The sequence below is a fragment of the Theobroma cacao genome, chromosome 1 (assembly GCF_000208745.1).
Source record: "Theobroma cacao cultivar B97-61/B2 chromosome 1, Criollo_cocoa_genome_V2, whole genome shotgun sequence".
NCBI classification, from domain to species: Eukaryota; Viridiplantae; Streptophyta; class Magnoliopsida; order Malvales; family Malvaceae; genus Theobroma; species Theobroma cacao.
The window spans coordinates 4,811,851-4,942,885 of NC_030850.1; the positions used below are offsets into that span (position 1 = coordinate 4,811,851).

The 131,035-nt window shown below is 33.6% G+C and overlaps 15 protein-coding genes, 1 non-coding gene and 1 pseudogene across 24 annotated transcripts; 10 read left to right on the forward strand and 7 right to left on the reverse strand.

Annotated features, from left to right (window-relative positions):
- On the forward strand, positions 264–335 carry TRNAQ-CUG. Its single transcript has one exon. It is a non-coding gene; the product is annotated as a tRNA-Gln (tRNA).
- Positions 1,929–3,476, reverse strand: LOC18611493 (putative clathrin assembly protein At4g40080). The gene is made up of 2 exons (XM_018113896.1): positions 2,897–3,476; positions 1,929–2,746 (listed from the first exon to the last, which is right to left on the reverse strand). Exons 1-2 carry the CDS (start codon positions 3,328–3,330, stop codon positions 2,101–2,103), a joined length of 1,080 nt encoding a protein of 359 aa, XP_017969385.1. The 5' UTR covers positions 3,331–3,476; the 3' UTR covers positions 1,929–2,100.
- On the reverse strand, positions 7,876–9,821 carry LOC18611494 (E3 ubiquitin-protein ligase ATL6). The gene has a single exon (XM_018113897.1). The coding sequence runs from the start codon at positions 9,253–9,255 to the stop codon at positions 8,191–8,193; it is 1,065 nt and encodes a 354-aa protein (XP_017969386.1). The 5' UTR covers positions 9,256–9,821; the 3' UTR covers positions 7,876–8,190.
- Positions 23,436–30,984, forward strand: LOC18611495 (protein argonaute 5). Its single transcript, XM_018125284.1, has 23 exons — positions 23,436–24,013; positions 24,456–24,673; positions 24,775–24,924; positions 25,039–25,172; positions 25,311–25,420; positions 25,548–25,651; positions 26,174–26,312; positions 26,421–26,537; positions 26,618–26,725; positions 26,817–26,888; positions 27,331–27,450; positions 27,538–27,688; positions 27,763–27,884; positions 27,977–28,114; positions 28,193–28,335; positions 28,432–28,494; positions 28,574–28,637; positions 29,003–29,129; positions 29,222–29,295; positions 29,410–29,504; positions 29,603–29,634; positions 29,736–29,915; positions 30,795–30,984. The coding sequence occupies exons 1-22, from the start codon at positions 23,570–23,572 to the stop codon at positions 29,909–29,911; spliced, it is 2,901 nt and encodes a 966-aa protein (XP_017980773.1). The 5' UTR covers positions 23,436–23,569; the 3' UTR covers positions 29,912–29,915; positions 30,795–30,984.
- On the forward strand, positions 34,097–35,044 carry LOC18611496 (histone H3.2). The gene has a single exon (XM_018125296.1). It carries the CDS (start codon positions 34,224–34,226, stop codon positions 34,632–34,634), a length of 411 nt encoding a protein of 136 aa, XP_017980785.1. The 5' UTR covers positions 34,097–34,223; the 3' UTR covers positions 34,635–35,044.
- LOC18611497 lies at positions 37,595–44,133 on the forward strand (annotated as a pseudogene).
- Positions 47,902–48,608, forward strand: LOC18611499 (histone H3.2). The gene has a single exon (XM_007047776.2). The coding sequence runs from the start codon at positions 47,996–47,998 to the stop codon at positions 48,404–48,406; it is 411 nt and encodes a 136-aa protein (XP_007047838.1). The 5' UTR covers positions 47,902–47,995; the 3' UTR covers positions 48,407–48,608.
- LOC18611500 (protein MIZU-KUSSEI 1) lies at positions 52,426–53,451 on the forward strand. The gene has a single exon (XM_007047777.2). It carries the CDS (start codon positions 52,438–52,440, stop codon positions 53,140–53,142), a length of 705 nt encoding a protein of 234 aa, XP_007047839.2. The 5' UTR covers positions 52,426–52,437; the 3' UTR covers positions 53,143–53,451.
- Positions 57,366–62,694, forward strand: LOC18611501 (magnesium-transporting ATPase, P-type 1). The gene is made up of 8 exons (XM_007047778.2): positions 57,366–57,737; positions 57,848–57,964; positions 58,346–58,572; positions 58,665–58,876; positions 58,992–59,094; positions 59,392–59,762; positions 60,531–61,032; positions 61,408–62,694. Exons 1-8 carry the CDS (start codon positions 57,557–57,559, stop codon positions 62,554–62,556), a joined length of 2,862 nt encoding a protein of 953 aa, XP_007047840.1. The 5' UTR covers positions 57,366–57,556; the 3' UTR covers positions 62,557–62,694.
- LOC18611502 (probable glucan 1,3-beta-glucosidase A) lies at positions 62,604–68,951 on the reverse strand. 7 transcript variants are annotated; one of them, XM_018129608.1, is made up of 10 exons: positions 68,830–68,951; positions 68,028–68,123; positions 67,804–67,919; positions 67,591–67,710; positions 66,540–66,725; positions 65,724–65,882; positions 64,970–65,139; positions 64,726–64,881; positions 63,506–63,867; positions 62,604–63,294 (listed from the first exon to the last, which is right to left on the reverse strand). In XM_018129608.1, exons 2-10 carry the CDS (start codon positions 68,101–68,103, stop codon positions 62,876–62,878), a joined length of 1,764 nt encoding a protein of 587 aa, XP_017985097.1. In that variant the 5' UTR covers positions 68,104–68,123; positions 68,830–68,951; the 3' UTR covers positions 62,604–62,875. The 7 variants fall into 7 exon arrangements, with proteins under 7 accessions (XP_017985097.1, XP_017985091.1, XP_017985105.1 ...); XM_018129602.1 differs by having other exon boundaries at positions 68,471–68,951; XM_018129616.1 differs by having other exon boundaries at positions 62,604–62,961; positions 63,115–63,294; positions 68,028–68,951.
- Positions 79,932–81,733, forward strand: LOC18611503 (transcription factor bHLH94). 2 transcript variants are annotated; one of them, XM_007047782.2, is made up of 3 exons: positions 79,932–80,668; positions 80,818–81,231; positions 81,359–81,733. In XM_007047782.2, exons 1-3 carry the CDS (start codon positions 80,192–80,194, stop codon positions 81,449–81,451), a joined length of 984 nt encoding a protein of 327 aa, XP_007047844.2. In that variant the 5' UTR covers positions 79,932–80,191; the 3' UTR covers positions 81,452–81,733. The 2 variants fall into 2 exon arrangements, with proteins under 2 accessions (XP_007047844.2, XP_007047845.2); XM_007047783.2 differs by having other exon boundaries at positions 80,971–81,231.
- LOC18611504 (RING-H2 finger protein ATL54) lies at positions 87,287–88,856 on the reverse strand. The gene has a single exon (XM_007047785.2). The coding sequence runs from the start codon at positions 88,660–88,662 to the stop codon at positions 87,502–87,504; it is 1,161 nt and encodes a 386-aa protein (XP_007047847.2). The 5' UTR covers positions 88,663–88,856; the 3' UTR covers positions 87,287–87,501.
- On the reverse strand, positions 93,842–94,345 carry LOC18611505 (F-box protein CPR30). The gene has a single exon (XM_018116888.1). The coding sequence runs from the start codon at positions 94,343–94,345 to the stop codon at positions 93,842–93,844; it is 504 nt and encodes a 167-aa protein (XP_017972377.1).
- LOC18611507 lies at positions 98,665–99,734 on the forward strand. Its single transcript, XM_007047789.2, has one exon. It carries the CDS (start codon positions 98,977–98,979, stop codon positions 99,604–99,606), a length of 630 nt encoding a protein of 209 aa, XP_007047851.2. The 5' UTR covers positions 98,665–98,976; the 3' UTR covers positions 99,607–99,734.
- On the reverse strand, positions 99,775–108,174 carry LOC18611506 (ATP-dependent RNA helicase DEAH11, chloroplastic). Its single transcript, XM_007047787.2, has 3 exons — positions 106,764–108,174; positions 102,937–106,075; positions 99,775–101,151 (listed from the first exon to the last, which is right to left on the reverse strand). The coding sequence occupies exons 1-3, from the start codon at positions 107,685–107,687 to the stop codon at positions 99,938–99,940; spliced, it is 5,277 nt and encodes a 1,758-aa protein (XP_007047849.2). The 5' UTR covers positions 107,688–108,174; the 3' UTR covers positions 99,775–99,937.
- On the reverse strand, positions 108,460–114,252 carry LOC18611508 (bifunctional riboflavin biosynthesis protein RIBA 1, chloroplastic). 2 transcript variants are annotated; one of them, XM_007047790.2, is made up of 8 exons: positions 114,058–114,252; positions 113,225–113,603; positions 112,927–113,148; positions 112,421–112,743; positions 111,588–111,717; positions 109,987–110,283; positions 109,359–109,596; positions 108,460–108,839 (listed from the first exon to the last, which is right to left on the reverse strand). In XM_007047790.2, exons 1-7 carry the CDS (start codon positions 114,105–114,107, stop codon positions 109,363–109,365), a joined length of 1,635 nt encoding a protein of 544 aa, XP_007047852.2. In that variant the 5' UTR covers positions 114,108–114,252; the 3' UTR covers positions 108,460–108,839; positions 109,359–109,362. The 2 variants fall into 2 exon arrangements, with proteins under 2 accessions (XP_007047852.2, XP_007047856.2); XM_007047794.2 differs by having other exon boundaries at positions 113,225–113,557; positions 114,058–114,173.
- On the forward strand, positions 124,687–127,236 carry LOC18611510 (homeobox-leucine zipper protein ATHB-6). The gene is made up of 3 exons (XM_007047796.2): positions 124,687–125,420; positions 125,621–125,994; positions 126,128–127,236. Exons 1-3 carry the CDS (start codon positions 125,360–125,362, stop codon positions 126,683–126,685), a joined length of 993 nt encoding a protein of 330 aa, XP_007047858.2. The 5' UTR covers positions 124,687–125,359; the 3' UTR covers positions 126,686–127,236.

Sequence of the window (131,035 nt, forward strand, 5' to 3'; positions counted from 1 at the left end):
GCATAATGAAGTACCAACATTTACATCAGCAATTTTTGGGCCTAATTAAATTTGTGATAAGCTCTTTGGCTGATTTTAATCACACTATCATCAATTCACCCATTGTTTCCATAGACATGCATAATCTAATTGTAAAATAACTTAAGCAAAATAATAATATAATAAAATAGAAAATCAGATGGCATTCTCTAAAGCAGGAAAGATGGCCTAGGTCTTTTTGTCTGTCTAGTAAAAGGTATTTACATATGGAAAAGTTTACAAATGGTCCCATGGTCTAGTGGTCAGGACATTGGACTCTGAATCCAGTAACCCGAGTTCAAATCTCGGTGGGACCTTATTTTTCCTAGTTTTTTGTCTTATTTTTATTTTTACAACATTTCAAATATAGTACTTGATTTTTTTGCCCTTTTAACGTCTGTTACTTGATTTTTTTTGCTTGCCGTGTCTGGGCAGTCCTTTTAACGTCTGCTGAATAAAAAACAGACAATTTGGACTACAGTACTAAACAGTATATTCATTGGGTTAGACATTGAGTTTAGACTTTTCATACAATGATAGTTTTCCATTTTTCCTTTAATTCACTCTTTAATGTTGCCCTGTTCATGCTTCATGTCCATTGTTTCCGTCCCTCATCACATTTTTATACAATTCAAATAGCAAGTAAAACGATTTACTTGCCAAGTAAATAGTAATTAGTTCCAAAATTACTTGCTTTAAGCATTTTCTTCCCTTTATTTTAAATAAGTAAAAAGAGCTGGTTAAATTTGATCTTTCCTCGAAGGAAGTCACCATAAATTGCCAACATGAAATCCAATTTTTTTTTTTTACGCGTTGAATGTGTCAATTAAATTTTCGCTTTCTGTCTTCCATCTTTCCATCAAATCACATAAACCCCAAGACCCCCTTTTAGGATTCGCTTGTGGAATTATGTGAAGGAGGAGCACCAAGGCCAGTGAGTGCGGCTGATAGGATTCCTTGCTTCTAGTCACTTCATCGATGCAAAATTTCAAACTGTCATAACTTTACAACACCTTGTATTTAGCTTTTGAAAATGAGGCTTTATGACACGAATTTCAGTGCATTACGCAAAAAATATTGGCAACATGATTGTGCTCTAACGTTCGCCCACATCCTTACTAGTGGTTAAGTGGACCATGGGATTTGCATTATTATTATTATTATGATTGAAAAAGAGGGATCCCATGCCTACACCTTTAGTCCAAATGGGAAGTCAATCAGAGTAGGTTACCCCAACAAGTAATTAGGTTGACTTGACTCCTTAATCCGTCGAAATTAATTTTTACAAGCAAACTTTTATGGATCAAAAATTGACCCAATATTATTCAATTTTTCTTTTTATTTAACTTTATTTTTTGATAACATTTTGTTTCGATTTGAATCTTAGTACACGTTAATTTAATCTAATTTTATGATTAATTCATCAATTTAGTCAATTAATTTGATTAATTTTTTATTCAAAAAATTTACTAATCATATCATATATGTTAACAATTGTTTAACTAAATTGTGTCCTATCTCATAAATTTCATAGCGATTGGAATTAGCCGTAGGCAATGTGTTAAGAGGAATCGAATAGCCTCAGATGTTGGTGGTGTTGACAAATAAAAATAGAAGGAATTCAAAAAAGGTTGGCCTGAAAGGGGGACGGAGGGCCCGGCCATTTCAGTGTTAATCGACTGACTTGGTCAAGAGAAAGCGACTCCTTTGATAACGAAAACAAACCTATCTGATTTTGTTTTGCTAAGTCTTTATTGAACATTGTGAAAAGTGAAACAAACTTGAGTTTTGGTCCTGACTTTACTCATTCACCAACGAACATCACTATCAATTCATTTTACCAACACCAACAATCTCTTGGGCTTTACAAGGGAAGTAATAATCAAAGATGAGACGTAAAATTCAATTGATAGCACTTAATACCAGTGTTTTTTTTCCAATAATAATTATATTTTTCAACAATTTAATTAGTGAGAAGAACAGATTCTTAATTTGCAAGTGGAAGCTAGCAAGAGCGAGAGCAAAACCCCGAAAATACATACAATCTCAAATTGGTTTATAAAGTAGAATTTACAATCCCCTTCAGGCATATGATTCAACCGACTCATAACTTCGGAAAGAAAGATTATTGGAGCGTAGAAACCTTCCTGAAGAGAACTTGACTGAGTCGCCATGCTTCAGAACTCGCTCCCCGAACCGAGCTGACTCGCTAGCCTTGTTTCTGCTCCCCATTGTCAACAATCTCCCCTCTTCCCTGTACACTTTGCTGCTCCCAACTTGATCCTTTATTTCACTTATTGAACCCCAAACAGCGTCTATCAGCACTTTCTTCCTTTGCGAAAGTGCTAACGATCTCTCTTTACAATCTTCCAATCTCTTCAAAGCACACACCCACTCAACCGAGTCAACGAAGCTCAAACTACTCAGTCTCTCCCTAACCTCACCGACCCGGATGGAAACCTCGTTGATTGATGACAAATAGTCCTCACCCACCAATCCCTGAATCTCCTCCACCAATATGTTGCCATTAGCATGCAAAGAATTGGGGCTTTTGGAAATTTGTTCGAGCAAATTCACCAACGAGTTTATCTCTCTAAGCAACTCACTATTTATCAGGGATGATACTTTCTCTTCTTCTTTATCTATGTCTACACTGCTTGAAGTTGAACATAGAAAGAACCCCAAAATCCTTGATGTTGACAACAGACTTTCAAGGTATAAAGCATACCTGCAAAATTTTTGTTTAGAACTGTTATAAAATTGATATTAGAATTACATTTTTTTTCTTATAAATTTGATCAATTCAGAGAGAAATATGTTTAGAATTTCGTGAAAACAAAAGCAGAGACAAAATGGCAAAGCAACAAACAAAACGCACCATCTAACCCAAGAAGAAAGTTCCCACGTTAACGGCGTCGTATTATCTCTGAAGTTGGATAGTTTAAGGTAGTTTCTGCCACCGGTGGCAGGGAAAACAGAGAGCTGATCTTGAAGAATAAAGCTGCCACGTTTGATGATATGATGAATCGTGAATAGACACTTGATGGCAACGGAGGCATCACGGGTGGTCTGGAGGCGGTCCATGAGGGCCTCGATGGCGGTGGCAGCGATGGCGCGTGAGCTATGACCGAAGGAAAGTAGAGCGGCCAAGTGCCTAGGGTCGGGTGGCGTGAAGGGGTCGTGGGTTGTGGCTCTTAGCAAGGCAAGGTGGAGAGATAAGGTTTTGGGATTGGAAAGCAAAGCTGCTTTGCTTTGAGAAGCTTTGTCTTTGATGATTCCTATCAAGTCCCTGAGAATTGTTACGCGCCCCATTAGAGGAACGAATGAAAAAGAAAGAAGAAAGAAATTCGAAGAAGAAAGGAAAAGACTGAGAATTTATGAAGGGCTGGGGTATGATGTGGGGTTGATTTCATTATAGTTGCCATAGCGGCGTTTCTTTAAATGCTCTCACTCTCATATTGCAAGAATTTTTATTTTTTTATTTTCCAGGCACAAACATTGTTCTTAGACACATTGACCTTGAGCACGTGGTCAAACTTTTGGAACATCAGCAGAGATATAGCAAAACATTTTGTTTTAATTTTTTGATATAAGAAGCCAACAAATGTGGCAGAAATATTAAGCTTTAAGAGCTGATGTTTTTGAAAAATCAGACCCTTTCAAGCCATCTTTTTATAAGTTTCAACTTTGATTAATCTTCACTCAATTATGTAAATAATGTGCTTATTTAAAAATTTTGTTGATTTATGACGAGGGTCATTAATGAGCTGAAGTGTCGACTGCTTTACGTGAAGATTAATCAAGTTCAAAGTTAACTATATAATCTGAGTTGCATTCGATTAAAAATACTTAAAATTCAACTTGACCTCTGTCTTGTTAACTGTAGCCAATTCCAATAACTTGCCTTGTTTATGCATCCATCCTCTCAATTCGCAAAGAATAAGGGGAAACTTTTGCAAGGATTTATGATCAGCCATGAAGCTAATGACAGTTGGCTATTAGTTTTTTCCTCTACATTCTAGCCAATTCATAAAGCTGCAAAGAAAGGTTTGCGGTTGCATCATATTTTAACAGCATATTGTTCAAGATTTGAGTTTTAATGATTACGAGATAATCTCACTTTTAAGATAACTCAAACCCAATTTTTATAATATTTTCATCCCATGATCCAGCAATATACTAATGATTTCTTTCACCCAAGACCCCAGCGCATTGACCTGATCACTTCTCAAAGTGATAGCAAGACAGTAGAAAATGCTTCAATTTTCTTTGTTTGAAGAAATTCAAGAGGATTGAACAAATTCCCCCTCCCCCAAATTGCCAAGTAGTATTGAATTAAATAGGTACCACATGCACTAAGCAACCAACACTAGATTGGACTTATTTATTGAGGATGATGACAAATGATCTGCTCAAAATGGGGCTGCTCCATCCACCAATTTGATTCCGTGTCCGATGAGCAGCCATTTCTGATTAAATGCTACTGCAACGATCACTCCAATTCTCAGCTATACTTCAGATTCATCCCAAAAGCCATTTAATTAAAGATGCCCTTTTATGTTAAATATCTCTTTAGCTTAGAAACCAAGCTCCAAACCCAAAGGGCCGTTGTGAAAAAAAAGAACGAAGCCTAAAATAAATAAACACATAAAGGAAACCTTCAATGCGATATCAATGTCAATCAATCATTTTGTTCGTTATACAAAATATGGCGAAGACAAGAGACTTTGGGTGGAAGAAAGATTGAGCGTCCCTTGATAATTAATTATGTGATTACATATGGTGAAATTGTATTATGCTTTTTAAAAAAAAAAAAAACTTTATGTTACGGGTATATGTTTTCAATTAAAAAGATATACATATAAAAACATATCTTTTTAAGTGAATAAAAGATTTTATTTATAAATCTAAAACTCATTTGTTTATAAGTTCAATACTCATTTTATTCTTACTAATGTGAAATCTATAACACTTTAATTATGTTTGATAGAAAACAAACGGCATTCAAGCCTAAGCTCTTATCCTGAACCTGAGCAATAGCTCCAATTGGTATCAAGTTAATTTACTAATCAATTTTTGTACGAGCATGAGAACAAGTTGAGGAGTTCCAAGTCAGATTATTAATTAGTCGGTTCACCCACCGGGCCAAGTAAAACCTATCGATCTGGTTCTTGGGATATGTCTATAACATTTATGAACTGATTGTGAGATATATCATTATCTCACAATGAAATAGCTATCAATGAAAATGACAAGTTGACAACTTAATTCAAATGTTAATACTTATTAAACAGCATAATGTGCCATGAAATCAAAAGTCAAACTCACCTTTATGTGTTTGTACTCCTCTTCTTTGGGTTTGGGCCTAAGAGATGAGAAATTGAAAAAGAGGAAAAAGCTTTGAACCATGGATCGCTTTTCTTTAATTTAGTGAATAATTCATACATGTAAATTATGATCTAAAATTCATGAAAAAAAAAACCAATAATTTTTGTTCTAAGCTTCTGTTACGTTCAATGGTTGATCGTATCAAAACTTGAGTTTAACCTCCATCATATTCATGCATGTAAACTACGATTTAGAGGGCTTTCGTATGAAAAAAATAAAATCCCAAAACTATTGGTAGTTGATAAACTACTGGAATGTAAAAAATACATATTCTATTATATTTCTGCTTAGATACACATCAACGTCATTCACTAAAAAAAACCCAAGTTGTTTTGTCATTCATGTACTATTGTACTCTGCATTTCAAAATTAATCAACAGTGCTTATAGACATTGCTATTAGGCAGCAATATGTTTCAAAAATTAGGATCAAGTTGTCGTTTCTGAAGTCATCTATTCCTCTAATTTGTTTTCCCCCTGTCCTCAAAACAAATACAACAATCATATTGTCACCTCTAGGAAATCTAATATTCTTATTAATTTTATATTTTAAAAAAGAAAATGAACGAAGAAATCCAACAAAAACCATAATGAAGTTTGCTGCACCCAGGGGCGGAGGGTAAGCCAACAATGGGGGGCCACGAAATTTTTAAAAATATTTATTTTTTATATATATTTTATCAATGGTCCCTTCAAAATTTTTGAAAATTTTTATTTATTATATATTATTAACGGCCCACTCAAAATAAATTTTTTATTTAATAATTAATATAAATAAAAAATCAAACAACCTCACAAACCTACTTAACTTTACCCTAATTTAAGTTTTTCTACACCTCTTTCTCTTTTTCTTTTTCTTTTTCTCTTCTCTTTTGTGTCTTTTTATTTTTATTTCTCTTTTTTTTGTAACTCACCATTCAAACACACTTTATTCTTCAAAAGAGATTTATGAGCTTGTAAGTTTNTATTTCTCTTTTTTTGTAACTCACCATTCAAACACACTTTATTCTTCAAAAGAGATTTATGAGCTTGTAAGTTTGGACAAAAAAAGACAGAGATCACCCACCACCATTATGTAAAATTAAGAAGAGGTAAAATTTTCTTTTACCTTCTTCTTTCTATTTATATTATTTAACTATTATATGAAATCTTGTATTTTGTATTTAATTATTTATATTTTATTCATTATAGTTTTATGTTTTATTTTTTAAGTTTAAATATAAATAAATAAAAATATTGAATGTTGACTATATTGTTTTTTTTAGGTTTGATTAAAATATGAGTAAGTTGAAAATAATTAACAAATTTTTTAAAAGAAAAGAGGTAGATCGCTCAAATGATTCTCCTACACTTGAACCATCAAACCTTAATACCTCATCATCAAAGAATTACACTTTCTGAATTGTGCCAGAGATTAGCAGCAACAGAAAAGTCAAAGAATTACTACTTGATTGATAGATTAATTCACTTTATTTTGACTCTTTCGATTTTTACAACAACTACAGAGAGAGCCTTTTCAATAATGAAAATTGTGAAAACAAGATTTCGAAACAAAATGGATGATGAGTTTCTTACAGATAATTTAGTTGTTTATATTAATAAAGATATTACCAGTCTTTTCAATACAGAGTCAATAATTTATTGAATTTGAATTTAGGAAACATCGTCGAGCATAATTTTTTTAGATAACTATTATAAGTTTTTTTAAAATTTTTTTTATTTACATGTTATATAAAATTATTATCTATTATGAATCTTTTGATTGTTGGTTAAATTCAATATATTAATTTTAAAAATTTTTATTTTTTATTTTTTTTCGTCTTTGATCCCGTAACAAAAATTGATTAGTTCCGTCCTTGGTTGAACTTGACTTTGGCTCCCAACAACAAGAGCGTGTTTAATGGGCCTAATTTAAGTCCATCGAACCTGACTTTGGTTTCGTAACATTTGTCTTTCTGGGTCGATTTCAGACTGTCACGTGAAACCCAATCTGCTTTGCGTCATTTTCATACAAGGCGAAGACGAATACAAATACTGGTGCACTTAGTTTACCTATTTTAATTTTAGTCCAATTAAAGTAACAAGATCATTTTCGTTTAGGACCTTGGAATATTCTGATTTAATCACAAATGTTTGAATATTTTGTTCTAATAACAAATGCATGTATCTCTATTTAAAAAAAGTCGTGTCAAATCTTCATTTATTTCCTTCTTCATGAGCGTCTGATTACCCCTAATCTTGCAAAATTTGGCACCTAAAATCCCAAACTAATACCATTTTCTCTAAGATAGAACATGGTTCACGTGTAATCAAAAGTGGAACAGATGATTCTCGTGAATGCGCTACACATGTGTCGCCATGACTTGGTTGCGTTGTTTACAAAGCGATTCATCTCTTCTCCGACAAAGACGTGGCCTAACCTTTCACCATTACTTATGGACCAAACTTGCATTAAAAATTTAAAACTTGGTAATATGAAAGATCCTCGCCTAAATTTCTTTACCCCCACTTCCACATTCCAATCGAACCCCATTCAGATGAAGATTCCGTTCAAAAGGGTTCCACCCAAAAAAAAAAAAGGAAAATCAAAACAATACTATTAAGCAAGATTAAAATGGGATAAATCAGGATTACCATAGTATTTGTTAATCCATTCTTTCCCAAATTAATTTTCTCATTAGTTTTGATGGAGCTGTGATTATCCAAAAAGAGAATTAAACTAAAAAACCAAAACCCTAAACTACTTTAATTTTATAATTACAGTAATACACAGACTGAACAACAGTTATACCGGCGGCCGAGCCGAGGATTCGTCGCTGTCAATTTGTTCAACCTTCAAGTTAAGACAACTTAACTTCCCTTTAACGGACGTCAACCCTCTCCATGAATTCGACCCATCTCCATCTCCAGCGCCACCTTTCTGAGGCTTAACGGAACCCATCCTCGAAACAAACGGCGGAGTCCTTAAAAGCACCCGCCTATCAATATAACTCTTCCCTCTACTACTTCCTTCGCCTTTCCTAGAACTACCTTCCCTTCCCAACAAGACGTCGTAACTCCTCGTCCGCTTCAACCTCCCGCTTTTCGCAATTTGCTTCTTAATTTCCTCTGGCAATCTCAAGGTATACCTTTCCACGTTCTCCCCTGGCTGAATCAGTGAGTGACCCGTCGAGTGCGATCGTGGAAACTTCCCCGTTATTTTCCCTCGCGGTCGGGGTTCTTCATTCACGTCAATGACGAACTCATTTTGTTCTTCAACTCGTTGAGTTGTTGGAGGACTCGACCACTCATTATTATTCGAGTTCAACTCAGTGACATTTGAGCTTGACTCTACTGGTTTCCCATCGGAATCGGGAGTGAGTTTAGCTCGACAAACGGGACAAGTCACATGGTATTCCAACCAAGCGTCGATACAATCGGGATGAAACACGTGACTGCATTTCGGTATCAAACGCAGCGCTTCGTCGTCTTCGAACTCGCTTAAACAAACTGCGCATTCCAACGCTCCTTTCCCCATTTTAAGGTCCTTCACGCAAGAATATATAAAGACCGGGAAACTCTCAATCACGGCCGAATCAAGACCTTTCCGCCGAGACCTTTCGCCAGAGGAAGCTGCAGCGACGGCGGACGCGGTGGCAATGGCGTTGGATTCGTTACACTGGCGGATGTAAATGGAGAGGAAGCCAACGAAGAAGAAAGCGCAGACGAGGACCATAACGACGATAGCCATTGAGGGGTCGAAGTGAGAGTAAAGCCCGTACGAGTCTCCCCTTGGTGGCGCGGTTGGCTGCGCCGCTGCTACGACGACCGTTACTATGTATAAGAAAACCCAGCGTCTGAGATTTAACATTCCGGCCAAGGGAATCAAGATTTGGAGAAAGAAATCGAAACGGTTTACTCACTTGCACTCTTTTTAACTGAAATTCGGGGTTGGGCTAGACCTCGCATTGTTGGGCTAAATACAAGAAGCAAGAGAAGGAAAATAGAAGACAAGAATCGGAAGGATAATAATCAGCGGTTGCCGTGGGCGGGAAGTAAAAATGGAGTCGTGGTTGCTGACGTCATCCTAATATCAGAGGCTAAACTTTGGACACGTGGATGAGTTCGATTGAATTCCTAGTCGTAAAACCTAGATTAGCTTAAGTGTAATAATTTTCTGGAAGAATCTAATTCTTTCGCCGCTTTGGCACATTCAATCCAGTGACTAAGAAACGATGGGCTGAAGGAAGAAAACGGCTCCGAGTGAAGAAAGTGAAATGAAAAGGACGGGAGGGCCAATGTGTTAGGGATAAGGTTTGTTCGGCTTGATTTCTTAAAAAAAATAAATAAACTGTTTTGAGTTTCGATCTGATCCTTTTGTTGTAATTGCAATATGACTTCATCGGTATTGCAATTTGTAATTCCCTTTTTCCTAATTGATGTGACATAAGCATTTGCTCCAAGATCAGGATTATCGTTGAATGTCTCGTTTTTTTACTAATCGAGTCAAAGTTCGGCTTTTAAGGCTTCTTAATCGGGTCATGATTTTGTCACGCTTTGCACTTTGTTAAGTGTTGAACTGACTAATTTGCTTTTCCAGCAGCCCTTGTTTTCCAAACGGAATAAATTAGGGGTTTACCGATGCTACTAAGCAATACCGTAATAAAATTGCCAAAATTGAAAACCGGCACCTGCACTATATCAAATTTTAAAGATTTAATCATTAATCTATCACAATTTTAAAAGATTTAAATTTTTATCAAATGTCGGATTTCGAATAATCCTTAATCATGAGATTATTCAATTGTTAAATTAGGTAACGTGGCATAATTTTGATGCGTTGCATGACAAGTGGACTTTGCTAGCTGATTACTTATTTTATATCAAGTTTTCCTTTTCGTATAAATTATTATAATAATAGTAATAATCCGATAAAAAATTTAAAATAATTAAGTGAAATAGAGTGTCACTTGACAAGAAATATATGTGGCCAATCAACCAATTTGGTGGCTGAATATTTACACTATTAATAATTGTCTTTAATCCATGCATTGAATGAAAATATAGAAATTAAACTCGTTGAAATTGTAATATAGAGTTTAAATCGTTAATATTGATATAGTATCAGGATCAAATTCAACTTGGACTTAATAATGAAAGGGGTTCTTTTCAAAAATACCTCTCATACATAAAGTATTTTTGAAAATAATTCTCTTTATAGTTTTAACTATTTTTAATCAAGAGAAATTAATTTTAAACAAAATTACCCTCAATAAAACCGACCCATATGTTTATGTTCGCATCTCAAACCGACTCATATCCTTTAAATTTTTCTCACTAGATCATTCATCTCTGGAGTATTTTTTACCAGAAAGAAAAACCTTTAAGCATTTTGAATATTTTGGAGTAGTATTTGATACACGAGGAAAAACCTTCAAACGTTTTGAGTATTTTTAAGAATTTTGAAGTGATTTTTAATATATGAAAAAAAACTTTTGAGTATTTTTTGCCAAATAAGCATATTCGTTGATTATGTTGTTAAATGAAATATGGTGTATTGTTTGAAGTTGTTGATTTTGTTAAATAAAATTTAGTAGTTTTTGTGGATTTTAGGCATTACATAACTAGTTTTTAGACATTACGTAACTAGTTTTTATGCATTGCCTTACTAATTTTTAAGTATTACATAACTAATTTTTAGGTATTATGTGACTAATTGATATGGTATTGCATGACTGGTTAGTAAGATATTACGTGACTAGTTTTTAGATATTGTGTGACTTAAGTATTGCCTAAAAATTAATCACGCAATGCTTTAAAAATTAGTCACACAATACCTAAAACCAGTCACACAATACCTAAAAACCAAAGATGCAATGCCTAACAATTAGTCTCGTAACACCTAAAAACTAATAGCACAATGCGTAAAAATCAGTAATGCAATACCTAATAACTAATTAATTTGCCTACTCACAGTTAGGTTTAAGTTATCAAAATCATATAGTGTTCTAATTTACATATATATCTAACCAATTTTAACCCCTCAACTTTAGGGTTTTATGAATAAACCAAAAAATTTAAGAACCTAAAACACATATCTTGATGTCATATCTACATTTGAGATGGTGAGAAAGAGTTAGATGGCGAGATATACAGTATTTAGTAAGAGATAAATCAGGATTTAATTTTAAAATTTTTGTTTTGATGGCGAGATAAAGAAATCGAGACTATTTTAATTTGTCTAAAATTATTTAAAGGGCATTGTTTTCAAGTCATGTCAAAAATTAGGTAAAAATAATTTAAATTATAATAAATGATATTTTTGAATTTGGCTTATGAGGAAGGTTTTTTTTTTTATATAATTGGAGGGAGGGGGATTTAAATCCTTTTTTTATATAGGAGATTCATACACCAACTAATGAGTCAAATGTTCGGATGCGATTTATGGGGAAGGTTATTTCTCATAATTTTCTCTAATAAAAGAATAAAAAAAGTGGTGTACAAATATAGTATTATGATTTCTTCGGTTTCTTTTAGAGTAACCATACGTAAAGAGATCAAAATTAGATAAGGTTTGATGTCGGATTTGTCCTTTTTATTGACGAAATAGCTGAGATTCCAAGAGAAATTTTTTCACGAAACGATGAGCAAGTTGGTATGCCTCGATGGGGAACTTTTCGTGATGAGGGCGAAAAAAAGCTAACGGCCTCGGCCTATCTAACAGATTTGTGGGACAAATTTTACAAGCCATAGCCCATCATTTTTGGGGTCCAACTTTGGATTTTGCCTGGAGAAACATGTAAATGACATAATCTCCATTCAATGTTGTCAGATCGCCTAGCTAACACCTCCTTTAAAAAAACACTTAAAATACCAAGTGACATTATTAATGTAAAGAAAGTTTGTGTTTTTTTTAATACAAGAGGGAGCATTATAACTCCAATGCATAATTAAAACGAATTTATTTAATTTGGTTTATGAATGTGAAATTGAGACAAGTTTCATCCTTATCCTTTTTGAATAAACACCAAGTGGACCGCCATCAATTAAAAAATTATTTGGAGTAGTTGAAAACATTGTAAATTAAGAACCCATCCAAATCACCTTCCCTATTCACTTATAAAACACTCCTTGTATATCTAAACATACGGAGTAGTATTAAATAACCTTAAGAGCTCTCATGACTCTTACACAAATTTAATTCATATATAAATACTACTTATAAAATGTATTTGCAAGTTGTAAGTTGTAACAAATGGGTCAAACGAATTGATAATGGCCCCTTCCAACAGATAAAGGCAAAAGGTGCTCTGGAGCCAAGACCTTGTGTTGGCTCGATTCTCCTGGGATATTTAAAGTACAAATTGTGGATCGTGAAAATTAATAACAGAACGTCAAAGACTCTAGACTATCTTATTTGGCAGATAAATCCTCATCTTGCCCTCCCTATCATTTTTCAATAAGGTCAAATTATTGGTGTGATTTGGTCAGTCGAGTTAGTGAAAAGCTCAACTTCAGCTGGAATTCCATACTAAAGTAAAAGTTTGTATGTTGTTTCAATCAAAATTTATTAAAATAGTTATAATATTTTAAATAATTTATGAACTATAAAGAAAATTTAAATAAACTTATATTTTTATTGAATTTAATCATTTATTTTTATTTTTAATCAAACAAAATTTCATGACTAATAATAAATTAATTATTATTAATCAAAATATTATTTGTCATTTTATACCCATGTGATTTTGATATGAAAATTCAAAAATATAATGCCATCATATCATGTCTTGAGTTTAAGCTAAATATAATGTAACGATTGTCCAAGTAAGTTCCATTACTTTTTCTAATTTACTTGGACAATCGTTACATTAATGGAATTAAATTTGAGTTAGACAAATTCATGGTCTTGGGTTAGGCTCAATTGATCAGCCTACTATACAATGCTGACTTCAAATTCCAACTTGTTTATTTTTCTGCTTTTTGTTGGAATAGATTATGAAACAATTACTATATGTATTAATATTCACTTGCAATTATTTTGTTGAATATTATGATAACTCTAACAGTCTAACTAATGAATATATAGACAGAGTACCCGTGATATAAGATATGCTTCAACAGAATAGTTCAAGATTAGCACATCCCCGTTGCAACTAGCAATAGATATGGTTGGAGCAATAATTCAAGGTGCTACACAGTTATTGTACTAATTTTTATTCAATAAATCTTTATTAACATATAATCATCTTAGCCAAAAGACAAGTAAATCTAGAATGAAGAAATCTAGGCAAGTAATTATTACAAATAATTAGTTTTAATAGTTCCAGATATTATTACAAAAAAAAAAGTTTTAATAGATTTAGGTATTATTTCAAAAAAATATATTCATAATAGTTTTATGCATTATTACAAAAAAAATAGTAACTTTACATATTTTAAAATTTAAATAATTAGCATTCAAATATTATGTCATTATTTATTATTTTAAAAAATAAAGTTTGAAAATGTATATTAAAAAACATGTGTTTTAAACTTTGTATTTTCATATACTTGAATAATTTTGTAAATGAATATTATTTCTCAATAAAATACTTTTATTCTAATCCCTACTAAAATGCTTTTAGAGAATACATTTCTTTTATATTCTTTTTTCCTCTTTGAATCTTGAGTTTTCACATGATTTCTTTCTTTTTTGTTGTGGGAAGCCTTATCGGATGCCTTCTCTCTTAATATAATAAAGCCTCTTAGATTCAGAGCCAATATTGTTTAGTGCACAACACATGTAATTAAAGAAAACAAAAGAAAAGTTCTTTCCTTTAACTTTGACTTGCTATAAGGTAGTGTTTCTTTTAAGTTCTATATCCTTAAGAATAAAAAGTAGATCAGTTAAAGTGTGATAGAATTTCAATGTGAATGCAAAAAAAAAAGATAGCCTAAATATTCGTGAATTTTTATATAAAAGATTTACTTATTATTTTTATTAAAATAACTTTTTGGATGTTTTTAATTTAAAGAAAATTGACAAAAAAAAGTTAGTATATGTAGTTAATTTTTTTAAATGAATAAAATTGAAATGTTGTATATCAATTTGAATGAAATAATAGGTTGAATTTTGAAATAAAAATTTGAATAATATTAGATATTAAAGTAAGTATTTAGCCAAATATGATATTTTATATTAGGGTAAAATATTCTTGCTCCTTAACTTTTAGACATAATTTTAGATAGATCTATTAGTTTTCAAAATGGATAATCCGTTTTAAAAAGTAAATATCATTAACAAAAAAATATAAAAGGATTAAAATTCTTTTCTGCTTTTTCTTATTTTTTTTCTCAAACAATATGACAAGTCGAACACCCCATGGTAGGTGCTCCCCAAGAGAAGGGAGCACCGATCAAGTGCTACTAAGGGGAGAGGAGCACAGAATTGGGAGCACTAGATGCACTAGATTGGTGCACCCCTAAAATTTTTTTTTTTGCTCCCCTAATAGTGATTTGAATGAGTTTCCCCTTAGTCAGATATTTCATTTATTAAGTCATTCATTCGTGAATTCTTATATACAAAACTTGAAGAATAAAAATAGAGATGATGATGTTATTGTGAACAAAGACCGGATATAAAGCAAATGTTTTCTTAAATTGTTGAAATGGTTTAAGTAAAATAGACCTAAGAATCTAGAATCAGTAAAAATAAATAATTTCAAGATAAAAAATGAATTTATGCAAGAATGATTTATCCTCAATGGCAAGTTGAATAATGTGTATTTATATGCTTTCATGAATTGTCAATTCTGTTGTACCTGTTATAATAAATTGTTATGTATCTTTCTCTATCAATTTCTTTTGAATAAAATAACAAAACTTCATACGTAACAAAGCATGTAACCTTGAATAAATTTTCAAGGTTTTAGGATCAGCCATGAGCTATATATGAGATACATCCTAGGCTATTCATAAAGTTGCAAAGAAAGGTTTGCGGTTGCATCATTTTTAACAGCATATTGTTCAAGATTTGAGTTTTAATGATTACGAGATAATCTCAGATTTAAGATAACTCAAACCCAATTTTTATAACATTTTCATCCCATGACCCAGCAATATACTAATAATTTCTTTTCACCCCAAAGATCCCATCTCATTGATCTGCTCACTTCCCAAAGTGATAGTAAAACAGTAGAAAATGCTTTAATTTCTTTGTTTGAAGAAATTCAAGAGGATTAAATAAATTCTCCCTCCCCCAAATTGCCAAGTAGTATTGAATTAAATAGGTACCACACTAAGCAACCAACACTAGATATGACTTATTTATTGAGGATGATGACAAAGGATCCGCTCAAAAAGAGGCAGCTCCATCCACCAGTTTGATTCGAAGCGTCGGGTGAGTAGCCATTTTGATTAAATGCCGGTGCAACTAGATTTCAGAATTTTGTATACGCTACCGTAATATTATATGAACACAATATAGATTTAAACAAGTTTGGATTTATGTTAATCGTGTTTTGTATATTAATCATATTGACATGATTAAAATACGAATAAATCGTGTCAAATTTGCTTAATTCATTTAAGACATATCTAAGACACTAATACTTAATCGTGTTATCGTATTACGCGTATAACTTATGATCTGTTTATTTTATTGTGTTCACTTATCATGTAGATACGTTTATTACATGGTTAATACTCATTTATTAATATATATAAATACTAATATTTTATTATTATTAAGATTTATTAGTATTGAATTTTATTATATTTGTTAAATATTATGATATTTATATTGTTTTGTTATAAATTTGAATATTAGAATCATATTTTACTTGTATATATTTCAATTTAATCGTATTAATATGTATTAATCATATCAATCGTATAAACAAATCATAAATCATATAAATTTTAATCGTATTAATCATGTTATATCGTATAAAATTTGACCTGACACATTTAACAAAAATATTAATCGTGTCATATGACATGATTATTAAATGAATCCGTATACGTATTCAAGATCTTGACAAAATTAATCAATCGTGTCATATTTTTATTTATTGGTATAATTATTAATATCCTGAGTTTACACAATATGATTAAAATATAAATACACGAATTACCAAATTTAGGTACAACTATCACTTCTATTCACAACCACACTTCATATTCTTCCAAAAAGCCATTTAATTAAAGATGCGCTTTTATATTATAAATATATGTTTAGCTTAGAAACCAAGCTCCAACGTGAATGAAAAGAACGAAGTCTAAAATAAATAAACACATAAAGAAAACCTTCAATGTGACATCGATGTTAATCAATCATTTTGTTTATTCTACAAAATGTGGTGAAGACATGAGACTTTGATTGGAAGAAAGCTTGAGCGTCCCTTGATTATTAATTATGTGGTAGCATATGGTAAAATTGTACCATGCCATAATAATTCTATTTATTCCATTCCTTCTTGTCATGGGTTTTCTCCTCCAGTAACTTTTTTATGCTACCACTTTTTTGTTCTCTCACTCATCTCAAGAATATGAATCATTCTTAACATAAAGATCTTGGAAAAAGTTGATGAGTAGAGTACCAAGGTATTGTCTTTTCTTTTGAGAGTTAACCAAACTACAGACAGGGAAAGTAGACCGAGAACAGTTAACAGGGAAGTTGTTACTTCTTTCCACAGTGGAAGTAGACAAAATTCACAGCCTTTACAATAGTGAAAACTGTTGGCAAAATAATGAAGTATATGACAAATATAATTAGTTTGAGGCGTGATTTATTGTTTTTAAGAATAAATTTTATTTTTAAAAATATAAAATTCCATATAAAAGAACTAAAGTGGTTATCTCTAAGATTAAAAAGATTTTTCTTAATTAGTTTGTACAAACTATCAAAAATACTAAAAATAGCATAAAATCGAGAGGTGTGTTTTGAATGATTAAATCAAAATACAAAAAAAAAAAGGAAAAATTAAAAGGTGTGTTGCTGATTTGAATGACTTTGGTGCATGGTATTTATTCGCTTAGGATAGAGAAAAATAAAATTGACTATCAAGAGATAAAATATCACTTGGACTTAGCCTATAGGGAGTTTGTTTTTTCACAAGTTTTGATCCAATCTTATGTGTGTGCGGAAATCCCCATTGTACTTATAATGAGTTTGCTTATATAAAATACTAAAATCTTTTGTATTTACATAATGTGAGATAGAAATTTTATAAAATATCACTATTTTTCAAACAAATCAACTTTCCAAAATCAAAATTGGTTGTTTCATTATTTAAAATTTGGTAGATTTTAATGCTCAAAAACTTAAATTAAGGAAAATCTGTTTTGCTTGTTACAGCAAATACCTTGGATTTGCATGTCTTGGACTGTCTAATTATTACTAAAATTGTTTCTCTCCTCGCTGATGCTGAAGCCATTGCCTTTCTATTTTTGGGAAAAGAGATGTGCTGTGGGCTTCCATCTCAAGCAATTGAGATACATACATCATCCATACATGAGCTTTGTTGCATCTCACCCCTTTTGCCACCCTTTGACCCAGATACCCATCATATAACATAACAAACTGTGAAACAGTTGAGAGGCTCTTCGGAGTGCTACGTGGCACTCCATCAGCCTCTTCAATTCCTTTTTGTTTTCTTATAGCCTTTTGCAATATGGTGCTTCAGCCTTTGGGCGCCTTAACAAGATCAAGGAAAAAAAAAAGAGTTGAAGAAAAAATATACCAAAACAGAAAATAGAGGAGGAATTCGGTTAAAAAAATTCAAAATTTTATTATAATTTTTTTATATTATATATTATATTATTTTTAAAAGATAATATCTAATATTTTACATTAAATTGAATAATAAAAATACAATGAAATCTGATTGCATCATAAAAAAAAAAATCTCCTTTCTTTCTAAAAAAAGTAAATAAAGAAAGTCAGCACATTTCCATCACTTCTCTGTTCCAAGGAAAATACAATAATCTGACGGCCGGTGGGCCCCACTCATAAGAAAAGCCCTACCGCATGTTTGGTAGGGGACAGTATTCCTTACAAAATTTTCTCTCCTCATTTTGTTCGTTTTTTAGGAAGGGATTGCCATTCCAAAGAATGACTATTTCTCCAAACTTAGTAAAAATTTGGAATAATTAATATCACTTTTTTCATGATATTAGCTATTTCACACTCATAAAAGTAAAGTTTAAATATTTTATATTAAAATGTCCTTATTTACTTTCAAAAATTACAAACTTAAACTTATAAAATTAATATTTTAAATTAAAAATTAAAAATTATTAATATTTTCATATTTTAATTATAGTAAATTTAAATTATAAATACAATAATAATTATTATAAAAATTAAATTTTAAATTATTAAGTGAAAATATAAATTAAAAAATGAAACATACAATTAGAGAAAAAAATAAATCTTATTATAATAAAAAGTTTAAGTTTTAAACTATATATTATAAAATATTTTGAACTTAAACATTAATTAAAAGTAATAATATTTTAATCATAATAATATTTAAATTTTAAATAACATATTCATATTTTAAAATTTTAATGATTAAATGATAAATAAAATATTAATATTTAAATGATCAAGTATTAATATTTTAAATAAAAATATAAATTATTAATATTTAAAACATAAAATTAAATAAAAATAAATAATCACAATAACATTTAAATTATAAATACAATATTAATATTTTAGGAATTTAATAGTTAATTGATAAGTAAAAATATTATTATTTAAATGATAAATTATTAATATTATAAATAAAATATAAATTATTAATATTTAAAAATAAAAAATAAAATAATCATAAAAATCATAATAACATTTTATTATTATAAATTAAATATTATTATTTTTAATATTAATGATTAAATTATAAATAAATTTAATATTTTAAATAAATTATAAATTATTAATATTTAAAAATAAAATAATTTAAAAATAAATAATCATAATAAACATTAAAAGTATAAATAAATATTACTATTTTATAATATTAATAATTAGATTATAAATAAAATATTAATATTTTAAAAATAAAATAAATAAATATATATAATAAAAATATTTTTATTTTTTTATCCTCTATTATTTTCTTTTTTTAAAATTATTTTTAAAATCAAACATTGTAATAAATTATAATAAATATTCCTACACTATTTTATTAATTGTACTAAATTTAATAATAATGATTTTATTTTATTTTTATCTATTTTTATCTACTTCGAAGTAAACAGTGTTAAACTTGAAATCATCCGGTGGGCAGATTCCCTTGACAGGACACTGACCAACTTTTCCTATCTGTCAATGTTCTACGAGATTCAGTCTCATGTCGAAACGTGGCCCAACTGTACAGGGTACCCATTGTACCTACTTTCTAATTACCCTCTGTAAAAGCACCTTCTTTCTTAAGACATTCCCCTCTCGTAGAATCTGTTTTTATGTTTTAACTTTTCCGCCTTTTTTTTTCTTTTGGATAATAGTCGCCTGTCGCCCAAAAGTCCATTAACCGTGCCGGAAAAGATCCCTAATTCAATTAAATAATATAATTAAATTAAAATATTCGATATTTAAATAATCTTCTACGAACCAACTCCATAGGAATCAGCGCCGCCTCTTACTGGCTACAGAGAAAAGAATGAATTAGTTTTTTCCCTTATTTTGTCGTTTTGTTGATTGCTTTGCAAATAGTACTCAACACACTGATGAATGACACGTGTCACGAGAGGGTCCATGGGCTCCACCTCTGCTCTGAGTTTATTTATGTTCGTGCGGATTTCGTGGAAAACGAAATGAGGAAGTCGAGACTCTGAGACCGCTCAGGGCATTGGCCGTTGGGCGCAGTGGACGAACGTCGTGTTGGCGCAAAAATGGCGTGCATGAGGGTGGTGGGTCCGCGTTTTGGTCGCCTAATGGCCTTTTTTCTCTTCAGATATGTCCCCCAATAGGGTGACGTATACGTTTTTCTCCTTTGTTGCGTTGACTGTTTTGCCCTTGAACGCAATGTATAATGTTAAGAAAGTTTCTGATAAAGTATTAATATAATAGGAGTAATTAGAGATAATTAATTAATGACCAATGAGCCATATATAATTAGTTTTTACAAATGATTTAGGTTAATGGATAATGAGTTTGAACTAGGTGTCATGGATGAATTGTTTTAAATGGTTTAAAATGTACGCAAATGATGCAAGCTCTCAAGATAAAATTGCATCATTTTTTATTTAAAAATATATATAATTTTTTCATTCAAAGACTATTAGATTATTCGACTCTTTATCTCTTCCCTTTGAAAATATTGTTTTTTACCTGTTCATAGAGCATTTTTTTATCCTTCAATTCTATGAATATTAAACTTGATTGATTTTCATATTAAATGCAACGTTCATCGATAAATTAAATATTTATGAATAGATAGATTTTTATTGTGCTCATTGCACTGCTCTTCTACCTATAAAGAAGAGAGATCCAGAGCAATATCTCAATCTTAGTATCTCTCATGGAGAGTCTTATATTAATAAAGAATTTGATAAACTTTGATACTACCTGTCATAAAACCCACACTTTTAGCTCAATAGATATGCTTATTAGCTTATGTGAGTACTAATCTTTATCGAGTTGTTGAATCGACTGTTTTGTAAATAAATTGAATAATGATAAATAAATATTTACTATCATTAGCATTATTTGAAGTCTAATATTAGTACTTTTATAATAACAAGATATTGATAAAAACAACGTACCTAAGCATTTGATTCATTAGTTGATCATAATCTCCTTCTTAAAAAGAGTAAGATTTAAATTTCCTTCCCAAAATATATATAAGAAAGATTTTGATAAAGATAAATAAGTATTTTTAGTAAGTATTGTGAAATTTTGAATATATTTAATCACATATTGCATTTTATAGAGAAATTTTGTATTTCCATGAATACTAAACTTTATTGAGTTGATAGAGAAAATATTTGATCAATTAATTGAATTCATGAATTTTTTTGTTATCAATAATATTTGAAGTAACCAATACCAAACACTTGCAAAATAAAAAGTGATGTTGATAAGGATTAGAAAAGTGTAAATATAGTAAGTATCATGGAATTAAAATATGTTCATTGTATTGCAATTTACAGAATATTTCTAAAAATTCATAATATTAGAAAAATAAATGGTATTGATAAAGATGTACAAGTATCTTTGTTAGGTATTTTGAAATCTTGAATATGTTTAATTACACATTACATTTTACGAAGAATTTTTGTACTTCCATGAATATTAAACTTTAGTATGTTCTTAAAGTAAATATTTGATCAATTAATTAAATTTACGTGTCCTTATTAGCCCTGGTAAGATTTGAACTAACCAATACTAGCACTTGCAAATAAAAATGATATTGATAAAAATTACAAAAGTGCAAGTATAATAAGTATCCGAAATTCAAATATATTAATTACATTGCATTTTATAGAACATTTATTAACTTCTATGATATTAGTAAAATAAATGGTATTGATAAAGATACCAAGTATTTTTAGTAAGTACCTTATAATTTTGAATATATTTAGTCATACATTACATTTTGTAGAGAACTTTTGTACTTTATGAATATATATTAAACTTTATTGTTGTTAAAATAAATATTTTTTTTCTTATGAAGAGCAGCATTCATTTCATATCATGATAAATGAACAAAAGACAGTCAATGGAGCAAATAAATCTCCAGCCACCAATAAAACAGACTTGCAGAACACCAAAAAATACATCTGCAGGGACTACATCCTCCTGCAAACCCCAGCAACCGACATTTACAAGCCCCCAAACCTCACAGAGATTAGCATAACGTCATACCACAATGCAGACGATCTAGTCAAAAGAACAAAACAGAACTAACCCCTATACATCAAAAAGAAATCATTCACAGAGACAGTAGAAACAATGGCAAAAGCAGGAAAACAGTCCCCTGAAACATAAATCTCCCCATTTGGATCACTTACAGATATTGTCGAAATCCAAAGGGCAAGCACGTTTAGCCATCTGGACAATCCAGGCCAGCCTCGTACCAGCTCGCAACTTCATCACCAGCATCTGAAAGAACCCACAGAGGATGCATCTCTCTCTGAACCCAAGCCTTTGCCAAAGAATCTGCTACTTCATTTGCAGATCTTTGTATTTTCTGACAACTTCACTGCTTCAGCTTTGACTTGAACAACTCCAAACGCATCATGGTAGATCTATATTTCCAAGACACAGTAGATGGCTCCTTAGCCCACTTCACCACATTCTCCGAATTGCTCTCCACAATAATACCATCAACACTACCCCATTTAGATGCCACAACAATTTGAAAAACCTTTTTTATTAATTCAATGAATTTATGAATTCTTAATATCATCAATAAGATTTGAAGTTGTAGATACCAGCATTTGCAAAATAAAAGTGTTGTTGGTAAAGATTAAATAAGTGCGAGAATAGTAAATAATGTGAACACTTAAATTGTTTAATTTCACTTTACTATACAGTCGAGATTCAATATTATATTTTGAAAACATGCATCCTTCCTTGTTACGAAATTAATGACTTTTACTAAGACCTCAACATCCTCCTCAATGTGAAATTAATGACTCACTGTTAAAACTATGACAATCTCACCTACTCTAATAAGAGTCTGTTAATTTTAATGACATATCGTTATTACCAATTTACCAGCAGAGTCATTCGGATACCAACTATATCAGTTTATTCCGACTTGCAAAATTTGCCCTCTAACCTTACAGTTTTATCCCCGTGAAAAGTATCTCACATGTTAAAAATGATGTCAACCCTTCAAAATGCCAAAGCAGGTCAAAGTCGATAGACGTTTTCGTACAAAAACAAAAGAAGAAACAAAAGGTCATAAAGACTCATCCGACATTTGTTAGAAGAATGAGGGCAAATTCTTCGTTTAAAGCCACGTCATAGCCGTCACTGTCCTTGCACCTATAAAATCACTCATTGTATACGCACGTCTTACCAAGTCTTCTCTCTGTGGCTTTTATAAAGAAAGGCTCACTTCTCTTCAACTGGTTTTTCGGAGCGTCATTTCGAAAGTCTCTACTGCTAACGGTATCATCTTTGTAATCAGTTTCTCGCCTTTTGAAATTTCATCTTGACACAATCTCTCTACCGTTTAACGGCAATGTCTGGACGTGGCGGTCGCCGACGTGGCCCGGGACAGGACTCCGGTAGCGGTCAACCGTCGCCGTCTCTCTCTCGCGGTGGCGGCAGTCGTAGAGGAAGAGGTCGTGTACCCTCTGGTCCTCCTCCTTATTCCTCTTACACTCCGCCTCGTCCTCAGGTGGCTCCTACTCAGCCACCTCCTCCTTCGGCTCCGTCGACGTCTACGGCTCCGGCGTATCATCCTTTGTCGAGTTCTGGTGCGGAATCACTGATGAGAGAGGTCTCGCAAAAGCTTACATTGGAGCCAGAGTCTGCGACGACTGCGCCTCTTCTTCCTCCGTCGTCGTCAAAGGCGATTAGATCAGCCCAAAGGCCAGGTGTAGGTCGGGACGGTGAAAAATGCAAAGTCAGAGCCAATCATTTCCTCGTTAAGTTTGCTGACAAAGATCTTCATCACTACGATGTAACTCTCTCTCTCTTCTCTTTTCCTCTCTGTCTTTCCTATTGATTTTTGGCCACTCCTACTCTTGTCATTTGCTGGCCTTCCTCTGTTGTTTTAATCGTTTTATTTTTGTAAGTTTTTTCTATCTCTGTCTTTTTTTAATTTTCTAGTAAAAATTTTTCTGTTCGTGGAAGGCTTATAGTAATTTCTTTTATAGATTTTTTATTTTAATTTATGTTAGAAGCAATTATGGAAGATTTTAACTCTTTATTATATGCTTAAATTATTTACGCTATTCTGTTTATTCCTCATTCTTTGAGTTTTAGTGGTTTCTTCTGTTTGGTTATTTATTTACCTCAATTCCATTTCTGTTTTCCTTTGCATTTTTTTCCGTTCTCTCTTTTTTTGAGAGCTTTTTTCCCTACTCTTTTAATGGCTTTTGGTACTTTATTACGGGTTATAGGTTTCTATAACTCCTGAGGTAACCTCAAAGAAGACGAACAGAATTATAATGCAACAACTCACTGACTTGTACAAGCAGTCACACCTTGGTGGCCGGTGTCCAGCCTACGATGGCCGCAAGGGCTTGTACGCAGCTGGTGCTCTGCCTTTTGAGTCGAAGGAGTTTTTTGTTAAGATAATCGATGAAGACCAAGGTCGTGGTTCATCCAGTTCAGCAACGTAATATTGTTTTATATTATGATGGTGTCTATATGCAATTTCGTTTTTATTTAGTATCATTGTTGTCTAAGGGTTATTTGTTTGGTTGTCTGTTATTGCAGGAAGGAATGGCAATATAAGGTGGCGGTCAAATTGGTATCGAAACCTGATCTTCATTATTTGCGGGAGTTCTTGCTTCGAAGGCATTTCGAAGCTCCTCAAGAAACTATTCAAGTGCTGGATGTTGTTCTTAGGGCTAAACCATCAGAGAAGTACTCGCCTGTTGATAATCTATAGAATGTTCAGCATTTGTTGTTAATATATTGCTGAAACTAAACTTATATGCCTCTGTAGCGGATTAATCTATTTGAAACGTCCTTTTGCAGTTATACTGTGGTGGGAAGGTCATTTTTCCACCCAGATTTAGGTCCAAAAGGAGAGCTTGGTAATGGAATAGATTACTGGATGGGGTATTATCAGAGTCTTCGACCCACTCAAATGGGTTTATCTCTTAATATTGGTAGCTATTCCATGCTTGTTGTTCCTTCAGATTTGTGTAGCCACTTGTACTTAATGTTTTAGTTGTAGTTGTATTATCAGAGTCTTCGGCCCACTCAAATGGGTTTTTTCTTTTCAAATCTCTGGTTTTGCTTTACAGATGTGTCTGCTCGATCATTCTATGAGCCACTTTTAGTTACGGACTTTGTTACCAAACATTTCAAGCGTACAAGCTTGAAAAGGCCTCTGTCTGATCAAGATTGTGTTAAAGTATTATTCTCCTTATCCTTCTGTTCTTACTATTTCTGTGTATAGTCACTTATTTGTTTCAAAGTGTTTTATATCATCAAAGTGGTTGAAACTTCTTATATGTTGTTTCTATTTCCATGATTTTTAGCTGACAACGGCATTGAAAGGGGTGAAGGTGCGACTTATCCACATGGCGTATGCAAAAACTTGCAAGATCGTTGGCATATCCAGATTGCCAATAAGCGAGTTAACGTGAGTTTGTTATAATTGCTCATAATTATTCGAAGCTATTTGAAATACTAAAGTACCTTTTTTGGGCCAGTATGGTAGAACTGTTTTTGGGTGATCTCTGTTCAGTCACAATTCGATTGCTTGTGGCAGTCCCATATGTTTACTACCCAAATAAGTTCCATATTCAAATCGATCAGAGTTAATAATCAACTTGTTGCAGAATATATTTCATGCTAGATATGTGAGTCAATAGCTACCATCATCGCCGTGCAAAGAACCCGTCTGGATAATTCTGAAAAGTAGATTATAAAGTATTTGAATGGGATTGTGAGGGATATCTCAGGGAAAAAGAGGTGCTTTACAAGATGAGGATTTCTGTAATAAGAAAAATAATTATATAACATTTGATTCCAGAACCTTATTTTCTCTGTTATATTGTCATCAATGATGTAATTCTCTTTTTTTTTTTTTTATTAATCTAACTCCTTTTCTCTCTTCCTATTTAGTTCTATTATACTTTTGTGCAATTTTTGGTTTTGTTAGGTTTACTCTTGACGACAAGAAAACAAATGTGTCTGTGGTTCAGTATTTCCTTGAAAAATACGAAATTGTGCTTAAACATCCATCGTTGCCTGCCCTTCAATCTGGAAGTGAAGCAAAACCTATTTACTTGCCAATGGAGGTTCAGTTTATATGGATATGGAATTATTTTCTTCTTATTGCTTTTTTACCACTTTCTATACTGATATTTTTTACCCTTCTCCCCTATATGATTTTGTTTGTTATGCAGCTGTGCCAGATTGTTGAAGGACAGAGATACACAAAAAAGCTAAATGATCAACAAGTGAGAGCTCTGTTGAAAGCAACCTGTAAACGTCCACCTGATAGGGAGAGGGATATTAGAAGGGTACAGCAACATTGAGATACTCACTTTTTTGTTGATTAATTAAGAACAATGGTGTAACTTGGCATATCGTGTTGCTGCAGATGGTGAGCAATAATAATTTTAACGGAGAAGAGCGTGTAAGTGAATTTGGAATTCATGTTGGACAAGAACTTGCACTCGTTGAAGCGCGAGTTTTGCCTGCTCCAGTGGTAAGTTCATCCCAAAATGTTATATTTCAAGAGAAATCATGCTTGGTGTTTTATTATGAAATATGATGTTCGTATGTTTTGGTTGCTGCAGCTTAAGTATCATGATACTGGACCAGAAAAAAGTGTTAAACCTAGTAAAGGGGCATGGAACATGATCAACAAGGTGCTATACTAGTTTTCTTTGACTGTGTCGTTCATTTCCTTTGGAATAAAAAAATAGAGAAACCAGAACCAAGTCAAGATGATTGGGTCAGCCCTTTCTTCTTGCACCAAAGATTAAATTTCCAAAGGAACTGGAGTTGCACATGTTTCCGCATTGTATGTTTGACATTGTAATGTGTCTTAAATTCTTTTGGGGGCTTTATTTTGGATAAGCTCTGGGCGTGATTGGAGCATTTATAATACTATATCCAGCTGAAAATTTGGGGAATCATGCTTTTCTTGGCTTTGAGGTTTCGAGGAATGGTGGTCTCTTTGAAGTTACTAGTAATAGAATCCTATTTACATAGCCCTCGGAACCTGAAGGCAATTGTAGTCATTTGCATGAAGTGTTGCTACACCAGGATTTTCACTGATTATTTTTTTTTTGTTTTTTGGTTCTGCAGAAAATGGTCAATGGTGGGGAAGTGGATAATTGGACTTGTGTGAACTTCTCCTCAAATTATGCAAATATTTCAAATGACTTCTGTACACGATTGGTGGAAATGTGTAATAACAAAGGAATGGTATGCTGTGCAGTTTCTTACATGCAGATTTTTTGTTTGTTATTAAGTAATTGACTGACTTGATTTTTCATCTGCTTGTTATACAAGGTATTTCGTCATACCGCTGCAGTCCCTATCCGTTCAGCTCATCCTTTTAGAATTGATCAAACTCTGCGAGATGTTTACGAGGAGTCTACAAGGCAGAAGAGGCCACTTAAATTGTTGATAATTATTTTACCTGATCAGAGTGGCTCATATGGTAAGAGATCCAGATTTAAAATGTATTTCGATGATTCTAGTATCTCTTCACAAATAAAATCTTGTTGCTTACAGGGAAAATTAAACGAATATGTGAGACAGAGTTAGGTATTGTTTCTCAATGTTGTCAGCCCAAGCAAGCTTCAAAATATTACCCTCAATATTTTGAAAATCTTGCTCTGAAGATCAATGTGAAGGTATTTTTTCTGCCTCATTGATTATTTGGGATTTTGATGTTGGCTTCTTTTGGTATTTTCTTAGTCATCTTTGAGAATTGTAAATTTACCAGGTTGGGGGACGTAATACCGTGCTGAATGATGCCATTGAAAAAACAATTCCTCTTGTGTCTGATGACCCTACAATTATATTTGGTGCGGATGTCACTCATCCACAGCCTGGGGAAGATTCTAGTCCTTCAATAGCTGCAGTAAGCATAGTCATGTTCGCCATTGTCTCTTTTCTGTTTCTGCATCTAGTTAAGAGCTAGGTAATTGATTGGCTGCAGGTGGTTGCTTCAATTGATTGGCCAGAGGTAACTAAGTACCGAGGAATAGTTTCTGCACAGCCTCATCGAGAGGAAATAATCCAAGATCTCTATAAAACAGTTCAGGATCCTCAGAAGGGTGTTGTTCCTAGTGGAATGATCAGGTATGGAGGTGAATATGGTTTTATTTTTAGGACTGTGTTCAAGTGTTATTGGAAGACGTCTTCTTATTTCCGTCAAGAATAACTTGTTTTCTTCAGGGAATTGCTTATCAGTTTCTATAAATCAACTAGAAGAAAACCTTTAAGGATTATTTTCTACAGGTAGCCTTTGTTTCTGATCACCCAAATTCTTGAATTTTTTCAGTGACATTGCTGATCTTGCGTTTTTTTAATTTGGCAGAGATGGTGTTAGTGAAGGCCAATTTAGTCAAGTTTTGCTCTATGAAATGGATGCAATTCGAAAGGTATATTAAAGGTTTATTTTTGGTGGTGGAAGGGGGTGGGGGTTTGTAGGACTATTCTCTCACGTGGACTAAGTAACAGCTCAGTGTCTTTTGGAAAAAAAATCTTATTGAGCCCGCCATCAGCATGAACTATAAGTATTGTCTTGTAAACTCGTAACTCCTATTATTTTGAAAGCTATGGAGTCTGTTATATGGTTCTTTGATTATCAAATTACTCGGGCATTTCTTTAAATGGAAAATACAAAGATTGTATGGAGTTCATGATTTTTCAACTAGCATAGCATGCTTAATAATGTCTGCTACTTTTTAGTTGTGCAATGTTTGGTCTTTGGGCTTGCTGATGCCAGCAATTGTATTCCTTCCAGGCTTGTGCATCAATACAGGATAATTATATGCCACCAGTTACATTTGTTGTGGTGCAGAAAAGGCATCGTACTCGCTTATTTCCTACTGACACTGCCTCAACAGATAAGAGTGGCAATATCGTAGCAGGTAATAAATGTCATAATAAGGATTGATCATATTCTCTGGACCTCCCTTGCTGCAGTATTGTATTAACTTTTTACCACAACCATGTTTTGCAGGTACTGTTGTTGATACTATCATTTGTCACCCCACAGAATTTGATTTTTATCTCAATAGTCATGCTGGAATCATGGTAAACTAGACTTGCCTTCTAATATGATGATCAATTTATACAATTATTGATATGCTTCCTCTGTCTGATTTTAGTTTTTCTTTTAAATTGGTATTCGTTATTTTTGTTATGTAGGGAACAAGTAAACCCACTCATTACCATGTCTTGTATGATGAAAACAAGTTCACTGCAGACAACTTCCAAGTGCTCACAAACAATTTATGCTACACGTAATGGGTTTACATCTTTTTCTATAACCTGAAATAGTGTGAACAGATAATTCTCAGATTAGTTCTACTTATTATATGATAATTCTACTCATTTACAGGTATGCAAGATGTACTCGGTCGGTTTCCATAGGTTAGTGATTTTTTGTTAACTACTCTTAAATTTGTTTTCAAGTTATCATCAGTTTATATCTAAGCCAGTGTTAATAGATAATATGACAATTACATTTCTAGTGCCTCCTGCATATTATGCTCATCTAGTAGCTTTTCGGGCACGCTATTACATAGAGGATGAAACTTCAGACAGTGGCTCTGCAAATGCGAGACGGAATGCAAGAGACAGAAACGTGGAGGCTCAACCTCTCCCAAGCATTAGAGAAAATGTGAAGGAAGTCATGTTTTACTGCTGAATAGGTGTGTATTTTTCTGTTTATGTTTTTATTTAGGTTTCTTCCACTAATGCATTGTTGGTTAATGGATGGTTCTGTAGTGTATCTTGAAGCCTTCAACACTATACATATATGTTACATTTACATTGCCTTAGGTTGATTTTGCCAATAGCTTTTGAACATTTTGTTTATCCCTGGAAGTTGGGGACTGCCCTCCTGATAATTCCTTTTGGTTCAAGGCTTTGTTTGGTTTTTGTGTACATGTCACAGGTTGAGGTTTTCTTGAGCTGGATACTTTTGAATCATATTGCTCAGTTACTAAGGTTAAATGTCAGACAAAAATGCTAAATAAATTGATTATAGTGACCATATTTTCTTAAGGCAAATACCATAACAAAAAGAAATAATTCACAATTTAAAATAAATGCAAAAAAAAATTGTGGAAGAAATTTCATTGCAAAAGTATTCTAGTTATACATAAGATCGATATGGTTCTTACATAGTTCATTAACTCCTATCTATAAAATAGATATTTTTCCTACATAGTTTGTTAGTGTCTATATTCTATCCTGTCCTGATATTGTTGGCCTTCAAGAAAAATGCGTTCCCTCCTCCAGTTGGAAAGCTAGCTTTAGTTGTCCATTTTAAAATAGCATTTTAATTTTTCTTTTCCGTATCTTGATCCTTCTTTAAAAACCAAAAGGATTAAAGGCTGAAAAGCAGCAGTTGCTGCAAGCACTCGCACAACCCTTCGTTGTTCAATTCTATTTGATGCCCATTTCTCATTTTGTTTGCACTAATAGCTCTCTGCAATCTACAAAATAACCCTGTTAAACATTTACTGTAATGCAATTTTAAAGTTACAAATATATATAAAAGATTGAGTGCAAATCTTCAATTACAGGATAAGTTAGGAAAAGGAAGAGGAAAATACCTGTGGATATGAATGCTGAAATGGGTGATTGCGATTATGGGCAATCATATGCCCATTCATCCTCTCCTCATGTTGACTTGCAAAGCCTGGAATCTGTGCAAAAACCTGGAGGTATCGACACTATGAAGTTTAGTATTCATCATTAACCATAAAGTTGAAGTGAGCCTATCAACTCATAATCATACTTATTCAATGGTTTTTAGTTAATGAAAGACTTACCATAATAATTAAACATTGGATATGTTGGAGTAATTGGAGTGCTGAAGGGTCCCGGTATTCTTCCCATTGTTCGTTGTGTGAGCAATTTGACAAAAATATCTTCTCTCCTCTTTAGTCTATGCCATGGGTACATGTAGAGGTTTGCGGTGAAACATGATAACGACAAGCAATCAGGTAATTAACTCATTAAAGCTCCATTATTAAACAGAAAAGGATCAAGGCAATCCTGTAACCCTGTCACATTATAGATGCACTATGGAAGAAAAATGAAATGCAAAATACTATAAAAGATGCCTACTTATTGAGGGATTCTAAGGGTAAGTTTGAATCCCAAAGTTAACTCTATCAAAACAAAAGAAACTTCCAAAACTTTTGCGGATTTGGAAGAAAGTAAATATTAAAATTAATAAGCTGCACCTGCATATTTATCATTGAGGATTCTAATAGCTTGCTCAACTTCTTCAAGCTTGGAAAAGCACACAAAACTAAAACTCCAACTTATTTCATTATCATTTCACATAATCTTAACAAATTTAACCATTTCACAGTTGTTAAAAATTTTTTCAGTTAGTTTCCATCAATGTCATCATTTATGTGTTTTATATACACGTTGAAACCCTAAGAGATCAAAAAAATAAAAGAATTTAACAAAATTAAAAAAAAAAATGCACCCATTAGAAAACTTGTGGTCATTTTCTCCAAACCTTATTTTGTTGAATTTGTTCCCATGGCATTCCCTAAATTTGATGCTGAAGCATATGTTAGCGTTCTTGTTTCTTCAGTGCCTTTGTTACATATAACACTTTTGCAATTTATCATTAGTTTTATTCTCGTCACTAGAGGGTGACCTATGCGTTGCACCTAGGTATTTCTAACAAAAGAAGTATCATAATAAATTTTGATTTAATAGTGATTAAAATAATATATGTAGAAATAATTGTATCATGATTATTTGTTTTACAAAAAGTATCTTATTTGTTAATTTAGTAGGAACAATCAAAATACAATAGAATACGTAAATAAAAATAAAAGTTACTGAAAAAGCACAAAAACAATAAAAGCAACGAATTCATCCAAAGAAAGAAGACTCCATGACTGTGAGAGTACCAATGTTGATTATAAAAGCATTCAATATTTATTTGAAGTATAAAAAAGAAATAGAGGAATAAAGTAATAATACGCATAATTATTATCGAGAAAACAATTCAATCACAATCCTTAAATATTTATCCAAAAATAAGAAACACATAAAATTATAACAATCACAATAACATTAACATCCACACCAAATGCAATAGGAGGCAAAATAATAAAAAATTTGATTTATTTTCTGTTCAAACAAAACAAAATTAAAAGCAAAAATGAATAAATGCTAGGAATTTTTTTTAAAGCGCTTGCTATTTTTAAACCCCGATTACAAACTCACCATACATACACAACAACAACAACATGCTACCATGTAAAACTTGAGTAAGTGAAGATATTCCTTTACAAATAATAAATGGAAAAGGCATCAAGACCAGAAACATCCAAATGCAAAAGGAAAGAATCCAAAAAAAAAAAAACACAAAAAACAAGAAAAGCCAATGAAACAAATGGACAATAATATGCGCAAAAGAAAAAAAATCAAAGCAAAATAGAGAACTTGCAAAACATAGACAAACCTGCAAACCAGAGAAAGTAAAAAAGCCATTAAATACTAAGAAGAGAAGAAACAAAGCAAAGATCAAAGCACCTAAACACAAAAAGACCTAAACAAAAGACTGAGAAAGAATCACAAAAGATTAAAAAGGTAATTCAAAATCCAACAAACACATAATACCAAGACAAAAATCTCCTCACAACCCAGAGGAAAATGAATATTAATTATCATCATTAAAAATTTCTTAATTTTAATGAGGACATACTATAAATTATCTTTCGTTTTAATTGATCTTTTTTTTTTCCTATAACATTAGAAAAGAAGTAAAAATCAACGAAAACAATCTTGAGTGAATTGAGTTCAGAAACAATAAGAAAATAAACAAAAAAAAAGCCTGTAAAAAAAGAAAACCCAAATCAAAACAGAGAAAAACAAACCTGCAAATCACACAAAGCAAGAAACCAAAAGAAAACCATAAAGAAAACAATGAGAATGAAAGCAAAGAAAAACCATAGAGGAAGAAGGCAAACAAAAAAAAAAAAGGTTCTAGAATAGAGCAAAGAAGGAAATAAACGAAGAAGACAAAGAAAAAAGGTTCTAGAATAGAGCAAAGAAACAAATAAACTAAGCAGACAAAAAGGAGGACTGGAATAGAAAACAGGAAAATACAAAAATGTCCTCGATAAAATATTAAAAACTGAAACGCACTTAACGAAAGGAAGAGAAAAAATATGAAGACCCGAAAAGTCCCTCAAAATCCAACAACGACTAATGGAGCCACCAAAGTATCTGCTTTCCCCTAAGAGGGAATCAAGTTGGTTAAATCACATTCAAACCCGTTGAACTCAACCTACCCAAAGGCTTTTGAGCTCCAAACCCTCAAATTGGAAAGCAGTGTTTTCCCGTTGACACGTAAAATCTTTCCCTTTGGAAAATGTTTTCAATCTTCCAAATAGCTTTAACTCCTGAAAATGGTTTTTGAAAAACATTTTCTGCAAAACAACGGACCCTTTTTTTCAAAATTTTTAACATTTTTTCCAACAAAATACCCAATGCCTCGTTCTTGATTTGGTCAGTTCTAGTAACATATGCGTCTTTGGGCCTCCAGTTGATTACAAACTTGCCTTCCAAAGCTTAACAAAAGTAGTTTTCAAAACGACAATCTTTTTCCGCGCACAACACCAAATTCGGCAAAAATTTATTTCAAAATTTTCACAGTTCCCAGCCCTCCAAAATTTCCATGAAAGGGCGTGAAATGAAGATATTTAGCGCCTAAACAAACAAACCCTATTGGTCCTTTCCATTTCACGCGGATTACAATCCCCGGCACTCCCTCTCTCCACCGTACGATCAAAAAAAAAAAAGGAAAGATCCTCCCCACTCCAAAATTTCCCAGTTTTCGAATCTCCCACGCTTCTAAGCTCCTCTATATGAAACCCCCAAACCCCCACCCAAATTTCGCATCCCAAATCTTCTCTCATTTTCTCAAGAAGCAAACAGCAAGTCACTGAAGCCCCATTCCACTTTTCACTTTCCAAATGGCTCGTACTAAGCAAACCGCCAGAAAATCCACTGGAGGCAAGGCACCAAGAAAGCAATTGGCTACCAAAGCCGCTAGAAAATCAGCCCCAGCCACCGGCGGAGTTAAGAAGCCACACAGGTTCAGGCCAGGAACCGTGGCCTTGCGTGAAATCCGAAAGTACCAAAAGAGCACCGAACTCCTGATCAGGAAACTCCCATTCCAAAGGCTGGTGAGGGAAATTGCCCAGGATTTCAAGACCGATCTGAGGTTCCAAAGCAGCGCCGTTGCGGCTCTTCAGGAGGCGGCTGAGGCTTACTTGGTGGGTCTCTTCGAAGACACCAATCTGTGCGCCATTCACGCTAAGAGGGTTACTATTATGCCTAAGGATATCCAGTTGGCTCGGAGGATTAGGGGTGAGAGAGCGTAGATTTAACGACTTTATTTTTATATTTATTTTGTATTTTTGGGGTTTGATGTGGGAAATATGAAGGTGTAAAGTTGTGAGAATTAGATGGTAATTCGATTTTTAAAGTTGGTTTAGGTTAATGTCCTTCAATACTGTGCGTTTGTTTTGGAAATGGCTCGGATTAGCCTAAGAAGTCCGGGCCGTGAGGAGGCACGCGGGCTCCCTTCAGTAGCCCAAGGGACCCGGCGCCGCTTCGGCGCTATTCTTCTGGTTGTGCGGGTGGCAAAACGGTGCCGTTTTTGGCACCCATGTATTTAAATCCCTTTCTCTCTCCTCATTTCCCAAAAAGAAGGTTGTCAATTTGGAAGTTGAATGGTGTACAATATCCAAAGGTTTCTAATGATTAGATGATGGGGAGATTTGCTAGTTTATTTGGTCGTGCGTACATCTCTTATTTATTCTCCTTTGTTTCTGCAATTTTACAAATTGATCGGAGAAGGAGGGCGCAGTCCACTGTGCTTCAAATGTGGCAAAAGCCATTCACATGAAGAAGTTTTCAGTAGAATACATTATTTTATATTCTGTTTTCCTCTTTGAATCTTGGGTTTTCACATGATTCCTTTCTTTTTGTTGTGGAAAGCCTTATCAGATGTCTTCTTTCTTAATATAATAAAACTTCTTAGATTCGGAACCAATATTGTTTAGTACATAACACATGTAAGTCAAATTAAAAAAAACAAAAGTTATTTCCTTTTTTCTTTCCTTGAACTTTGACTTGCTATAAGATTGTCTAAATAAGATAGCCTAAATGTACATTTTAAAATCTAATGTTTGTTAAATTGCTATATGAAAATCTATTTATTATTTTATTTAAAGTAGGATAACTTTTTCGATGGTTTCCATTTAAAGAAAATTGATAATAGAAGGTACTAAATATAGTTAATTTTTCTTAAATGAATAAAATTCAAAATGTTGTATCTCAATTTGAATGAAATAATATGTTGATTTTTGAAATAAAAGTTTGAATAATATTAGATATTGAAGTTAGATTTGGTAATTTTGGACACGACACATTAACACGATAAGAGAAGATACGAGTTAAATAGGTTTTTGGTTTACTTTTAACGTGTTTTGTATTTGACACGACAAACACGTTTACTTAATCGTGTTATGTGTTTAAACGTGTATACATGACACGTTTATTAACTTATTAAACATTAATAGTTAAAAATTATTTTAATGGCAATAAAGGTCTATTGTCTTTAATAGCACATCATTAGTACAATTAAAGCCCACTCTAATACAAATTATCACATTTCATATAAACTTGTAAGGTATTGTTCACTTTCACTCGCTAACGTCATGGTTGTTTTCCTATAAAAAGCGCCCCACATGTTGAAAAAGGTGTGAACCTTTCAATATTGTCTCATCTAACTCTAGTGTCTGGTAATGTGAGATTAATAACTCGTTATTGAGATCATAATATCTTTCATTACTGAATATTAAACTTTATTGAGTTGTTAATGCAAATATTGAATCTAATATGGAATCAATTAATTGAATTAATAAATCCTTAGTGTCATCGTTAAGGTTTGATAAAGATGTTTAACGTGTATGTATAGTAAGTATCATGGACACCAAATATGTTCTTTGTTTTGCTTTTTATAGAACATTTTTTGAATATAAGATTATTAAAATGGATCTTATTTATGAATATGTGTTAAGTATTTTTAATTGGTAAATACCACGAAATTATGAGTATTTTAATCATATTTTGTTTTTATAGAAAATTTTTTTTACTTCTGTTAATATTAAACTTTGTTGAGTTGTTAACACAAATATATAGTCAATTAATTGAATTAATGAATACTTACCATCATCATAGAGATTTGATAACGATGTTAACCGCATATGTATAGTAAGTATCATGAACACTAAAAATTTTCATTGGTTGCCTTTTTTAGAACATTTTTGAACTTTTATAAGATTAGTAAAATATGTGTAAATATTTTTAATTGGTAAATATTGTGGAATTATGAGTATTTTAATCACGTTGTGTTTTATACAAATTTTGTATACTTCCATGAATATTAAGCTTTACTGAGTTGTTAGTGCAAATATTGAAATAATTAATTGAATTAATGAATTCTTACTGTCATCATTAAGATTTGATAAATATATTAACCGTGTGTGTATAGTAAGTATAATGGACACTAAAAATGTTGGTTGTATTACCTTTTATAGAGCATTTTAAAAGGTAATACAACGAATATTTTTGAACCTTCATCATATTAGTGAAATAGAACTTATTTTTAAATATACATCAATATTTTTAATTGATACCTTTCAAAAAAATATTTTTAGTTGATAAATATCGTGAAATTATAAGCAATCACATTTTATTCTTTAAATGAAATTTTTTTAAACCCATGAATAGTAAACTTTATTGTGTTGTTAATTCAAATATATAAGCAATTAATGGAGTTTATGAATCATTAATGTCACTAGTAATATTTGAAGTAACTATATCAGAACTTACAAAATAAAAATAATATTATTAAAGATGAGAAAAGTAACAATAAGTTACAATTCAATTATATTTATTACATTTCATTTTATAGAACAATTTTTTCACTTATATGTTATTAGTAAAAACTGACCGAGTTATCGCACTGTCGAGGAAAAAAAAATATCATGGGTTAAAAAGGAAAAAGAAAACTGACACCCCACCCCGAACCCTTAAAATTCGTACCCATTACGGCTAGTACAACCCATCAAAACTTCAGCAATGCCAAAGTCGTTAACGTTTTCGTACAAAAAGAAAAAGAAGAAACAGGGCCATAAAGACTCATCCGACATTTTGTTAAAGGAATGATGGCAAATTCGTCATTAAAAGCCACGTCTTAGCCGTCACTGTCCTTTCACCTATAAAATGAGGCATCGTATACACACGTCTTCCAAAGTCTTCGCTCTGTGGCTTTTATAAAGAAAGGCTCACTTCTCTTCAACTGGTTTTTCGGAGAGTCATTTCAAAAGTCTCCACCGGTAACCATATCATCTTTGTATTCTGTTTCTCGCCTTCTGAAATTTCATCTTGACACTATCTCTCTGTCGTTTAGCGGCAATGTCTGGACGTGGGCCGGGAAGGGACTCTGGTAGAGGTCAAGCGTCGCCGTCTCTCTCTCGCGGTGGCGGCAATGCTAGAGGAAGAGGTCGTGAAGCTAGTGGAGGACGTGGACCCTTTGGTCCTCCTCCTTATTCCTCTTACACTCCGTCTCCTCCTCAGGTTGCTCCTACTCAGCCACCTCCTCCTTCTGCTCCTTCGACGTCTACGGCTCCGGCGTATCATCCTCCGTCGAGTTCTGGTGCGGAATCACTGATGAGAGAGGTCTCGGAAAAGCTTACATTGGAGCCAGAGGCTGCGACGATCGCGCCTCCTCTTCCTCAGTCGTTGTCAAAGGCGATTAGGTTCTCGCAAAGGCCAGGTGTAGGTCGGGAAGGTAAACAATGCTATGGTAGAGCCAATCATTTCCTCGTTAAGGTTGCTGACAAAGATCTTCATCACTACGATGTAACTCTCTCTCTTCTCCTCTCTGTCTTTCCCATTGATTTTTAGCCACTCCTACTCTTGTCATATGTCGGCCTTCCTTTTTTGTTTTAATCGTTTTATTTTTGTAATTTTTTTCTCTTTTGTTCTTTTTTGCTTATATCTCTGTCCTTTTTTTTTTGGTCGTGGAAGGCTTCTAGTAATTTCTTTTATAGATTGTTTTTATATTTTAATTTGTGTTAGAAGCCAATTATGGAAGATTTTAACTGTTAATTATATGCTTAAATTATTTACGCTATTTTCTTTATTCCCTATTTTTTGAGTTTTATTGGTTTCTTCTGTTTGGTTATTTATTTACCTCATTGCCATCTCTGTTTTCTTTTTCATTTTTTTCTTTTCTATTTTAATGGCTTTTGGTACTTTATTACGTATTATAGGTTTCTATAACTCCTGAGGTAACCTCAAAGAAGATGAACAGATTTATAATGCAACAATTCGCTGAGTTGTACAAGCAGTCCCACCTTGGTGGTTGGTGTCCAGCCTACGATGGCGGGAAGAGCTTGTACACAGCTGGTGCTCTGCCTTTTAAGTCAAAGGAGTTTCTTGTTACGATAATCGATGAAGACCAAGGTCGTAGTTCATCTAGTAAAGCAAGGTAATATTGTTTTATACTATGATGGTGTCTATATGAAATTTCGTTTTTATTATCGTTTTTGTCTAAGGGTTATTGGTCTGGTTGCCTGTTATTGCAGGAAGGAACGGGAATATAAGGTGGCGGTCAAATTGGCATCGAAACCTGATCTTCATTGTTTGCAGGAGTTCTTGCTTGGAGGGCATTTGGAAGCTCCTCAAGAAACTATTCAAGCGCTGGATGTTGTTCTTAGGGCTAAACCATCTGAGAAGTACTCGCCTGTTGATAGAATGTTAAGCATTTGTTGTTAGTAATTATACGCCTCTGTAGCGGATAAATCTACTTGAAACTTCCTTTTGCAGTTATACTGTGGTAGGAAGGTCATTTTTCCACCCAGATTTAGGTGGTAAAGGAGAGCTTGGTAATGGAATCGATTATTGGAAGGGGTATTATCAGAGTCTTCGGCCCACTCAAATGGGTTTATCTCTTAATATTGGTAGCTATTCCATGCTTGTTGTTCCTTCTTAAGATTTGTGTAGCAACTTGTACTTAATGTTTTAGTTGTAGTTGAACTGGTTTTCCTTTGCAAATCTCTGGTTTTGCTTTACAGATGTGTCTGCTCGATCATTCTATGAGCCACTTTTAGTTTCGGACTTTGTTGCCAAACATTTCAAGTATACAAGCTTTTCAAGACCTCTGTCTGATCAAGATTGTGTTAAAGTATCATTCTCCTTATCTCTCTGTTCTTACTCTTTGTATAGTCACTTATTTGTTTCAAAGTGTTTTATATCATCAAAGTGGTTGAATTTCTTATAGGTTGTTTCTATTGCCATGATTTTTAGGTGAAAAAGGCCCTGAAAGGGGTGAAGGTGCGACTTACGCACATGAAGTATGGTGCAAAAACTTGCAAGATCGTTGGCATATCCAAATTGCCAATAAGAGAGTTAACGTGAGTTTGTTATAATTGCTCATAATTTTCTGAAGCTATTTGACATACTAAAGTACCTTTTTTGGGCCGGTATGGTAGAACTGTTTTTGGGTGATCTGACGTTCTGTCACAATTGGATGCTTGTGGCAGTCTCATATGTTTACTACCCAAATAAGTTCCATATTCAAATCGATCAGAGTTAATAATCAACTTGTTCCAGAATATATTTCATGCTAGATATGTGAGTCAATAGCTACCATCTTCGCTGTGCAAAGAACCGGTCTGGATAATGCTGAAAAGTAGATTTTAAAATATTTGAATGGGATTGTGAGGGATATCTCGGGAACATAGAGGTGCTTTACAAGATGAGGATTTCTGTAATAAGAAAAATGATTGTATAACACTTGATTCCTGAACCTTATTTTCTCTGTTATATTGTCATCAATGATGTAGTACTCTTTTTTTTTCATTAATATAACTCCTGTTCTCTCTTCCTATTTAGTCTTATTATACTTTTGTGCAATTTTTGGTTTTGCTAGGTTTACTCTTGACGACAAGAAAACAAATGTGTCTGTGGTTCAATATTTCCTTGAAAATCACAAAATTGAGCTTAAACATGCATCGTTGCCTGCCCTTCAATCTGGAAGTGAAGCAAAACCTGTTTACTTCCCAATGGAGGTTCAGTTTATATGGATATGGAATTATTTTCTTCTTATAATTTTTTTACCTCTTTCTTTACTGATAATTTTTACCCTTCTCTCCTAAATGATTTTGTTTGTTATGCAGCTGTGCCAGATTGTTGAAGGACAGAGATACACAAAAATGCTAAATGATCAACAAGTGAGAGCTCTGTTGAAAGCAACCTGTAAACGTCCACCTGATAGGGAGAGGGACATTAGAAGGGTACAGCAACATTGAGATACTCACTTTTTTGTTGATTAATTAAGAGCAATGATGTGACTTGGCATATCATGTTGCTGCAGATGGTGAGCAATAATAATTTTAACGGAGAAGAGCGTGTAAGTGAATTTGGAATTCATGTTGGACAAGAACTTGCACTCGTTGAAGCGCGAGTTTTGCCTGCTCCAGTGGTAAGTTCATCCCAAAATGCTATATTTCAAGAGAAATCATGCTTGGTATTTTATTATGAAATATGATGTTCGTATGTTTTGGTTGCTGCAGCTTAAGTATCATGATACTGGACCAGAAAAAAGTGTTAAACCTAGTAAAGGGGCATGGAACATGATCAACAAGGTGCTATACTAGTTTTCTTTGACTGTGTCGTTCATTTCCTTTGGAATAAAAAAATAGAGAAACCAGAAAGAAGTCAAGATGATTGGGTCAGCCCTTTCTTCTTGCACCAAAGATTAAATTTCCAAGGGAACTGGAGTTGCACATGTTTCCGCATTGTATATTTGACATTGTGATGTGTCTTAAATTCTTTTCGGGGATTTATATTGGATAAGCTCTGGGCGTGATTGGAGCATTCATAATACTATATCCAGCCGAAAATTTGCGGAATGATGCTTTTCTTGGCTTTGAGGTTTAGAAGAATGGTGGTCTCTTTGAAGTTACTAGTAACAGAACCCTATTTACATTGTCCTTGGAACCTGAAGGCAATTGTAGTCATTTGTATGAAGTGTTGCTGTACCAGGATTTTCACTGATTATTTTTTTTGTTTTTTTGTTCTGCAGAAAATGGTCAATGGTGGAGAAGTGGATAATTGGACTTGTGTGAACTACTCCTCAAATTATGCAAATAGTTCAAATGACTGCTGTACACGATTGGTGGAAATGTGTATTAACAAAGGAATGGTATGCTGTGCCGTTTCTTGCAAGCAGATTTTTTGTTTGTTATTAAGTAATTGACTGACTTGATTTTCATCTGCTTGTTATACAAGGTATTTCGCCATACGGCTGCTGTCCCTATCCGTTCAGCTCATCCTTTTAGAATTGATCAAACTCTCCTAGATGTTTACGAGGAGTCTACAAGCCAAAAGAGGCCCTTAAGTTGTTGATAATTATTTTACCTGATCAGAGTGGCTCATATGGTAAGAGATCCAGATTTAAAAAGTATCTAGTTTCTCTTCACAACTAAAATCTTTTTGCTTGCAGGGAAAATTAAACGAATACGTGAGACGGAGTTAGGTATAGTTTCTCAATGTTGTAAGCCCAAGCAACCTTCAAAATTAAGCCTTCAATATTTTGAAAATCTTGCTCTGAAGATCAATGTGAAGGTAGTTTTTCTACCTCATTGGTTATTAGCGATTTATGATATTGGCTTCTTTTGGTATTTTTTTAGTCATTTTTGAGAATTGTAAATTTACTAGGTTGGGGGACGAAATACTGTGCTGAATGATTCCATTGAAAAAACAATTCCTCTTGTGACTGATGTCCCTACAATTATATTTGGTGCGGATGTCACTCATCCACAACCTGGGGAAGATTCTAGTCCTTCAATAGCTGCAGTAAGCACGGTCTTGTTCACCATTGTCTCTTTTCTATTTCTGCATCTTGTTAAAAGGTAATTGACTGGTTGCAGGTGGTTGCTTCAATTGATTGGCCAGAGATAACTAAGTACCGAGGAATAGTCTCTGTACAGCCTCATCGGGAGGAAATAATCCAGGATCTCTATAAAACAGTTCAGGATCCTCATAAGGGTGTTGTTCATAGTGGAATGATTAGGTATGGAGGTGAATATGGTTTTATTTTTAGGACCATGTTATAGTGTTATTGGAAGATGTCTGCTTCCTTCTATCAAGAATAACTTGTTTTCTTCAGGGAATTGCTTATTGCTTTCTACAAATCAACTGGAAGAAAACCTTTAAGGATTATTTCTACAGGTAGCCTTTGTTTCTGATCACCCAATTCTTGAATGTTTTTAGTGGCATTGTTGATCTTGGGTTTTTTAATTTGGCATAGATGGTGTTAGTGAAGGCCAATTTAGTCAAGTTTTGCTCTATGAAATGGATGCAATTCGAAAGGTATTTTAAAGGTTTGTTTTTAGGGGTAGAAGGGGGTACAGGGTTTGCAGAACTTTTCTCTCACTTGGACTAAGTAACAGCTCAGTGTCTTTTGAAAAAAAAAAATTATTGAGCCTGCCATCAGCATGAACTATAAGTATTGTCTTATAAACTAAAAACTCCTATTATTTTGAATGCTATGGAGTCTGTTATATGGTTTTTTGTATATCAAACTACTGGAGTATTTATTTAAAATGGAAAATACGAAGAATGTATGGAGTTCATGATTTTTCAACTAGCAGAGCATGCTTAATAATGTCACCTACTTTTTATTTGTGCAATGTTTGGTGTTTGGGCTTGCTGATGCCAGCAATTGTATGTCTTCCAGGCTTGTGCATCAATGGAGGAGAATTATATGCCACCTGTTACATTTGTTGTGGTGCAGAAGAGGCATCATACTCGCTTATTTCCGACTGACAGTGCCCCAACAGATAAGAGTGGCAATATCGTAGCAGGTAATAAATGTTATAATAAGGATTGATCATATTCTTTGGATCTCCCTTGCTGCTGTACTATATTAACTCTTTACCACAACCATGTTTTGCAGGTACTGTTGCTGATACTATGATTTGCCACCCCACAGAATTTGATTTTTTATCTCAATAGTCATGCTGGAATCCAGGTTAACTAGGCTTGCCTTCTAATATAATGATCAATTTATATAATTATGATATGTTTCTTCTGTCTTGTACTAGTTTTTCTTTTTAATTGGTATTCACTATTTTTGTTATGTAGGGAACAAGTAAGCCCACTCATTACCGTGTCTTGTATGATGAAAACAAGTGTACTGCAGACAGCTTGCAAGTGCTCACAAATAATTTGTGTTACACGTAATGAATTTACATCTTTCTTTATAATCTGAAATAGTGTGAACAGATAATTTTTATATAGTTCTTCTTATTATATAATAATTCTTCTCATTTATAGGTATGCAAGGTGTACTCGGTCGGTTTCCATAGGTTGGTGATCTGTTCGTTAACTACTCTTAAATCTGTTTTCAGGTTATCATCCATTTATTCCTAAGGCAGTGTTAACAGATAATATTATGATTACATTTGCAGTGCCTCCTGCATATTATGCTCATCTAGCAGCTTTTCGGGCACGCTATTACATAGAGGATGAAACTGCAGATAGTGGCTCTGCAGATGCAAGACGGAATGTAAGAGACAGAAACGTGGAGGTTCGGCCTCTCCCAAACATCAAAGAAAATGTGAAGGAAGTCATGTTTTACTGTTGAATAGGCATGTCTTTTTTTGTTTATGTTTTTATTTGAGTTTCTACCACCAATGCATAGTTGGTTATCTTGAAGCCTTCAACACCATACATATATGTTACATTTACATTCGCTTGAGTTAATATTGCCAATAACTTTTGAACAATTTGTTTATTTCAGTTACCAAAGTTAAATGTGGCTGTGTACAGAGTAAAATTATTCTCAGAATTATGTTTAACAAAAAATATGTTTTGAAATATGATTTTTTTTTTTTGCCTTTGACATGCAATTGTATTGAGCTATTTGCTACCTGAGGGGCTAAACTAAAATGTTATAAATCATACTTTATTAGTCCTTCCATATATCTATTATTTTCTCTCTTTTTAACTCTTGCATAGTAGACATGAATCTTGATCGATTTTGCATTAGTATTCTCTAGCCATTTCCAGAATAAGAGTGAGAAAATGGATTGTAAGAACAAGTTGTTTTTGGTGCACATGAGTTAGTTTAAGTGGAAGGGTCCAAGAAGAATAGTTAGGAAATGGAAAATAGAATTTGCTTTTGATCATGTGAAGAAGTTCGGGGAACAGATTGGAACTGTGGATCTCACCTTCTTCGAAGAAGACTAAACCAAGCTTACATTGTTATATAACTGTTATAGTAATAAAGGGGATATTAGCCAAACCGATAGCCAATCGTGATAGTTTAACTGAATTCTAGATTTCCAAACCTAAGCCACCCTATAGCATCAAATATCAGTACGAGAAAAAAAATACTAAATTAATTGATCATAATGACCACATTTTCTTAATGCAATACCATATCAAAAAGAAATAATTCACTATTCGAAATAAATGCAAAAAAAAAAAAATCATTGCAAAAATATTCTAGTTTTGCATAAAATAGATATGGTTCCTACATAGTTCGTTATAGTTCCTATATATAAGATAGATATGGTAGTTCATTAGTTCCTATACATAAAATAGATATACGTTTCCTACGTAGTTCATTAGTTCCTATGTTCTATCCTGTCCTGGATTTGTTGGCCTTTCAAGAAAAATGCATTCCCTCCTCCACTTGGATAGCTAGCTTTAGTTGTCCATTTCCAAATAGCACTTTCGTTTTTCTTTTCCGTAGCTTGATGGTTCTCTAAAAGCCAAAAGGATTAAAGGCTGAAAAAGCAGCAGTTGCTGTTGGCACCCGCACAACCCCTTCGTTGTTCCCTACTATTTGATGTCCATTTCTCATGTTATTTGCACCAACAACCCTCTGCAATCTACAAAATAATCCCGTTAAACATTTACTGTGATGCAATTGTAAATTTATAGATATATATAAAAGATTGGGTGCAAATAATGACAGGATAAGTTAGGAAAAGGAAGAGGAAAATACCTGTGGATATGAATGCTGAAATGGGTGATTGCGATCATGGGCAATCGTATGCCCATTCATCCTCTCCCATGTTGACTTGCAAAGCCTGCAATCTGTGCAAAAACCTGGAAGTATCGACACTGTGAAGTTTAGTATTCATCATCAAACATAAAGATGAAGTGAGCCTATCAACTCATAATCATACTTATACAATGGTTTCTAGTTAATGAAAGACTTATCATAATAATTAAACATCGGATATGTTGGAGCAATTGGAGTGTTGAAGGGTCCTGGTACTCCTCCCATTGTTCGCTGCGTGTGAGCAATTTGACAAAAATATCTTCTCTCCTGTTTAGTCTGTGCCATATGGATACATGTAGAGGCTTGCGGTGAAACAGGATACCTACAAGCAATCAGGTAATTAACTCATTAAAGCTCCTTTATCAAACACAAAAGGATCAAGGGAATCCTGTGACGCTGTCACATTATAGATGCACCATGGAGCAAAAAAGAAATGCAAAATACTATAAAAGTTGCCTACTTATTAAGGGATTTTAAGGGTAAGTTTGGATCCCAAAGTTAACTCCAGAAATTTTATACCATAATCAAAATAAAAAAACTTTTAAAACTTTTGAAGATTTGGAAAAAGATAAATACTAAAATCAAATTGAAATTAATAAGCTACATTTGCATACTTATCATTGAAGATTCTGATAGTTTGTTCAGCTTTTTCAAGCTTGGAAAAACATAAAAAATCAAAACCCTTCTTCTTGAAATTATCAACATAACTAGAGCATATAGAAAAGATCTATAGATACTGTGAGTACATGTTCAGTTACCAGCAGAGAAAAGCGAAGCTTAGAAAAATATAGTAGTTTTACGGATTTTTGCTTTACATACATATTCTTCCCTTTGATATCGCGACCATTAAGTTCTTCAATAGCTTTTTGGGCAGATTCTGGTGTTTCAAACTGAACATAGCCGTACCCTTTGCTGTTTCCATTGTCAAACACTTGAACTTTTCAAGACAAAATATTTCCATAGTTTGCAAAAATTGCTTGAAGCTTCATGTTGTCGATTGAGGAGTCCTAGTTCTGCCAAGTATCCAAGTTTCCCAATCAATATATAAAAGCAAACGTCTAATTAACATAAAATGCTTCACTCCATCAAAAAGAATATAGAAATACGTACCTCGACAAAAAGATTTGCATCATCATTGGGTTTATACTCATCATGTGGCCACGTCATTCGAATGGCTTTACCATTCATAAGTGTATTGTTCCTTGTAGCCATGGCTACCATTGCTGATCATCAGGAGAAAAAAAAAATTAAATTAAAGTATGCAAATTGATAATAAATATTTATATATATATAATGTAAGCAAGCATGACCCTGATGTACATCTTAGTTTGTTAAGTCTAATTAACTTATGGTCCCATGCATGGCGTAAAGAAGAAACGCAGTATGATGCATCATTGTTTGTTGATTGCAAGATCTGCTATCTATATATACTTAACTAATTTATGATCATTAAAGGAATTTCATAAGAGAACAATAGATGACAATAATATCAAATATATATTTAATGGCAGAAAAGAAAAAATATTTAACATATCGATTAATGCTTTTTTCAAAATTTTTAATATTTTTTGCCAACAAAATACCCAATGCCTCATTCTTGACTTGATCACTACTTGTCATAAAATATAATCTCTACAAATTTACTCGATAAATTAATAATTTTGGTTAAATAATATTTTTTGTCAATATCGATATAGGGTCAATATGATATATAAATAATTTATTAAATTCATAATTTACTAAAATTAGAAGATAATACATTTTTAAAAAAGACACATAAATCCTACTTGATATATAAATTAATAGTTTTTTTATACATCAAGATTATATATACATATGTCTCAATTAGGAAATCAATGTTATTTGTTTTTTTTTTAAATTGATGTCTCCTTATATCTTATCTCTAACTTTTCTTACTTTATTAAAAAGCTCTAATGTAACTTTCTCTAATTATAAAATAAAATTATACAATGTAATTATTATTTTGAGTATGTCTTTACATGAGACATGTTTTAATACAGAACTATCATCTTAATTGATATATAAATTAATAAATTATTGATTAAATAATATCTTAATTAATTAATAAATTTTTATGATCACTTGGATATTAATTTATAGAAATATAACTATATATGCTTATTTAGGCTTTCAGTTTATAATAAGCTTGCTTTTCGAAGCTTAATGAAAGTAGTTTTCAAAACGACAACCTTTTTCCGCGCACAACGCCAAATACGGCAAAAATTTATTTCAAAGATTTCAAAGATCCAAACCCTCCAAACTTTGCACAAAAGGGCGTCAAACGAAGATATTTGGCGCCTAAACAAACAAATCCTATTGGTCCTTTCCATTTCACGCGGATTACAATCCCCGGCACTCCCTCTTTCCACCGTACGATCAAAGAAAAAAAAGAGAAAGATCCTCCCTCCACTTCAAAATTTCCAAATTTTCGAATCTCCCACGCTGCTAAGCTCCTTTATATAAAACCCCCTAAATCTCCACCCAAACTCGGCATCCAAAATCTTCTCTCATAATCTCAAGAGGCAAACAGCAAGTCACTAAATCTCCTTTCCACTTTTCACTTTCCAAATGGCTCGTACTAAGCAAACCGCCAGAAAATCCACTGGAGGCAAGGCACCAAGGAAGCAATTGGCCACCAAAGCCGCTAGAAAATCAGCCCCAGCCACCGGCGGAGTTAAGAAGCCACACAGGTTCAGGCCAGGAACCGTGGCCTTGCGTGAAATCCGAAAGTACCAAAAGAGTACCGAACTCCTAATCAGGAAACTCCCATTCCAAAGGCTGGTGAGGGAAATTGCCCAGGATTTCAAGACCGATCTGAGGTTCCAAAGCAGCGCCGTTGCGGCTCTTCAGGAGGCGGCTGAAGCTTACTTGGTGGGTCTCTTCGAAGACACCAATCTGTGTGCCATTCACGCTAAGAGGGTTACTATTATGCCTAAGGATATCCAGTTGGCTCGTAGGATTAGGGGCGAGAGGGCTTAGATTTACTTGCTTTAGTTTTGTATTTGTTTTGTGTGTTTAGGGTTTAATGTGGGAAATATGGAGGTGTAAAGCTGTGGGGAATTAGATGGTAATTTGATGTTTAGAGTGGGATTAAGGTTAATGTCCTTGAATGCTAAGTGTTTGTTATTGGAAATGGTTTTTATTACGGAAATGAATTACCTTTTCTTAATTGGGGAATTAATTGGTTTTGTTATTGTCCTTGATCGGGATATTGGCTTTCTTTTTCCTAACTTCTGGTTGAGTAGTTTGACCTTTTTTTTTTAATTTGACTCATTTTGTGGTGCTACTGATATCTCCCTGTTTTCTATTGAAAGCTAACGGATACAACACTACGTAAGAACAGTGTCTGCTTTTGGTTTCTCCACCCTTCTTTCATACACTTTTGCATCAGTTTTTCTATCTCTCTTCTTTTTTTTTTTTTTTTGCACTGTTGTGGTAAAATATCATTTGCTCCTTTTACAATAAAAGAGCAATTCTATTCTGTTTCACATCTTATGATTTATTTTTTAATATTACTTTATTTGAATATTAATCTATCATTTTATCTTTATTTAGACGCAATATTTTTTTTATTTTTTCATATGTTAAATAGATAAGTAAAAATAATTGAATGTAATGATGGGATATCTAGCTAATTTAATTTCATTAATTTTTTTCAATTTAAATAAATCTTATCTAAAAAGTAATTTTGTCTCGTTCTAGTGATAAAAGTGTACATTATGAATTATAATGATTTATATTTATGAATTTTGATTAGATTGACATTTCAATGATCATTTTTGGCTTAGCTCAAATAGTGTGAGCTTATGATTGTGATTGTTAGAGTAATTATATGGAGTAAAACAAAAGTTTGATTACTTTATTTGTGTGATTGAATTGGTGTTGAAATTAATACACATGTAGTAGTTAAACTTTTATATATTGTTCATGTGAACAAATTTTTTTTTAAAAAAAGCATTTTTGTTCAACAAATTTCACTTTAATTTTGATGGAATGTTGATCAAATATATATCATACCTAAAATAATTTATCACTTTTCATTAATATTATTTTTTTTCGAAATCAATAAATGTTCAAGGAAAAATGCCACAAAGCTTGATTTGTATTAAAAAAACAGAGGTACCTTTGGGCCAGGCATATGAGGTCATATGACCACAAAGCAAAAGCCTATTTTACACTGGGGATGGCTCTTGTACCTCAGAATGCAAATCCACAAAGCCCAAGTGCAGGGGCAGAGCCTGGCCCCTTCACACTCACACAATCCCCCACTCAATAAAGCTCAAATCTTGTAAAATTTATTTTCTCCTTTTAATTGGTTGCTTAAAAAACAATTGGGACCCCCCCGGCCCCCCTTTTTTTTTCTTTGCACTTCAGCAATAACTTCACTGTATTATCATTCATACAATATTTTATATGTTCTTTTCCGATTTTCTAGACTTTTTAGGTTTTGAATACTATTATTGTATTATGTTCTCCAAATTAAAACAACAAAAGTGGCCTGGTACTCGGAGCAAGGACTGAGATGCTGAGATGGCACACTTGGTCTTGTCTCAGCATATTCCATTTGCACAATTCTTAGAAAACCAGAGAATTTTGATAATTAATTGCCTTCAAAGGAAGTTTTGTATATTGTGCAATTCACAACTATTCAACGTAATGGTCTAAAAAATAAAAAGGTTTTAATTTCTAATATTTTTTCTTTACGAGTAAGGTATTAAGTTAACAAAGGTACGGGGAAGGATATACGATTGATTATATTTGTAAATTTTCTTTCACATGAAATTCAATCCCTGTCACAAAAAAGTCAGAATTTTATTATCCTCTCAATATTTAGTTAGGGATATGGTTAAGATTTTGAAATTCCATGGCTTTTCTAGGTGAAATTTTATTACTTTCTTTATCTTTTTTTCTTAAAAAATAATTTAATCCAAAGTTTACATGCTGTTTGGTAGACAACTGAACATTTTCAGCTAAAGAATTATTTTTTAAAAAATTCCACATGCTTCAAATCATATATGCTTCTAATTAGATATTTATTTTAATTGGTAGTATTATATATATTGAGAAGCAAAATTAAGATTTAAAAGACTTAAAGGAAATGAAAAAAATTAACCCAATAATTCTCTCTTGTCATTTTGTGAGAATTAACACGTGGAAAGAACAAAAGGCAAAGGACATGAGTGGCGAAAACCAGGCTATAAAGCAGAAACCAAACCCCATTTATTTGCTCCTATTGCAGGAATTGAGCTTCCTTTTGCCCAAGGTCCATCCAAGATAAAAATGACCCCCCCATCTCCATCTTTCATGTGCTGTATCATATATAAATACGAAACAAGACGAGGCAAATAAAATCCAAGTGTTGGGTCTTTCACACGTAGGGTCCAAAAGCAGGGCAAAAAGGGCACAAAAATTATTCTTTTATTGGCATTAAAATACTTAATTTAACAGTTGTAAATTGGATTTTCCTCAGAAAGAAGGTTGTCAATTTGGAAGATGAATGGTGCACAATATCCAAAGGTTTCTAATGATTAGATGATGGGGAGATTGCTAGTTTACTTGATCGTACGGACATCTCTTAATCATTCTCCTTTGTTTCTGCAATTTTACAAGTTGATCCGAGAAGAAAAAAGGGCACAGTCCAAGTATTACAAGATTTTTTCCGTCCACTATATATGTAGTTGGTTCCACTGTGTTTCAAATGTGGCAAAAGCCATTCACAAAAAGAAGTTTTCAGTAGAATACATTTCTTTATATTCTTTTTTCCTCTTAATTTGAATCTTGGGTTTTCACATGATTCTTTTCTTTTTGTTGCGGAAAGCCTTATCAGATGCCTTCTTTCTTAATATAATAAAACCTCTTAGATTCGGAGCCAATATTGTTTAGTGCATAACACATGTAATTAAAAAAAAAAAAATTGTTTCCTTATTTCTTTCCTTCAACTTTGACTTGCTATAAGGTATTGTTTCTTTGAAGTTTTATATCCTTTAGAATAAGAAGTAGATCAATTAAAGTGTGATACAATTTCTATGTGAATCTAAAAATAAGATAGCCTAAATGTTGTTAAATTTTTTTATATAAAAATTTCTTTATTATTTTTATTTAAATTAAGATATCTTTTTTGGATGTCTTCCATTTAAAGAAAAGTTAGTAATATAGTTAATTTTTCTCAAATGAATAAAAAAGAAAATGTTGTATCTGAATTTGAATGAAATAACAGGTTGAATTTTGAAATAAAAATTTGAATAATATTAGATATTAAAATAAGTATTTAGTCAAATAAGATATTATTATATGTTATGATAGTGATTTGAATGAGTTTGCCTTTTTGTCTAGCATAAATTTGTCATATATTTTACTCATTAGTTAATTCACTCATAAATTCTGACATACGAAACGTGAAGAATGAGAATAGAGATGACGATATTAATGTGAATAGAAACCGGATATGGAGCAAATGTTTATCTAAATTGTTGAAATTGTCTAAGTAAAAGACCTAAGAATCTAGAATCAGTAAAAATAAATAATTTCAAGTTAACAAATGAATTTATCCAAGAATGCCTTATCCGCAATGCCAAGTTGAATAATGTATATTTATACCCGTTCATAATTTGTCGATTCTGTTGTACCTGTTATAATAAAATGTTATGTATCTTTCTCTAACAATTTCTTTTGAATAAAATAACAAAACTTCATATGTAACAAAGCAAAGCAATGGTCTAATTTGTGATGCCCCAAACCTAAGCCTGTAACTTTGGGGTTGTTGACACACTTGACACTTGTTTAATATGAACACATATGATTAAAAAATATATGCCTAAGATTTAAATGTCTGTATAATAATATAAAAGTAATAAAAGAGTTTTCTTTTTTTTTTTGTTGAAAATAAAAGTATATTTGGGCACTACCAACCAAAAGAACAGGTTAAAAGGATAAATCTCAATTGCTATATAAGGCTGATCCCATCGGCAACAACCCACAAGCTAGCCTCCCATATTTGACATAAGGCAAACATGTCCTGTCCAACAATTGATGCCACCACCCACATAAGCAACGGTGTCACGTCAGTTGACTGCCAGAAACAAGTCCGTTCATGGCGGCTTCTTCGTTCCCTCATGGAACTCCTCATTCCAAGCTGCAACTGCACCTTCGTCGACGACCATGAGATCAAACATGAAAATTACCTTCGCAGCTATTATCCACAACCTGTCTGTACTTCGTCTAGTGTAATTACAGGTACCATCTTTGGTTATCGCAGGGGAAAAGTGAGCTTTTGTATTCAAGCAAACTCAAAGTCCACCAACCCAATTCTCCTCCTTGAGTTTGCAGTCCCAACAGCGGTTTTGGCTAGAGAAATGCAAGGTGGTATCCTCCGGATTGCGCTGGAGTGCACCAATTCAGGGAATGATGGGAATTCTGATTCAGTTTTGTCCGTGCCAGTGTGGACTATGTACTGTAATGGAAGGAAAGTTGGGTATGCATTTAAGCGCAGGCCATCGAAAGCTGATATGGATGCTTTAAGGCTAATGGGTTCAGTTGTTGTTGGTACTGGAATGATTAGTGGAAAGGAACTCGATCATGACGATGAACTTATGTACCTGAGGGCTAACTTTGATAGAGTTCGTGGTTCATCTCATTCTGAATCATTCCATTTGATTGATCCGGATGGAAACATTGGTCAGGAGCTTAGTGTTTTCTTTTTCCGGTCACGGCCGTGACCTTGATTCTGGTTTTTCCACAGATACTTTTTTATTTCGAGTCTAGTGGGGGGTTGTCCTGTAACCAGTTTTTAGGCCGTCCCCTTCTTTTTGAGCTGTGCTGATCATTAGCATAGCTTTTACAGCCTTTGTATTTGAGAAAAATCTATGTTTTGGGGGGAGGTGACAATACCATCTGTACGGCCTGGGTAAGGGAAACTAGATTTCTGTAACTATAACAAAAGTGGTAGAGATCATCAGGTTTAACTATGAAGTGTTTTTTTTCTCTTCTACTTCAAAATGAAACTAGTTAATTTGCCATTTTTACCATATGGTTTCAGTATCATGGATGATTCTGAATGGAATTTTCATTCTGTCAAGTACATGCTGTAAACATCAAGACAGCGAAAGCGCATTCCCTCTTCCAGAAGAAGAATGATATTACTATTGCCCTGTGGGCAAGGCTGTCCCCATTTGGCATATATCCAAATAGCCCGACCACTCGACAAATCATATATATCTTGATTTCAGTATGCAAATTTCGGCAAACCATGATGAACCAGTCTGTCCTAAAAACAGTAACCTGCACTAAATCCCTTTTTCCCCCTTGGGGGTAATTTCTTAAGGATTAATTATAATACAATGACAGAGCAACATGTCTCATGCAGGCTTGCATATATGAACCAGGTAAAAGTCATAAGAAAAATGCCATTGCAGATCATGAGAATTTTGAACAGTTCACACTTCCAACATACCAAAAACAAAACATACTAACATCATCCTCTACATCATCACCATTTTTTTAATTGTTTAGCAGGCGCAACAAAGTCCAACTTTTTCTCTTCTTTTTTCTTTCAAACTTCTGAATAGCACCAGCATAATATATATAATATTTTTAGCAGCTGAAAATGGACAGCTGCCCAAATCTGTTTTAACCCTTTATTATTCTAATCTTTGAGAATAACATTTCATGAGCTTCATTGAATCAAAAACAGTGCACCAAAAGAATATATGATTCGTGTGTGTGTATATATATATGCCATATGCAGAGATCCAGACTGTGAAAAAGCAAAAGATTTCTGTGTTAGAAATCCGACAACTTGAGATTACAATCCTTTCTCAATACTTGCCATTCTATATTTGTATGAATATGTAGATGAACACATATTTGAAGCTTTAGTGAGGTAGAGATTTTTGTACAATTGTCAGGGTGGGGGCTTTGTTTTCTCTAAAATGGGAGATGATATGTTGTTGTATGAGCTGTTATGTTGATGCCTTGTCTCGTTTTTTTCCAGAGCGTGTGTGTAGATATTGTAATGTGCACATGGCAGGAGGATCTATAATCATGAATTGGTGTTCATCACCTTTCTATTACTATTTTGGTTGGGTCTGTGCCTTTTTCACTTTTAAGCTTAACAAGTTCTTTTTTTTTTTTAAATTAAATTATCATGTAATCGACTTTTTATTTGTTTGTTTTTAAAGGATCGCTGGTAAGAACCTAGATGTTCAATGCCATGGATGCACCCAAGGTACGTAAGAGTGGGGCTAACGTAATAATTGAAGAGGTAATAAAGAGATAAGAAGGTTTAGATTTCCTATAATTGTTGTCACAACTTATCAATACGATTTATGTCACAAAAATATTTCTATCTTATACGAGTTAATTCACTTAACTCATGTTAACACATTTAATTAACCGTATTAATAAGTTAATTTATATTAATTAATAAATATTTAACTTGTTTAAATTTATTCATTAAATTACTAATATTTAGATACATAAAATAATTTATTATATGTAGTAAATGATTTACATTTAAATAGATTTTTTAAAGGGATAATTTCATTCCATCATGAAATTTCAAAATAACAACATGAGTAAACCAATTTAACTAACCAAGACCTCTCACATTGTAAAAGACCTACGGCTTAGTATGAGCCTCGTTAAATATATTAATTATTTTATACATATCGTGTAATTCATGTAAATGTATAACATGATCAATTAATAATATTTTATTTGTATCAATCTATTTATTTATATAATTTTACTTTTACGCGACCTAATTATAAACCGATAAGTATATAAATTGCCAGCTCTAATTGGAGCTTGCCATTTTGCTTGTGCGTTCTACCAAGTTTGTGATATCATATATACTCTTGTTTAGCTATTTAGTGTTGAGATAATTTAGGTCTTATAATGCTCTTTAAGATGCCTAGAACGAGTAATAAGTTACTTATTAAAGTTTATTTTGAATTGTAATTGGTATTTATTATTAATTGAAATATAACTATAACTATTATGGAACCTAGGCTTAAACACGTTAGGACATAAGTACACTTGTCTTTCTTGTCACAAATTAATTGTCTCCCCTAATGTCTTCACCTTTAGCCTCTCCCAATCACAAGCTACTGTATCTTTTTGTCCAATTCACATGCCTTATATATAAGCCTCTATTCAAACATTTAATTTTCATGATTGACGTTTGTATCTTTATTGAAAAAAAAGTTGTGTTCACATCTCTTTTTTTCAAATAAAAATAATGACAAAATTATATATAATTCTGATAAAACATTAGGATATCTTAAATTTAATACATTCCCCAATGCCATACTCCTCCATTTAATTCTCCTAATGAAAATTAATTTTATTTTTTCACACTTGTCAAAACAAATTAAGGGCATATATTTATATTCCTGTCTCCTCACAACTACTAACGCAAGCTCAAAGGAGCCGTCCTCCCATTTATAACTTACCAAAGTCCACAATTATTTAATTCTACTGCCTTTAATTACCATCATCATACTTTTTTTTTTGGGATAGCAAACATTTGTGCATTAAGAAAGCAATTTTTCTTCCATAATTAAATTAATTAGGTTTTCGAAATGCGTAAGGAGAGTAACCCCTTCTCCTTTTGGAAACTTTATCTTAATATTTATGATTTTAAATCAATAACCTTTACCCTAAAGTTCTTTTAAAATCTAAATTCTATTGTTGTATTTGGTAACATAGCAATCAAGATACATGAACATTAAATTTAATTTTTCTATTGCCATGGAATGCACCATGCTTTGGGTCCTGCGACGGTAACCCCATCCAAAACTTTTTGGGCTTTGTAAGTTAACCCTTTTCCAGCCCGAAAGAGTAGGTTCATTTTTTTTCCCCTGCTGTTAATATAACAAATTTAAAGTTGAATTGAGTAATGATTCTATTCTCACAAAAAATATGCAACATCGAAAAAATTACTTGTGAGATCTATATTTGTGACACTCTTAGTATATAGTACTTACTCAGATATATGCATCTTATATTCAATTTCTAGTATGCGAAATGATTTAAAAACTTTATATTATAATCATATCTTCCGACTTTGTGAGGTGGGAGGGAGGAAGGTAGGACAACACCTATCATTTTAGGCCATCTGTCATTAATTTATTTAGGTTTAATTATAATTACTCAGCTTTTTGGTAAATTAATCAGAAGATAATATAGAAAAAAACAAGATGTTTTTGATTTGTTAGTTGGAATGTTTGATATCACGTGAAACATGTTTAATTATTCTTAGTTCTAGATTTTTATGATTTGATCAGCAACAAATAAGATGAAAAAGGAATCATTGCTACTTGATTGAGCACTTGGGAATTGAGAAAAATTGCGTGCTGGGATTTAGATAAAGCTACTAATTTATTAATTGGAGATCTAATAAGCCTAGATCTACTAATTTTACAAATGATTCCTAAAACAATTCATGTTCAAAACATTAATTATTATAGATAAAAAAATCTAGAGAACAACAGGTCTTTTCTTTATTTGACAATATAAGCCTCCCTTTCATTGTCAAAAGTATATAATTAATAATCGACATTAATTAAGAAAACTTTATTAAAATAAGATTTTTATTATCAAAATTTTAATATGGGATAGTAATTGATTTCTTTTAAAAGAAATATAGGAGGGGCAAGTGTTGTGATTAATGTTGAGAATGATGGTCTTTTTTTTTTTTTCCAAAAAAACATTTTAATAACTAATTTAAAGAAATTTCAATGTAATCCTAAAGAAAACCGGTATGCTACAACGAACCCGGTCCGAGTTAGCTGGCAAATAACAGCCAATCCCCTTTCCCTCCTATAGCAACTGCACCTAACGGTCATTTAAGTTTGGTAGTTGAAGCTTTGAACTTTGAAGAGAAAACACAGGGAAATAAAAGAAAAAAAAAAAAACAAGTTTTTTTGAAAGAGCAAAACAAAAATATTTAATTCTCTCTTCTACCTTCTCTTCAAATCCTCAACCTCCCCTCCTCTATCGATTTCTTTCTTTTTCAACCATGCTCTTTTTATTTTATTTTGTTTTTGGATTCATTTTTTCTGGTATTGTACTTCCCTTTTTCTCTATCCTTTTGGACCATTTCGATTCAAGCCACCTCATTTTGCTCCTATGGGAAGCCTCAAATTCTTCAGGTTTTTCAGGTTTAGAACCCAGTTTGACGGCCTCCGTTATTCCAACCCGGTTCATCAAAACCTTGTAAGCAATGCTAATAGTAATATCAATCATCACGACCAGGATGGGTTCTTTTCGAATTCCGTTTTCAGGTTTCTACGGTGTTTTCAGTCTGGAGGTGAGTCGTCCCCCGTTAAGGTCTAATTTTATAGTTTAGTTTGGTTTTATAGGAAGTGTTTTCTGAGATGAGGTTTTTGTGTTTTTGGGTTGTTTGTTTGAGATATGTAGAGAAGATTGATGGGGGTTCAAAGACAGAAGAAGAAGAGAAGGTTTACTCCTGGTTATATGCTTTGGCAAGATCAGAAAGGGATTTGGTTTTCGAGTATGTTCGATCCACAGAAAGAGGTTAGCTTGTTAATTTTTTCTGATTTAGTGCTTTTATTGATTGGATTAGTATTGGGTTAATGGAGTGCCTGTTGTTAGTAGGAAGTTTACAAAATATGCTGTCTGTTGATTGATGGATTACTGATAAAACTTTTTGCTTTTATAGTCTATTTAGATAAATTAAGAATTGCATTAATGCAGCAAATTACTCCTACAAAAAAAAAGTTACATCGGTGATACATAGATATATATTCAATGATGAATTTATTGTCAAGATCAAATATTAACTGCAAAAGCTTCTTTGAGTAAATAATTAATTAGGTAGCACACTTCCTTGTTCTGTTTACCTCTTTCTTTTTTGTTTTGGTGCCGTTAAAATGCTCATTTCTTGCTTTTGAGTAGGCTTGAGCTTTACTGAAGCCGAGAGGAGATTGAAGGAAAATGGCCCAAATGTTCCTCTTGAATATAAATTTCCAAGCTGGTGGCATCTTCTGTGGAACGCCTTCTTTCATCCTTTCAACATCATTCTGATTGTGTTGTCAGCACTCTCATACATAACCAGTGATAATCCAAATGGATGCATCATGCTGATATTGGTTTTTATTAGTGTCTCCCTTCGATTCTATCAGGTACTTCTTACTTGCTCGATATTCAAATAAGCGTCTTGCGTCCTTTTTTTGCTTCAAAAGGCTTTTAACGATATATTCAATGTGCCATCCAGGAATATGGCAGTTCAAAAGCGGCCATGAAACTTTCAGAATTTGTAAGAAGTCCAGTTAAAGTTCAAAGATGTGCAGGGAGGGTGGTTCAGACTGAATTAATCGTACAAGTGGACCAAAGAGATGTTGTTCCAGGAGACATTGTCATTTTTGAGCCTGGGGACCTGTTTCCTGGTGATTTAAGACTATTAACTTCAAAACACCTGGTTGTAAGGTATAGCAACTTCAACATTTCCCCTTTTTGGTGTGATGGTTGAAATTTTCCTTTATGTCCTTTTTCTGTCTGGTCAACCATGGAAAGCCTTATTACATCCTTGCTTCTTGAACAGTCAGTCCTCACTAACAGGGGAGTCTTGGTCAACCGAAAAAACAGCCGATGTGAGAGAAGATAGGAGCACTCCTCTGCTAGAATTAAAGAACATCTGTTTCATGGTGGGTATAGTTGCTCCAATGATCTCTTTTATTTGTTACTTGTAGTAGTAATAATTTTTGCAACATAAACAGAATTTAATGGTCCCATGTAGAAAATACTCACATGTTGCTGTTAGTATCTCAGTTAATGATAGTATCAGGAACAGTGGCTGGCAATTAATCATTTGCACTATTTGAATCTAAGAAGTATGGCAACTTCAGTTTAGCTAATAATCAAGGGTTGTATATTAGTAGGTAGTCATAGATTCTTACTACGTAATACACTGAGGTATGTACCCGTTGTGATTAATATTTCAGGGGACAACTGTGGTATCAGGTACTGGAACTGGTCTAGTTGTCTCCACTGGATCCAAGACCTACATAAGCACCATGTTTTCGACTATTGGAAAGCACAAACCAGCAGATAGTTTTGAGAAGGGTATTCGGCAGATATCTTATGTGCTTGTTGGTGTGATGCTTCTAGCAGTCACAATCATATTTCTGGTAGAGTACTTTAATTTTTACGATATAAGTGAGAGTACTCTTTTTGGAATCTCGGTTGCATGTGCCCTTACTCCTCAAATGCTTCCCCTCATCATCAACACAAGTCTTGCGAAGGGAGCACTTGCTATGGCAAGAGAGAGATGCATAGTCAAAAGCTTATCAGCCATACGAGACATGGGATCAATGTAAGTTCCTGAATATAGAGGTGAAAAACTTAAAAACTGTTAAATGAGTTAATGCTTACTCCCATGTTGTTACTTGGAAAACACTTGGTGCTGAAGTAATACTTAAACCTGAAGCAAAAGCATTATTAGTTTTGTGTACATTTGTGAAAGAAAGAGGAGAAGCGGAGAGACACAGTTATTCTGGTACTTGACAGTAAAATTAGAATGTTTGTCAAATTGTTTGTAATGCACAGTGCCAGTTATATATAGTCCATCAACTGCACGATCAAATCACACCATGATTATAACTACTTGAAGTGTATTGCATCAGCTTTATTGATGACTATGAACTTAAAAAGTTGACACAGCAAATCAAGTTGATCTTCCACTGAGATGCTTGATTTGAGTAAAGAGGAAAATTGCAAAAGAAAACAATCATAAATATTACATAGTAAGGGAGATTTGGTGATATTTTGGATTCAGAAGCATGCTTCATTACACAGGATGATAGCATTCTTTGACCTGTAAATCTGGGTGAAAGATCTTTGCTTGCTTCCACGCTTTTGAAACCAAGAGTTTCATATATAGATCTAATTTGCTCAAATCATAGTGCATATACCTAGAAAAATGCATTTTCAATGGCTTGATTAAAACACTTGCATTTTGATGCTACAGCATGTGAAAAATCCTAGCTCATGCTTCCCGTTGTTATACATGCTAGGTTCAGCAAGTTTTTCATTTTGGAGTTCAATTATTTTGACATTTTGTTACTTATTTTTGTTTTGACAGGGATATCCTATGTATTGACAAAACTGGGACGCTCACCATGAACCGTGCTATCATGGTTAATCATCTGGATAGCTGGGGTTCTCCAAGAGAAAAGGTCTTACGTTTTGCCTTCCTGAATTCTTACTTCAAGAGTGATCAGAAATATCCTCTAGATGATGCAATTTTGGCATTTGTTTACACAAACGGATACCGGTTCCAACCATCCAAATGGAAAAAGATAGATGAAATCCCTTTTGATTTTATGAGAAGAAGAGTATCTGTCATTTTGGAAACAGAATCTAATCCAGAAGGCAGAAATAGCCAACCCTGCTATAGATTCATGATAACCAAAGGAGCACTTGAAGAAGTGATGAAAGTTTGTTCCTATGTAGAGCATATAGATAGGGGTGAGATAACAGCTTTCTTTGCAGAAGACCAGCATAGGATTTTAAATGTGGTGGAAGAACTAAGCAATGAGGGATTACGGGTTATAGGAGTTGCAATAAAGAATCTACCACAAACAGTGAGTTTGAATCTCCTTTAAACCATTTTCTCTTTTATTTTATGTTCTTGCTATCCGCCTATCCCTTTCTGTTTTACCTTTTACGTGCGTGAATTTCAAAAAGTTTCTCCTTTCTTAGTAATCAAATTCAACAGTGTTTCATGCCATAAGCTAGATTAGTTCACCTAGTCACCAAGCACTTAGCATCCTTGTAAAACATGATTTGCTCGTTAGTATCAGGTTTAGTCAGAGCTTTTGGGAATGATACTCCCAAGTCCATACCTTATGGGAGAAAGGTTTGGGAATTTGGATATTTGGTACCTCCAAGCCAATCCTATGATAGGAAACAATTCTTAATGTGCCTTGAATGTAATGCAGTTTTATGTCATGTTGCAGCAAATAAGTGAGCAAAGCATGGACAATGAGGATGGTGTTGAATCAGACATGGTATTCCTTGGTCTGATAACATTCTTTGACCCACCTAAGGACTCAGCAAAGCAAGCTCTATGGCGTTTGGCTGAGAAGGGAGTAAAAGCGAAAGTATTAACTGGTGATTCACTGTCTCTAGCAATAAGAATTTGCCAGGAAGTTGGCATCAGAACCACACACGTAACTACAGGACCAGACCTGGAGCTACTCAACCAGGATGACTTTCACGAGAATGTTAAAAAGGCTACAGTTCTGGCTCGGCTCACCCCCTCTCTGAAACTGAGAGTAGTACAGTCCTTGCAGACAGTTGGTAATCATGTTGTTGGGTTCTTGGGAGATGGAATAAACGATTCACTTGCATTAGATGCTGCTAATGTAGGAATATCAGTTGATTCAGCAGCATCAGTTGCAAAAGACTTGGCTGACATCATTTTACTTGAGAAAGACTTAAACGTGCTCGTTGCTGGAGTCGAGCAAGGTCGTCTTACTTTTGGCAACACAATGAAATACATAAAACTGTCAGTTATTGCTAACCTAGGGAGTGTTCTTTCACTCTTCATAGCAACTCTCTTCCTCAGATTTGAGCCATTGACTCCAAAGCAACTCCTTGTACAGAACTTCTTGTATAGTGTGGGTCAGATCGCAATTCCGTGGGACAAGATGGAAGAAGACTATGTCAAAATCCCTCAAAGATGGTCTGTGAAAGGTTTGCCGATGTTCATATTATGGAATGGCCCCGTCTGCACTCTCTGTGATGTAGCCACCCTACTGTTCCTTTGGTTTTATTACAGTTCTGATGACCAGTTGAGTGCAACTTTCTTCCGCTCCGCCTGGTTTGTTGAAGGGCTTCTCATGCAGACCTTGATTTACCACTTGATACGGACAGAGAAAATTCCCTTCATTATGGAGATTGCTTCTTGGCCTGTACTTGGTTCAACAGTCCTGATTTCTGCTGTTGGTATTGCAATACCATTCTCAGTAATTGGAGATTTCATGGGATTCACTGACTTGCCACTCTCATATTTCGGGTTTTTGGTTGTGCTTTTTATAGGGTATTTTACAGTAGGTCAAATAGTCAAGAGACTTTACATTTTGGTCTACAAAAAATGGCTTTAGATATCATATTGAGATGATGTGAGAAGAATGCTTGCAGAAACAGAATCTAAAGTAGGAACAAATTTTTCCTTGTACATTATTGAGAGAGTACATACATTGCCATTGTTTTGACAGGATTGACCACATTTTTTTTTTGGATATTCTCTGCTCTAACAATGTTATTGTGCTTGCATATTTGCCAAAATCAATGTAATGGTTGTTTTACAGAAGAGATGAATGTAATGGTGGAGTAGCAAAGAGCTTCAAAATGGGGAAAAAGAAAAGAAAATGCCGCACTTGATCATCCTCTTCATATCTGGGTCTCAAGAAACTCCATTGTTCAAAATATTTGACACAGATGGAAACAGACCGATGCAAGTAAAAGCCATGTAAGGCTGTTGAAAATTTTCTCTTTCTGTGAATTACCTGCATAAATATATGTCACATGCTGTTCAGAACAGAGATAAAAAAGAAACAAGACAATGGTTGTGAGACAGAAGAGTTGACTGTAATTGGATGACTTCAGCACCCTAAATGTCCATCTCCGAAAACAAAGTGAAGATAGGTTTAGAATATTACTTAATTGGAGATAATTGTTCCTAATGTTCCATTCAAAATCCCAGTGCTTTCTGTCATTTTTGAGTGTCCAATAAGCCCAACCAAAGGAAGCTGCATCATACACCTCTAACTGGGCTCTTCCAAAGTCTTGATAGTCTGATTGAGACCCACTTGTAACGTTCCACTCATTTACCCACTCACCTGAAACAAAATCCAAATAAAAATGTAAGAATTGCATCTTAAGTAGATTGTATATCTAAAGTCAGCATATAGAGTAACATAATTAAAACATACACATATCAAAGTTCAGCAACTACGAAAGACCTGACTGGCAGCAAGATTAGAAGTTCATTGAATTCTAAAATGTAATCTTTTAAATCAAACACTGTTTTGTTGAGACAGAAAATAGTACTTGAGTTACCAATAAAAACAAGTGGACCATTTGCACCATTCAAAGCTTGTAGTTGAGCCTCCCTGCTCTGGTATATGAATTGGATATTATCTATAGCACTCTTGTTAACAAAGAAAGTATCGAAGAGATTATAGTAATGCAAATCCACCACTATGTTGTGGGAGCCTATATCAGCCTGATAAAGTTCCAGTGGATCTGCATTGCCAATTCTTTGGCATATTACCACATAAGCTGATGGTGAGTGTTTCCGCACAATTTCATAGCCCTGTTTGTAATATGAAACTAATGTATCCAGTGGAACTGATGCAGCAGATGGTTCATTTAATAGCTCTATTCCCAGCAAGGCAGGGTGTTTTGCATACCTACAACAAACAAGATTATTCAATCAAATTAAACTTTACAAAGCCACAAAGCTGCAGAAGCTCAAAGGCTAAGGATTAGATCACTGAAGTTGGAAAGATTGGGTTAGCCCAAACTTTACTACTTAGGATATTGACTGACAAGCAATGAGCAGAAATTCTTCAGAAAACTTTGATTTCTTGTTGAGTCAACAAATCAAATGACATGTAATTTCACAGAAAATTTTAACAGAGAGGACATTCTCAAATGCTAACATGGTTGGGATCTTAGGTACAACAAATTACACAAGATGAACAGCTTTTGATAAAAAAATATAGCAAGCCATAAAACATTTGGAATTCTATGAGTCATGGTTTTGATTTGTATGACAGATTGCTACACCAAAACTTGGTATGATGAGAAAAAGGGAGGAAGAAATGGTGTATAACTGAAAGCAAGTTGAGGTGGTTGTAGGACTACCCCAATTGTGGACTCCATTGTTGTCATTTACACATGAGAGATGAAATGAGAAAAAACAGGGAGATCTATTAATTTGCATTTCTTTTTTGCTAGAAGTCAATCAATACAAATACCATTTCTTACTTTCTGTTTTCTTTCTCTCTTCCAGGTTCCACGGGTGTGAATATGGTGACCAAATATCATTGAATGAGAAAATCAGTACATGCAATTCCATGAGGCACCCAAACTCCAAATTATAATCCACCGGTACCCAGTGATGATAAAATTTTGTTTAGCATTGCTGCATGACCTTCACAAACTGGCATCTAAATCGATAAACTACTAGAACATTTTTTGTTCATCCCCATCATTCTGGCTACTATCACTTTCAAAGGCAAATCCATTAACTTGTTAGGACTTACCTGGAAGCTAGAAAATCTATAACATGCAAAGTCTGTGAAATGTAATCTGAAGATGTAGGCCAGCCTGTTGTGCCATCTTGACTAGCACTATGTTCCATCCCATTTTGGGAGCCAGGGGCAGCATGAAGGTCAATTATGCACTTAATGTTATATGCTCTGCATCAAAATATTCACATTCTCATCAAATGACATGCAGAGCTAAAATCATAGCAGTCTTATGAAGAAAAGTGAAATAAAGACTTACTGTGCCCATGAAAATGCATTATCAAGAGCTTCTAGAGTTCCCCCAATGAATGGAGCAGGAGGATTAGGATCAAAAGCAATCCACCAGCCAACAGGGATCCTCACAGTATTTATTCCTTGTCTAAATAGAAATTCAAAATCTCCTACATTGATAAAAGTGTTTCTGTGTCTCTGCAGTTTCACACCCCCCCCCCAAAAAAAAAAAGTTAGTAAAATAAAAGATTGAATTGAACCTAGTGGTGAATTATGTTATTTGCACTTATCCACAATTATCCAGAGTTATGGAATATTATTCTGCCATTGCACAATTATCCAAAGATTGTCTTAATTAGCTACTTAGTTAGCTATGAAAATTCTCTTGTTGGAGATATGCTTTCAGTCCAACAACTGGGGAATATCTTAATAAAATCATAACAAACAATGTAATGAGAACAATATGCGCTCAAACATGAATGTAAACAAGAAGCAGGATAATAAAAAACTACTGATATATGAGCAGTTGACCTTATCTGCTGAAAATGTTTTTCTTGCTCAACAGTTCAGAGATTACAGGAATCATATTATGTTGTTGAAATTTTGAAAAATGGTGTTCAAGATTTTAACTTCTGCAATCTTTATGATACATGGTTTAAGATAATATGAAATGCAATCAAACCTACTTGACCTTCTTCAGAATGATTGATGAATGTAACAAGTTTTAACTGTCGTCCACCCCTGCCCCCCTCAAAAAAAAAAAGAGAAATTGTTTATGGTACCTCAAGAACTTGTTTCGCCTTGTTATGTCCATATCCATTTGCTAGCTGATAATCTCCATGCAAGTTATTAGCTACAATTGACATTTCAAATGTGGCTGCATTATCATTCCATCCTGGGGTCCCTGGATAATCTGCCGTGAGCTGATTACCTATGGTGGCCTAAAATATAAAGAATCATCAAGTTTTACTACATCACACCTTGGCATCATATTTAAACCACAGATTCAGTGAAAGAACACTCAGACAATCTTAACTGCCGTGGAGCAAATTTATGAAGGTTCAGTTGCTTGCATTTTGGTTATGATACTATTTGATAGTTGCAAGTTGAAGTGAAAATACACATTAATCTGGTAAGTGATAATCCAGCGACCTGCTATTATGCTTCGTTATACAATTATAATTGGGAAGTTTGTCTTAATCTCTCAAATGTGACAATTAAACCTGATGCAATGTCAGATAAAACAAGCATGGCTCAAACAAAAACATTAATATCATGCTGAATGACAAATTACTGAAACTTGCTTTACGTAATTAAAATCTCAGAAATTCTCCTCAACTGAAGGTTCTTGACCATACTACAAGTTCTCAATCTTTAGTACAACTTGCCATTTATTTGTGAACCTTAATCTTATAGTGGTCAACCAGCGCTCTTGACAACCAGACAGAGACCGAAATATTGGGTGCTTGTTTATTTTAACCATATCATTTAAGAGACACTGGCAAAAAAATGTCAGTCTATTATTTGCCACCAACACTACTGATGCATGATCTTTGAATGGTTTTGTAAACTCAAAAGTGAAGGGTTTCGTATCATACCTGCAGATAGGTCCCACTCTTCGTTTTGATGTGTACTCGACCATTGTTATTTCTTTCAATTTGAAATGTTTCAGTTGTGGAAGCTGATTTTGTTGTTGCCGATACAGAGCATCCAGTACCATAACATGTTAGAAACTGGCCTTGTGTGGTGCGGAACTGAAATTCTGATTCAGAAACTCTCCATAACTGCATGAAAAGAAAATTGTTAAATAACAGATTTCATTTCAGAAGAAGTATTTACCTTTTAAAAGCCCGACAAGTCAGTTCAAGATGAGACGCATGAGATATCAGTCAACACAACAAGAAAGACTGTTTTCACAAGCATTAATCACAATTGATGAAGAACAATAAAATTCTACAATGCTTAAAGAAAAGTAACAACATGATACAAGTAACTGGGGACAACTATCCATTTGATTAGAATTTCTCTCCCCTACTTTCACAGAGAACATAGAAAATGAAATGAGATAAACCAGATTTGCCACTACAACTAAAATGGCCTTTATCACCTATACTTTAGGTACACCACCCACTTCATATTCTACAGTTTTCTACCACATACCCACCATGAGCCATCCTTTTCCAAGGAAAAAAATCCAATGACTCATTACTCCACCATATAAACTTGTGAAAATTAGTCTTTAACAAAAAATTTTGGATAATGGGTGAATTTAGAAGTGTTAGAAGGCAAAATGTTGTAAACCCGTAATAGGCTTTTATTGATCAAGTGAACCCAGAAACCAATTTGTTAGGATAAGGCATATGTGTTAAAATGTGGCACTGAAGAACCTCACTCTGGATATTTAACCAGAAGAAAACTACCTAAATACATTTCACTGACATAGATTGGATCTTCTCTTTTCGCATTGGTCATTATTGTTCCTTCCAACCAAAACTTGGTTAACTAAGCAGAATAAATAAAGGTTTCACCTGCTCTAATATCCGCAAGAATCTAACTAGTAGGTCCAAAGAGTCAATCAAGCTCAAGTTTAACATACAACACAAGATCAAATAATGAGATAAAGACCAAAAATTTTGTTTGGCATCTTACTGTAAAGGTTTCCCAAGAAGATGCAGCATCTCTATTAACTGAAACGTCCATCCCACCTCCATTCTCTGCACAAACATATTTCTGCAATGTCACTGACTTGAATTGAACCTGTGTTCCATCCTACATTTCAATATCCACAAACATATGACTTGATAGAAAAACTAAGGAGAAAAAAAAAAAAGTTTATGCGAAGACATAAAGGTTAATACTCACAAGCATGTCCCCATTGGGAATGCCATCAAAAAGAGAAGGCTTGATCCAACCTTCAATAACCAACCATCCTCCTAAGTTCACCCCTGTCACTTTAGAATCTCCATGCAACCCCTCCACTTACAAAATTAAAAGACAATTTCAACAAATTGGATTTTCAATAAAATGAGCATTTTTCAAGAAACATAAAAGGAATCCAAGAAAAAAAATAGAAGCTTCAAGCTTACCCGAAAATGCTACATAAAAGATTAGCCAACAACAGAGTGAAAATGCAAATACCCATTTGCGAAAAACAAGTTCCATGAAGAATGCAGCCCTCTTCACTGCATCAAACAAAAGCTAAAATATAGAATCCAACATAAAAAATAGAAACAGAATAAAGGATAAATGAGAGAGAGGCTCTCTCCCTGGAAAACAAAAACCGCCCACTTGGAAGAGAATCTTTAGTAATTCTTTCCTTATCAATCAATTTATACCAAATTCAACCTCGTAAACAATCATAATATTTAATTCTTTAACTTGAATGTTTGCATTAAATTATTGCATTAGTCATAAAACTCAATCTTTCTCCAAGATCAATATAAAAACAAGAAACCCCATTAAAAGTATTCAACAGAAGAAGAAGAAAAGAACATTTTCCAGTGTTGCCAAGGAGTAAAAAAGGGGGAACCTGAAAGCTTTCTCTGGTTTCACATTTTTAATGTACAAAACCCAAAAAGGTTAGAAAGGAAGCCCCCTTTGCTTGGAAAATTTGGTTTTGTGCTTTTCGTGTAGATTTAGAGTCAAGAAAAAGGTTAAAAAAGGCCTGCTTTTTGAGCACCAAGATTACAGTTTGAAGCTGAAAAGCCTTTAGAAGAGCAAAAAGATAAGGCGGTTGGTTCCCACCACCGCCCCTTTACATCCTCATGCAACAGGTTTTTTTTTTTTTTCTGTTTTCTGTTTTCTTTCTTCTCGGTGCCTAGCGAACCCAACCCAAGAGAGCTCTTAAAACCCGACCCGAACAGGTAAAGGGCAAACGGCGACGACAACCTTGGGAAGTGTCTACTGCTTAACGAGGCTGTCCCCATGGCTGGTGGGGCTTACTGTTTCTCTCTCAGTTGGGGGTCAAATTTGATGTAATTTTGTCTTGTCTAAAAATTTACCCGTCGATGTTAGCGTTAGTTGTGTTTGGCAGTTAAAACTTGAAAAGCCCATTTTGACTCTCACCCGGCAACATATGACACGGACCGGATTTTGACTCACCGGGATGGGAGAGGAAAAATAAGTGAAAAAAATAATAAATTAAAAAAAATTAAAGATTAGAAAACAAGAAGAACTTTCTTAATTACACTTGAAAAAAATTAATTTTCAAAAAAATCAAAATTCTCCTATCTAAAGAGGTAAAATGATCTTTATTTTTATATATTTATTATTTATTTTATCTTTTGACAACTCAATAAGTGGTTTTATGTATTAGTATTATAGTTTACATTATTAATTATTTTGGAAGTATATAAAACACAATTATATCCATTCATTGGTGATAAGTTCACTTATATACACTCTATAAAAAACTTTGATAAATTCTATACAATTCAAGATTGTAATTAGATAATTAAAAATTATAATAATATGATTTCATATTTTATTTATCGTAAACAATGAATATCGATTTTTTCGTTAGTTTTCAAAATATTTATTATCTTTATGTACTTTCTTATTTTTGATTTGATTAATAAAGATTATTATTTGCTAATGATATTCGCAATAACAATCATAACCATAGGGTTTTATCTTTTCACTCTCTAATATTTCATTGCCAACCACCCAACACTGTACATATTATTGATTGATGATTAGAGATGAAAGAGTAAGACTTGGAAGTATATATATATATATATATATATATATAGAGAGAGAGAGAGAGAGAGAAAGTCTCTTATATTTCACTTATGCCAAATTAATAGTGGCATGAAGAAAGATTTGAATAATGGAAGAATTGAAGGCAAAAGGAATCTTTTATACAACCGACCTTTTAGATACCAAATCATATGGGGTGGGCTCTCTTTGCATGTCTCTCACTCTCTCCCTCAAAAGGGGACTCACCACCCAGATTTAATTTGATGTTGACACATCTCATAGGATATATGCTAGCTCATCTGTCACCTATAAATTTGTAGCCAACTATCTTTTTTGCCCTTTTAGTTTTCAGAGATGGAATCTTCTCTTCTATTCTCTTTTCTTTTCTTTTCTCTCACATGGAAGGAATAAGAAAATTATATCAAGATCTGTAGACAAATTTTAACTGCATATATCACAGCATTCTTATTTGTTCTTGAACAGAGATATATAAGGGAGATTTAAAAAAACACATGAACATTCCAATTTGCAGAGTCCAGACTAATATTTTGGCCCATTTAATTGTTCTGGCTGTGACCATAGCCCAGACCTCAAGCCCGTGAAAGTTCTCGGCTAGGACCGCCATAAGTGTTAATCGTGAGCTGCAAATATTGCAAGAGGGTCACAATATTTGAACTAAACCATACACAAGGACCCAAAAGATTTTTAATTTGATTTAAGATTGTGAGAATCTACTAGTAGGAAAACAATTTTATTCGTTCCATCATAGTCATGTTATACTAGTATATTGTTATAGAGGCAAATAAGCTAATCAAACACATTTAATTTTAATCTGATACTTACAATGATTCCTAAGTTGGTAAATATTAAATGACATGATCTAACTAAATTTAATTTTATTAGTTATGGTGCTTCAAAGATATGAGATACTTAAGTTTGTTAATGGGTATATGATTTGAATTAAGTATTGCTATTGTATCACAAGGAAAAGTCGGTCCAATATAATTGACAACCACTAGCTCTCCTACGTTCCTTTCTTTCTTTTTATTCAAACTTGGAGATTTCTTTAGATGCTAATTATCATTAGGATGACAATTAAAAATATTAAAGTAAATCATTTGTCACAACCTAATTTGTCAGGCCATGACCGGCGCATGAGCTCAATGAGCATAGCTCATTAAACCCAAGCAAGCTCAATAAAGCCAAATTCAGTATTAGAACCCTTACAGTTCCTTATAAAAAAATTCGATCATTTGGTGCACTAGCACCGAAATTTTTTTTACATAACCGTTTCACCTTAATTCATCATTTTTCAAGTCATTTTCCTTGAAATAAAAACAATCCCCCATTGATATTCAGCCCTCATGGTTCGACCAACAAGGAACCTTAGAGAAATTGAATATTTCTTTTGTGTTTTTGTTCATAACCATACTTAACTATCCCTAAATACTAACATAGTCTAAAATCAAATTATTCCAACAATAATTCCTCTTCCATACTCATTTTTCATAATTGAATTCATCATGATAACTCAATATTCAATCATGAAAATCAAGAACAAAGGCATGGGTAAGCTAGGTATCAAGGAGAATTAAAGAAATTCTAACTTACCTAACTTGTTTCCTTAATTTCTTCACTTTTTCTTTGAATTTCCACCTAGGTTTTCTTGTTTTTCCCTTTGTTCTTCCTTTGTTCTTGTTGCTGGTTGCCTAGGCTGAATATGGTGAGAGAATTGGAGATTTAATGGGCTGACTTCTATAGAAAATAATAAAATAATCAAAGCATGTCACGTGTCACATGCTTATTGGACCCAATTTTTTTTAACTTTTTGACTTTTTCTTCTTAATTTTTCACCATAAATATTCTGGTATTTATCCAATCCTACCACAATTAAAATCCCTTTGGTCTTGACAAGTGCTGGGGTAAAAAATTTACCGATTTGCCCTCGGGGTGAAAAAATTATAATTTTACCCTTATACTCTGAAAATATACCGGAATCACATTATTTCTACTTTTCAACCTCAAATAACACTAATATTGATCAATATTAACCAAATGGGACAAAAATCGTTTTATAAAAATTCCCGTTTAGTCTTCTAGTGGTAAAATTACCATTTTACCCTTGTGCTCCAAAAATACCGAGAATCACAATTTTTCACTGCTAAACATCATTTTATACTCCAATAATCATAGTTATATTTTATATAATTATTCTTGGTCAAATGTGATCAAATCTTGGTTAAAAATCTCCATTTTATCATCAAATGGTAAAATGATCGTTTTGTCCCTAATCGGTCAATTTTCCTGATGGACTCCAAACTGGACCTTGAGCTCCGAATCACTATTCTAAGCCATTTTGTGGCTTTCAATATTTTCAAATTCTTCTTAGAATTTCTATTTGAACTAGTTCAAGGTTCGATTTAATTTAGTTGTACCACTCGGTACAATACCGTCTTTTAATCGAGCTTGATAGGGTCTCACATCATTAATTAATTATTACTAATTATAATTAAGCCAATCAAGAACTCCACAATCTGTCTTAACAAGATTAATCTAAATTAATGGCAACAATTGACGACAAACCTCAAACAAAGATGGGTCCAGTCTCCAGGTTACGATTCTAACTGAAGCTCTTTCATCAAATAATGGATCCTAGCGCCCATAGTTTTAGCTTACAATTTTAGAGGGAACCAACAAGTTGAATAAGAAGTGAAATGAAAATGACAGGACCAATATTTTTTGGCAACTCCTTAGGCATAAAGAAGAAGCCAATCCAAACGACAACTGGTTACCAATTTTGGAGAATTCACCTGAGCATTTATTAATACTTTTAAAACCAAAAGACAATCTTTCTGATGGGGATATAATAAAATACTGTTTCATCTAATGATCAATTCGGGCAGCATATATCTGATATCCCCCACAATAAATTGTGGCTCCATCAATTGCTTCCAAAACATGATGATCATCCAGCTTGGTGGATGCTGCTGGTTTTGTTGATCAGCCATGGTTTTGATCATTGGAGATGAATTGCTTGGACTTGTCCGGGGATGATGCAGATATGCAACAATAACCTGTGCGGCTAGGGAAGAACTGATTGGATATATATGCTATATCCAAGCAAACCAGACAAGTTAACCTTACGAGGTCAAATCTCTGCTACTGCTAGCTAGTCATGAAAGTACGTATAAGAGTATGATCCAAGCAATAAGCAGAGCAAGTTGGCAAGCCCCCACCAAGGCTTCTGTAACTGGTCTGATCTGATCTGATCTTTCACATACTAGAAAAGTACTGTGCTGAATAAGGAGCAGTAAATTTATGTAGAGCCCATCATGAATGCATGAGAGATAGCTTATTCACCAAATCAACAGGAGTTCGGTAGTCTAGTTTGAGAGACATTCCATGTCGAAATGGGATTTTACTAGGAATGAAGGTAGTTACAAGAATACAGTTAATTAATTACAAATTTGTTACTTCAAAAAAACTCACATGATGAGTCGCGATCGTATACAGTTATACACTGTTTTACTTACAATGGATCTAATCATTCAGATAATATTGAACCTCACTATCATGTCTAGTAATTGTGTTTGTTAAACAGTACTGACACTTTATGAATAATCACGTGAAGATGGGTTTCAATCATCAAGAGCTCAAAAAATCAGAGATGGGTGGATCAAGCAACACCTTCTTAAAATAACCGGTGCTTGATAAAATGATGATTGATTGATTGAAACTGAGAAATTAGACTTTTTTTGGGTCGAATGAAGAACGTGAGTTACCACAACTGCATGCAGCAGCCAGAGTCACGTTTTATATGTATGCATTAAACGCGGCAGCTTCCTCTCTTTCTTTAGGAATCTAATGGTAGTGATGAATAGTATAAAAGAAGAATAATTAGAGCATTCAATACCCAAATTGTCTTTTCGGTGTTAGAGGAAGAAGAGAAAAATTAGGAGGATATACACAGGTGGTGTCATCTTTTTTTTTTTTTAAACCACCATAGGTGGTGTTATCTTTAACATAGCAAGACACAAGTGTCAGCATCATAACATGAAATCTGCAAAGGATTTGTGTTTTGTCAGAATGCATGTTCTAGTACTACTGTGTACAGTTACAAAAGCATTCAAATGGGTATATATATAAATTTAGCATATAAAGATTGGTGGGTTCAATTACCATCTTCATTCTTCATTACTTATCAAGAAAATGAGAAAGTGTCTTGCAACCAACAGCCGATTGGCAACAAAATGCCAGTGATTCTCAGTGTCCATGCTTCTCAAAAAAAAAAAAAAGAAATTTACCTTTACTTAGTATTATAATTAAGTCTTAACACATGAACTGACAAACACACGCACACAAGCGTGAGTTGCATGTTTAGCGGGGTTGATGCTGATAGTAATAGGAAAGCTTCACATGCCCACATGCAAATCGATCAAGTTGGGCTAGAACAGACAAAAAAAACAAAAGTTTTTGTTATTACACAGCAATATTTGCTACATGATTTGAGCTTATTGGTAGAGGATTTGACTTGAAAAGTAATAAATTTACGCGTTTATTCTTTCGGTTAATACATATATATAGTACTATATTTAAACTCCAAAGAAGTTTAGCACATCAGATATAATTGCAAGTGGTTACCTTTAATTCACATTTTCTTTAGGCCAAAGGATGGAGGCCTTTTTGATTATGCATGGGCTCGACGTTGTTATTAACAAATGCTATAGTTTCTTGCAAAAGAGTAGTGGTAATCAACTTGTCTCTTCAACATTTTTCTTGTTTAATTTTTCCCCTGTCATTGAGATATCTTTTCAAGATAGAGCTATAGCTGCAGTTCTGAAAAGGAAAATTCCAAGAAAGGAGCTTGACAGAGTTCGCCTTTGTAGGAAAATGAACACGTGAGCCAGTCCAAGCCAAACCCATGCATGTTTCGTAAAAAGGGTGGCAAAGAACCAAACAAGAGAGAAAAAGTTCATCATTGCTCCCCTCTCTCACTCTCTCTGTCGCAAATCAGGACAATGAAATGCCCAACTCAATGCACCTTTTGTGGGGGGGCTCTGTTTTGGGGTTGTTCTAAAGGGCACAAAAGTCAAGAAACAAAAAAAGGCCAAAGACTGGGCCATAGGCCATGACGTAGTCATAGTGGCATGATTGTCGGAATGTGATGACCAAAGCAGTCTTTCTTCGTTATTTCATGCATTCTTCTGCCTCTCTCTCTTCATATCTGCTGAGTTTTCTTTTGAAAACCCAGCCAACACAGCCTCGGTTTTTCGCAATTGGTGACAAAGAATATTCTCACTCTCTCCCTCTCTCTCTTCCCCAATTAAATATTGAGAGATTGCCTCAGTCGACGAACAGGCCAGACGCGGTCTATCCTTGACTTTGTACTTTGCAAGCCAAGAAAAGCTTTTCTTCTCAGGCTAACATTACATTAAAAAAACGAAAAGGGAGAAAATTAAGGAAGAAATAAGATTAATCAAGCTTCTACCGTAAATATTGTGACAATATGGCTGCAATTACTGTATCTAGATTGCATTTAGCTTAGCACAAGTAATTGCTGAAATTTCTGCTAGAAGCCAGGTGGAATTATAGCTTGATTCTAAAGCCTATATATTCTAGCTACGATGGGGAAACATATCCCATAACATTTCATTATGACAATGACTCAATGAGGTAATTGCAACATTACTATTTTACACAAATTTAAGTCCTGAATTTGGTGTTAAAGTTGCAAATTTAAATCTTAAATTACCATAGCCAGTCATGGAATAAGAATTTTAAATTTGAAAGGATAAAAATAAAAAATTTAATATTTAAAAGAACGACATCATAAAATTTTTAAAAAATGAAAAATAAAATTAAAAAAATTATGAACTTTTGAAACTTTGGAGGGGCGGAGGCTCTGCTAGTCCCTCTCCCTTCGCCTCTGACCATAACTATGTAATTGTGTCCGTCTCCATTTGCAATTTTAACACTATATACTTTTTGCGTACCTCAGCATAATCATTTACATAATGAAAATTATAAATCCTTGCTGTTTGCATGATACAAGTTGTTGCAATATCTAATTATACCAAATTAAAATTTGTTCTCAATTAGCAGGAGAATCAATTTCCTAATAAGCTAGTAATTGATAGGCTAAAAACCAAGTTAGCAAGAACACAAAAAAAAAATAAAAAAAGAAAGAAATGCATTCCGCTTAATGATCAATTAAAATTGTTTGCAAGTGGCTAGAAAAAGGTTAAATGGGGACAAAAACAATGGTAGGTGACCTGAACCCAAGGCCCTCTTCGTCTACAGTTTGATGCTTTGCTAATTAATTATAGAATAATTAATCTCTATCGCCGTTGTATTAATTTGCGGTTTGTTGTATTGCAAAACTTGAAAGAAATTCAGAGTTTTTATTAGGATAAAATATTTTTAATTTTTAAAATTTTTATCGAAATTATACGAAAATCTATTAATTTTTAAAATAGATATTTCGTTTTTAAAAAATATTACACGTAAATTTAACTGTTAGTTAATCGTTAATATTTTCATCAACTTACAACTTGATAAAAGTAAAAAAAAAATACTTTTAATTAATTTTAAAATTATTATTATATAATTTATTTTTTTATTAATAAAAAAAACTCTCAAAATAGGAAGCACCGAGAGCCCCGATCAGTCTCCCTGAGGGAGCACTAGTGCTCGCCTTGAGGAGCCCGATTTGGGGCTCCCAAAGGAGCACCTGGTGCTCCTCTCTAAGAAAGTATCTATNTCTGGATCAGTGTTTTTTTTTTTTTTTTTTTTTAAATTTTAAAAAATAATAATAATTTGTTAAATTAATAAAAAAAAATTTAATTTTTTTTTAATTTCTGTTAACGTTGTTTGTATTTTTAAAACGAAATGTCTATTTCAAAAATTAATAGACTTATTTAAAATTTTTACTAAAATTTAACAAAATTAGGATATTTTATGCTTTTTATTAGTATTTCGGTTTTTGCCTGCACACACACTCCCTATTTTTGTCTCTTAAAGAAGTGAAAATGTCTAGTTAGCAATGCATATCGACTGAATCACAGCCACCCAACATAGACAATCGAAACCCCAGGCACATAAATGTATAGATAGTCAGACAGCACCTGGGCACATTAAATACAGAATCAAAAATTCTCAAGGCTTTTACATCTCAGCTTTACTCAACAGCAAATTCCCAGTCAACATTAATTCACACAGGAAACATGATCAGTCGATGTGCACAAAGTCATGGGCGGTATTACCCTGCGACCTGCGTAATGATCGAAGCCCTGGAAAACAGGGCACCAAAAACAGAATCACTACTATAACATATCAATCTGTCTCCTGCCATGTCTCACCTCCAGTTCTCACGCATAGAATGCATCAGTGACAGATCATTCACTCTTTCATAAACCAGTTAGTGCCATTAAGGGTAAACCTGAACAATTATTAGTACATACGTACTATTTCTAATATACCCACGTTCGTGTTTTGAGATCTTAATATAAATGTCCACACTGATTCATTTGTTTCTTATGAAGGATAAGACTTAGGTGAAGTTTTGAATTAAAAATGATTAATTGAAAATTAAAATTCAAAATCAAAATTGATACATCAACAAATTCAATGATAAAATTATTGGGAGTGATTCTCTTAATATAGTCAATTGGGTTCTAAATGCTACCTCAACTCCATGAAAATTGAAAAAAATTTATTTTACATATACTAGGCAAAAGGAAAATGTAGCTCATTTCTCGTACTATTAACGAGTTAACAGATGGTCTTACTAAATCTAGTATCCTAAAGTTACAAGATTATTTTTTTTGTAAGGGAATTTCAAGTGTACATTTTTCGTTTTCTATTTAAGTTTGACAATGATGTTATCTTTTTTATTTGTTGTCGTGATGTGCTTAATTTTTACATATATTTTTGCTTGTATGTTTTTTTAATGAAATAAATTTTATTCTTACTTTTCAAAAAGAAAAATTCAAAAAATTTCAATATATTTCGACATTTAGCTTTTGTAAATATGAGTTTTAACAAAAAAAAAAATGAAATGTTTTTCATCACTTTCATTTACTATATATTACGTCTTGTTGATAGATACTTCATTTATATTTTTGCATGTCATTGATCTACTCATTGATTTTATCAGATTATTGATTTTGGTTTTCAAGTTTCGTTTTTATTTAATCAAATCAATTGGGAACTTCACCATCTCTACTTAAGGAATTCGGTCTAAGTGTTTTTTGTTATTATGATAGTATTTACTTATCATGATTTGCAAAAATTGATCTTTTAATTATCAATATAAATTAATATTTAGAACCTTGACAATCACCTAAATTGGAGTTATATATAGGATGACTTGAAAATTAGAACGGGGAAAGCCAATACTGTTTATTGAGCAGCAATAAATAAATAAATTTAAAGAAAAGGTTGGCCAAATTGATATGTGTTCACACATCATGATAGCGTCTGCTACAGTAACTCTAATTTGAATATATGGAAAATAAATGGAATTTCAGGTAAACATGATACAAAGACATTCCCCCAAAGTTCGTCAGAAAGGAGGAATTGGAATGCTTTGTACCCAAATCAATTGTAGCTTCGTGAAAGACTTTAAGGACAGCGAATCTTACAAATAATGATAAGGTTGATACATTCAAAGATTGTCAGTTAGATATGCATGTTTTCTATATATAACACTAAGATCAATGCTTTGAGTTTATCAATAAATAGGAAAACAATTATAATTAATCTTGTGGATTTATGCAAAAAAAAGGAACAAAATTTGGGAAAATGTTTAGCCAGCTCGTGTCGGTGTTTGCAAGGATTGGTGAATGGATATTGCAAACTAGTTCAAAGCAATTGCTTAAGTAGTCAGTACTGAAAGACACATACACTAAAATTACTAATTAATTAACATTTTAATGTGAGCTTTTTTTTAATTTCTAAAATTGTCTAATAGTGACAAATCATTCATTTTAATTTTTCACAATTCACATAATAGGGTTTACATGGGAGGGATTAATATACAAATTGAGCTGGAAAATATATACAATGGGTTCAAACATAAGTTTTTTTTTTATTTTATTTTATAATTGGAGGAGGGAGATTCTAATCCTACTATTTAGGTAAGGGATAATGCATCAATTAATGAGCCAAATGCTCGAGTGCAAACATAAGTTTTATGCCTATAGTCATTGAGAAGTGAAGGCTTGGATTCAAATTGTATTACTCACGAAAATATCGAGTTAGCCATTTTCTCAATTGGCCAAAGATATTATGCACAAAAAAGAAAATTACAGACTTTAATTTGAAAATAAATGACATTTCTTTTTTCTTTTTGGGAAGGCAGGAGAGTATAACAAGAGTTTAAATTATGAGTTTGTATTTCATATATTGCTACTATAAATCACAAATTTTTTCTGCACAAGTAGTAAATTAATTACAATTTATTACCTTATTAATGTTAACATTTATCAATAGAAAATTTTAAACAATTGATGAGATTATGAATTATAATTTATTAACAATACATATATATATTGTTATACACCGTGCGTTGATATCTCAAATATGAACTAATTTTACAGTACATAAAAAGATTAACAAATCGTGGTTAGTAATTAAAAGAAAGCAAATGAAAGGAATTTTGTTTAGGGAGGAGGGAGAGAGAGAATGAAGATGCTGGGTTTACATATATATTCAACGAAAAATAATGTCAAAGAAGACATATTCTTGGAAAGGGAGTAATTAGTCTTTATCGTAGATGATTGCAGAGACTTGCCCCACCCAACATTGTTTGTGTAGTCACATGGACATGGATTCTCCTGCCAGACTCTTTGCTGTTTCCTCCTCCCTTCCCCTGCTACCTGTTCTGTCTTTGCCCTGTCTAATTTGCCACGTACCCTCTTCTCTCCCTCGCTCTCCCCCTCCCTCCAGGGTTTTCCTTGTCTAATTTGTCATTATGACCAAATCAAACAAGAGGCAACATTCTCGAAAGAGAAGAACTCTGCATTATTATTATCATTACCAATGAATGGGAATAATTTTACAGCCACGAGAACCTCTGTATCTTAATTCTCTTTTTCAACTAATCATTCCCTTCCAAAAAAAAAAAAAAAACCCAACCCCGCGTCTGATTTCAAAATGACAAATCTTCCTAGCAATCGAAGACTTGAATGACTTACATAATAATTATAATAAAGAATAAGTAGTTTTTTAAGTCGCTTTCTTTAATATTTTAATAATATGATTCCACTTGTAAAATAATAAGAGAATCTCTCTGTCTCTCTCTGTCTCTCTCCTTAGCCTTCACAAGATCTCTCGTGCAACCCGGTGTCTCAGATGCATGAATATTATTAGATATTGAGACCCTTTATAAAGGTAAATTGAAAGACTTTCTCAGATTATAGGGAAGAGCCTAAATTTGTGGTTGTTTCCAAGTTCTATGTTGAGAGCGTTGTTCTAATAGGCTAAGATATCAACCCTTCCTTCGACAAGAAAGAAAAGCTCTCAAAACTCCGATAGAGAGAAATTAAGAGAGATGGCATTAGAAGCTGTGGTGTTTCAGCAAGACCCTTTTAGTTTTGGCAGCAAAGACTTCTACAGCTTAGGAGGAAGTGGGAGTGGACCCTGCAGCTATAACTTTGGTTTTCAACAGGAAGAAGAAAAAGCTTACGGTACTGAAGAAACTCTCGCTAAAAGTAGAGGCGTTGATTTCAGTGCAACTTGGGGCTCCTCACCTTCTTTGATGGTGCAGCAGCAACCCTTAAAGGAATGGGACTCCAACTCTTCTTCCCCGGATAATGGCTTTCTCACCGGTGGATTCTCTCCCGCGGAACCCCCAGCGGGCGCCATGTCGTGCCGGGGGAAGAGACGGCGGACCAAAAGTGTCAAGAACAAAGAAGAAATAGAGAACCAGAGGATGACTCATATTGCTGTTGAAAGAAACAGGAGGAGGCAAATGAATGATTATCTGGCTGTGCTCAAGTCTATGATGCCAACGTCTTACGTTCAAAGGGTACTTTTTCCTTTTTCACGACCAAGTATTTCTTTTGTACTTATTAAGTTCAACAAAAGCAGTTTTTTAATTTGTAATATGTTTTTATTGACAATAGAAAAAGCGCTTTTGAAAAAGGAAGTAATGGTTGAAAGTCTCTTTTTCCATAGGGAGACCAAGCATCAATCATAGGCGGAGCAATTAATTTTGTAAAAGAGTTAGAGCAACTCCTCCAATCTTTAGAAGCACGGAAGCGAATGGAAAAAAGATCAGATAACTCCACCCTTTCTTCACTCTTCTCTGATTTCTTTTCCTTTCCTCAGTACTCAACTGGCTCCACCAGTACCCACCGCAGCTACGCTGCGGCGACCTCCGGCCAGTCAACGGCTGAGAAGCGGTCATCATCTGTTGCGGATGTTGAAGTAACAATGGTGGAGAGCCATGCAAACCTCAAAATACTATCAAAAAGACACCCAAAACAGCTATTGAAAATGGTTGCGGGCCTCCACTCTCTAGGCCTTTACGTGCTTCACCTTAATGTCACATCTGTTGAACATATGGTCCTTTATTCTTTGAGTGTTAAGGTAATTTAATAAATCATAATTATCAATTAATTTGTTCAACATTTCAACATTTTCTTTTTTATGCAATTTTACTTGTTTATTGTCATTATTCTGGGATTCATGATTTTTTTTTTCCCGGTTGGGACAGGTTGAAGATAATTGTGAGCTAACTACGGTGAACGAAATTGCAGCTGCTGTGTATGAGATGGTGGATAGGTTTCAAGAAGAGGCAGCTGCTTAATTAATGTTTTATGAGAATATAAGTTAGATTTTTTACCATTAATTTTCGTGTTTTTGCGGTGCTTAATTAGTTAATTCTACTTAATGTTTTTAGATAACTTGGTGGAACTTAGGTCTAGTTTTCCATTTTCTTTACTTTTTTTTTTGGGTTTAAGTCTAGCAATTATGTTACACAACAAGGTGATGATCCTCTAGATTTTCTTAACATCTAATTTTCTAATGCTGGGAAATTGCTTTAATTGTGTAAATATTGTGTTAAAGTGAAAATTAATTGAACTTTATATATCTTTAAAGAGCGTATACTATTAGTATAATGCTAGTTAACATAAACTGATGAAAGAAAAAAGGAAAATTAAAAGATAAAAGCAAACCAAGTATATTGGTATTCTTAATTTATGCATATTTAACATTGCAAGTTGTAAATCACATGTCGATCCATTCATATTTATAATGGACTTCTATTGTATCAGACATTATAACTCTTTTTTCTCTTATGGTTTTGTTTATTCATCTTGTGGGATGTTAATTGGTTGGAGCCTTTTAGCCATTTTGTATCAACTTGCCCCCAGTATACGCTCTGGACAGTAAGTTCTTTCTCTTGTTAAATTTTTTTTAATGAATATATTAAAATGGCTGAGAAAAAATTATTTATAATGATAACTCCATTTTAATTTAAGCTCTTAAAATTTTTTTCTTCACAAAAAAAAAAAAACCTCTGGAAATTTTGAGAGAACATGCATGAAGAAACCTGTTTATCACTATATATATATATATCTAAAAAAAGTAGGAAATTGCATGAAACTTGAAGACTTTCATATAGGGTTAGTGGCTTTGCCCTCGTTCTCTAATTTCCTAACCTATATATTTGCCCTCTATTTTTTTGTTTTATTTAAAAAATAAAATATTCAAATTCAACTCTTTTAAATATAAAACCTATATATATCAATCTTAGAATTAAATGCTATGTTTTTTTTTCTAGAAAAGACATAATGTTCTATAATTTTTTTTTACTACATAAGAAACTTATGCAATTTAGGTGCATTTTATTCCTTACTAAAATGAGATAATACATAAACCATCAAAAGAAGTTGAGACAGAACTTATTACTTAAAACATAAATATATGACAGTCATTTCATTCTGTTAATATACACAAGTATATATCCATTACTTATACTGGTAATAATACAGTTCCATTATTTAAAAAAACAAATTACTCCAAGGCAAAACGACATGCTTATGAAAGAGAGCAGAGCCGGTACTCAGCATCTAGGCCAGGTCTTGATGGAGACTTTGCTCCAAAAGTCATGACAAAAAACCTTGGGACCCTCTTTTATTCTGGTAATCTTTGCTTGCATGATTCGACAAAGAAGAAAAATTGGGATTTTCGGATTTCCTGATTTAGAAACGGTCAAGCTCTTAGGAGGCCCAATCCTAGTTCAACACATATGCAATGTATAACGTGTTGAATTCTAGTATTCAAATTTAGTTTATTAACAATGATATAGTCCTTTTGTTTTTTATATTTATGTTCATGGAACGTGAGGCCTCATGCTTTGAACGACAAAAAGCTTGCATTTTGTTTTTAATACGTTCGGCTTATGATTAATCCATTAACTAATTAGTACTGGTAATTCCGAATAAATGATGAAACATGGCCTTCTTTATATTTTGACATCTCTGTCTCTTTATGTTTGAGTACTAATTATATATATATTTCTTATTCGAAAATAGTGCAGTAAAAATATTTTGTTTTGTAATAAAAAGAAATTAAAAAAAGGTCATTGGTGCCCTTTTCCTTTATATTGACATGTCTTTTTACTTTATATCATATAAAGAGGGTTATGGTTCAGTATCTATGAGCATAGTTTAGAAAATGTATGATTGAAATGAAATAGAAAAGAGTAAATAATAGATAGTGCTGGAGATGAATGAGAACTGGTTTGTGCCCATTTTTTCATGTCAAAGGCAGTGGGCCAAGCAACCGACGATCCATTGACCATTTCAGGAGCTAAGGGCTCCAACTTTGTAGGGTCCATTTATGCCTTTTAGGTTTGGAAATGTTCACAAAAAGTTCAGCGTCTTTTGTGATTGATGCTCTCCTCATTTATTAAGCAAGGCAGCTGGTTTAACTTATTATGAAGCGGAAGGAATTATATTATAAGTTATTTATGGAAGGGTTAAAATATTAGTGTTTTTAAGTTTTGAAGCTTGGGTGTCTAGTAAAAAATTAAGTATTAGTAAGTGAGTTAAAGGGCAGTAATAGGTCAAGTTAATTAGTGTATTATTAAATTAGGATGAGGTTAAACGTTAGGTTTTAACCACTTAGCGAAAAAGTTTTACATTGATTAAATAATAAACATTAACCATATAATATACATAATAAAAATTTTTGATTAAATAAATCCTATGACCAACTCCGCACGAAAATCTCGTGTCAGGGTTGGCATCACCACCCAAGAATCCGCCTTTGGTTGGTTTGCTGATTGGCCAGCCATAAGTGGCTTGGCATTATGCGAAAAAGAGAAAGGAAAATTTGAGTTGGCATCACCGTCCAAACCTCGAACAGAATTGTAGTAATAGAGTTTAGTTCCAGCCTTGTAACTCCTATTTTTCCATAATTCCAGCCTGTAGTTCACTATGAACCCCACCCCTCGCTGAAATGGAATTATATGTATACATAAATAAATAAATACTAAATAAAAGAACCAATGTATATACATCCAAAGAGATGATATATGTTCACTTTAAGACTGTTCATTCACAAAGGTTAAAACAATGTCCCTTTTTGTGTTTGCAAAAGTTGAAGACATCAGCCTGAAAAGCAAAGATCAAAGAAGATTTGATATTCACAAGCATTTGAAAGCAAGTACACACTCGCAAAAAAGAAAGCTATAAAGCCACCAAAGTTTTCTAAGATTCAATAAATACTTGTACCAAAAAAATTATGTTGATGAAGACAATATCAATTATATGATGATTGAATAGATATTAATTTTTGTCAGACTCATGAGAAACAAGTTTGTCACTTTGTCAATGTTCAAGAGCTTAGATTCGATGCCCCAATTACTCCTCTCTCTCTCTCCGCTTTCTTTAACAAAGCAAAGACAGTTTCATTCGAAGATTTATTATGGCCAATTGGACATTGGCCGTCTACAAAATACGTTAAAAGTGGGGGAAACCATTCATATTTAGAAATAAAATGATAATTAACATATTTATTAGACCTATAATACAAAGCATTAAACGCTAGATTAACAAAGTAGGGTATTGTCTTGAACGGGCTTTAATAATTTGAAAGCACAATAATTATATATATATATATATATATATATATGTATGTATATATACACAGACGGATGCATTTACATCCAAACAATAAGATGAAAAAAAAAGAAAAAAAATTCATTTACAATCTTGATAATTGCCGCTTTTTCTATAATTGGTCCAGCCTCCAGGTCCAGTAAGAGTTAACAATACTATTTGGGCTTAGGCCTAGTTTTGTAGTTCCTCTATCACCAATGGTCCAAAATAATCTGACTGAGCCGAGGCCTTGGGCACTTTGGGTGCAGAGAATGCAATATGTAGATAAATTTTTTATTTTCTATATGTACCCACGTGTATAGTTATGATTGAATCAAATATTTAAAATAAAAAAACATGATTTGAAATTTGTAAACTGATGAGCCAAATATACTAATAAATCTCACGGTCAAGAAATTACCAATATATGATGCAAATTAAATAATAGTTGACTACAGTTATGGCTTTACTATTATTATTTTTCAAGTCAAGACCGATGAGGAAGTTTGTGTAGCACAAATTTGAAGAAAATACGAGCTTTAGAAATGGAAAAGTATGGATTGAGAGCTTATGACTCATAAATAATACTAACATTATTATAATTAATCTTTGTGACGGTGGTCATAGATATATATATATACACGACATTATTCTTCATTAGTCTTTGTGAGAAAATTTACTACTACATATGAGGAAGATAGTAGAAATATTATGGCGAAGATTAGCCAACCCTCAGGAAAAAAAAAAAAAAAGCACATGACTGAAAGTACAATTTGACAGTATCAAGGGGAGGACTGGAGGGTCCACAGTGCCTTGCGCAAGTGAATAAAAGAATGTGAACACTCTTATGCCTATGGCTATGGTGTCAATGGAAACAGAGACGAGATAAGATAAGCAAAGCCAGATCTTTTTTGGCTGGAAGGTGACATCTGAGAAGTGCAGTACATGTTTGATCAAACGATAAAGAAATGTCCTTGGAAAGTGGCTACGGCTGGCCGGCCCACTTTCAAGTGGTGAGACAATATTTCAAGAGGGTTGGTAGGGAAACATTAGATAGGATTCCTTGCCAATACTAATTTCTATGAAAGCGAGCAAAAGTTTAGGGGTAATTAAGTGGGTTGTATATTTTTGCCAGAAATATGAGGTACAGATCAATTTTCTTAAAAACAATATAATAACAAGAGATTGTCAAATCTATCTTGCCTGGGTGGACTTGAGTGATTATTATCGGACATGGAATATATGATCGAATAAAAAATTATAAAAAATAATTTTTTATAAGTTTAATTTAAAAATACTTTTTATTATAATTTTAATTATTTTTAATTAATTTTTAATATAATTTAACAACAATATCCTTTAAACAATTTTTGACAAATTAAAAAAGTTTCGATATTCTCTATCTCGTCATTTAGACAAAAATTTCAAAATTAAATTTCGATTTCTTTTTCTTATCAAATACTGTCTATCTCGTCATCCAGCTCTTTCTCGCCATCTCAAAGTGATATTAAGATTATGTTTTAGGTTTTTGGGTTTGTTGATTTATTCATAAAACCTCAAAGTTGAGGAGTTGAAATTAATTAGATATATCTATAAATTAAAACACTGTATGACTTTGACAATTTAAATTTGATTGCGAGCAAGTAAATCAATTTGTTATTAAGTATTGCATTACTGGTTTTTAGACATTGTGTTACTAATTTTTAGGTATTACGAGACTAGTTTTTAAGTATTACTTGACTTAATCATTACGTTTTTTGTTTTAGGCATTGGGTGACCGATTTTAGATATTACGTGACTAGTTTTTAAGTATTACTGATTGATTTTTAGATAATGTCCAAGTCACACAATGCCTTGCTTACCAGTCACGCAATGTCTTACTTACTAATCACGTAATACCATATCAACCAGTCACGTAATGGCTAAAAATTAGTAACATAATGTCTAAAAACTAGTCACGTAATGTCAAAAAACAAATTACACAATGCCTAAAGTCTACCAAAATTACTGAATTTTATTTAACAAAATCAATAACTTCAAACAATACACCATATCCTATTTAACAATATAATCAATAAATATGTTTACTTGGCGAAGAATACTCAAAGGGTTCTTCATATATAAAAAATCACTCCAAAATGCTTAAAAATACTCAAAACGCTCAAAAGTTTTTATTCATGTATCAAAAATCACTCTAAAATGCTTAAAATGCTTAAACGTTTTTCTTTCTGATAAGATATATTCCAAAGATAAATAGTTTGGTAAGAGGAAAGCTCAAAGGATATGAGTTGGTTTGAAGCGCGAATCTAAACATATGGATCGATTTTATTAAGAGTAATTTTATTCAAAATTAATTTTTCTTAATTAAAAATAATTAAAATTATAAAAAGAACTATTTTCAAAAACACTTTTTATATAAGAGATATTTTTACAAAGAACGCTATATCGAGTATCGGCACTTGATTTATGTAGGAATAATATTATATGCAACATGATTCACCAGCTCGGCCAAAGTTACTTTGTGAATATGCATGTAAAAAGTGCTAAAAATTAAACCTTGCTTATTAATAATTAAACATCATACTAATAAGGATTTAACCAAAGCAAGCATAATTTAGTTCTCAAATATTTTTAGAAAAGCCAACTATTCTTAGAAGACAATCCATACATAACGGGATTCTTCTTGTATTCTGTACGGTTATACAGATGCAGCCTTAATTTTATCATGTGCTGTTAACTGACCTTGAATTCACAAGGGAAGGATCGAGTCTTGGCTTCTGCATTTTTTGGATGATAAGAATTTTCCACCACTTGAGAAAGACCTTTTCATTGAAATTTGCCCTTTGGACAAGGAACGCCCAATTGAACAACTTTTCATCATCTTGCATATGCTTGAACTTTCACTTCCTCGCTTACCAACAATCTTCCCCTTTGGATACTTTAGCTGTCGTAATTCTGTATCCAAACTCCCGTGATGTTTATGTGCTCCATTCCCTGGACCAGGTACATCGCTATGAATTTCCAAGGCAGAAGATAAATCCAATGAAACTGACCTCCTCGTCGGTTGAACATCATCCTGAACCCCAGCTATATTACTTAAGATTTGAGAACCAGAATCAGAAATCCTTGTTTTAGAATGAACCAAACTTTTCTTAGAATTTTCACAAGTGTTTCCATCTTCAATTGGACAAGTTCTCACTTCACTAGTCTCACCTTCACCAACATCATTTCTCCCCAAACCACCATAATTCTCTGAATTTTCGACCAGAGTGTCGTTCCTTGAACCTGAATCACTCGAATTAGGCTCCGATGCAGTCGCTTGAGCAACTATGGATTCACAAACAACAGGGGCACGACACAGTGGACAATTTTTATGGGACCTTAGCCACGTATCAATACAAGGAAGGTGAAAAGCATGACTACACTTGGGCAAAAGCCTAAGACTTTCATCTTCTTGGAACTCATTCAAGCAAACAGAACACTCGGTCCCTTCAATCAACCCTTCATCTTTTTTATACTTAAAAACTGTGATGGAATCAATAACCGACTGTTGGAGTCCAATAGTGTTGATGTACCATATGGGGTTGTCTAAATGTGGTTCTGGTCCTCGATCTTCATCAAGAAAATCTTCCTGAGTACCAAAAAAAAGAGGCATACTTCTCCTTGAACGATTCCTCCCGATAAAATAAGATCTAACAAGTGCGCAAAAAATAGCGATTAGAAGAGCAGTACTTAGCATACTTCCTATGACAATTACGCCAGTGATCATCACATTCCCTTGCTTATAAGACGAAATTTGAGGAGTAGGAGGAGAACAAGGAAGTGGTGGCTTTGGGGGTAGCGGCCTTGGTGTTAGAGTCAGCGCCACACGCTTGTGCTCACAATCACGTAATTGTCCTCTACGAGCCATTGCAAGAAACAGAGAAGGAAACAGAGGAAAATCAAGCAGGGGGGCTAAAAAGATTCATGCCCTTAGAGCCTGGAAGAAGGAAGGTGAGAGAAGAGAAGAGATTATGAAATAGCTTTTAGCTTTACTTTTTTGTTTACCATCCCTCGCCATAGGCTGGGGGTTAGAATTAATGGTGTGACCAGGAAGTTTGGCTTTCCCTTTGCCTTTTTTGTTCTTTATTCCACAAACGAGATGTGAGGGTTTGAGACATTTCGCTTTCCATGAAAGACTTGTATGTCCATTTGCATTTACTGGGTAGTTTCGTTTTTCTTTGGTTTTGTCCAAGTCTATAGACTTTGCAGTCAACCACGCGGAAGACGTTAACGTGTGGTTCATGGAAAGGAGAGGGAAACCAAGCCCACTTCTTTAAAAAGGGTTCCTCCATTTTGCCTTGTTCGGTCCACCAGAGTTGAAGCCCATTCACGGATTTACTTGAACACTTTCACCATGATTGGATCAAAAGCACCCACTCCTTTCCTCTGTTTCGGAAACATCAGTCATTAAACGTCAGTTACATGTAAAAAGAGGGGGGAAAAAAGTTATAACACCTAGCTTCTCTTTGCCAGGGAAGTTGAATTTCAATTTCAAGTCATAAAGCATACCAACCCAGGAAAATCATGCTAGCAATTATTAACACTATGCTATCAAAGTTGAGAATATCCTAATCATGATTATAAATTAAGGATAATATTTTTTGCCCATATGACTAGGTCACATTTTCATGTATGTCGTCCCTCTCTTTGATGAAAAAGGCCCACTCTTTTTGTTGGAAGTCGACCCTAACCACAGTGTCGGCCCTTGGGTGAAGCCACCCAAACAAGGGCTTTAGGCCTCCAATTTGAGGAGGCTTCAATTTTAGAAAAGATTTTTAATTTTATAATATAATTAATTATATTAAAATATATAAAAATTAAAAAAATATAAAAGTAAAAAATAATTAATAAAATTATTTTTTTATTTTTTTAATTATGTGTTTAATAAATCTCAATTTTTTAGTACTTTTTTATTTTTAGAATGTCATTAATTCTCAACTATATTCTTTTATTTTTAATAAACTAACAGTCATATGTATTTAATCATCTCTACCAGTTATTTTTTTCTCATTTATTTTTCTTATTTGCATTCAATGTATTTAATGATTTTTAACAGCTATTTTTTTCCTATATATAAAACTAATTATCTTTTTCAATATATAATATCTACTTTTGAAATCTTCTATTCTCATTTGCTATTTCTTCCTTTAACTTTAATTTTTCTCCAAAAAATACACAAGAAATCTGTTCTTCTATTATCTTCATAAAGTTGTGAGTCTCATTTGCGGTTTGCAATAAGCATTCAACAATTAAGTACTATTGTTTTAATCTTTACAGATTTTTTTATTTTAATTAAGAGTTTATATTATATTTTTATATTATTTTTATTTTATGTGATAGTTGATTTATTTGAATTAGAAATTTTGATTGTTGATTTTATATTGGTCATTTAAAAAATATAAGACAATTATAATAGTTAAATATTTTTGTACCTCATGTCAAATAGAAAATTTGAATCTGGTTATTCAAAGCTTAAAAAAAAAAAAAAAGAATTGAAAGTTTAATACAATCTAAAAAAGGAGCTATTGATAAATTTTTTACAAGTGATAAAAATAATGAATTAAAAATTATTAATAAATATCCCTTAAACGAACAAGTTAGTAATCTTAGAGAATTAGATGATGATGAAATACTAGAACAAGAAGTTAATGAAGAGATTCAAAATGATCATAGAAATCATGATGAAGAGGATCAACCTAATAATTTAAATGATTGCAATCCTAAAAATATTTATGATCCAAGTCAATGGACAAATATGGACACAAATTTAAGAGATTTATTAGTAGAAAAAGGTCCAATTAAAGTTAATGATTTAGATTTTCCCAATGATGAGTTTTCAAGACATTTTTCTGTTACATACTATATTCAAAAGTTGGCAAATGGGGAGACATATGAAAGAAGATGGTTAGTTTATTCGAAAGACTTAGATAGAGTATTTTGTTTTTGTTGTAAATTGTTTAATTTGGCTTCTAGTACAAGTAAATTAGCTAATGTTGGCACCAAAGATTGGAGAAACCTTGTGCTAAGCTTAAGAGTCATGAAATGAGTAATGAGCATATTACTAATATGAGTTCTTGGATTGATTTAGAAATGAGATTATTGAAAAATAAAACAATTGATGAAAGTGTTCAAGAACAAATAAAAAGATATGAAGAACATTGGAAAAAAGTATTAACAAGAATTCTTGCTGTAATAAAAACTCTTGGTAAAAATAATTTGGCTTTTCGTGGGAAAAATGAAAAGATCTATCAAGAAAGTAATGGAAATTTTTAAAGTCTAATTGAAATGATTGCAGAATTTGATCCAGTGATGCAAGAACATATTCGACGCATTAAAGACAATAAAATTCATACTCATTACCTTGGACATAAAATACAAAATGAATTGATAAATTTGTTAGCAAGTGAAATTAGAAATAAAATTATTAAAAACCTTATAGAAGCAAAATATTTTTCAATAATACTTGATTGCACTCCAGATGTAAGTCATCAAGAGCAAATGTCTTTTATATTACGATGTGTTAATATTTCATCAAGTCCAATTAAAGTTATGGAGTATTTTTTTGAATTCTTAAAAGTAGATGATACAACTGGAAAATGTCTCTTTGATGTCATTGTGGATGAAATAAAAAATATTGGGCTTGATATTAATAATTTAAGAGGACAAGGATACGATAATGGATCTCATATGAAGGGCAAGCAACAAGGAGTGCAAAAAAGAATTTTAGACTTAAATCCTAGATCCTTTTATACACCATGTGGTTGTCATAATCTAAATTTAGTACTTTGTGACATGGTAAATTCTTGCACTAAAGCTATATCATTTTTTGGAGTGGTACAACGAATATATTCACTATTTTCTTTTTCTACCAATCGATGAAAAATTTTACAAGACAATATATCTAATCTAACTCTTAAATCATTGTCACAAACACGTTGGGAAAGTCGTGTTGAAAGTGTTAAAGCAATAAGATTCCAAGCTCCACAAATAAGAGATGCTTTATTGAAATTAGCAGAAGTCAGTGAAGATCCTAAAACTAAAAGTGAAGCTAATTGCTTAGCAACATATGAGCTTGAAAATTTTGAGTTTTTGTTGGGCATGACTATTTGGTATGATATATTGTTTGCTGTTAACTCTATTAGCAAAAATTTGCAATCAAAAGATATGTGTATTGATGTTGGTATAGAACAATTAAAAGGTCTTCTTTCTTTTTTTGAAAAATATAGAGAAAATAGATTTGCATCTGCTATGATTTCTTCTAAAGAAATTGCATCTGAAATGAATATAGAACCTAAATTTTGTGATACACGAATTATTCGTAGGAAAAAACAATTTGATGAGAATGTTGATAATGAAATAACTACATTTCTTGAAGAATCATTTAGAATTGATTACTTCTTGTATATTGTAGATCAAGCAATTTTTTCACTTCAAAGTAGATTTGAACAATTTAATATATATAAAAATATTTTTGGTTTTTTATTTAGTGGTAAAAAGTTGAAGTCATTAGATGATAATAGTTTGAAAGAATATTGCCTTAATCTTAAATGTTCCTTAAAATATAACAACTATTCTGATATTGATGATTTAGATTTATTTTTAGAGTTAAAAATTTTAAAAGAAATTATACAGGTAAAAAACAGTCCAATTGACATACTTAATCATATAAGAAGAATCGATTCTTTTCCAAATGCGTATATTGCTTTTAGAATAATGTTAACAATTCCAGTAAGTTTTTCAGAACTAAAATCAATAAAATCTTATTTAAGATCAACAATGTCTTAAGAAAGATTAAATGGATTGGCTATATTATCAATTGAAAAAGAAATATTAGAAGAACTTAATTATAAAAGTTTAATTAAAAATTTTGCATCTTAAAAAACTAAAAAAATAAAATTTTAATTATTTTTTTTAATTTCAAGAAGAAAAGTCTCATTTGAATATTTCGCTTTTAAGCCTTTGAACTTATTGAGTTGCCCCTGTCTAACCACATAGGATGTGGAAACAATTCTCGCTTCCTCAATATATACAATGTTTATCTTTTGATTTTGGAAGTGATCATCTTCTTCGATAATATAAATACTATAATTATATCAGTAAAGTTTAAATTTGGTAACCTTGTAAACCCAATTTATTCCTTAATAGAAAAACATACTCATATTCTTCAAATAAAAGAAAAGAAAGGGTTAATGCATTGTATGTTGCTGGATATATATCTATTATAAAGAATAGATAAGGAGCAAAAATCTTAAGCCAATATTCCGTCATCTGCTTCTCCCATCTTTAATCTTATTTACTCTATGATAGAGTCATCAAGTTTAATGAGACTTTCCATACAAATCTCCACAAGAAAGGCTTTACAATTCTTCAACTGAGGAAGGTCGACGTCTTTAAACTTCTTTTCCTCTAATAAGCCAAAGGCCTCAAAAAGTATAGATGGAGTCGAAGATATCCTTCCTTGGAAACTATACAACTTCCTCCAAGACTCTTTCACCCCATAATCCTTCATCATCCATATCTTAATGTTGATTAAAATCAGTACATTGATGTTACGAATGGCCTCTTTAGTCGGGCGCTTCAGTGTATGCTACAGCTATCCACAAAATCGCATGAGCATGAGTAATGGGTTCCTTTGGTCAAAAATGTAGTTGAGAGAATGCAAACAACCATCAGTGGCATGAATTCGAAAAACAAGTTTGCCAATAAAAAATCAATGGTTTTAATCTTATAATAATTGGAAAGGGAATAAATTTGTACACAATAATATAAAAATTCAGTGAAACATTAATTTTTATACGCATTGTATAAATTAATGTGTAACTATTGATTGAACCAATTTTTAATATTCAATTCATAATTTTTTTAGTTCGGAAACAAATCTAAAAGATCTTTAAAATGATGGATATAGATTTTTGAAACTTGATCAAACATTTACAAGTATTCATGATTCGACATATTACAAATGTTCTTTTATCCTTAAATATCTATGATAAAGAATAGATCAAGAGTAAAAATCTTGCATCTCTTTCTCCCATCTTTAATCTTGTTTACTCTACGGTAGGATCACCAAGTTTAATGAGACTTTCCCCACAAATCTCCACAAAAAAGGCATTAATATTCTTCCACTGAGGAAGGTCGACGTCCTTGACTTTCTTCTCTTTTAGATCATACCATAAAAGAGATAGGCCATTCCGGTCTAATAGAAGTTGGTCACCATTCCTTGAATAAGTCAAAGGCCTCAAGCCATATAGGCTAGGAGTTGAATATATCCCTCCTTGGAAACTATACAGCATCGTCCAAGACTCTTTCACCCCATAATCCTTCATCATCCATATATTAATTGTATCGTTGAAATGAGTGGCAATTGCACAAAGACATCCTTGTAAAGCCCCCACAACCACATCATATGTTTTATTTTCCATGTTGTCCAGCAGCTCTATTAGGCCATAATTCTCAGTTTCAACATCAAAGGCAATGATGCTTCTAGGATATCCCCATATTTTCTCTTTAATTGCATTCCAATGTAAAGCTCCACAAACAAATGTACCCATTACTGAAGGATAACAAAAGTAGTAAGGGATTTCTTCACCCCTTCTCCATGTATTTGTTTTCAGACTGTAAATTTTTGCTTCACTTATAAGTGTATCAGTTAATGAGTCGACCTCCTGCACAACTTTTACGATCTTGTAATCATCATTGATTGTATCATATCCAAAACCATAGAAGTCTGAAATCTTTCACCATGCGTCTCTTTCTTTCCACGACTTATTCAGTATGATTTTATAATCCCTTGTTGAGATGTTCCACAACACGATTGTCATACTGTTGATTAAGCAAACTAATCCATTGCATGAACCAAAAAGTAGAACATCTATACCACCTTCATCACATCCACTAAGATGCTTCAATGAGTGATCGATTGTTGTGGGGTTGTTGAAATTGATGCCATCGAAATTTGTAGAGAGGAATTTATCTGATCTTATTTCTTTAATTATGATGTTGACTTTGGTTTCCACTGATTGCCTATGATGGAGTTTGATGAAATAAAGATCATTGATTAAGGAATACCATTCCTTTGAAACGCTCTTGAAACGGAGAAGAGACTTGAGAGGAAGCCGACTCAATATGCTGCTCACCGCATCCATCGGAATTCCACAATTGGACATGATTGTCGCAAGTCGATCATTTTCGAGGACTGCAAACAAAAAATAATGAAAATTAATTATAGCACAAGCTTGTAATTACTACTATATATATACTTTTATTAGCTAAATCCTACATGGAATAAGAGATCTAGTTTAATTAAGTGTACAAGAGACCTAAATTAAAACTCTTATCTCTTATAGATCCAATTAACCGCTTTATGACGATTTGTTCCTTTTCTTCAAATTTATTTTTGATTATAATAATATTACTTCTTTCACAAGTAAACATGGCACTTAATCATATTGAATTTACACCCTTTTCATACAAAATCAACCAAATATTGGTATGGAAATTTATTGTCTCGCTTTTAATTACTATGTTCTGTATCAAGACAACCACCACTGTCCCCTACCAACAGTTTAAATTCCCCTTAAAAAAGCCATGCAATTCAGACAGTAACAGAAAATAACGATCACCATAATTAATTTCAAACAAAATAAGTAAATAGGAAGGGAAAATGAAATTAAAAGCAAACGATACAACAATCCAATACCCTGAGACAATAATAATTAATAATTAAAGAAGAGATATTGTGTAAAGAAGTAAAAGCCTAACCTGTTGATGAGCGAGTAAGACGGTTCAAATAAACAGAGGAGGGAAACGGCTTTCATAGTAAAAGGAGCAAGCCCAGGCGTTTGCCCCGTTTGCTTGTTTAATTCGAACTCGAAGTAAACCCGTTTACTTCTTCTATTAGAACTTGGTACCTGTGACTATTCTCTCAGCGGCTACAAAAGTAAAAGCCCTGCCAACAAGGTTTTAGGCAATTACAAAACCAAGTTGCATATTATATTACATGGCAAGTTCCGGACGAGAATTATTAGTGGGTTTATGTTTTGCTTAACCATGCTCTAAGGGAACCAGCCAAAGCTATCATGCATCCTATGTGACCATTAGCTGGTATTCGATTTTAATTAACAGGATTAATTAGAGCAATTAAGAATTAAGATAAACCATAATGTAAATTACTTAGTTTAATACTATATAAGACAGAATTAGAATGAAGCATTTGGAAAACCCCCAATTTAATATAAATCAAAATTATCAAAATAAACTTTAGGCAAATAGGATTATTTAATATTCGTACTCTTTTAGCTCTTTTGGCAAATTGGTACAGCTTTTCTTTGACAAAATTTGAACTCTAAAAATCGAATCTACAATGAACTAACTAATAACATGCATGTTTAATATGCTTTTCCAAGTAATCTTTTGATTAATTATTCAACAACATTAATTATAAATGCCTAGATCTCAACAAACTTCATTGTCTTTTGAGAGTTAATATTGCATATATCAAATAAAGGCTCCAACTTCCAAACTCCATATATGGCCTTTTCAGTACGTTGAAAGTTGAAACAATGTCAACGAGAAGATTGATACTTTGTTGCAGCTCGAAAGTTGGTTTTTCTGCTGGAACCAGCCAAGGATTTCAACCTTACCTTAAATCAAGATGCAACCATCAGCCAAGTTTCATAATCAAGCATGGATTTTTGGCCCTTGGCGTTGGCTTGGGATGTTCATGTTAAACAATATATTCATTTTTGGTTGATATGTAGGATTAAGATTTTGTGCAACTCTATTGAATCTGGAGCTTCGAGTTCACCTCGTGCCTTTTCCAATTCCTGGTATAGTAAGCAATAAAAACAGCACTGTGCTTCTTTTCCTTGTTCTGTAATAATGCTTATAATCTTCAACTGTTGGCTGCACAATATATTAAACAGCAAAAGCTGGGTGCTGGAATTGTTACTGTCAGCGGTGCTATCGTTTCGGAAGCACAAATGGGGACCCTTACAAGCGATAAAAAGTAAGTTCTAAACCACTTCTTTTATCAGTTCTGATATCAAGAAAGGGGTAATTAGGCCTGGATTACATGTTGGCAATGAGGCAACCATGCTTTTTATTGCTGTTGCATGACATTTCTTAGAAAATTTTTGGTGGATTTTTGGAAAAGGTGGACAGAGTTGTAGAAACTGTTGAATGTGTGGTGGAGGTAATGGAGAAGGTGGCAGAGGAGGTGGAGAAGGTAGCAGATAAAGTTGCTGATACACTTCCGGAAACGGAAAGCTTCATTCAAACCATAGCCAAAGAAACCGCCAAGGATGCTCGTATAGCAGAAGAGCTAATTCAAAAGGTTTTACTATACTTCACAAAAATGCCCAAGCACCCTTTTTTTTTCCTGCTAATTTCCTTTCCTTGTGGCATTAGTCTTTTGTATACTGATTTGAACTTCTTAATTTCCGATCCTGATGGCTGCCTGCATGGATTTTTCCCTTTCCCCTTGTGCAAGCCATAAGAAAGAGTTGATCAGTTCTTCGATATAATTGCATGGAATTTTGGACTTTCAATTTCAAGATTGATTAATTTGATCGTCTGTGGAAGTTTTTCAATATTGAGTTGAGTTCATGGATTATCTTGGCTAAAAAAATGCAGATGATGTGGAAAAGGAAGTCATTCAATCCTTGATTGAACCAGTCAAAAACCAAGTGGATAAAGTGGGTGAAGATGCCAACAAAGCAAAATAGATTTTATATGTCAAAGCAAAAACCCAACCAGTTTGTGCAATTTTTTATGCTTGGATACAGAAGAGACAGTTGGAGATTGTTGTATTTTGCTTCTGAATGAAATTCATATTGTATATAGTCATTAATTCATGGAAAAATTGTTCTAAAAGTAATAAATATGCATGACAAGAGTGATTCATTGATTTGGTGCTGACTTGTTTAACAAATAATAAGTATCTGCCAAACTTTCAAGAACACTGCTTAATTTGCCCAACAAATTCTTTAATTGATGGCAATAACATTAGTACATTACCCCCTTTTTTTCTGTTGGGGAGATCCAAGCAATAGCCATGGGAGAATGATGCTTTTGCTACCACCATGTACTTTCTCATCTTACTTCCTAGACTTGGGTATTGATTTTTTGAGTTGTATTTTAACCACAACAAGTGCTGTTCTTTATGTAAATATAAACAAATTTCTTAAAGCCTAATATACCAAAATTTCCTTAAAACCCTAAGCCTAAAACTAAACCCACCAAGGCCCAATTCATAAACACACATGATATTACTCTGATGATAAAAAAAAATTACAGATTTGATTTTTTTTTTCCTGGAAATTTTTGTTCTTTTTGTATATAAAAACAATTGTTATCCAACTTATATCACCCGTGAGGAAATATTTGGTGACATCATGATTTTGGTCAGTACTTGATGAATCAGGCATGCCTGCTACCTCACATTTAACAACATCTCTTGGTTATTGCAAACAGAGAGATGTTTGATGTTTCTCTTGGTTTTGGCTGTCTCCAAACTAGATGAGGTGCAGAGATCATTGTAACAGTTCTTTTGGGTTACGAAACCTTTCATTTTCGTAACTTTTGGGCAATTGGTTTATCTTCATTATCAATCTAATGCTAGTTTAATTTAATTGGAAATACCTTTGGGACGTGATTAAACAACCAAAAAATAGAATCCTTGTAAAACACTACTAGGCACTGGGAGGGTCAGTTTTAGACACAAACTAGGCATATATTAATTTTATGGATGTTATTATTTATTTTTGTGATAAAAGAAGAGTAGAACAATGAAAAAGCTTGTAGCTTAATTTCAACAGGAGAATAGAAATTAATGCTATAAACTTTCCCAGCAATCCTTCTTTAATAGTCAATTATATATATTCTTGGAGAAAAGGTAGAGTGGGGACTTCTGCGACCACACAAAAAAGGGACCCAAAATCACCCGATAGCCTACTTTGTAGCTTCAGTCTAAGCACGCAAGAAACGAATTTCCAATATAAAAAGATATCTATAAAAGCATTAATCCCCTCGCAAACTTCACCGTTACTTGCGCTAGTGTCTCTCTTTCACCAACCCCTTTTCGTTCTTCTACCCCTTGACACGCCTTTTCTTCCAAATTCTGATCTATACCGATTCAAGGAGAAGCACCCGGGGATTGATCGAGGTTTGTTGTACTGCAAACATGGAGCCATCAGCAATAGCCAGACAGGTGCAGAACCATCAGAAGTTGAATTCCAGGGTTGCTAAAGAGAATGATATGATGTTAGGGACTCTTATTTCTCAAAAGTCTGGTATTGATTTAATGCAAAACTGTGATCTCCCTCCACCTCTCAAGGTCTTTACAGGGTTGGATAAGGCGGTTGCTTTGTCGATGAATAGAGTTTGCAGCACTGGACGAGAGACTGATAAAGACGATCATGAGCTTCTGGTATTTAGAAATGAAGGTGAGGATGACAAGTTGGAGCTTTTGAAGGCGTTGAGATTGTCTCAAACGCGTGCGAGGGAAGCAGAAAAGAAGGCAGCAGGCTTGGCTAAGGAGAGGGAGCGTATATCGAATGCCTTTGTGAAGGATTCGTTGCAGTTGTTCGCTTATCGGCAGTGGGTGAGATTGCTTGAGATTCAAGTCTCAAAGCTGCAATCCCAGTTGCTAAAGCAAGAGAAGCGCTGTTGTGACAAACCAGAAGGGAAAAGATTGCTGCCAGAGGGAAATGAGGGGGGAAATGGGGATGAGATGTCATGGTTTGTTGCTTTCGCGGTTTGCCTTGGTATTGCCAGTGTGGGTTTTGCATTTGGTTATGGATATTTGCTCTGAATGCTATTGTATCAGTAGTCATAGGAGAACCTTTATCCAAAATCAAACAGCGAAAGTAGGAAACGGGTATATTTGTCGAGTTTTATCGGATAATATAATCCCATTTGGAAAGACAATCCTTTTCTGCACAAACTTCTACGATGCAGCTTTTATAATAACATCTTAACATGCAGGAACCTCGAGTAAATGTGATACGGTTTAAAATTATTTACACGAGTCCGTATCGGCAGGCAAGATGTGTGTATGGCCCTGTACATGTGGCTCTATTAGTATTTACATGGGTTATTGTAACAGAAAACCTACGACTAAAAATGTGGGAAATGGGTTATAATTAGATGATAGCCATGTGAACAGCCCTCAAGTGGCCATAACAATCATCACTGCTACTAAAGAACTCCAAACAGACCCAGCAAACATGCCTCCCACACTTACATTCCACATGGTTGCAACCATCGATTTTCTCAACCGTATATCCACAGACTGGGCAAGTTTTCACCTGCTCTTTTCCTTTACACCACTCTTTCAAAGATGAATCTGGATCTTCCTTGAACTCCTTGTACTTCTCACACGACAGATATGGATGATACTCCAGGTGACACTTAATACAGGTCTCTGCATAACATGCTCCACAGACAAAAGGCTCACCAAAAGTCTCAGGATCAGCAACACGATACACTGATGGGCAATCAGGAGATGGGCAAAATCTATAGGTGCCCCTACTGGACGCAACAAATGCCCCTAAAGAAGCCCTAAAGAGTTCCTCTAACTTCTCCGTTGACAGGAGAGACTTCAAATCAGTAAGCAATATGGGAGCTTTACAACCTTGGTAGGCACAGCATATCGGAAAACTATCCAAGTTTTTGATGGCAGACTCACACTGCTCTACCAAACACAAACGACAGAAGAAATGGGAACAACCTTCAAGCTGGTAGCCATCTTCAACTTCACACAAGCAAATGGGGCAGGTAACCTCACTATCAGATCTCTCAGCTAAATGTTTACCTGTCTCCACGATTTCAAGAACAATCTCTTCTACCTTCCTCTTCATCTCTTTGTCACCACGAATTGAAATAACATGATGCCTGGTGCTAAGAGCAAACTCAGCCCCAGGTATCTTCTCTTTGAGCCCATGGAGGTCTGGCCCGAATTTCTTTACCACTTCCTTCATCAGGTCAGGAGGCAGACCCCGACCACGAAGTTTCACCTCAAGCTGCTTGCTCTCATGGTACAATAAAAGGGATTGAATCAATTTTTGCTGGGCTACAGCAGCATTATCTGGAGAGCCAAAGATTCTTATATTGAGAGAATGCCTGTCAAAAAAAATGTAGGTTCCTGTCTCTTGCTGCAATGATCTCATCAGATTGATGCCATCTCTAGAGAACAGATGCTGCAGTATGGAAGGAGTGAGGCTGGCATGTTTTATGGTCTTACCATTCATCAGCTCTTCCACAGGCCTTCTCAACTCTGCCACGGTTTTGGTGGCATTGGCAGATATTCTCACCCGATAGGAACCATTTCCATTTGCCTCTAGGTAGCAACCTGCACCTGTAAAAAATATAATTTATGCCCATCAGCACTTGGCAATTTAAGAGAACATGAAAACTCCTTATAATCAAACTGCTGAAATACTTAGTCAAATATGTCAACATGAGGATATGCAGCCTTTAGTCTATACCGATATTGGAAGGAAGAGTTTGTCTGCAACCAGCTCAAACTCTCCACTTAGTATTTTGAGTTGAAGTCTTATCCAACTGGAAAGTTATTTTCCACTGTAATCCCACTTCTGTACAACACAAAACTGTCACCCTCCTAATATTTCTCTCCAACATCCCTGTTTCTTTTGGCCAAGATAACAACTTCATTGATCAGAAAATCTAGGACGAGAAGAGAAGCAGGTACAGGCAAAAGGAGCCGAAAACTATAGAGATAACTAAATTAGTGCTCAAGAAATCAGCTTACAGAAAAACTTTTTCCTCATCTTTAAGAAGATATATTCTAATCTTTTATATGCTAAAATTCACCTCTTCATTAATTTTTTGTATCACCCATATGCTGCAAAACTAACTATCTATAGTGCAGTATTAATAGTTTAAAATCAGGATAACTATACTAAGAATCCTTAAAGTTTATAAGAATGTGCAATCAAGTATTATAATTTTGAAAATGACCTATTAAATCATTCAACTTATACAAATTATGGTGATTGAGTACTTCTGTCAGTGACCTTTAATAAGAGTGAGAGCAAAATTTGACATGTAACTATCAGCTTTTGTTTTGGTTGTCACCTATATGGCACATTATGGACAGACATTTGTTTCCTTTCTTTCTTTTCTTTTTTCTTTTTTTTTCCCATTTCTTCTTTATATATTTCCCACTCTCTTTTCCAATTAGCTTTAACTGTCTCCTTCTTTCCAACTTGACAGTACTTTTTTAAATTTTCTTTTCTCCTTTTATCACCAATCCTTATAATTTAACTTCACTGTAAAACACGTTTCTTATTCTAGAATAGTGTAAAGATAACAATAATTAATGCCTCCATTCCTAATTCTTTATCTTGATAATAAATAAAAGTAATAACTTATAAATGAAAGCAACCAAATGCTATGTTAAATTTCAATAGAAAGTAAGAAACAAACACTGCCACAAAGGGGGAAAAAATGAAAGAGAAATGGCCTGAATCAATATCTTGATATCATCCATAAAATCCCAAGATTTCAGAAATGGTGAGCATGTGTTTCTTTTCCATTACTGTAAAATCCTGAATCAATATCTCTCAATGTGCTGTCATAATGGAAAGAAAAGATATAGAGATAAAATCTAAATTAGATCTAATGTTTCTTTTCTATTCCATTATATGCCCTAGTGCCAAATGCATGAAATGATTTGACATTGGTGAGGAGAGGTGGCAAGAGAGAGCAAGAGGGGGATTATTGAAAGAGATTGTGAGATTCTGAGCCTCTGAGAAGCAGGCAAGAAGGAAAAAAAGAAAAAAAGAAAAAATGATGACACATATATCTTAGTCAACCCACCAATGGTGACATGAATGACAAGTGGTTTAAAAAAATTCAATAGATGGCCATATAAATTATAATAATGACATGTTGGCTTTGCCATTATGGTTTTAGATACATAGTTAACAGACTTCCACCATTAGAAATTGAATGTATTTAGGACTTAATTGGTCATTTGCAAACTTACAAGCCTTATTGCACATTCATGCAAACTTTTAGGACTTAATAGAGTAATTACCCCTCTAATATTTTTAACATACACATGAATGCTAGACAGGAAATAGAAAAAAAAATAATAATGTTATGCCAGTATGAGTACCTTTTAGATGTCTGAAGCTTGCTAGTAAAGAATCCAGTTGCTTCCTAATAACAGCATAGACAGATGAAGAGCAGGATATAGAGCTATGAAACAGTTGCTGGCACCTTATCTTCTGCCATGACAGACATCCAGGTAATACTTTCCCCTCTAGCTGTTCTAAAGCTTTTGCAGCCTCCAAATGTAATCTTCCATCAAAGGTGATCAAGGCTTTCATGAAACTCTCCTTTGGCTCAGGCTGGAAAACCTGAACCCAGCAACAATTTGCATGGGGATTCCTTTTAGGCATAAAGGGGGATATTTCTCTGTGGAGTGCCTCTTCACAAGCACTACATGTCGGATTTTCCACAGCATCTCCTCTCACCAGGAAAAAATCATGGATTTTCCTTTTTGTTGCTGTCTGTAGTTCATCCCAAACTTCAGCTTCAGAAAGCTCTTTATCAATTCCGTATATCACTATGGCATCAACAGATTTCCTGCTAACTTCACAGCGAACATTTTTTCCCCCTATTACCAGACTAGAGAAATCATCAATAATGAAACCAATATCAAGCAGATCACATTTAACGATCCCAAACCCTTTACTCGGCCTACGAGGCCAACAAACTTTTGCTTTGACAGCAGGGAATGAGAACATCTTATGATCAGCTCCAAACGATGTCCGTGAAGGAAGTACCTTCAATGCAGAGCCAGCAAAGTCAACACCATCCAGCTCAGCAGCTTTTCTGGCAGCATCAGGATTTAGGAACGTTATCTTGCCCCATTTTTCCTTGTCATCGCTCTCATGTCCACTGGCTTGAGATTTATGGACAGAACAAATACTGCCATTAGAATATTTCTCAAACAACATCAAAAGCTCCTTATCTTCAAGGTCATTCACATTTGAATGAAATACATCAAGAGTCAGACATCTCTTATCAACTTCAAGATGCTTAATCTCAGCACCGGCTCCAAAAAGTGCCATAGATGGTGAGGCACCCTGTCCATGAAATAAACATTTCTCCATGCATTCATTAAGTAACCATTTCCTTTCACATTCCAGCACCTCATTTACAAAGGCCAGAACCTTCTGCATGTCCATTGATGAAGCAAACAGCAGAATCTCATTCTGATCAACATTGACTTCAACACCAATCCGTTCATCCATACAGGCAGTCCTAAGCCGTGATACAAGAGATCGAAGATTATGGTTGGATTTGCCACAGAATTTTTTTAGTAGCGTACTACCAAAACCAGTCATTGCCTTCACTTGCAACTTTCGGCTTTCCATCCTAGATGCATCAAACAGGGGCGGAGGATCAAGAGTTGCTAAAGATTCAAAATCAAAAGCAGTTACACAAACCAAATACTGATTAGTTATTGATAAGAGTTCACCAAAAACAACCCAACTCGGCTTCTGACCAAATATCAGCAATGAACATGAAGGGTGTAGCTGAACATGTTGTCCAGTCAATGCCACCTGATAACCAAGTTGGTCGTATCCAGAATACATGGCCACATTTTCAGCGAGGGAAGAAAGTATTATCGCCTTCAAAAATTTATCATGCTCAGTAGACTTATGAGGATCCCATAACAAAAAACTTGGAATAATAACAGAAAGTTCCTTTTGCAGACAAATTTCCAATTCGGTGACTGTGTCTTGGCACCTCCGCATTGATTTAGCATTTATACTGTTTTCCCAGCACCATTTGTTTTTCCTGTTGTGCGGGAGAGCCTCCCATTCCTTGTACACCGAAAGCAGCGTAAAGAGATCACCATTCTGGTGGCAAAATTGCACCTTAAGGCAATCAGCTTTTACCTTATCACCTTCATTACCCACCCTGCAAAATATGCTACTGGCATTTGCCATAACAGCAGCAAGAACAAGGCCCTCTCTACGCAGGCGACAATGAAAGCAACTGAGAATCAGCTTACCGAGACGAGGCTCAATCCCCAATTTTACCAAGTACCGTCCGTCATCAGTTAATTCAAGAACACCATTCTTTTGAACAATGGCTCCCAACTGGATAAGATTCCTAATTGCCATGTCAATGGCTTTTGAACTAGGTGCATCAACAAAATCAAAACTCTGAACATTCTTGATTCCCAAAGCAAGGATCCTCAGAACTGCAACACCAAGATGAACTCTGCGAATCTCAGGCTCCTGATTAGGAGGCATCAACTCAAAATTGTTAGCTGTGTATAGTCTGTAGCATCTTCCTGGTTCTGTCCTCCCAGCACGACCAGCCCGTTGATTAGCAGAACTCTGGCTGATCCAGCACACTCTAAGAACATTCATTCCAGTGCCAGGTTCAAATTTACTCTCCTTCACCATACCAGAATCAATCACATACTTGACCCCAGGAATTGTAAGTGACGTCTCTGCGATATTTGTTGCAAATACAACTTTTCGTTTCCCAGGGTAATTCTGGAAAACATGAAACTGCTCTTCAAAGGATAGCTTCCCATGCAATGGTAATGCAACTGCATTTGAAGCTTCAAAATTATCACAAGCCCATTCTACTTCCATCTGGGAAGTCAAAAAGGCAAGAATAGTCCCCTCTTTCTCTGTTTTGTGAACCTCAGCAGCCATCCTCGTGACATCAGAAACATATGAAGCAACCATACTGGAGCCAGAAGTTCCCTCAGTTGCACAAGGAACATATTTAATATCAACAGAAAAGTGTCTCCCCATCACATGAAAGATTCCACAACCAAAAAAGTAGTCTGAGAGTTGATTTGCATTAGCCGTTGCAGACATTATTACAAGCCTTAACTCAAGTCTTCGACAAAGTAAATCTTTAACCAATGCCAAAAGCAGATCGGTGTTCAAACTTCTTTCATGGGCCTCATCAACAATGATGCAAGAAATCCCTGACAAATTCCTATCATTCATATAATGCTGGAGTAAACAGTGGTCCGTCATATATATTACCTTCGAATCAAACTGCTGAGCAGATGAAAATGTTGGATAACATACAACTGAATTATCATCATAACATCCAATGCTTTCTTCTCTAACTCTTTCTGCTAATGAGATAGCAGCAATCTTTCGTGGCTGAGTACAGACAATTGACTCATTAGCAGCAATTGCTGAATCAGTAAGAAACTGGACCAGCTGTGTGCTCTTTCCTGAACCAGTCTCTCCAATCAATACCATTATCTGTGCATTTAATACTTATAAGAGAAACCCAGGAAAAAAACACCATACTATAACTAAATTTAAACAATAAAGTAACACAAGAACAAAATAAATAAAAGAGCAAAGAGAATTTCCTAATCATCCTGCAGTTACTATCTACTACTGCATGGGAAGATAAAAAGAATCTGTTTTTTCAGGTTGATAATACCTTAATTTGTTGCAGGCCTCACTTATTAATTGGTTCTAAATTTCTTTATTTGCAACTAAATGAACACCTGACATATATATATATATATATAAACAAAATCATGGAAATTTTCAATAAACACAGTCAATGTTAAGATAATAATCCTTTACAAGGCAAGTATAAACACTTACTTTGTAAGCTTTTAACCTCTATTGCACTTGGAAAGTAATTAAACCTACCTTTCAAGTTTTTAAATTCTAAATTTCACTGTCAATATATTTGATGATAATCTTTAAATGAACATGTTTCAAGCATAAAAACCTCCTTTTCATATTTTCTTGAACTCCACCACACATGGCAAGTACATGAACAACTTTTCAAGTTTTGCATCACCGAGGTTTTAAACAGCAATGCCAATACACATAAGATAATAATCTGAATCCACCTTCCAAAATAAATCACAAAACCCAAAAAAGGAGCTGAATACACAATAAATAAAGGAGTGAGAAATAAATTTTTCACCTGTTCACCATGTATTCTAGTGAGAATCTCTTGCCTATGAGCATAAATAGGCAAACCATCTTCCAACCTCCTGCATTCCCTCAAAATCAGCCTATGAATTCTCTCCCAATCAAGCTCTCCGTCAAACCTGAAAACCTCCACACCATCCCCTTCTTCCACATTCCCGATTACCCCATCTTCCAGACACCCCAACAAACTCCTCATCCCTCCCTTAAACTCCTTCAACCGCTTTGAAATCATCGACCTCTCCGCCATCAAACCTTTCTTCTTGTCATTCAACTCAAAAAACCGTCCCCTCGAACAATGCCGCTTACCCGTGTGTGCTGACACGTCAGCAATCTCATCGGATTTTTCCTCGATCTTTTCCTTCCATTTTTTAACCAACTCCCCTTCCATCAATCCCTTTATATGGTTCGAAAAAAGGGTTTTAAGGTTTTGTTTGAGTTCCACCATGTCAGAAGCCACACGGACGTTGCAAATAAGGTTGGGAGTAAAATGGTGGGACCCATCAAGGCGGGAACGCCAGAGAGACAGAATTGAAGAGAGGGTGTGGATCCATTCCCGGAAAAACAGGGAAGCGGCGGTTTTTCCGGTGGGGTGAATTCGGGAATTTTCGGGGGCTGGGTTGAGTTGGGAAATTAAAGTTTGGAGGTCGTTGGGTTTAGCGGGGGAGGAGGAGGAAGAGTCGACGAGGAGTAGAATTGTGAAGTTTGGGCGGCCGAGGATATTGGAATTGGTGGAAGCAACGGCAGTGGGTCGTGGCGGAGCGTAGGGGCGACGGTATTGGTTATTGACTGGCTGAAAATTGGGTCCTGGTTGGTGGTTGCTTTGGTAATTGTGAGGGTGGTGCTGTTGGTGGTAGGGTTTATGGCCACCGGCCGGCGGCTGGTGGCGGTGGTTAGAGGAAGAAGAGAAGTCTTTCATGGCATAGAGAAAATTAAAAAAATAAAAAAGAGGCAAAAAGAAAGTTATTATTCGCTTTGGGCTGTTTTGGAGGCCTTTTTTTTTTTTTTCTCTATTTCGTGGAGTTTGGAGAGAAGAAGAGAGTGAATCTGATAGACAAATAAATAAAAGAAAACTGGAGACTTGTGTGATTTTTTTACTAGGGCTTAGAATTTTGGGTTTTTCTCCTTCAAAAGAGAAGTTTGGAGCAAATGGGAATTACGAGACAGCCGAGGATGATGATGATAATTTGGCTTTGGCAATGGCAATAACAAGATAATCAGGTTGGTCGGACATGTCATTTTAAGAACTTGAAGAGGACTTGGAAAGTAAGTTGGGGCGCTTTAACAATGAATCGGATGCCCCTCCCCCTTTTTTCCTACCACTCTCAACTTAACCCTTAAGCCACTTCAAATTTTCCTCTTCTTCTCTTTCTTTTTATTATACACCACAAAGCTCTTTCCATATACTACCAACTAAGTTCGCTAAGTGCTGATCTTTTATATTTGAATTTTCCAAAATTACCATTAAAACATAAATTTTAATGATATGTTTTGCCCAAGAAAATTGAATAGTCACTCACTTTCCTTTTATGATATTATTTATTTCGTCATATAATCATTTTTCAAAATGATTATTTCTAGAGTCAGACAGATCAAAATAGTCATTATCGACTCTCTTCTCCAAATGACTACTCTATTTAAACTATTGAAATAATATATAAAAATGATTTAATAGAATTATCCTAAATCAATTTCAAAAATTCTTAACATAAATAAGATAAATTTGCCTTCAAATAGTATCACACGTGAATGACATTAAACTTTGTACAACACCACCACTTCAAATTTTCTTTTAAATTATTAAAAAAAGTAAAAGTTGAAATCATAATTAATGGGAAAAATATTGAACAAGCCTATTAGCATTGATTAAAGTTTTATTAACAGATAATTTTTATATTAAGTCTCTGTTTCTTCAACCTTTTTCCACCCAATATTTGTTGACCAGAAGCTATGGAAAGCATGACTTGCTCACTGAGTCTCTAGTCCTGCTGAAACTTCGTACGCACTCTTGGGAGGCAAACAAATTTCCGGATGATTACGTGGCCTTATAAGAAACATCCCCTCGTCAAAACTGAATGATGAACCGTGGAAGATTAGAAATTAGAAAACAAAATAACAAAAAGGTTAAAGGAACTCTTTTTTTTGTTTTAATAAAAAGTAAAATATAAAGGGAAAAAAAAAGAAAATATGTGATTTTATGTATATATATATATATATATATATATAGAAAAATAAAAGTAAATTTAAAAAAATATCTAAGGAGATGATGCAGTTTTCTCTTGCAATCAGAAAAATAAATTAGAACTTTATACCCCACAGCCTTTGATTCTTAATTTGCTTGATGATATAATATTTACACTTCCATAGCAATAATAAAATTAAAAACAAAAAAAAAGAAAGCATTTACATGGTATAGATATGGTGAACCTGAACCAGGATTTTCAACATGATTAGGTTCCTTATTATAAAATTTTAAAATTAAATAGCAAATCAAAATTCAATGCCAGTGTCAAAGCATCACCCGAATATGTTGTTATCCAGCATAACTACTTGACATACCAACTCAAGCAAAGAGGATATCAAAACAGACCTGCTTATGTCTCGAATATGTCATTAGAGGAGGTGTTACTGGTCGAATTAATATCTGAACCATAAATATGCCCCATTTTTGCACGTTTTGTCTGCAAGTATCTTTTGTTCTGCTTCGTTATTGGGGTCAATAATGGAACCCTGCCTGCAATGGCCAAACCATAACCTTTAAGCCCAATATACTTAGCAGGATTGTTTGTCATCAGCCTCATTGTATGAACACCCAGATCCCGTAGTATCTGCAGCAGATAGATTCATAAAATCAGCCATGTAGTTGATGCAAAAGGTCAGTATATCATATGCTACAGGCATAAAAACAGGGTCAAACTTTGATTCCAAATGCACTAATGGAGCTTCTTACAGCATGAAATACGATGTTACAAATATCTGCGACTGACAACATTTTAAATTACATTAAAGGTTGCACAATTCCACCAATGACAAATGCCCATAGTTTCACTAGAGTAAATTTGCCTAGTTAGCAATGATCATTTCCAACTGAAGGGTGATTCATTATCTGATGCCTTCTGAAATAATAGAACATTTAACTTAAGGGGTAACATGAGTAATTCTATTAAATACAGAAGCAATGCATAAATAATACCTGACAAATTGCTAAAAAAACATACCTGTGCACCAATACCATATTCTCGAGAATCAACAGGTAACCCAAGCTCCTCATTGGCCTCAACTGTATCACGTCCATCATCTTGTAGGTTGTAAGCACGGAGCTTGTGGCCCAAACCAATGCCTCTACCTTCATGTCCACGAAGATACACCAATACACCCTGCCCAGCCGCCTCAATTTGCTTCATTGCTAGTGCCAGCTGGTTCCCACAATCACATCTGGCTGACCCAAATATGTCACCAGTGAGGCACTCAGAATGTACCCTCACAAGAATATCTTGCCCATCGCCAATTTCACCCTGCAGGTACCACAATCCAGTCAATTCCCTACTACATCAGCAGATCTACCCAGTCTGATAAAGTTTTTTGCATACAACGGACTAGCCACACTTTTCCTCCAAAAAGAAGGTCCCAGTTAAAATTCCCCCCTCCCCAATAAACTATTATAAGAAATTACAAGAGGAAAAAAAAAGCTTAGAATAAGTAAAGTGCATTGGGAAACAATTAAATAATGATATAAAATATGATCCTTGAACTTAGATTGAAGCCTTAAACTAAATCAAGACAACATGCTGCAAAGGCCTCCACCTTTTTGACTAATGTGGGAAAAAGAGTCTCTTTATCCTTCAGGCACATTTAAATCCTGATCAGGACATGCATATTTAGAGTCTATTCTATCATTCACACTATTATTGAAAGCCGTAGCTGTTCCCAACTTCCAAAACACATCTTATCTGGATTACTAAAACCCCAAATCGCGTGCGTTTACTAGATTTTTAAAAATTCCAAAACCAGGGTATCCTACAAGAATATAGGTGGCTTCATTATTGACTATCTACATTGTATAAGTAGGCTCAAAAGCTTTTCTGAATTTCATTGTACTATTTATTTCTCTCTTTCAAGCCTGTGTGCCTAATGCATTCACATACAAAGAATTTTGCCAGGCCTTACAAAATCCAAATATTAATTAAGACTAATGCTACCCAAGAACCATGTCCTAAGCTCTGATTTCATCACTTAAAACAAAAATAGTATTATTGGGGCAGAGTAAAATTTTCTGTGTGATACGAGGTCCACAAAAAGAAGGCATGTAATCTAGCATAACCAGCTGATCAACTCAAGTCACCATGCTATAACTTGCAAAAGGACTCACAAATGCCGTCTGGAAGTATATCTGCTCAGCAACGCTTTTATAAAGTAGTAAAACATGTTTTATGACTGTAGCAACAAAAACAAGTGCAGATGGCAGAGGTTTTTTTTTTTTATCATTGAGGGAGGGGAGATTCGAATCCTACTCTTTAGGTAAGGGAATCATGCACCAACCAATGAGCCAAATGCTCGGATGCAGTGCAGATGGTAGAGTTAAGCACAAAAATGACCAATATCATAGAAAGTCAGCACATACGAGTGCATCACTGAAGAGCACAATGCACGCCATATAGCTTCTAACAATATACCCAAGCACAAATTAATGCTACAACATCAAGAATATCCTTGAATTCCCAGCTTTAAAAACTGGTTGTTTAGCATTGGTGTTGCCTACTGAATATTAAAAAGAAACAGATGAAGATGGTGTGCATGCTAACTCAAATAAATTGCTTACTTTAACCATCGCAATGTGCTCAATCCCATCTAGCAATGACCTATAACAGTATGCTTTAAATGGGCCCCACATTGTGGGTATCAGTGCAGCAGCAGCCAGCTCCACCAGCCTATCTCTTTTCCTCCTATATCTGCCAAATATTATAATATAAATAACTTCAGAAAATGGATTAATTTTGTTAGTCTATAAATGAAAAAAAAAAAACAGATGAGTTATGATGTTGATGATTAGATGTTCCTTAAAAGCTATGTTGCTCAGACCCAGATACAAAAGTGGGTCTGCATTTCAACATGTGTATGTTCACCTTCTAAATTTTCCCTTCTATTTGTATAGTCATACCCTTATAAGATGTCCGCTTTGAGATGTTGAATATGTTTCCAACACTAGTGCTTCAGGAAATGAAAGAGTCAGTAACAAAGCAAAGACATAGTTGGAAGAACTTACAAAAACAAGCAACATTAATTGATGGCTAAGCCTTTTATTTCTTCTCTTTTAGTTTTTCCTCATTTTTGGGCTCACACCCATAGACCATTCCCAACAGGGCTGAAACATAGGATGGGAGTCGTACTAACTCTACAACGTCTATCTTCTTTCTTCTCTTTTAGTACATCTAGGACCAGAGGTATGTGATGGTATTAAGCAGCAGGTTCTGATTTCTCCCTTTTTTCTTCCCCCCTTCATGTAGGAGAGGGCAAACTGGGCAATTCAGTTTACAAACTAGTTTGCAGCCCGTATACCTATCCTTTAGCTTGAAGAGACTCAAGCAGTGAGAAAAGCAATAAAACCTTAACAATAACACCAGCATTCTCTATGAAAAGGGCTCATCAGTATACCTGATTAGATCAGCAATAGAAATAATCTTCAGTTTTTCTGCCTGTGCAAATTCACGAAGCTTTGGCAACCTAGCCATGGAACCATCATCATCCACAATCTCACATAAAACTGCAACAGGTTCTAGCCCAGCTAATACAGCAAGATCAACAGAAGCTTCAGTGTGCCCAGCTCTTTTCAGAACCCCTCCCTCCCTGTACTTCAAAGGAAAAATATGACCTGGGCGATTGAAATCTTCAGGATTTGACTCTTTCGATGCCAAAGCCAGCACTGTTGTAGCTCTATCACGAGCAGAGACACCTGTTGTTGTACCATGCTTTGCATCCTGCATGCGACCATTGCAGTTGATGTCAAAACAAGGATACAAAAAAACTTAAAATTTATAGAAAGCAAGGAAAAGACCAAACAAGAATTCACCATTAGAATGAAAGTTCTCACACCAACTTGCAATTTGACAATACAAAAGCTGTAGCTTTCACATGTATTCCAAATAAAGAAGAGAACATACCACTGATACAGTGAATGCTGTACAAAGTTTTTCCTCATTCTCCTTCTGGGTCACCATTAATGGTAGTTCCAACCTCTCCAAGTCTTCAGCTTTCATGCTCACACAAACAATTCCAGTTCCATGCTTGACAATAAAGGCCATGGCCTCAGGTGTTACCAATGGCGCTGCCATTATCAGATCACCCTCATTTTCTCTATCTTCATCATCTACAACAATCACTAACTGAAAACTTTCCTTGATTAGCAATCTATAATCCTTATAAAAGATTATCAGACATGTATTTAGGGCAATGGCAAACCTTTCCTTGACGAATATCTTCAATGGCTTCCGGGATGGAAGCAAATCCTTCTGTAGGATGATCCAGGTCGTATTCATCAGAAGAGAAGCCTCTAGTCATAGGAGTTATTTCAGCCGCAAGTGTTCCAAAACCTATAGCATCAGGTTGTATCTCAATCCCAGTTGGCTGGTCAACAAGTCCATTGACAAAACCAGTTTTCCCAGTAACAGCTCCATTACTATTAGGATAAGATAGGACATCCCCTTCTCCAGATACCAATGCAGCGCTAACTTTACCAGCACCCTTGAAACTCAAACCCAGCTTTCTAGTCCAAATGCTAGAAAACAAAACAGGCTGGCACCCATTTGCTGTATTAATAGGATTCGAACCATTGTACCCTCTAAATAAAACAGAAGAAAAGGAAAAAAAAATTCATATATACTTAAACCACTAGAATTCTAGAATAATAACACATAAAATTATAAAAGAATCTTGCTAAGTAGTGACTTAAGAGTACTTATCAAAGTTTTAGTATTCGAAAAATATTTTTCTTCAATGTACAAGAAATCATTACATTCAATTCATAGTAGACTATCGCATTTCCTTAAATTTCACTTAACAAATACCTGTAGAACACTCAATTAACATTTTCAAGTAATAATTAAAATGAAGAAAAATTATCTGTCTTTATGTCAATTACCGAGATATACCAAGACTTATTAAGGACACCACTAAAGTAACATTTTTTAATCAAAAAATTACAGATTAAGCATAATTAGAAAAGTCTCCTAAAAAATGATAAAATCATGGAAGCGCGGAAAAGATTAAGGCAAAAGAAAAAAAAATGAACTTACTGGAAACGGGCGAGAGCCATTGAGGAAAATTTGAGATTGATGGAAGCCATTAATAGTAATACAAAGGGAGTTTCAGCTTTATCGGCCCCCCATAGCCACCGCCACCGCCATCACCCCAAAAACAAAAAGAGTCGAGAGAGAGAGGAAAAGCGCTGGGATTTGTGTGGATGAATCTAATTCTCAGCTGACGTGGCTTCTTGGAAGCAGAATTTTGGGTTTAGCTTTTCGATTTCAGCTTTTCTTTTTATTCCCTATTTCTCGTATCCTTGTCCGTTTCTTCTCATTTCTGTTATGTCATCACGTCTTAAGCACGTGCTTATGACTCTGTAATCCTTTTCTTTAAATATAATTAAAAACATCGGAAATTAAACGTACTTTGCACCTTCGCCACTTGAAAATTGAAAACCAGCTCCCCTTTTTGGTGAAACTGATGGTTCTTCCTCCAACGGCAAACGAACGCCGATCATTGCTGCTGCCAATCACGATCATCGGCGGGAAAATCCTGCAAGCTTCAGCTCTCTCTCCAGTCACCAGAGCAGAACTCCTCCAACTCAGTTGTCATTTTGATCGTGAGCCTCTAATTTTTGTCAGTTGTTTCGTGTTTTTCTTTTTTTTTTTACTAGTTTAAGTCATTGCTCGTCAAATTGTTACTATATTGTTTAAAGAAACATTTCTATCCCAAGAAAAAAATTGGGAAAAGTTACTATTAAACACGAAAATTAAGAAAATCTTTGTCATATTTCATACATATTACTTTGTTTTGGACCCAGGGGCAGAGCGTCCCTTTATCATGGGCGGCCATGGCCCCCAAAATTTTTAAAATTTTTTATATATTATATATTTTGTAATGACTTTTTAAAATAATTTTTTATTAAATAATTAATATAATTAAAAAAATAATAAAATAACGTTACAAACTTCATTCAATTTTATTCAAATTTTTTAAGTTTTTCACTCAATTTTTTTTTTGTCTTTATATTATAAAATTACAAAAAAAAAATTATTTAATTTTTTATTTATATATTTTTTTAATTTTATTCTATTTATTCATATATTTTAAGTTTCTATAGATTTTTTTTAATTTCTATCAATCATCAATTATTTTTTTATTATATAGATTCTATTTTCTACTTATCATATTTTTTTCTATTACGTAAATTTTATTTTAATAATTTTAATTTTTAAAAATTAAAAAAGTATTATATATGTAATTTTCAAATATAAGTTCTAGCATTGCATTATTAATTATTGTTTAAAATTTCATCAATATATTATTTTTTATTAATCTTCATTATATAAAAAAAATTATCTTGAATATATATTTTTAATGTGTTTTACGTTTTATATTTAGTTGAAAAAAAATTATCTTGAGTATAAAAAAATTATTAATTATATATATCGTATTTAACTATTTATATTTTATGAATTATAATTTAATATTTAGTATTATAAGCTTAAATATAATAACATAAAAATATTAGATGTTGACTGCATTAATTTTTTAGTTGTTTATATTAAAAAAGATAAAATTTCAAAATAAAATAAATAATAACTTTTTTACAAATAATTTAATTATTTATATTAAGAAAAATATTAGCATGTTAAATAAAACTTTCCTAGAGTACTATTATAAGTTTTTTTTATTTCTTTTGATTTACATATTATATAAAATTATTATTTATTATAAATTTTTTAGATTATTAATGGTTAAGTTCAATATATTAATTTTAAAATTTTTTAATTTTTATTTTTTTTCACCTTTGACTCTTTGAAAAAAAATTAACGAGCTCCACACCCCTGTGTGGACCTATACTATAGGAATTATAATTTGCTTCAAAACACTTTAAAAAAAACAAAGAAGTACTATGGAGTTTCCTTTTAAGAATAAGAGAAACTTAGAAACAGAGAAGATTGTCAACTTTTCGCTTGGGAATGGGAATAGTTAACCGTTTCATAAGATCTTTTCTCCCAATTGATTTGTAGGTGAACGTGAACTTCTCATAATGGAGCGATTGAATAATATTGGGCCTTACTTTTGGGCCTCTGTTTAACCAAATGTCTCGAATCTCGATATCTTAGTTTGGAGTACATTGTCGATTTTAAGCTTTTACTAATAATTTGAGTATTCTAACACTTGTGTGCAGTATTATTTCATAAGTAATTATATTCAATATTCAAATTTTAAGATCTTTAAATTAAAATTTTCAATTTATAGTGTTTGAAATGTCCCATTTTGAGGATGTTATCAGTTGTTCTTGTGGCATTAATGTTGTAACCATTCGACCAACCGCTTCCACTTCTCATCCTCTAGAACTTAAAGAAGGTACATCAGAACATAATGTTGTGTGCCTTAGAAGACACAAAATGGAAATGTTTATTGTTTATGCTTTTCTTTATTTGGTTTCCTTTGATGACAGCACAATCACTGTTTTGAAACTATATGAATATATATATAGAGAGAGAGTGAGAGAGAGAGTCAAGATTTGTGATTTTGGTACCCTTCCATTTCTAGAGGTCAAAAGTCATTTGCATTGCTCCGGATAACTGGTAAATCCATTGAGTTTAGATGGGTTGGTTGGCTCCTAGGACTTAATCATCCTCGACTGCTTGCTGATATTGTAGGTCTCTTCAAGATGAAAATGGATAATTGGGTTGAAACCTTTAGTTTATATATTTTATGCGTTAGCTAATTTAACTTTTGACAGGCTTTTAAAACCTCGTGTGTTCATACGGTGCCCTTTTTTTTACCATAGTTGTAGAATAAGTTTTTTGATTGATTAAAAATGTATACAAAACTACATATGTCATTTTTATCAATGCATCCTAGACTTCTAGGCGTACCTCCTGCTTAAAATAATTAATTATCAGTTTTCAGTTTTTCTATCTAGAGCGGTCACAGTACTTGTTATGAGATTGCTTAACTACTTTCTTGATTGCTGAAGAATGAAGATTAGCAATTAGTAGGTCATTATTGGGAAATGCATCTTTGATCTTGGAGCTGAAGTACTATTGCCTAGGAGAGTTTTTGTCCCATCCTTGAACTTTCTAGTTCTATTTGCATTTAGTTGGATAATTTCAAGCAATATATAAAAATTCATGGAGAGCACTGTTATAAAACACACCATCTTACACAGATAGAAATAAATAGTATTTGGAAATTGCATTGTGTTTCTGTTTGTTATCCTTAACAAACAGACTCGGCCATTATTTGGTGCAGTAATGATGATTTCATGGTACTAAGTCCAAGAGTGATGGTTTTAAATCCAAGTGTAGCCACTTCATGAATAGACTTTAATGGACCTTAAAATGTGGCCTTGTAATTCTTCTAGAAGAAAGCTCAATCCAACCATGTTGAAACATAATACCTGAATTGATGAAGTAGGCCAATACAGTAAAATTCATATTGCTGATTTGTGATATATTAATTTGGAACAGGTGCATTCAAAATACTAAAAGCATTGGGAAGTATCCTATACCATATTCTTTGCAGTCTTTTAGTTTGGTTGGGGATAATGGTTTGCTTTTCATGGCTTATTGCTAGTTCATAAATAACTGTTTCCATTTTTGAGCCTAAGTTCATACAAAACAAATCTCAATAGAGAAAAATATGATCTTCATTTGACACAAGTTCATTGCTGTTAATCCATCCTCAATTACCTCGAAAGACAACTCAGTTTTCTCTCGCTTTCTGATGGACCTAAGCATATGAATGGTTCAAAAGGTTGAAATGATATCTCCTCTTTCTTTTATTACATTATTTTTTTGCATGAAAACATGTTGAAGTGAACTGAATTGATTGTGAATGCCATAATACTCCTATGAATATAAAGTCGAATTGGCATTAAATAATCTTAAGTTTACTGCACATTGATGAGTACAGTGAAACTGTGAAGTACTAATTACTGATTTAGGATTGAGGATTGAACAGTATAAGTGAATTCAAAGATTAAAAACATTTTGTAGTTTATCACCATTGCATTTAGTCAGGGGCTTATTTGTTCAGTTAGCAAATAGTTGCAAGTTTAAAAATCCTGATCTCAGAACAATCATGGAATTTTCATTAAAACAAAACCTTCTTCTGCAATGGAACTGCTTAAAAAATCATTCATCTTTTGTAAAATTTCATGATGTTAATTCAAGTTAAATGGCGTTTGGAGACAGCCCAATTTCCATATCCCCCCTTCCCTTCATCTTTGTTTTCCTTTTAATTTTATCATGGAACTTAACTAGCATCTTTGTTAAGAATGTCATTCAACAGCCTATGATTATTGTGACAACATAGTGTTTTAAGAACGTGAACTGATTTTTTCATTAGACTGTTATGAGTAGTCAATCATTTGATAAGATATAGGTGCATCTAATTGGTATTAACAAATTTTGAATTTAAATTTAGCTACCAAAATGGTTCTCCTCCCATTGGATAGCCAAAGGCGCAATAGGACATTCTGGCTTGTGCTTTAATGAAGCATGAAGCAAGCTATTAAGAAGTTGTGGATGTTCAGTTAGACTACTAGCAGTTGTTGTGTTTGAGTTGTGATATGTTTGTTAGTTATTTGATTGTCTTGCTTGACAGCTATGTCATTGATTCAATCTTACCCCTAACTTTTACATAAATGAACATCAGGGCCTTGTGCAGCCAGTCTTCATCCATGAATTATTTCTATTTGTGATGGGATTTTATGATAATTTTTCATGTTCCGCCAAATTTTTATAGCCAAACCTGTTAGCAAGCTACTTAAACTTTTCAATTGAGTTTACATTAAAACAGCTGCTTGTTCATGATAACCAGCTTATAGCCAAACTCTATGGACTTCTCTAATTGATCTTTCCCTGCTTTATTTTACAAAATTCTATTTAGGAGGCACAATAAAAACAAAAAAAGGAGAAAGAAAAAATGCACCTTTTTATGTAATCGAAAGAAGGAAAGTAAAGCCTTTAGAGATTCTGCTTTCCCATACTTTTCAACCTAGCTTTTGGACAGCACTCACAAAATAGAAAAGAAAGCAAAAAAGAAAAGCTGCCTACCATAAAGGGGTCTACACTCTAAAAAGCCCACCCACCCAGTGAACTTTTTCCAGGTTTGGCCCCTTTTATTTGTTTTTCTATCCTTTTCTTTGTTTTGTATCCCTGTTAGATGCTATATACACTTGTTCATAGCCCTTAGGAGATATCCAAAGACAAAAAGACCTCTCTCTTTCCTACTCTCTAAAGTGCGGAAAACTTACGAAAACAATTTTCAAGTGCCTGTTTCCTCTCACTTTTGAAACATCCTACCCATACTTGGTTATCTATCATCTTGTTCTGGAAATAGAACAGGCTCTCAACAAAAGGCCATGTGATCGCCTTCTGAGTGACAGACTAATTCCCTCAAATTTGGTTTACCCTTTGAGGGCTAAAGATTAATGGATGGGTAACAGAGTATATAGTTGTTTCTCTGTGTCGTTTATCTGTGACAGGATGAGTGTATCAAAGAGAACCTATAACGAATACCACCATGCATGTCTTTGTGGCTTCCACAATTAGCAATTCTACCTTTTCCACTGGTCTGAGATTTGCTGGCTACCTACCCGGTTTCCGCATAGTAGTTAGCTTGAACTTTGAAGATAGATATTTATGAGCTTTTAACTAAAGTATTAACAAAAAATAACATGGGGCTTAAGCACAAAGCTCAACTATATGGCAATTTTAGCTGCAGTTTTGTGGGTGTTGGGCCCTGCTTCAGCCGGCTGCAGTTGGAGAAAAAGCTAATTCATGGTATATGTTAGTATGGATCTCCGGCATCCCGTTGACCTTTTGTCAGGTCACAAAATTGACTGAAAGTTATCCAAAAAAAATTGGTGGTAATCGGGTCTTGTCTATTAATTAAGATTGTTTTTACTTTGCCATTCTTCAAGTAGATATGTTTTGCAGTTGCAGGATACTTTGATCGGTTCCAAACTGTTCCTAGGTATGGCACTGCCGTTTCTGAGAGGTTCAGACTGGATTCACTGCCCCATATACTTATTAATTGAGATGTTTAGCAAGATAAGGTTGGGATATTCTTTTTTTGGCCACGTATAAATTTGGGTATATGCCATTCTCTTGTGTTCCTGTTTCGGATATGTGCTGATAACTCTGTGACTCATGACTAGACTGCAAGTTATGGTCATCTGAGAGTGCCATATTCTCGGGGGGGAAAATTAATCATTATCTGTGAGTATTTTTCCTTTTTGTAACTTTCTTCAAGGAGTGATCATTACCCAAATCAAGAAGCACCTTATCATATGTCCATACATCAATGATGAGTAGATGAAAACCAGCAATGTGTCTGGGGAATTTTTGCACCAGTCAGCGACACCAATCAATGTGTCCCATACTCATTCCTGCTGGCTCAAGTTTTCCCCATACTGGAATTTATAGTTTAAACTTGCATTCTCTTCCACTCAGCTTGAGTTACGTAAAACCAGACCAATGGCTTTTTTACATGTATACTACAGGTTTAGCATCTAGTTTCCCATTGAGGGAAAGTTTCAGTCCTATAAGATGAATTGAGTAGACATTTTATATTCGAGTCATGTTGCTTTGGGCTTATTACTACGAAGAAAATTGTAGCAGGAAAATATCATAATAAACCATTCTAAGAGTCCAGTCAATAATCATTTCTTCCTTGATTGCGGAGGACATGGGTTCTAAGACCCCATTTTCTTCACCAGGGTTTTCACTTTCAAAATTGTCTGCGTTCTGCAACACTTTTGTTAGATCTTTGTAGGTAACTGAGGTTCGATAGACCATCGTGGACCATCTTGGCATCATAGCAGACAGCTTTTCTCTGATATGCTTTTGCTCTGGGTACAGAGGCATTTTTCAAAAAAAATTTAACTTTTTATGTGAGAACTGGGCAGTTCTCACATGCTTACAACTCATCACTTCCCCTTTCTGTGGGGTTTCTCTTGAAACTTTGAGTACCCAAGAAACCAACTCACACGTGTTGTTGTCATCAAAGAAATAATTCCTGTGTCCCACTTTTTGCACAGCATCGACCAATTTTTTCATGGTGGTGGGCTCCCCATTCTTTGATGACCATACTACAGCTAAATTCCCACTTGTGCTTTGCTCATCACAGCTTGGGAGGGGAAATTTGCTTATATGCCTTTCACTAGCAGGGAAATGTTGAACAAAAAATAAAAAGTAGCCTAAAAGGAGTAGTTGCCCTGTTGTAAAATTGACTACACAGGGACTCATCAATCCTCCTTCACCACAAGGAGTCAGTTAATGGATCAGTTTGATCAAACATCCTTTGCTTTCAAGATGAATTGAAAAATGAAACAACTTCAAACATTAAGGGAAAGGGGATTCGATATTGCTTGTTATTGATTCAGACCGAGTGGTCAGCACTTAGAACCTTGGCAGATTGTAGATGAATGAGACTTATTGTCAAGTGTTCATTAAGATAGGCTTACCAATGATGAAATTGTTGTGAGCCTAGGAGCTTAATCCTTGGGCACCATGGCAGGTTTTGCTTACCAGCTTGTGCTCTGAAATTCATGATCACTCTCCCATCATAAAATTTTGTTCCCATTTTTACTGGGCCATGTGGGCCAGCTTTCTAGGGCCTAGCTCTTGGCTTCACTTAACCACAATTGGTACAGCCTCATCATTTTGATTCTTTGTGGTGGCCCTAAGGCGTATCCAGGGCAAAGAACTGAAGTGAAGTTTCTCCCAAGAATGAAGAATGTTCCTCTTTTGTTAATACGATCTTAGTGAGAAGAAAGCTAGAGATTGTGCAATTATGGCATACTATCCCATGTCCCTTTTTCCTTTTGCCGACTAACAAGAGTTGAAACAATGGATCTGCCAAAGTGTTTTAGTTTTTTTTTTCTCTTAATCCTAAAGAGTTCCTCACAGTGATTTGAAACAATGGGAATCGTTTTTACTTCTTGTACCAAAACACCACTAGACGGTTGAGGTGAGATTTGGATAGAAATCTCATGTTGGAGATACCACTTCTTCCTTCTTGTATCAAGTTGGCTTATTTTCATTTCACAAAGAGAATTCTAGTAATTCTTGTAGGCCATTTAGTATTGAAAGAAATTGATTTGGCCATATTGTAGGTCAAATGTTGGAGGATGGGTGATGTGATACATCTTTGGTAAGCAACCAGTTTCATAATTAGGAACGAAGAAAAATAAATTTGTTAATTAATTACATGTTTCTTGTTTTCTCCATAAAGTTTGAGTGCTGGAATTTTGTTTCAAAGAAAACAATGACTTAGGCTTTATAACTAACAACAAAAATTGAAGATCTAAGACTATGCACTCAGTGTTCTCATTTGGAGTCCATTCTGTTTCTCAAAATTTTGTTTTTCTCTCTCTTTTCAGGTTTTTTTAAAGAAAAATACACTAACTTCAACAATATAAAGGACAGGTGAGGTATCATGTCTCTCCATCCCATCCTAACCAAAAGGTATGGAGAAAGGGAAGGCATAGATGATAGACAGGTGCAACATTTCTAGTTAATTCATAATGTAAACAATGAAAAAAGAACAAAAATATAATATTGAAACCCAAATCTTCTAGACTATCTCCTCCTTTTGGATTAGCCCATGTTTGATGACTTCATGGAAGTGGGCAAGACTCACGTTGCAGAAAGTTATTGAATATTTGCTCTATATCTTCAACTCTTTTTGTTTTTTATATTCTAGTTATAATAATCTATTCATTTAGGTTATTTGGGTCAAATTTCAATTAATTATAAATATACAAAATGCAAAATAATTATCTTACAAACTTTGTCTTATTTTCTTTATTTGAACGTGAAACTTTTGATCTAAAATATTAAGTTTTAAATTCTAATTATCAAGATATCTTTTGTCATCAGCGAATAAATTACACTCAACTCACAATATATAATATCAAACAAATTATTACATAACGAAATTCAAGCATAACTCTTTAGTATAGATCAATGTATCAACTTCAAAATAAAAATGGGATAGATCTTGAATTAAGAACCAAAAAAACAAGGAAATTGAAGACAACTGTGATCATAACAACCCCTGAGGTTGAAAACAACATCTTGTTTTTCAGATTAATGATTGGTTCCATTCCATTTATAAACTTTTGATTATATCAATTGAATATGACATTTCAACAAAAAACATATATAATCAAATGTTATATGGTACTCAATTCACCCTAAAGTGCTTCTTGTTATAAAAGATTAGAAAGTATAATTGCGGGCGTGCGGTTCTGCCTTTGAAAGGCATGCAAGCAAATAGCTTTTGACAGATGTAATTGTTGCTAGTCTTTAACTTTAACTTCTTCTTTTTTTTTTCTCCTCTAAGTTTTTGGCTTTATAAATGTTTGTGCATGCTTTTTTACTAGCAATGTGAGTGAGCCTTTAAGATCCCTCCATAATTACATGCAGGTAAAAGAGTTGGAAAAAGCTAAGAGTTAACTAACTTTGTCATGAAGATTTGCATCAAGACATAATTGTACCCAAAATCTTCTTTGTCTAGAAATATATATCATTCAGGGTTAAAACAGTTTCAATTCAGGGCTACCCTCAATAAAATAATCAAATATAAACAAAAGTAGGAGATAAAATTATATTTTAAGGGGGGGAGATATGTCTTGAGTTTCGTTAATTTGTTGGCAAGCAAAATTAAATCATTCTAGTCATTTTTTCATGTTTTTTTGTCACTAATTTGGTCAAAAAAACTAGGAAAAAAAATGATGGAGGCCATGGGCAGTTTGCCTGCACATCTCATATCAAAATTCAACCCAATTTTTTTAAGGATTCAACAAATGTTAGTCAATGAATTATTTTTTGTTTATAAACCAAATTATTTTGGTAGGTTTTTTTTTTTAAAAAAAAGAACTTTTCAAACTATTTTTAAATTGTTAGAAACTATGTTCAAATAACTTATTTTATAAAAAAATTATGTTCAAATAATTAATTAGCTTTGAATGTATCTTCTACCAAAATTGAGAATATTCACATCCTTTCATATGGAAGGGTCCTGTTTTTCATTGTTTTTGTAAATATAATGGGTTCGCATTTTTAATTTAAAAACATACATAGAAGATAAAAGTAGATTTTTAATTATAAATTCAAAAATTATTTAATTTTTTACTTATGTAAGATTTGTAATAATAACACGTTATAAAAAATTGGTTAATAAAAGAAAAAATTCATATATACTAAATACAAGTTTTTGATGAAACGGTAAGGCACTAATCATCTGATAATCAATTAAGAAAGTATTACGTATTTATGTTAAAAATTTTATTAAAATAAATTGTAAGAAGAAACATTTAAAAAGATCGGCAATAAATCGCACCGACCACGAGTAGTAAGGGGCATGATATGCTGACCCCAACCAAATCTTGTAAGCTCCCAAAGAAAACAGCGCCAAGCCGTTATAAGCCGAGCCGTACCACATTTCCATTTCAACGTTCATATTTTACCCAAACGCAAAAACAATACATAAACGGTCGAAAACCGGCTATAACCGGTAAACAAGAAATTGCATTTGGATTGAATTTTGGGTTCATTTGCATTTGCCAACCTTTTGCTCAGTGTACCTAACCCCAGTCAGATTCTAACCCTTATGTGACCCATCTTAGTTTTATTTAAAGTGAGAGAAACGCTGTTAGGCCAGCTGGGTTCTGATTTGTGAAAGCTCTCTTCACTAAATCTTCCCATTCTCCTCTCTCCCTCTCTCACTTGATAAAACTTTTTTTTTCTTTCTTTCTAGATGAGTAGTCTTTAGACTATTGGAATTTGATTGACTAATGATGTAAAAGAAAAGCTAGAGAGGGAGAGAGAGAGAGAAAAGAAGAAATTTCTTCTCTTGTAGGTTTGTGTTTTGGGGGTGTTTATATATTTTTTTTTTTGGTTTCCTTGGAAACTTTGGCTTGTTGGGTTTTCGTTTTGGTTTCTTGCTTTGGCTTTCTTCTTGGATGGGAACTGAGAGTAGGGAAGGAATAGTGTTGAAGAAGGAGAAGAAATATGGTGGGGAAGTTACGAGAGGGCAGTGGTTGTTGTACAGTTGTAAACTACTACAGCCTTGTACAAGTTGGTCTAGTTTTAGACAAGGGAGTTACTCTTTCTGCAAGTGACAAAATCTTGCATCTCTATAACAACATCCCTTGAGCACTTAAGAAAAGATCTGACCAAAACAAAAAAAAAAAGAAAACAACCTCACACATACACGAAAACTATTGACTTTTAAAACAACAACAAGAAGAAAAGAGCATCTTTTTGATCTAACTAGAGATCTGTCTTTAAAAGAGTGTTCTTTTCGTCAAGTTCATCAACCATGAAGAGACTTGGCAGCTCAGATTCCTTGGGTGCTTTGATGTCCATCTGCCCAACCACAGGTCCATTAAACAATCCCAGTTTTAACTTCACTTAATTTTCTTGTCTCCTCACTTACAATTCAATCATTCCAAAGGAAAAAAAAAATTCTTGGATTCACATTCCATACATGAAACCAAGTTACTTGTTCTGTTTCTTTCAGTTTTTTGCATATTACCCTGTCTTAGAATCTAAATTGTCTTTTCGTTTTCCTTTGGTACAGATGAACATAGTCCAAGAAACAACCATATTTACAGTAGAGAGTTTCAGTCCATGTTAGATGGCTTAGATGAAGAAGGCTGTGTGGAAGAATCAGGCCATGTTGCTGAGAAGAAGAGGCGGTTAAGTGTAGATCAAGTTAAGGCCTTGGAGAAGAATTTTGAGGTTGAAAACAAACTGGAACCGGAGAGGAAAGTGAAACTAGCTCAAGAACTTGGCTTGCAACCTAGACAAGTTGCTGTCTGGTTCCAAAACCGCCGTGCTAGATGGAAGACCAAGCAATTGGAAAGGGATTATGGCCTTCTCAAAACCAGTTATGAAACTCTTAAGGTCAATTATGATACCCTCCAGCATGACAATGAAGCTCTTCTCAAGGAGGTAATAATAATTCACTTAGCTTAATAGCTTGGTTAATGTGCCAAGTTTAATTTTCTCAAAGAGTCCTGCTTTTTCCATAACTTGGAACTTGGTACGATTAGAATTGTGTCTGAATTATCTGTTGATGATGCAGATAAGAGAGCTGAAGGCAAAGCTGAATGGAGAGAGCACAGAGAGCAATCTTTCTGTGAAGGAGGAGGTGATTGTGCATGAAACTGATAATAAAACACTTGAACAAAGTGAACCGCCTCCGGTTTCCTCTCTGGTTACCTCATCAGACCCAGCAGAACTGAACTACGAGAGCTTCAACAACAGCATTGGATCAGTTGGCGCCACCCTTTTCCCAGACTTGAAAGATGGGTCATCAGATAGTGACTCGAGCGCTATCTTGAATGAAGACAACAACAACTGCAGCCCCAACAACGCGGCTATTTCTTCATCTGGGGTCCTACAAAGCCAACAACATCTTCTGATGTCACCAACGACAACCTCTTCACTCAATTTCAACTCATCTTCTTCCTCACCATCCTCCATGAATTGCTTCCAGTTCTCAAAATCAACCTATCAACCATGCCACCAATATGTGAAGATGGAAGAGCACAATTTCTTCAGTGCAGACGAAGCTTGCAATTTCTTTTCGGATGAGCAAGCTCCAAGTCTTCATTGGTATTCTCCTGAACAATGGAACTAAGCGGCGAAAGAGGAAGCCAAAGTCACATGTATGTAATATGGGACCAAATCAAATGCAAAGAAATAAGGCAAAACGCAAAGTTGGGTACTTTAAATGAAGCTCCAAGAACTTTGTAAGATGGCAAGTGTGTAAGTTAAACTACCATGACCTCCGCCTGTGCAAAGTTGAAAGATAGAGGTCAAGAATGAAAGGGAAAAAAACATGGGAAGAGTACATTTGGAGCTGAAGAAGAGGAAGAGAGACAAAACTAAGAGAGAAAAGATCGAGAGAGAGAGAGAGAGAGAGGAGGAGGAGGAGAGGGAGAGGGAGAGAAGGGTGGTTCACGTGGGTAGGGGGGCTTGCTTAGGCGAATGGTGAAACCAAATGGAGGGGCGTGCGGGAATGATTAGGTCGTAATTGGAAGTTTTTTTCTTTTTATCTTCTTTCTCTCTTCTGCTGTAAATGGAAAAATCTCCGGAGTCCTTTGGGGGAAAGTAAAAGTTTCCTTCTTATGGAGAGAAGCAGAAAAAAAAAATAATCATCAATCACCATTTCCTTGAAGCTTCGTTTTACTTGTTTTCTTTATGCCGAAGTTTTTAGTTTTTCGAAATTCACGTTTATAACGTATCATTTAAGATTTCTGTGTTGTTTTAACTAAATTTGGCTCAGTTTTTCTTGAAAATTGAACAATTTTAGCCCTTTACCTTAGTTCCGATACCTTGGATATACATTATATATCATCCTTTACAACTGAGTTGCTTCCTAGTTGCTAGCAAGCTTCCGATTGATGACACCAAATTCTTGGATTCCCTGCCTTGTGACCTTAAACAATCGAAATGAGATTAAATTAAAGAAAAGAAAAAAAGTAGAAAGTGATTTCCATAGTTTTATAGCTCCTAGGCAAATATGAATCAAACTTGAAAACTGGAAGACGCTTTTCGAAAAATCAAATATAAGTGTGAATTATTTTTTAAAAAAAATTAATATATCTGGGTTTTTTTTTCCTTTGTTTTTCTGTCAGGGTTTCCTTGCAATTTTTTTACAAACCAAACCAAGCCTAATTGAGCTGGAGGGGGCAACATATTTCCACATCAAAAATGGCGTTGTAACGTGTTGAAAACATTGTGAACACTGGAACCTTATCCATGGCTACTTATATCAAGGATTGAATGTTGAGACCATTTTTTCTGAAGGTGTCTTAATCTCTGTGACAAGCTCCAAAAGCATTATGAATCAAAGTTTCAGTTGATGTGAGAATTTGCTTGGTAGTCAATAAAGAGCATGTCACTAGTTTGTAGCTTTGCCTAGCAAACTTATAAAAAAGAAAGAAAGGGAAAGAAACAGATAAGTGGCTCTGGGAAAAACGAATGATCCTGTTGGAAAAAGAAAAAAAAAAAAAAGGGGGATGGTAAAGTGATTGTTTTGCCCAAAATTCAAACGGTACAGAATATTTGCTTTCCAGGAAAAGAGCCTTTTGTTTTGACAAAAGTCGTCATTTAGATGGATGTACAAGGCTTTTTCTTTTTAAAAATGAATAACAAATTAAATCTCTGCAATTAGAAACCCTGCAAATTACCTGAAAAAAAGTTCATGTGGTGTAAATTATTATTTTATAATGATTAAAAACATTTAATTTTGGTTATAGCTTTGATTAGTTTAGGGTTAGTAGGGAGCAAATAAAAAACCCATGCTAGACCACAACCATGCAAATGAAAAGAAAAGAAATAAAGAAATAAAGTAAGAAACAAACATCACCAACACTTCCCCAAAATAAAAAAGGTAATATAAAGACAGTAAAAAGGACATACCAACCACTCAATTAATTTGTTTAATTAATTCCTTGTGCGAGGTTGAAGAGAAAAGAATAATTATAGTGGTGGGTGAAATTCTATTGTGCTTACAATCGTTGACACATTCTTATGTGCAAAATTTTATTTTATTTTAATCTGGCTCTCTAAATTATAGAGAATTTTATCCCCCACCTCTGAACTATTGAAGCAGGCTTTTAAAGCTATCATATAAGTTACTTACAATAAATTAAATATCATATATAACAAGAAATTTGACTTTTCATTGTAATTTTTTCTTTTTTATTTTTTTATTTTTTTTTAAGTAAAATGAAATTTTTTTAAAAAAATTCTCATATATAGCATGTTTGGCATTTACTAGTACTTTGAAATATTCTATTAAATTAAATTGAATGTAAAATTCTTTCTTGTGTTACCAAGAAAGTTTTTCTTCTTATTTCTAAAATAAAAAGTGGAACACCATCCTATGTTAGCACTTCTTTTATAACTTTTAAAAGTAGAGTTAAAAAAAAGGATTGCCATTAATTATATATTAAACAAATTTTAAGTCAAGCACATACACGTTAGAATATATATATATATATGATTCATATTTGATGAATTGTTAATATATAGTCTATAACATTATCAATAAATCATATATTGTCACCTCATTAATAAATAAATTAAAAAATTAAAAATTTTTAAAAATAAATGTTCATAACTTTAAAAATACATATTTTGAAAAAAAAAATAACTTTTATCTTTACACATTTATGAAGTAACACTTTATGATTCACTAATAACGTATAAAATTTATATAGTGACAATACATCAAATATAAATCCATGTATATATATATATATTTGAATGTAAATTCTATTTTGTTATTCAACCCTTATTTTGCAATTATATTGCAAAAACAGGATTAACTCAAGCCCTTACAATAAGTACGAAGAGGGAAAAAGTCCCATATAAATCCAAGTTTAACAACAAATTTAATTAATTAAAATTGTCAAATTAGTACATGTGAGAAAATTGGCCATATAATAGTTGAGTGTGTTATACATACATACATACATACATACATATATATATATATATAAACTACATAGTATATTAAGACATAAACAACTTTTATATCAATAGTTTCAACAGTTACATGCATTTTACCTCGTCGTGTCAATAATAAGGCACCCTTTTGCACGAGCTAATTAATCAAATTGAGGGGCTTCATCCCTAAATACATACATACATATAATATAATATAATATAAATTTATCTTTTTAGATCCTTTTTCTTCTAAATATATTGTTTGTGAACATAAACAATGTTATGCGCTCAAGAACAAAAATAGTTGCAAATATGTAACTTAGAATCCAAATCTATACACAAGTTTCCATCGAGATATTTGTAAAAATACTTAACTTAATTGGGTCACTATATGTCTATAGTAACGAATTAAATAAGATTCATTAAGTTAGTGTTATAATTTAACTATGTATGGTATTTAAGTGTATGTTTACCCTAATTGCGAATCAGATTATCTAAGTGATGTGAATATACGTTATTCAAACTTTAGTCCAAGCTACAATCACTCTGTTGAGTTTTATCTAGATTAACAAATCATTCAATTATTGATTAAACAATTAAAAGCATTAAGAATAGATTTAAATAAGTAAAATTATATCCACAACATTTGAGCTTTCTTTTCTTTTATTATTCAGCTTAAGTCCCTTTACACAATACTATACAAAATATTTAAAAAAAAAAAAGATAAAAAATTGTCATCACATTACCGCATTCAGTTATTTAATCATGCTTTAGAGTTTATTGATTATTCCTCAAAAAACTAATTAATATCATGATACCCATTAACTAATACAATCTACAAATAACCTCTGCCTTAAAAAAAAAAAAAAACCTTTCGAAGTTTTGTTTGAAATATTTCTCTTTAGTGTAAGCAATTTTACTTTTAAATGAATATATATATTTTATATACCAGATTTTGAAGTGCGTAATGAGAAGCAATATGTCAAAAATTTAGAGCGGAATTTAGATAAGGAATTGACAATTAAAGGGAAAAATGAAAAGGGCACGGTGCACATTGAAGGGGCCATTTCTTGGATTTCATGGTGGCAAAGGGTAGCCGAAGTTGAAGTTGAAGTTGATGCCCATGTCAGAAGTTATCAAAGCTTTAAACAAGCAAAGGCCAAGAAAGAAAAGACAAAAGATGATTAAAGGGCCCCTAAAAAGCAGCGCCACATGATTGGATCCCCAAATATACGTGTCTGTTGGGAGCGGCAGCTTTTTGTTAACATCCTTCACTTTCTAGTGTTAAAGTTGGCACCCAAAGTTTCCACAACTTAAACCATTCTTTTAATTAATTCTTGGAAAACCCAAAACCAAAAACCCATTTTTCTTCTTTTTCTTTTCTTACCAAGAGCAAAAAAATAAAACATATACATATGCATAAAAGTACTTCAAAATAAAGCTAAAAAAACAACACCCCACTACAAGCACCAATCAACTGATGCTGCCACGTACCCCATTGATCATTCCCCCCCCCCCCCCCCAAAAGAAA

What these genes read in the sequence shown, in the direction of transcription:
- LOC18611499 (XM_007047776.2), top strand. Translation starts at nt 47,996, where the DNA reads ATGGCTCGTACTAAGCAAACCGCCAGAAAATCCACTGGAGGCAAGGCA.
- LOC18611508 (XM_007047790.2), bottom strand. Translation starts at nt 114,107, where the DNA reads ATGGCTTCCATCAATCTCAAATTTTCCTCAATGGCTCTCGCCCGTTTC. An exon ending in CAGCATTCACTGTATCAGTG is followed by an intron (nt 112,744 to 112,926) that starts GTATGTTCTCTT and finishes GGTCGCATGCAG; the next exon opens with GATGCAAAGCATGGTACAAC. An exon ending in AATATGGTATTGGTGCACAG is followed by an intron (nt 109,597 to 109,986) that starts GTATGTTTTTTT and finishes TATCTGCTGCAG; the next exon opens with ATACTACGGGATCTGGGTGT.
- LOC18611496 (XM_018125296.1), top strand. Translation starts at nt 34,224, where the DNA reads ATGGCTCGTACTAAGCAAACCGCCAGAAAATCCACTGGAGGCAAGGCA.
- LOC18611494 (XM_018113897.1), bottom strand. Translation starts at nt 9,255, where the DNA reads ATGTTAAATCTCAGACGCTGGGTTTTCTTATACATAGTAACGGTCGTC.
- LOC18611504 (XM_007047785.2), bottom strand. Translation starts at nt 88,662, where the DNA reads ATGGCTCGTAGAGGACAATTACGTGATTGTGAGCACAAGCGTGTGGCG.
- LOC18611500 (XM_007047777.2), top strand. Translation starts at nt 52,438, where the DNA reads ATGTCCTGTCCAACAATTGATGCCACCACCCACATAAGCAACGGTGTC.
- LOC18611510 (XM_007047796.2), top strand. Translation starts at nt 125,360, where the DNA reads ATGAAGAGACTTGGCAGCTCAGATTCCTTGGGTGCTTTGATGTCCATC. An exon ending in GTCCATCTGCCCAACCACAG is followed by an intron (nt 125,421 to 125,620) that starts GTCCATTAAACA and finishes CCTTTGGTACAG; the next exon opens with ATGAACATAGTCCAAGAAAC. An exon ending in ATGAAGCTCTTCTCAAGGAG is followed by an intron (nt 125,995 to 126,127) that starts GTAATAATAATT and finishes TTGATGATGCAG; the next exon opens with ATAAGAGAGCTGAAGGCAAA.
- LOC18611502 (XM_018129608.1), bottom strand. Translation starts at nt 68,103, where the DNA reads ATGGAACTTGTTTTTCGCAAATGGGTATTTGCATTTTCACTCTGTTGT. An exon ending in AATGCATTTTCATGGGCACA is followed by an intron (nt 64,882 to 64,969) that starts GTAAGTCTTTAT and finishes ATTTTGATGCAG; the next exon opens with AGCATATAACATTAAGTGCA. An exon ending in ATAGATTTTCTAGCTTCCAG is followed by an intron (nt 63,868 to 64,725) that starts GTAAGTCCTAAC and finishes TGTTTGTTGTAG; the next exon opens with GTATGCAAAACACCCTGCCT.
- LOC18611501 (XM_007047778.2), top strand. Translation starts at nt 57,557, where the DNA reads ATGGGAAGCCTCAAATTCTTCAGGTTTTTCAGGTTTAGAACCCAGTTT. An exon ending in ACGGTGTTTTCAGTCTGGAG is followed by an intron (nt 57,738 to 57,847) that starts GTGAGTCGTCCC and finishes TGAGATATGTAG; the next exon opens with AGAAGATTGATGGGGGTTCA. An exon ending in TCTCCCTTCGATTCTATCAG is followed by an intron (nt 58,573 to 58,664) that starts GTACTTCTTACT and finishes TGTGCCATCCAG; the next exon opens with GAATATGGCAGTTCAAAAGC.
- LOC18611505 (XM_018116888.1), bottom strand. Translation starts at nt 94,345, where the DNA reads ATGGGTACATTTGTTTGTGGAGCTTTACATTGGAATGCAATTAAAGAG.
- LOC18611503 (XM_007047782.2), top strand. Translation starts at nt 80,192, where the DNA reads ATGGCATTAGAAGCTGTGGTGTTTCAGCAAGACCCTTTTAGTTTTGGC. An exon ending in CAACGTCTTACGTTCAAAGG is followed by an intron (nt 80,669 to 80,817) that starts GTACTTTTTCCT and finishes CTTTTTCCATAG; the next exon opens with GGAGACCAAGCATCAATCAT. An exon ending in TTTATTCTTTGAGTGTTAAG is followed by an intron (nt 81,232 to 81,358) that starts GTAATTTAATAA and finishes CGGTTGGGACAG; the next exon opens with GTTGAAGATAATTGTGAGCT.
- LOC18611495 (XM_018125284.1), top strand. Translation starts at nt 23,570, where the DNA reads ATGTCTGGACGTGGCGGTCGCCGACGTGGCCCGGGACAGGACTCCGGT. An exon ending in TGTGTAATAACAAAGGAATG is followed by an intron (nt 27,451 to 27,537) that starts GTATGCTGTGCA and finishes TTGTTATACAAG; the next exon opens with GTATTTCGTCATACCGCTGC. An exon ending in TGATCAGAGTGGCTCATATG is followed by an intron (nt 27,689 to 27,762) that starts GTAAGAGATCCA and finishes TGTTGCTTACAG; the next exon opens with GGAAAATTAAACGAATATGT.
- LOC18611507 (XM_007047789.2), top strand. Translation starts at nt 98,977, where the DNA reads ATGGAGCCATCAGCAATAGCCAGACAGGTGCAGAACCATCAGAAGTTG.
- LOC18611493 (XM_018113896.1), bottom strand. Translation starts at nt 3,330, where the DNA reads ATGGGGCGCGTAACAATTCTCAGGGACTTGATAGGAATCATCAAAGAC. An exon ending in CTTTCTTCTTGGGTTAGATG is followed by an intron (nt 2,747 to 2,896) that starts GTGCGTTTTGTT and finishes AAAATTTTGCAG; the next exon opens with GTATGCTTTATACCTTGAAA.
- LOC18611506 (XM_007047787.2), bottom strand. Translation starts at nt 107,687, where the DNA reads ATGAAAGACTTCTCTTCTTCCTCTAACCACCGCCACCAGCCGCCGGCC. An exon ending in CTAGAATACATGGTGAACAG is followed by an intron (nt 106,076 to 106,763) that starts GTGAAAAATTTA and finishes TTAAATGCACAG; the next exon opens with ATAATGGTATTGATTGGAGA. An exon ending in AAGCTTCAGACATCTAAAAG is followed by an intron (nt 101,152 to 102,936) that starts GTACTCATACTG and finishes TATTTTTTACAG; the next exon opens with GTGCAGGTTGCTACCTAGAG.